Raw genomic sequence first — 144,179 nt, forward strand, 5'->3', positions numbered from 1 at the left:
ATCCAAAACCAGAAGTGGGCACTCTCTCTCTCTCTGCATCACATGCTACCTCTAATCTGTAGACCTACTGTGTTAGTTCCTGCCATGACAGCAGCCTGCCTCTGCCACCAAATCAGTTACGTCATCACCTGTCGCCACGTGCCTGTCCACCGTCAGCTATTCGACATGTGCACCCCTTAAAAGGGCCCGTCAGGGAACGCTTGCTTTCTTGCCCCTTGTCTCTCTTCTTTTTCTTGTCTCTTCCCTGTTCTGTCTCTCCATCTGCCTGCCTCTGTCACGTCCCCACTCCAAGACGGCCTTTCACGCTTTCATCTCCCCCTCCCCCTCCCACAATAAACCTCTCGAACTAACACGGTTGCACGTGGCATGGTTGCTTAGTGGCATACCTTGCCAGGGCCCGCCGAAAGGTACCCACTTTGCCTTTCTTTTTTTTTTTTATCCTTACATTGCTGCCTAGACTCACTAGGCCCTCTTGGCATTTTGTCTGGCCACACCAGGATCCTACCTGCCTGCTCCACCTGCAAGAGATCCACTCTCTTCCACCTGCAACAGATCTGCTTTCTTGTTCACCGATGAGACTTTGCCTTCCATTCAATACTGGCAATTGGGTCTCTGGCACAGCTACCCACCTTCGACCTTTCCCCCTGGATGTGAGGCTTCACGTACTGAACACAGCCCTCACTCTCTGGCTTTTTTTCCTGAAGTCCTGGTAACAGGCCACTGTGTCTCGCTTGGGCTCTTAGCCCTCGGCCCTGTTCGTGAGTGACGCACTGAACAGCCTGTGTCTGCTTTGTTTGGTCCTCCTCTGAGTTTCTGGGGACACCTGGGGCTCTCATGTTCTAGACTTCCCTCTGCCTCATCCTTGGGATCTGTGTAATACACCTTCTCACTCCCATTGTGATATCTTTTGGAGAAGCCCTGACCACTCCTTTCGAATCAAATCTGGCATCAACATACCTTGGACCAGTAGGTCGGGGAACTGAGAAAGAACTCTCCACTCTCTTTTCTTTGCTCCGAGCCCAGCTTGTTTCTGTCTGCTCTCCCTCACTAAACTTTGTAAATGTCCGGTCTGAATGTTTGTTGCAACGTGGGAGTCAGAGATGGAGAGGTCAGCTTCGTCTTGCTCAGCGCACACTAGCTCTCCCCTGCAGTGCCTGCTGATCTAACCCTCAGTGAGGTACATAATGAGCATTTGTCTGTCCCGCATTACTTTCCACGTGGACATCTCTTCTGCTTGCACCTCTCTGCCAGCAGCCTGGGAGATCCACAGCTTAAGCTTTAGCCCACTGTATTCTCCACGTGGCTCTGGCTCTTGTGGCCGACTGACCCACATGGAAACCTCCCTTCTCGTCTGCTCCTTCCTGGCTCTCTCTCACCTTGCAGCCAGCCTGTAGACTGACTCAGTGCACTGTCTCAGTCCCTGCCTACAGTCAGGCAGCTTGTCTTGATTCTCAACTTCCTCTTGGAGCTTGTAGGAACACACACTCACAGTGTTCCACTTTGTGACTCTCTCTTTCTTCCTCCATGAACTGAGATTTTATTACAACAGGCTGGCCTCACTACAAATCAATGGCCAAAATTTACAAACTTGATTTCCAAATTCTCACAAATTGGTAACAACTGCTACTGCCACAAAGGATCCAAAAATATCTTGTACCTAAATTTGCTCTGCTATACTTCCAGAGTCCCTTACCTCTAAGGCTCTACTTCACTACTCCTAAAAATCTCTTATCTTTATGATTTCTTTGCACTCTGCTCCCACAAAAAATAATAATATCTTAAGATTATATTGTAAACTCTTACCTCAGGATTTGTAAATTGCTCATTGGGTATGATTTAAAATCTATATAATTTGTAACAAAATTTGGCTTTAAACATAACAAAAGGCTTATAATTAAAATTCTATACATGGGTATATGTATGTGTGTGTGTGTGTGTATGTGTGTGTGTGTGTGTGAGAGAGAGAGAGAGAGAGAGAGAGAGAGAGAGAGAGAGAGAGAGAGAGAGAGAGAGGGACTTGGATTTAACTCTATATATGTGTGAAGTGTGAATTTAAGTTGGATTTAACTCTCCATGTATGTATATGTAACTTGGATTCAACTACACATATATGTGTGTGTGTGTGTGTGTGTGTGTGTGTGTGTGTGTGTGTGTGTGTAACTTAGATTCAACTATTTGTTTAGGAAACCATGTTTTAAATAGAAACCATGTAGCTATCCTCCATCTTGGCTGGTGACATTATCAGGATGTAGATGGTCACATGGTCGGCAACTATCTTAACTAAGGTGAAACAGTACATATCATGTGACACTTCTTAGTCCTAATGAGCTCTCTGTTCATTGTATCTCCTTTTAGACTAAGGAAACAACAAGTCTCAAATATTTTTGATTGGTATGAACTTTTATATGATGACAGAAACATTAGGTTATATTCATTACAACATACTGTATATGTGACTCAACTTTGGTTTAGAATATACTCTATATGGTGATAAAAATTTTAAGGTTATAAAGGTCCATTCCATTCAGATTAACAAAAGCTGACTTAGGAATTTATATCTAAGTACTTACGTCTTTACTAAGTGTTCAACATCTTAGCTTCTAAAGAATTTAGATAAGTGGCAACACATGTTTGATAAATAAGGTATTTGATAAATAAGATTTATAGATTCCCAAGGTTTACTCAGTTTCACAGTAATTTTGTCTAGCTTCATTTTTGCTCACTTTAAGCTCTAGCTATTTGGATAAACTATAAAACTGCAATATTCTACAGTGAAATGTCTGGCCCTCTGAGAGGGTCCTTTTCCCCAGGGTTTGGGCACTTGGACAGCAGCCCCCATGAGGCTTGTCAAGGGCAAGTGCTGGCCTCTGGGCTCCTCAGTCCCTGCTCACAGACCGCCTTTTTCCCTGTTCCTATTTGGCCCCTGGGGATCTTTCCCCCTGTCACTTTTCCTTACCTTCTCAGGAGACAGTCCTTAGCAGTTTGGAACAAAACTTGCTCCATTTTGTAGTGAGTAGCTGTTCCAGCTTTGACCTGGAAGTACCGCCCTAGTGAGGCTTCTGGTAACTGCCACACCTACCAATGACATGCCCCTGGGGTGGGGCCGAGATGGGAGCCCTTAAGACCCAAGACCGGATGTGTTGGGCCTCTTGGGTTCCTCATGATCCTGGATGCTAGATGGCAAATCAAGTCAGAATTCTCCAGAAAACCCACTGGACTGCACCGTCACCTCTCCTGGATCCTGTAACCAACCCCTTTACTGGCTGTACATTACCCCAAAATAAACCTCCTGTTTAACTACGTGGAGTTGCCTTGTAAATTCCCCACATTAACCATTTTGACCCATGGAACAGCTATTTTGGTTTCTTTTACTGAGTCTGTTATCTATGATTAAAAAATTTTAGTTTGACACTAGGAAGACCTTCAATTTCAGAATCATTATTTTTAAGGACTAAACATAGTAGGGATGGACATAAAGTCCTACCTAGTCTTATAAAAGCTACTAACTTATTGTTAACAGCTAAGGATAATTAAGAAATGGCAAGTTAATGGTCAGTCACCTTAAACAGGAATGGAACATAAAGTCCTAGTTTTATGAAAGCTGCAAACTAATTGCAGACTATTAAAGAACACAAGTTAATAGTCAATCATCTTATAAATGATCAAATTATTTAATTGTAGTCATGCTAAGTACTAATATAATTAATTACAAGAATAAGCCTCACTTAGTCCCCAGTATATGTTTTCAAAGTTATATAGGCAGAGTTTTCCTGTGCCAGCAGCCACTCTTGAATAACCACTCAAAGTCTTAATATTAATTATAAATGCTCAGCCAATAGCTCAGGCTTGTTACTAGCTAACTCTTACATTTAATTTAACCCATATTTTTTATCTATGCTTTGCTACATGGCTTCATTCCTTTTCTCAGTTTGGCATGCCCATCTTGCTTTCTTCTGCATCTGCTGGTGACTCCTGATTCTGCCTTCTTCCTCCCAACATTCTCAGTGTGACTCTTCTGCTAGCCTTATCCTATTCAGCTATTGGCCAATCAGCTTCTTATTAAACCAATCAGAGTAATACATATTCACAGTGTACAGAAAGATTATTCCACAGCATTCCCCCCTTTTGTCTAATTAAAAAGAAAAGTTTTAATCTTAGCATAGTAAAACTACATATAACAAAGCAGTTATTAAGTAATATTACAGCTACACTATTCAGTCCATTTGTATTTGGCAAATTTAGAGAATATACTCTATTATTTATCTTATCTTTGTAAGTCTAAAGTTTTTATACCTAACTTACCTTTTATCATTACTAAGGAAAACTTTAACCATGACTGTCTAGCCTTCAATTCCATCAAAGTCCCCAGAAGGGTGAAATGTTACCCAATGACAGGGACATCTGGCTGCCTGGACAGTCACCCTAGGTTCTTCAGTAATTTGGGGGTATCCAACTTTGGCCTACAGGCCTGGTATATCTGACAGACATCTCTGAGAAGCAGGGAATTTTTGAAGGAATGTCCTACCTTGTCTTGGCAAAGTTTGGCAGTCTCTTTCTTTTGTGTCCTGTTGATTCAATTTGGACAATATATCATCAGCAATTGAGGCAAGGGCAGTTTCTTTGCCCAGTGGCTAGCTTTTGATACAAAGAAAGTAAATTCAATATAGAGTTTCTTCAATGCCCATCATCCTCTCTGAAGTAAATTGGTGCTATCAGGAGCAAGCATGTCTCATTGAAAAGCTTAGGTTACTAACATTTTAAATGCCATATTCTGTAGACCTTTGAAGTGTTTGAAGACCATCTATCTATATAAATATATCTGTTTAACCTTGAAAGCATACCTAACATGACTTTAAGTTTGACTATTATATATGACTATTAATCTGTATTTCTTAATTATATATTACATTTTTAAGTGAATTGTATGAGCACAATATCACAAACAGAGTAGAAACATACAAACAGTATAACAAAATTAACTTTAAATTTGTGTCAATAAACAAAATTCATACCAGTATAAAATATTTTGAGGTTAATAGTGGTTTGGGGTTAAATTAGATTCAATAATCTACCCTTTTATCCTATCATTTCTATATCATATCCTTTTTTTTTCTTTTAGAAAGAGATCTTTGAATTTAAATCCTTTGTTCAGTTATTTTTTTCTGACCATTACAACTTGTCACCAACCCCCTTAAATGATAATAAACATCCATAACCCATTTTTGGGGAATATGGGCATCATTCTCTAAACTACTTCCTGTTGTTTGGGGGCACTGACATCTTTTGGACCTTGAGAAAATGTAGGATAATGGTTAAGTCTTGGCTGTAATATTCTGTGAGGCTGGATCATCTCAGTCAGCAGCCTTGAAGCTGTCTTGGATGCTGGATTATGTGGGCCATCCATTTTTATTGGTGTCTGGTCCCTTGTTCTGAGAATATATAAACTTTTCAAAGTAACATACATATCTGTATTAATACAAGTATAAACTGTACATTGTACACAAGTCAGCTTGGTGTCTGGTCCCTTGTTCTGAGAATATATAAACTTTTCAAGTAACATACATATCTGTATTAATACAAGTATAAACTGTACATTGTACACAAGTCAGCCAAAGATGATATTTTGTTTAATGTTTGAGCAGGTAAAATATATGCTACATGTTTTGTAGTTCTTCAAGGTTTATTTCTTTATGTCTGTAACCAGGATTTCAGGGGTTCTTCAATGATCAAACCTGATCATCTTTAGCCTTGAATGAATCCACAGTCTCTCAATTCAGCAAACTCCCTGATATTCTGGCTCTTAAAATACCATCACCTCTTCTGCAATGTTCCCTGAGTCTTAGGTACAGGAGTGTTTTGTAGATGTATCCACTGGGACTGGCTCCATAACTCTGCATTGTGGTTTCCTATAGTGATCTCTGTCTGTTGCAATGAGAAGGCTCCTTCATGAGGCATGAAGACTGTACCTATCTGTGGTATAAGGACAAATATTTAGATTGTTGTTAGGGATTATGCTGGTTTAGTAAAGTAGTGGTTGTGTGTTCTCCTCCAATATCTATGACTTCAGTAACACTGAGTACTTAGCTAAATTTCCAATATCAGGCATAGTTTCCCTCTTGTTGAGTGGGTCTTAAGTCCAATTAGAGAGCTGTTGGTTACCAACAAGGTGTGTGTGCCACTGCTGTACCCGTGGGGTTATGGTCATATGTACAAATAACATTATAAAGACAGAGTAGGTTATATTTAGGAATGTTTGTCTCTGTGTGTGTGTCGTGCGCGCCGTGTGTGTGTGTGTGTGTGTGTGTGTGTGTGTGTTTAATAACAATTAATTTTTAAAAGGTCATGGATTTGAAAGAGAGCAGGGAGGGGTATATGGGAGGGTTTGGAGAGAAGATAGGAAAGGGGAAAATGTTATAATCTCAAATTTATTTTAAAGTAAAAAATAATATATATAGTATATATATATATATAAAGACTTCTTATCTGACAAACTAGGAATTTATCAGTGACTATTAATCAAAAAAGACATTTAATGTATGTGTGCACATGCACAAACACAAAGATCTTCAATTTAACATTGTATAATTGTTTTTAGCCTTCTAACAGAACTCAACCAATTGAATTTTCTTATTGGGTATATCCCTTGCTCAACTCTCTTAAGGGTTTGCCTAAGATTTCAGAGTCATTTTCAAAAATTATTTTAAGTAAATGTAACACTTGAAAGTGCTTACAAAACAAATTTAATGCAGAATTCTATATTTAAATTCTTCCCAAAGCAGTGTTATCTCATTAAACTCAAATTTGATATAATTTTTGAAATCACTCCTCTTTGTGTGTCTTCTATGGTATTTTCTGCCTACAGAGGAAAGAATGGAGGCATAGCTCCACACATAGTCCACAGAACCCTGAGAAAAAACTTTAATCTATTAAGGACTTCAACTCTGATACAAAACAGATCTTTGGGCAGACCATGGAATAATTCCAATACAACTCAGTATGAAGCACAATTGAAGTTTATTGATAATGTTCTTAATTGTGGATTTTAATCACAATGGTTAAGAGAAAGAAAAGTGCTCAGAATGAAAGACACACCTGGAATCAGATGTGTGTTTTTCAAAGAAAAGCAGCAATCGAGTATCTTAATGAAATATGTAGATCTCTCAAGTGACATCTCAGGGTTGCTAGGAAATTTTCTTTTCTTTTCCTCATTCCTTAACATATAAATGAGATTATAGGGTGGCTTCAGAAGTGCCTTGAGTAGGACTACAATCTGATTGAGTAAAAACAGGAACCACTAGGTTGTACAAGGGCCTCTAGGATGCCCTTTCACTGTAAATTACTTTTCTAGTGAGAATCCTAGAAAACTGCAAGTTTACAGCTGGAGGGTGGCACTCAAGCAAATGTATATTAGCTTGGAATTTTTGTTGTTGTTTGAGAGTTTCATGCATGCATATAATATGCTTTGATCAAGTCCACCATTTATCTCCCCCCGCCCCCCCCCATTTCCTCCCCATCCTCCACTCCACAATTTCCACCCAAGTGTTCTTTTGAAACATCTACTGAGTCCACTCACAGCTTCCTATATGTGCATGGGTTAGGACCATTCCTGGAGTCTGGGTAGCCTGTCAGGGGTTGTACACCAGAAGAAAACTGGCTCCCTCTCTTCTCAGCAGCCGTCAGCCACCAAAGCTCCTCAGCTAAGGGTGGGACTTTGTCTGAGTTTATCTGGCCCTGCTCTTAACATGCATGCAGTCACAACATGCATGCAGTTACAACTGCTGTGAGTTCCTCCGTGGCAACTCTCCTGCTGAATCTATAAAACACATTTTTCTTTTGCTCTGTGTGTATGAGTGTGTGTGTGTGTGTGTGTGTGTGTGTGTTGTTTGGGGGAGTTGTCTCTTGTTTTTCTTTTTTTTTTCTGAGAACTTAACCCAAGCCCTTGAGCTTGCTAGGCAAGTGCTCTACTGCTGAGCTAAATTCCCAGCCGCACATGTTTTTATTCTTGCCTGATAAAGGGTTTTGAACCAGACTCCAAGGTGAGGAGCTCCTTTTCCTTCTCATGTCCCCGTAATTTCCCTGTCCTTCTATTCTGCTTTTCACATATTTTAGATGTGTAATTCATTTGTGCAATGATAATGAGTGTATCTGTAATCAGCTGCTAAGGAGCCTGTACAACAGATGATTGCTAGCACATAATTCAGCTGATGGGAACTGAAGTGAGTGGTACAGCATCAAGTAGCAGCTGGACCACAAAGCATTGTAAGTGGAAAGTTACTTTTAAGACATTGCACAAGATAATGGATTGCTGTCCAAAAGGGACTTGAAGTTTCAGTAATGAGTGCAGAGACTATTCACCTCATGAAAGACCAGAGGCAGAAGGAGAAAAGCAGATGGAGACCAGAATAACCTTTGAATGTGTGTCCTTTCAGCCCCATGTCCTCCAGTGAGGACCTCCTTCCTAAAGTTTCCACAACCTCTCAAAATAGCCCCATCAGCTAGGGACCAGAGAACTAATAAATGAGCCTGCTGGGGATACCTCACACTCAGATCCTAACAGGACAAAGAAGTTTTGGAAACAAAGAAAAAGACAAAATTAGAATCCTCCAATTTGAAGCTTGTGGTGTTTCCTCTCTCTCTCTCTCTCTCTCTCTCTCTCTCTCTCTCTCTCTCTCTCTCTCTCTCTCTCTCTCTCCTCTCTCTCTCTCTCTCTGTCTCTCTCTCTCTCTCTCTCTCTCGTCTCTCTCTCATCTCTCTCTCAGCATTACCGGTCTGTTGGCATCTTGTTGTTCCTTGGCAGTGGACCAGCATCTCCTCTTCCCACCTGCCTCTTTCCTGTATCTCTGCTTGGATTTCTCACCTAGCTGTAAGCTTTCTTGCCACAGGCCAAAACAGCTTTATTTATTATCCAATGGGAGCCACATATTCACAGCATACAGAAAGACATCCCACAGCAAATGACACTCATAGAAGCAAGAAATAGTACGATGGTTGCCAGAGGATGCAGGGCAGAGGGAAATGGCAGCTTCTAATAGAATTTCAGTTATAGAAGATAAATAAATTCTAGAGATGTACTGTACAACATAGTACTTTGAGATAACAATACTGTATTGTTGGTTAACAGTACCCATTTAAAATGCATCAAACATTCTGAAGAGAAAGTCTCTTAGAAAAAAAAAATAAATGAAGTTGAATGATCTGAGTCAACAATATATTTGTTGAGTTGGGAGATGGGTGAAAGTACTTGCTGTACAAGCATAAGAACAGAGTTGGCATCACCAGCACACATGTAAGAGGCAGATGCGGATGCTCACACTTGCACAGTCAGCTCTGGTTTGGTGTTGAGGGCAGGAGCCAGAAGGATCACTAGGGCAGCCAGCCTAACCCCTAAACAGCTAGCTGCAGGTTCCCAAGGATTCTGTCAGAAGGTAATAAGAAGAAAGTGATAGCATAGGCCTTTCCTGGCCTCTACATCTCACACATTGGTGCGTATGCCTGCAAATCACACACACACACACACACACACACACACACACACACACACACACTACATTTATTCACTCAAAATATAGTTAATGAGGGCTAGTTAAGTATTAATCAGTAAGATTTTAAAGATGAGTAAGACATGAATTTGTCCTCTTAGATTTTAAAATCAATCCTATTCTTTGCCTAAATGTGTAGTGTGATGTAATGAGTGTAATTTTAGAAGTATGTGTGGGATGTAGGGAAGGGACAGACATTCATATGTCTAAGGCTGATCTCTATAGGGCAAGGTGAACATGGGAAATATTGCTCAAAGGATAAAAGGCTTTCTAAAACAGAAGTGCCCAGATGTGTATAAAAGGGTAAGGGAATGGGGCGCTGGCTGGATGTGGGACCATAAAGTTCTGCATTGTGCAATGATCATTTTAAAGCAAAGAATAACAAAGAATGCAACTATCACCAGTAAGCAGGGTAAGCATTTCATACAAAAGTAGAACTTAGCAGTTAGCCTGTTTAATCTTGTGACCCATTCATTACCTTGTAGGAATAGCTAAGGCAGTGAAATATTTTTAGGCAAGAAATGTTCAGCAGGAGGTTCACACAGCCAGTCAGATTTATACTGAAGTAGCTTACGTGGAGTGATAAGTTTGATTGCAGGAACAAGTTCCAAGTAAGTTTTCTCCTCAGACTTGGGTGTGAGGAGAGAAGACACTGGCCAGAGTTGACCTTCCTAAAAGGACACTTTCCTTCAATATAGTATCAAAGTCACTTACATACCATCCTGTGTCCACACTTACACTTCACACAGATGCCAGAGGCAAACTCATAATTACCCCCTTCGTCATTTGTCACTTTCACTACTTTAGTGGTGACTTTCTTCCTCAGCGGCACACCTTTTGAATGCCCATGCAGTGTTTGTACTCAAGGGAAAACCTAGTTTTGTGGAGTCTGAGTGAATTCAGATGTCAAATTTCAGTGCAGAGTTCTAGTCTCCTACACAGAAAACTGTGACCTCGGCAGCAAGGGGAAAGCCAGGCTTCCCTCGCCATTCTAGTTCCACGTGGTAGGTATTCATTATAACTAAATAAAAAGTAAAACTTAAGTCTTCCTAAAGACTTACCCAGAATTCCCAGGGTATTAGAAGCTGGCACCAGGAATGCAAAGATGCACAGACACAGCCCATGGCCAGTGTTCCCCTTCATTATCAGACACAAACATTCATTCCCACACTCAGCTGAGAGATGCAGACTTGCTATGGCCACCTAGGCCTAGTATGAAGGCAGAAAATTCTCCTGGAGAAGATGATGTATTAACTGAGTTTTAAAAGGGTAGGGGAGAGCTAAAATACAGATAAACATAGTGACGACTCCAATTACAGCAAAATAGGGGCTGGGAGTAGCTGCGTGGGTGTAAGTGTGTGACCAGACAAGGATTTGTGATATAATTACAGCATGAAATGATCATGTTATTGGGAACATGGTCTGCGTTTCACTGGTCCGTATCTGGACATATCCAATTGATTCTCCAGTTATTCCCCCCCAACACCTCAATGCTATAGGAGTTTTAAGTGACCACTAGGAAATTCCTGCTGTTGGTAAGATTTATTATGAAAGTTAAACTAATATAAAATGAGTGGGGGGAAATGGCCTACAAAAGGCCTTTCTTCTGTGCTCTCCTCCTCCACGGCTCGACAGAAGACAGAGTTCCTCCGGATCAAAGAATCAAAGAATCCTGGAGCAACCAAGGAAAAAGTTCCTTTTGTTTTTGTTCAAAATAGTTCTGGTAAACCAGCCCCAGGCTGCAAATCTCCCAGTCATAAATAATTGCTATGGTGTGCAGGGAGATGCTCGTGCCTGGGGCAGTCACTGAAGTCAGAGCAGAAGAAGGCCAGAGACTTGCAAAAGTGTGATGATAAACTTGTCTCCAGATCCAAAAAGTTTGTTATGGAGACCTTACAGAGAGAGGAGGACTGGCTCAGGGCAAGAGGTGAGGGCTGTGAGCTCACACCACTGAGTTCATACTCCTTCCTCACAAATGACTATGTGGGATTATGAAAATCACTCAGCCTCTAACACTGAGGTCCATATGCACAAAGTAAGAAGGAAGAATAGAACTGTGCTTGTATGGACATTCTGAAGTTTACTGATTTCCCATCATCTAATATAGTACCTAATAGAGGAAGTCTTTAACCCTTGGCTCTGTACTAGCCTTATTACCACTCAAACTGACTCCATAGTATTTCCTACAGAATTCTACTCACTCGATGCTCTTCGATTTGGGAAGGAAGGTATCAGACCCAGAATTTCCCTCTTCACTGTAATACTCAGGCTTTCTATCTTCTGCTGTCTTGCGTAAGATAGTAACAAGGATTAAGAAAACATCCAGGTGTGTGTGTGTGTGTGTGTGTGTGTGTGTGTGTGTGTGTGTTGTGCAAGTCTCTGTCACCAAGTTGCCCTCTAGCCCCAGACAGACACCTCAGACTCTGACACATTCTGTCCTTACTCCACTTGTCTTACTAAATGTGACATGGTTTTTCTCCTTGAGACTTTTACTTTGATCAAGTGGGTGAGAGCTAGCTCACCCCTTTAGCCATTAGAACTATTTGTAACAATGGCAACAATTCAATTTATTCGAAGAAAAAAAGTTGAATGAAAATAAATAAAATAAGACAGAAAGCAATTTCAATAAGAAGTTTGTTTTAAACAGTTGCTCTGACTCTGTATTTGCTTTTTATTTCATTGGATATAGAATTAATAAAGTCAGGGCATCTTCACATAAAAACTGTACTAGCAAGAAGACTAAATACATTTAAGATTACATGTCCTTTTTTGGAAAAGTAACTTCAATATTTACATCAGCCCATCTCTTGCCCATTAAATACTTCTACATTTCTAAAGCACCATGTGCTAAGGAATATATATTTATCTTTGAGTGATATTTTCTGTAACTTGATATATCACATAGACTCTCTTTCTGCATCACAGAATATTTCCATGAACAGATCCCCACACCATAAAAGAAATGCCCAAGTTAGTTTTCTGATCTATTAAGATTTTGCATCTAAAAACAAAACAGAACAAAAAATTCAAACCTGTTACTTCCAGGCACTTAGAAATAATCTGGGGTGGGGCTGGGAGCACGTTCTTAGTTCTTATTGTAGTTATGAAACATAAAGGAAGAGTTTACTTTCCTCTCCTACTTGAGATAAAATCAAATCATTTAGCTAATGTCTGCATTAGGTCTATGTGTTACTTGTCTCCACCCAACAGTGTTGGTAGTTGTTAGTTCTCAGCATCACTTTGTATATTGAAAACAGTCTAAACAGTGTGCTTCCCGAGTCAAACTTTCATGTTACTGTAAGATACATGCCTTGTTCTTAGGAAAAAAAACCCTGCATCAAAGGTTTACTTTTCAAAGCAAGGGATTTTTGATGATTACATTAACATTTCTCCTGTCCCTTGGAAACATTTCACAATGCTATGGATTGTGACAGAGGGCTTAGCTGTTCTCCAAAACTCCTCATTCTCCTTCCCTACTGTGGAGTTACCGCCTAGAAGTGCCTGACCTGCCAGAGACTTGCATTTCTTAATCCTTTCCTTTCATCTGCATGTGGGCATGTAACTGACTTGCCCCAGTAGAAATGAAGAAGGAAAAATACATGTCCCTTCTTTGAGGGTAGTTATGAAGTCGGTGAGCTTTCCTACCCACATGAAATTGCTTCTGCTGTTAGATAACTGTTCTACTTAACTTCTCTGTTGCTGTGATAAACACTAACCAAAAGCAGCTTAGGGAAGGAAAGGCTCTGTTTGGCTTGTGTGTCTGGATCACATTACTGAGAAAAATCAGAACAGGAACTCAAAACAGGAGCTAGAAGCAGAAATCATGGAGGGATGTGCTTACAGGCTACCTTCCCCTCCTTGGCTTACTCAGCTACCTTTCTTATACAGCCTAGGCTAACCTGCCCTGAGATGGGACTTCCCACAGTGAGCTGGGCCCTCCCATATCAACCAGCAATGAAGACATCCTACAGACAAGCCCAAAGGCCAACATGATAGAGAAGAAGCCTCAAATGACATTCTCTCTTCCCAGTGGTGTCTAGATTTGAGTCAAGATGACAAAAATTAACCAAGACCAATCTCAAAGGCAGCAATGACCCCTTCCCCCAGTAGTTTGGATACCATATTGAAAAGCACCCTCTACTCTTGCTCCATGGAAAGCATCCGCATTAGTGTGCTACTTCTATATTTTGATTATTGACTGAAGTTTGGGGGTATGTATTTTACAGCGGTTAGTGTTATCATAACTAATACATAGTGGGCACTCAAAGTAAGTTAAGTACAGAATATGTCGACTATAGAAGTCATCAGATGGAGTACAAGGACAGCTAACAAAACAAGAAATAATAAGGTCAAAGAAGCTAGCTGGGGCCCCAGATGAAGAGGATTTGTGTTTGTTTATTTTGTTGTTTTTGTTTAGGGGTGTATTTTTGAAACAGCATCTTGATATGTATCACAGTTTGCTCCAAATACACTATACAGCCCATACTAACCTCAAAATCATGGCCATCCTCTTGCCTTGACCTCCAGGTATGCTTCAAATATAGACATTAGCCACAGTTGCTGCTTAGAGTACCAAGGGCAACTACTCTTAAAGAAATATGTATTAACCTTTGCTTTGGAGGGTCCCTTTATCTCACTAAATACTGTGTATACTACCATTCTGCTTACATGATTATTTTAAATAGTCAAATTATAGCATAAATGAGTACATTAATGTTATACCCTTTTGGAGGTATGTGTGTGCTTGTGTGTGTGTGTCCAAGTGTGTAAGCTTATGTGTGTTCATGCATATGGAGCAAGAGGTTGATATGAAGTATCATATCCAGTTGAGACAGAGTATCTCACTGAGCTCAGAGGTGTAGCTAGAGTTTTCCTGCCTGGCCCACAGTCAGGACAAATCTCTATCACCTACCAGTCCCACAGCCTCAGACCCGACCAAGTAAACACAGAGACTTATATTGGTTACAAACTGTATGGCCATGGCAGGCTTCTTGCTAACTGTTCTTACAGCTTAAATTAATCCATTTCCATTAATCTATACCTTGCCACATGGCTTGTGGCTTACCGGCATCTTCACATGCTGTTTGTCATCTTGGTGGCTGGCAGTGTCTCTCTGACTCAGCCTTCCACTTCCCAGCTTTATTCTCCTCCTTGTCCCACCTACACTTCCTGCCTAGCCAATGGCCAATCAGTGTTTTATTTATTGACTAATCAGCAACATATTTGCCATACAGAACACCCCACGGCACTTCCCCTTTTCTTTTTTTAAAAAGGAAGGTTTTAACCTTAACAAAGTAAAATTACATATAATTTGGGAATTTGGGCATAGCTTCTCTTACTACTTCCTGCTGGAGGGGGGCGCTGTATCTTATGGGGACACAAAGAAAATTTTAGAATTATGAAATAGTCCATGAGGGTGTATCGTCTGAGCCAGTTGCCTTCAAATCGTTCTGGATGTTGGATCATCTGGGCCATAGTGTCATTGGAGACCTTTCAGGGGGTCTTGGCTGGTCAAACCTGATGTATCTTAATCTGGAACAAATCCATAGCCTTTGGCTTTCTGTGAAAACAAAAGCAGAGACTCTTTTCCAAAGCAACATATCTTTACATCCAAATTTTGAAGTCAAGGTATCTTTAAAATATACATATTGGTTTAACTCAGCTTCCTTTACAATCAAATATCTCTCTGCAGTTAAGAATCCCAAAGACAACACAATCCAGATTCTCTGTGTAATATTCATCTTTATGTGGCTTATTTTCTATATTAATTTTACTGTCTCTTTAAAGACTTTATTTTTTAAAACTATGTATTTGTTTATATAACTGTATATATCACCTTTGTTGTCTCTTTCAAGCCTACGTATATTTTACACACATTGTAAACTATTACATCTGAATCTGTCTTATTGCAAATTTATTGCTTTAAACTGTAGCAGCTGTGGCTGCTGGCTCCACCCACCTCAGTTTCCCAACATGGCCGTGGTACTTTACCACCGGCTCTGGGAGCTATCATGGGTCTATGCTTTTATCCAAGCAGCGTGTAGCCCAAAAACCTCTTTTTTTTGTTTTGTATTAGCAAAGGCTAAATCCACCATGCAGCTTAATGTGCCATTTGCAGAGACCTCATTCCCGCCATACTGCAGGTCGAGCACTCACGCCAGGAACCCACCAAACCAGCAGCTCAAACCAGCAGCTCAAACCGGCAGCTGCTGCTCATTTGAGAGAGACAACTAGGAACTGTTTTTAGCTCCGTTTTACAATCTTTTTTCTCAGTTTTTAGGTGGAAACTCTTGCCACCACGTTGGACACCATTTGTAGCTTGAGTTTTCCTGCCTGGCCCACAGTCAGGACAAATCTCTATCACCTGCCAGTCCCACAGCCTCAGACCCGACCAAGTAAACACAGAGACTTATATTGGTTACAAACTGTATGGCCATGGCAGGCTTCTTGCTAACTGTTCTTACAGCTTAAATTAATCCATTTCCATTAATCTATACCTTGCCACATGGCTTGTGGCTTACTGGCATCTTCACATGCTGTTTGTCATCTTGGTGGCTGGCAGTGTCTCTCTGACTCAGCCTTCCACTTCCCAGCTTTATTCTCCTCCTTGTCCCACCTACACTTCCTGCCTAGCCAATGGCCAATCAGTGTTTTATTTATTGACTAATCAGCAACACATTTGCCATACAGAACATCCCACAGCACAGAGGTCACCAGTTTGGCTGGCCAGTAAGCTCTCGGGATCCTCCTGCATCTACTTCCTGGTGTCAGGATTATAAGTACACAATACAGTGACCAGGCTTTTACACAAAAGCTGGAGATATGAGCACAGGCCCTCATGCTCGCTTGGGAAGAATTTTACTGACTAAACTGTCTCTCCAGCCCTGTTACACCACATTCTTTGTGAGAATACCCCTAACTCACTTGATGAAGACTTAAAAGGAATTCCACAAATGACTTCATAGATCATCTTCCTGTGGATATTTATTAGATTTATCATAGATTAGTGATCCTTCCTACTATTCTGGAACTACTTGAATTTGTTGAAAATAGGTACCTATGAGCTAAGATCTTTGAAAAAAAGAAGTGGAAATGAAGAGTAAGGATGGAAAAATTAGGGAGTGAGAGATAAGGAGCCCTGGAGGGAGACATACACAGTAGCTGAAAGGATGTTTCCTGGATGTGAGTGTCCAGATTGCTAGCTGAGAGACTGGGGTTTTTGGGTTATTTACAGGATCACTGGCTTATTTTGTGATCCATAAACACACTGCTAGTCATCCTGTGAGCCTGAAGTAAATGAGCCTCGGACTGTATTCATGAAATACCCACCTCATAACCTTTCCCCAGAGTAAAGATTCATGTCATCATGTCACCTGAAAAAGTAAAATGTGCTATACTGGATGATTAGAAGTCCAAGATCAAGTGGATGCCTTTTGTGGGATAGAAAAAAAAAAAAAAAGGTGTCATTAAAAGACAAAAGAAACCCACCACTCTTAATAATAGTTAAGACGCTTGGTTTAGCGTAGTCACTAACCTGATTCCAGGAGAAGGCCAGCTCAGGCACCCTCTCCACTATTGCTAGGAGTCTTAGCTGGGGTCATCCTTGTGGATTCCTGCGAGATTCCCAAGCACCAGGTTTCTCCCTAACCCCCAAATGGCTCCCTCTATCGAGATATCTCTTCCATTGCTCTCCCTCTCTGCCCCTCCCCCAACCAGCTATCTAAATCCCTCATGTTCCCATCCCCCACCCTCTCCCCTCTACCCCCCTCCCCAGTTTACCCAGGAGATCACATCAATTTCCCCTTCCCATGTGTCCCTCTTAGGGTCCTCCTTGTTACCTAGTTTCTCTAGGGCTGTGGCCTGTGGACTGTAGCCTGGTTATCTGAACAGGAGAGGAGGGAGGAGAAACTTGTTGGTGTGTAAAATAAATTTTAAAAATTAATAAAAAAAGGAAAAGAAATGGTTACAAAAGATGTTTGATTTAAATATGGTATTTATAGCAAAATTATATACAGTATCTCTCCATTAATAAATAGCATAAAATAATTTCCCTATCATGTTCAGTGTGTTCCCTGCATTATGTTCCTCTGATCTATCAGATAGATGTAAACTACTCAAGGCAATCACTGAATTACTCTTCCTCGATTCTCTCTGCAAGTGTCTCCAGATTGGAGCAATCCGGTAAGCAAAATGATCCTCTAATACACTTGACTTAATCTTGTTCTTCAGTGGTTAACTCTTCTTCATAAGGCAGTAGAGTATTTTAGTAATAAAATACTTACTTGGAGTATACATACACAATCTACACAATCAGTTAATAGGGATGCATGACAAAGTGCATAGCTTGCTACCTTATGGAAAAATAGTTTAGGGGGAACGGAGAAAAATATTAAGACAGCACATTGTCTGTGCTCTTGTCGTGTCAGTGGTAGAGCTGCAGAGAAGGTAAAGCAGATGCCCTGGGAGTCAGTTCATGCTTCCATCCAGCAATTATACACGGGTACCTACTATATGCCAGAGACCGCGCTGGGCAGTAACGTCACCAAAGAAGTGACTAGGTTGTTAAAAATACAGTAAAATGACAATAAATCCATGGCCATTGTTTGCAACAGGGAATTTCCTCCCCTTTCCTAAAAAAAAAAATACCCTAATCCCTTAACTTCTGTTTACGATATCCCTGGAGAACATGATTCATGTGTAACTGAGAAATATGGTCTACATGGTGGTCACCCAGTGAATACTTATTGATATAATGAGCATGGGATTATCAACTGTAAAAAAATATAATTCAAATGAGACTTGTGTTATTCAGGATTGTCATATGTATACTCTTTTCAAATATATGTGCCAGAATCCCAACAGAATAAGTGAATATCTATATAAGTTATCATAAGTGTCAAAAATAACTTCTCACTATATTCTAACAACTACCCTAACAGATATCTGGGAAGTGCTAGATGCATATAAATAACAGATATAGTCAGATCAAGACTGTAAGATGTGTGTAAAGTGCTAGTAATCTCTGGGTTTAATAATGTAGGGGAGAGCTCATGATTGGTAAATTATAAACATAAGGTACCCATATGATTTGGAATAACATGAGGCACAAAGGAAGTATCTGACACATGTTTAGATTCTCTTGTCTATTTTTTCCACCTTTAAGAACATTCACATGGTGTGGTTACCCATGTGACCTTCTGTCTTGCAGACATCTGGTTGAATACATCATGATGTTGTAATGCATGTTGTGTCTCTCAAAGCAATGTTTCTCCCAGATTCAATCCCTGTTTAAACAAAGATGACCTTCTCTCTCCATATTAAAATTAAGAGCCAAAGAGAGAGTCTGAGGTATTTATTATAAATGGTTACCATCATTGCCAATGTCTGTCTGTAAGAAAGAAACTTTTTCAAGACTTGAGCCATGAGATAGATAATTGCTAACTGAGATCCATTTCTCCAGAGAACATACAATGAGAAAACATGTGGTTGATTTGATTACCTTGGAAGGCAAAGAATCAACAAGCAGTCAGCTAGCCAAGGTCTGTTCCACTCACTCCAGACACCCAAAAGACTCTTGCCTTTCTCAGCTTATAAACTTGCCAGAAGTAGTTCCTGCTGTGAAAGATGAGCAGACAGGAAATTGAAATGGGACTTCCTATCCTCCACCATTCTTTATTAAGTGTAAGAGCAACTGCCAATAAGCTCTCCATGACCCCAAGGATTTCTCTTTAGGATCCTGTCTTATTTAGATTTCTACATCAGTAACTCAATGCATCATGATAATCTATATAAGTAATTAAGAATTAATCCATTGAATTTAAAGGCATGCATTAGTTTTTTTAAAAAAATAAAAACAACTCATGTTTCAAAAGTGTAAGCATAAAATATCACTATATCCCAGTGGATTAGGTGTGGGAAAATAGAAAACAATATAGTGCGTGATGGAAATAGAGTGGTATGGAAAATGCTTGAGCTTATTTTGTCTTTATTAAACTCCCAAGTAAAAACCTCTGGTAGTCTGGCAACATAGTCTTGAAGAAAGAAAAAATGGAAGCCAGCCAGCTTAGGAACTGATTAACTATTCAGCAGAGAATTTTCGGTGGCTCTGTCAAAAAGCCCTGTCAGTGCATTTAACTCCCAGGACAAAAGGTTGTTGAAATCACACAAAGGATTTTCCCAATTCAAATGCTACAGCTGTAATGATATTCACAGAAAAGTATGCCAGATCTTCAAAGCATAACAAAGGCCCTGTCTATGCATTTTGAGGCTTTAGCTTGCAAGCTGGGCAAGAAACAGATATAAAACAAGCATAAAGAAATCGCTTTAGGAATGGAACTACTATTTCTTACTTTACATACTTATTTCAAGGCACACATTCAGAAAGAGGGCAAATGCTAGGTCAGACATAAGGGATGCAAGTCGGTTATTTCACTGTAAGAATAGCACCATTTGTGTGATATCTAAAAGCCTCTATGTGAACAGTGGGCAAACACTTTTGTGTCAGAATGTTTATAAAGAGAGATTGGCAGTTTAGGAGAACATCTGAAAACTTGCATTCAGTGTCGCCAGATATTCAAATTTGCATAAAGCCAAAGAATATGACTCCATGTATTTAATGATTCCTGGATGAAACTTTTTTCCTTTCCTGGGCCAATGAGTACAATGGCTTCAGTCAGTATTAACTCAGCAATAGAAGTGGGGGAGGGGAAGTAACAGGCCAGTTCTCATTCATGGATGTGAAGTCTGTAATCATCTTCCTGCTCACATTCTGTGCACTGCCTACATTGAGACTATCTAAAACTTGGCAATGTTTAAAAGAAATGTTTCCAGGCCATATTCTACAGATCCACAATTCCATGGTACCTGGTAGAAGAGAGGTAAAGAGGGAAGCCACGAGCTGACTCAGCCTGGCCTCTGCAGGATCAGACACATCTGCAGGTCAAATTCTTAGGTTCTGCGTAATATAAGCCACTAACAGAAGAAGAAAAAAAGTGGAGTCTTTCCATTAACTTTTCTTAAACCACAAAATTCTCTTATTTTTTAGAGGAATAAATCAAACTTGGGGAAGCGACTTTCTCAAAGTCCCAAAGGCAGGTGGAAACAGCCAAAGCCTAGACTTGGCTCCTTGGTTTAAGCTCTTTCCAATGAGTCTCCCTTCTGACACAGAGGCCGCCTCTATATAAGACATACATGCCTTACAAAAATCACCACCAGTATGATGTGCAGCTGATGTGGAGGTCAGCTGATCCAAACTGCCAATCAACAGACATCCTCTCAATGGTGTCCCCAACAAATGCTGACTCATCTTCCATTGGGTATCCAGGAGGGTCACACCTCATGCAAGATCATATTCCTCAGAACTCACATGGCTATCTCAATCTAAAGGCAGTACCAGATGCTGGAAACAGCTCCACTACTTGAAACTTGTCTCTTTTCTGCCAAAAATAATAAACAGCATAAAGTCATCATAAAATTTGACTCTTTGCATTTCTCTTTATTTCTGCAAGGCCTTCTATATTTCTAAATATCTCTATTGGGAATACTTACAGTTATAAGTTATAGAAAACTTGACAAACAATTGCATAAACCATATATAATTCTCTGTATTTAGGGGATAAACAGTGTCAACATGTGGTTCATTGGCTCAATGATATGCTTTTAAAGTATCCCCTTATCCTCTTTGCTCTGCCATTTTCAGGGTGTCATCAATATTTATTTTCATCTAGTTCTATATCCTATTTGAAGGACTACAAACTTATGAAATAGGAGAAGACAAAAAGAAAGAAGTCTTTTCAAGTAAATAGATATATATTCTGCAAGGAAAGGGTGTTCTACCTTGTACAATTAAATACTAAATTCCCTTGGTAGATCTGGGCCTCTGAGAGAAATAAAATAATCTAGATAAACTGCTCAATTATAGTAGCCTGGTGATAAATCACTCAGCTCACTTCTCTCTGATTTGAAGATCCCAGTTAAAAATACAACTTTCAGTGGTGATTTTCCTGTAGGGAAACAAGGCAGTTAGTGGGCCAGAAGCCTGTAATCCAATGCAGTGAGGATAAATGAATCAAACAGCAGTAGTTTTGAAGCTACACAGACCTCAATTCATATCTAAGCTCCTCTATATATGAGCTCTGTGAACCTTCATGATTTATTCAACATTTGTTAATGTCTGTTTTTCATCAATAAAATGGGAACGTTCATAAAGAAGAGAAACTATGTAAAAGATTGAATAAAAATGGGTTTAGAAAACAAGAAAGGAGGAAGAAAAAGAAAATGTATGTTTCTATTATGAAGTTGATATTCTGACTAGTATACAGTCTATGAGATTGGTTAGAGTAAATTCATTAAAACGCCATCTGATGTTGAATATATTCTGTTATCCTCCTGGATTACTGTCAATCGAATTTCTCAAGATTCTCTGCCCAAGCAACCATGAGCATTTCAAATTGTAGCTGAAATTTCTGGGTAATACATATAATAATTATATATTTAATGTTTAAAAGCACTTTAATAAGTGCTTCCTTCATTGTTTCTGGGTACAAAGAATGACAACAGCCAACTCCTTGGTTTCTAGCAAATATGCTTTGAGATAGACACTATAGTCATCTACAAGAAGCATAGATATAATAAAAATAAAATCAAAACACACCCAGGCTACAACACTATAAAGTCAGATGAAAATTCTTCTAACATTCCCTCTTCAATGAATTGTATTTTCTCTTCTTGAGGCAAATGCAGGCCAAGAGCCTACCTTCCTGCATTAAATGACTGACCATAATCACAGAGAAATAGAGAGAGAAAGTTCTTGTATGGGATCAAGGTGACTAAAGCATATAAGGATTGTTAATAAGTGTAACAGAGCACAAAATATTTTTTACTTGTGCTAAAGGAGTTTAACAGATGTCATTCACAGAAAATGGCAATACACATCCACTCTAAAATTAAAAGGAAATTTAAAAGATGCTATACAAATTCACAAAGGAAATTGGGAAGTTGGGGTAATTAACGATACTTGACTTGTATATTAGAATCCATTGTTCTACATTTCTTAAAATAAGTACCATGTCTGCTTTTGGCATATTTAATCAAAACACTCAGATATTGGGACAGAGCTAGAGCCAGATGCTTCTGTGACTTGGAAAATTGCCTCTTGGTTATGTATGTTCACTGTTTACCCTCTTCCGATTCCTTTAAACATTTGATTTATTTCTACTCACTTCATGGTGCTAGGCCAAGTCAGCTAGGTGATTTTTTTCAATTTCACTCAAAAAAGAAAGGGTTTGCCTCACGTCTCTTCTTGTTTTCACTTTTGAGACATGCTACCTTAATAAAGCAGGGGCTCTGGGAGACATGGCTAGTCCAAACGGCATGACAGTTTGATCAGATCTAAACTACAGGAGGAAATGTGAAAGGTGGACAAATGAACAGACTGGGTGAACAATTTGGGGTGAGTGCTTTGGGGACACCACCTGCTAAACACTGAAACTTATGGAAACGTTGCTCGTGTGGAGAATGAGGAAGGGTAACTGTGGCGAAGAATTAAGAAATGTAGATGAGCCCACTGGATGGAGATGGTTAACACAGGGAATACACTCGAGTTCCCAAACTGAGGACAACTGTCTTGTTAGCACTTAATTAGGATGATAGGTCTATCCCTGGTACCCTATCAGGCCTCTTTCTTACTTTTAAATTGTAAGAGTTGGGTTATTAGGCATGGTCTCTTTAATTACCTTTATAGTCACTTGTCCAATAAAACTGATAACAGTCATAGTGTCCTTCAGACTCAAAACATTAACTCTAGCGGCAGAGCGATTGAGTAAGAGGGAGAAGACCTCATTCACCTCTAATAGGGATCTTCCACCAGCCCTCTCATCAGCCCTGCATCCTGCTTATTGCTGTGAGCCTTGAAGATTGGTAACAATTACGTGAATAGGAGGAAGGCAGACTTTACTTTTTGCCTCTTGTGCCTATTAGAAAGCCCCATCTCACCCAGTCTATGTGTAATCCTCTCAAGATCCTTCTGGGGAGAGGTTGTCTACAGCTGGATTCCTTTTCCAACAGGCAATCTTCTCCATACAGGTGGCTTCAATCAAAGTCATTAATTCATTTGGCAATCAGCATTATGGAGTGTTGGTAACTGCCACTTAGTTCTAGAACATGAAGACCAGAAAAGATCTTACTGAATAATCTAATTTAAACTTTAGTTCAAGGCAAATGCAGTCATTTCTGATCACATAATATGGAAGGTGATTAATGTTCAACAAGGAAGGGATTCTATGTATCTACTTCAGCATTAGCTTCTGGGATTTAATTTCGACTGGATCATAAGTCAATTACAAATGATCTAACCACCAAGCTCCCTACGGGGAGTTCTGGGAAATTAAGTGAATACATATCCCTGGCCTCAGGAAATCTACCATAGGATGACAGACAGGGTAAACACAGAAAGTTAGGCATGACTAGTTGCAAAGAGAACCTGTTACTCTCTGTTCTGTGCTTCTGATGTAGCCCATCCTGTCCAGAGGCCAGGTTGCTAGAGTAAGCTCCTTTGCCCAGCTGCTATTGATTGACATTTCTATTGGCTTATCTCTCAGGCTGTCACTCAGGATATTTCCTGCCCCACCCTGTAGCATCCTGGCCCAAGGGAGTTGTTGAGACAAATAAATAAATTAATTAAAGGTGCTTTAGACAGGAAAAACTCCAGTCAAGATCAGAAAGTAGCTGAGATAGCAAATGTTTTCAATATCATCTTATTCCAAAGAAACGAGTAAAACTCATCATAAGGCTTTTGTTAACTTCAATCTTTTTTCACTTACCACTGTCCTAAATTGACATAAAGACTCCAGAAAGTGTTTTCTTTCTAATGTTCTGGCCAGTTTTACGTATCTCTTATAAACTCTATGTATCTTCCCCACAGCTCTAAATAAGAACAAGACAGCATAGAAATAAAGTCACAGCCCTTGTGTATCAAATTTAATTGTTGATGGACACACTCACTGAGTTTAGTCAACTATGTGTAAATGATAGCACATTCACCAATTGAGCTCCTTTCTATGATTCTATAATTTTTGGAGACTAATTTTTTTTTTTTTTTTTTTTGGATAAGATAAATGCGTTGTGTCCAACCACCATAATGGAAAAATACTGAAAGTCTTTGCTTACTTGGGAACCTAAAGCTTGAGTTCAAACATGTTAGAACATCATTAAAAGTAAATATATTAACCATTTCTGTGTTAATTCACTATAAAGTATGTCAGGAGAATGGTATTTCAGATACTTCACTATCCTATGTGATGTATTTACAATGGCTTTCTTTGTCCATTAAACCTCATTCTGTTGTAAATAATGTAGATAGTTAGTGGTCTTGAAACACAAAGGATGCTCAGCAGTCTTCTTAGCTCCCAAGTATATTGGTACATCTGGATATAATAAATGACCTACATTTTCAAATTTTAGATCCTGGTTTGGTCTTATAATCTCACAGTAGGTTAAAAGTCCTTACTTGGGGTAAGGGTTACTAAGACCAGTATACATTCTCAAGACACCTCTAAGAGTCAGGATCCCTAGAGTGGTGATGAAGAGACCTTGATAATGGGAATAATTACCGAGCCATGAGCAGGACTAAGGGAGCGGGTGAGGCACTGATTAGCAGCCAAAGGAAGTCATTGCTATTACTGTGGTTAAAGAAGAAAGGAAGGAAACAGCGTTATCAGAATACAATGAAAACTGAGGACACTGATGAGAACCTTTCAGGCCCGGCTTGTGTTTTAGCTACTACTGAAGTACCAAAGCAGGGCAGAGTGGAGCTGAACTCTTGACTGTATCTCCTCCTACCCTTTGATTTCTTGCCAGGGTCTCTCATTGGTTAAATCGAATCAGGAGCCCATTTCAGGCCAGAATCAGCCTCCTGGGCCCAAAGCAAGAAAAAGTACACAACAGACAGGAAAGAAAGACAGAAGAGCCCAACAAAACCCCAGAGAAGGTAGACGCTGTTGATGTTCCCAGAAATCATCTAGTAAATTATCAAGAGAATTTTATATTTCCTTTAATTCTCTCCAAGTCTTTGGGTTTGCTATTCCAAATTGTTCTGCTCTGTGCTGTCTGGGAGAAAACAGCCATCCACTGGGGACAGAAATGACTCAAAGGGTTTGCTCGGGACCAACAGGAACAGACAGTGAGCAAACGTGGAGCTCAGAATCCTCAAGAGCAGACCCAGATGCAGGTGTAACTTAGTGACCTACTGAAACCAGAGCAACAACTTCGTGCCTTTTGCTTGCTTCTGAACACCAAATGGATTGAGCTTTCCGCATTTAAAATAACATGCAGCAAAAGCAAATTCAACACGTCTCTCTTTGCCTAGACCATTCCACCCTCAAACTTATATACCCACCACCAGCCAAAATTATATTTTTCTTTCTGTCTTCCTTATTTCTACTGTGGATATTACAATGCTAACATCTAAGAGATTCATTGTTAAAGCACTGTCTTTTGTTTTGTTTTTATTTTTTTATTATTTTTTTTTTCTGAGACAAGATCTCACTATGTAGTCTAGGCTAGTCTTGAAATGAAGAGTGTCCTACCTAAGTCTCCTAAATGCTGGTGTTGCACACCTGTGCCACATGGCCAACTCTTACTGTACCATTGATTCCATCGATACCTGGAAACTGGTAATTTCCAGAACCAGTTTTTCCTGATTCCCCACCAATATCTATCATGAATCACTGTGCTTCACTTATCCCACTGAAGAATTTTCATTCTTCTTTCTATAACATTGCCTGTGCGATTTCTGGGTCTCATGACCCATGTTGCACTTTTCAGCTCATGCACTGTTTCTCTAACACCTAGTTTGGGGCTGAGAGCATCATCTTCACCCGCTTTCTGGAATGGTCTTTGTTTCTAGCATCCTGGTGGCAAGAACTACCCTGCTTGTTGATTCTTACATTCTAGGCTGGCTAAGAAACTGACAAAGGCCTTCACTGGTTTATTCTTCTATAGGTCCCACAAACACACATTCTAATTTAAAGTAAGCTTAAGAGAAGGCTTTATGAATGTCTTTTTTCTGGTATTATTGTGTCAAGAGAACAGTCTACACAGTTACCATTTAATTGAAACTGACTTTGCTTATAGAGTTGATTTCAAACTTCCCTCTGAGGTAGGTATATGGGGACCTCAGGCATTTCACTGGGGCAGGAGCTTTCAATTTAGCTTGACCATTGCCACAACCCATTAATTAAAAAAAAAAAAATCCGAGTCTTACATAACCCCCTAGGTCCTAATTGCTGGTATGGTTTATATTCTAGACAAATAGATTTTTTAAAGTTCCTTTCGTCCTTCCAGCAGATTCTAATGTGCACTCAGGGTTAATAATTACTATTCCTTTAAGAAGAATCTCCACCCTTCTGCTGTGGGCATGGAAAACTGTAAGAATATAAGAATTCATGGTGGCCTGGCCACCGACTTGCATAGTCCCCAGGATGTGATGGATGTTCGGTGAATGTTTTCCTGTGGTCCATGTCCTTCCAGATCCCTCTCTAAAAATGTTCCTGAGGTTTGAAAGTCCCTAAAGTAAGGAACATTCTTCATAGATTTTACCTACAGTAGTAAATAATACCAAGGCAAAAAACAATTCCAAGAAAGGCGAATTCTTTCAAAGTAGTGCTAGTTTATTATTTTCTTGCCTGCCTGTACACTTACCCCTCTACATCTTCCAATAAATCTTCTTAGGTCTTTGGGAGTAGAATTGTATTTTTCTATCTCACTATTGTAACCCTTTACTTACAATAACAGTATGACTTAAGTTACAAATATTCATAGAAGTTCTATAAAACTACTATGGAGTTAGAGACTCTGCATTTTACATCCATAATATGACATGTGAATTCTTATCAAGTTTGTGTACAATACCATGTAAAACATGAATCATAGGACACAGAAAATATTCATTATTGGCACAGAAAAACAAGATAGGAATGAACATAGTAAAAACAGCAGCAGAGTCACGTACACATTAAGTAGTTAAGAAATAAATACTGCAGCAAACAAGGTACATTACTGGAAAACATCCTGGCATTTGCCTGCAGAAGTGAGTGTCTAAGGGTCATTGTGTAGGTTTTCTGCATGGGAAAGAAAGTTGCCTTGACAGATGTGGAGTGTACTGGCTCACAACACAGCCAATGATCGAAGAGCTGGTGGACATGTGAGGTATGTGGGGTGATTTTTGTATATTTCTATGCTGCTAGAGCCAGCTGGGTGTAGTCGGCCATGTTTACCTAGTGTTTTTCAGGATGAAATTTCATGTAAACAAATGTGCACTTTACATCAGGGCTCAAATTGTTTATCGACTGTGCTGGAACACACTCATATTTTCAAAGTCAGTGTCGTAGCAGAACTGACTTACCATGCTGTGTGTGTGTGGTATGAAATATTCTTGATCCATATTTTAAAATACCAAATTGTCATCAAAATACACTCTTGTTTGTAATGTTTCTAAAAGGAGCTAAAGTAAACACATAGCACAAGGTTGTAAGCCAAAAGCAGGGACTGTTATCTCCTTTTAGAATATAATTAACATGGGCAAATCACTTAGGCTTACTCCATTTACCTTTTACATTCTCTAAATGAGGATCAATGTGTTCTCCTCATGAGACTGGAACAGTGCAAAGAACAGACAGTATTCCACAGACCACCGAGATGAAGTCTATAATTAGCTTTAAGGAATGAATCTTTATAAAGTGCATAACAAAGTTGTGTTGCTTACGTATCAAAGTCTGAGCCATGTCAACATATCTGTTTGTAATATCCTAAAAATCATAATCTTGAAAGAAAGTCAACATTTCTTTGTAAAATACACAGGCCCAGGGTGCATTGTGTAAACACCAACTGCTCCTAGTTAATGTGTTCATGTCCAGCAATGGCCAGCTGCTCATGCAGTATAATCCCCAGCTTGCCCCTATGGCCCTAATGGAAGAAATAAGAGAGAAAATGGCATTGCATGTTGCTGGCAATATGTTTATGTAATATCCTGTTTCTGGCAATATGTTCATGAAACAGCTTCTGCTGTCTTCAGTTTCTGTTACTTTTAGCTTCATTTTTAAAGGATATTAAAAGCTAAAATGCTTGACAGAAAAGCAGACATAACAAAGATGTTTTAAAGGGGATACATTAAAAAAAAAAAGATTTGAGGAGACACCTAAAATCCAATAGTGAACGCATCTATCTTTAGGAACACTAATAAGCAAATGATCTGAATGTACCTCAGGTAAGTATTTTTACCCGCTCTGAAATGAAACCTGGCTCACTCTCTCTAAGTTCACTTTCCTCTGAGTCTTTGGGCACAAGACAGATTTTCTCCTGGTGCCCCACATGGCAGGAACTGGGCATCAGAGAGGTGGTTCCACCCCTATCTGGCTGGGACTCCCTCTACTTCATGTGTGCCTCCCTGCTCTTCTCAGAGTAATGAAACTGAGAGATAACAGCCTTTCCCACACATCATCCCTATTTCCACTCAGCCTCCTAACACTAATTCCACTTTAAATTCAAACATCCTCCTCTGCCAGGCACAATGGCACAGCCTTTTAAGCCTGGGAGACAGAGGTAGGTGATTCTCTGTAAGTTCAAGGCTAACCAAGGCTACATAGTGAGAGCCTGCCTCAACACAAACAAATATCCTCCATTTTCAGCTTCTCTGTTGTACAAGGAACTTTGTACAAATGGGTAGAGACAGTCCATTCATGCCACTGTCTCAGAACCCCAAATGGGTCTAGATTTCACTGCAACTCAACTGAATGTCTAACCCCACCCAGTTATGAAATCCCCAAATGGACTGTTCTGTATGACCTCAGTGAGCCCACTCTCCTTGGTTTATGGCCACTTTCACAGTGTTCAAATCCCTTTCAGTTGGCCTCTCATTCATCTGTGTCAAACTTTGCTCTGCCTCTCTCTGAAAAGGACACTTGAGACTACATTAAAACTGCCTAAGTAAGTCAGGATAAGGCCCCCATATAAAGATTCTGCAATGGCTTTGTTTCTACCTGAACTACCATCCACAGGCTCCTGGGATAAGTAGTCAACGCATGTTTTAGGGACCATTTCAACTGACCACAAGCTTCTTTATTCCAAATTCTGACCACTACCTTCTGTCTACCACAATCTAAGACTACATCACCAACATCAATGCATTCTGTTTTCTCGTTCTCCATCGTCTCTGTCCTGTGCCCTTCACACTACTTCAGAATAAACCAGACTTTCATTTCTTATAATTACCAGGACCCTTGTTTGTTTTCTTCTCTTTTACCTACCCCAAAACTCCAGTTTTAGGTACAAACTATTTCATTTTACCTCCTAGACAAAAACCATGCAACATAGCAAGTTCTTGTATCCAATATTACTATCCTAACTTCAACTGAAATCTAAATATTGTACAAGACTTTTCTATGTATAGTCAACTCCTTTTTGGAAATGTCTCCTGATTTGGAGATATAGTTCATTGGCAGAGTGTTTGTCTACCATGTGTCTGGTCTCGATGCCCAGCACTACAAAAACAAACAAAATACCTCAAATACACTCTGGAATATATTTGTGTCTATACTAGAGTTTCTTCTTTCTCATCTATGTCCTGCAATCCTACAGTAAGTAGCCGGGCCCACCCCTCTCTAACTTTTCAGAAAATCTCCATCTATTGATTGTCTGTATTCTCACAGCTCCAGCTAATCCTGAGTGTCCTTTTCCCCTTATCTAAAAACATAGTCTCTTTTCTTCATCCTCCTTAACGCTGTCTCCCACTTCATGTAACTATACCTCACTCCCACTTAGAATCCAAGATCTTTAAAACACACTATGTATTCCTTGCCTCTACTTTATAATTCAAGTTCACTTCTCACTTACCCAGAATCTGATTTCCACTCCCACCACTGCCCTGTCAAGTCCACCAAAGTCGTCTCACATTTTAAAATCTAATTGAAGTTCTTTCTGTGTCCGTGTGTTTATGACGTGTGATGCTGTTGGCCGTCTTGTTCTGAAATCCTCCCTCATTCCATGGCATCACTCTTACTTCCTGGCTCTGGGACCACTCTGAGAATTCCCCATGGCTTTCCCTTCTTCTTTCCTTAAACATGCCTGCTGCCCCGGCTTTGGAATCCACTGTGTTAGTCACTTTTCTTGTTGCTGTAACCAAAAATACAGACGCAACTTAAGGCAGAAGGATCTGTTGTGACTCACAGTTTGAGGTCATGGTCCACCGTGGCTGGGAAAACATGACAGCGAGAGTGTGAGGCTGGAGACAACTGGCCATGCTGCACCTCTCAGGACACTAACATTGCTGATGCCACTTTTGCTTTCTCTCTCTCTCTCTCTCTCTCTCTCTCTCTCTCTCTCTCTCTCTCTCTCTCTCTCTCTCCCTCTCCCTCCCCCCCCATTTCTATTAACCTCTGTAGAACTGCTTTCACAGTCATGCCCAGAGGTGTATTTCCTGAGTGATTCCAAAGTCAATAGAGTTGGCACGAAGATTAACCATCACGTGCGCCTTCATCTTTTTGGATTGGGAGACCTTATCTAGACGATTCGATGACTCCCCGATCCAAACTTCCTTGTTTCATCTTTGCTTTTCTACAGTCTGCATAGGACTACACCCCTGTCTTCTGAACAATTCCACGCAGAATTTTCACAAGACGTTTTAATTCATCTTGTTCCCAACTCATTTTTTTTCTCCTCTTGGCATATATATGGCTTTACATGTACCGTGTGCCAGACACCCACAGATCTGATCCTGCTTCTTCGTTTTCTGTTGCAGTGACTGTTACAACTAACTGCTCACCCCAGTCTCCAATGTGGAATCCAGGCCTCTCGTGATCCTCTCACACTGATCCATACACTAAGAGAGAGATGTGTGTGTGTGTGTGTGTGTGTGTGTGTGTGTGTGTGTATGTGTGTGTGTGTGTTGCCTTCACATCTCAAATCATTTCATCTCTCTTCCAGTTAGCATGCGAATAAAAATATTCCATCATTTTCACTTTCCAATATAATTTTTTTCTTTGCTACCCCTACAAATAAACATCAGTTCAATCAGAATGAGCCTCCTAAAGATTGATAAAGTCACCACACTCTTCACAGCCTCCATACTCATGCTGATTATTTGGTCTGGAATATTCTCTGTCCTCTTCTTCACCAAGCTGCTTCTTTTACCTATCAAGGCTCCATACAGAGCTCTTCTTCTCCATAAAATAACCCCTAACATAAATACACTCCCATCCATCCCTTCCTAGATTCCAGGCAGAATCACATATAAGTTTATCTCTGCTCTAATCACAGAGATTATTTTTTAAAACTTAAATATTAAACATGCTTTTATTTGAGAAAATATAAAAAGAAAAATGACCCAAAAGCCTGCAAATAGAAATTATCCCCATCATTTGAGTCACAGAGGATGCATGTGGCAAGATGTATGTAATGCATTGAACTTTGCCAAGTAATTTTGGAAGCCCAATTGATAAAAATATTTCTGATTTTCAAAGAAATATCACATGTTAACATATTTGGTGAGTTACAGTCTAATATTTTGTAAAATATTCTCTTGAAAACAGATATTCTGGAAAGTACCCAAGCTTGTTTCTCTTCCTCTTGAAAGTTTTCACAGCATGCAGAGAAAAATCTTCTTCATGTGTACTGTATCAATGAGGTTTAAACCTCTATCACCTTATCCTTGTATTTTGTTCAGGATCAGTCAAGATGTACTGAAGTAATGAAAACTACCTTGAATTCTTAGATAATACACAGCACAATACAAATCAAACTATGACTTGAAGATCCTTATGTTTTTAAAGCGTGTTGTGTTATTTGTTATTGTCTTCAAAATGACAGTGTCCGACACAACCACAAGGAGAAAAGGTGTGTTTGGTTCAAGGTTTCACACACTTCAGTTCATCGTAGCAAAGGACGTGTGGGGAGCAGTGGTGGCCAGCAAACAGAGACAGATAGCCTGTGGTTGTGGGTTTCTTCACATTCATCCCACCTAGGGCCCCAGCCTTCAAGACCCTCCCACATTCATGGAGGATCTCCCCATTCCGGCTAATTCTCATAAATCCTTTCACAGAGACGCCCTAGTAGTAGATTTTACTGATTTCTCATGTGTTTCTCAGACCAATCAATTGGTAATCAATATTAATCATTACACATGGTTTTCCATAGTCACCACAAAACAAACAGTTAGAAGAATGTGATGATGCAGGGAAGAATATGTGTCACTTGTGGTCATGATGTGACCATAACACAGACAACAGAGGCTGGGAAATATAATCTTCTCGGGAGTCTAAGAAAGGAGTAAATGAGTGAGAACTGGGAAACTTCTAGCATACATATCTTCAGTCAGTTCACTCGCCCCTCTACAGTATAGAATCATCACAACACTTTCTGGCTTCTCATCTTATAAGGTCTGTTGTATAAAATTCATGGAGCCACTAAGGCTTCAGGGATCAAGAGTTCAAGCTCAACAAATATCAGTTATGCATTAGTTCCCTCTTTACTTCATATAATTTCATGACAATTGACAATAAGTAGTAAAAATCACTATAATGCCTTACATATGAAGCATTTAAAAATTTAAATTATTCTGATTTAATAATTATCTTCAATTAGTTACACTAATGACTACCTTCAATTTATTTGTAACTAACACAGCAGAAAGTGTTTTCTGAGATGGTGATGCTTAAAACAGTATATATCTTTAGAAAGAGTATTATAAATTTCTTCTTAATTCAACTTAGTGGTCACTTAGTGGACACTATTGCTTGTTTTGCCCATAGCAGCCAAAGAGCCCTGAAGCAATATACCTCTTCAGTAATTAGGAGAATATTTGAAGAGCTGAACTATAATTTAACATTAAGTTAGAGTTTTAAGACAACTATCAGGGAGGTAACATCATTTTCTTTTACTATACTGAGGAAATGAATTGATGTTCCTCAGAAATGACTGGAGGCAAAAGGCATTAATGGCTCTTTTATTCTCAGAGGGAAGGAAGGAGAGAGGCCGCATGAATACCACGTGAGACCAAGAACTCATTTCCCGAGTCTCTGGTTGGGATTCACAAATAATAAAGTGAGAACTTTCTGCTTTTCATTTACTAGCTGTGATAAAGATATTTGTAAAATGTAATAATTTGAATGGGTCTACCATCTACCAACAGGTCTCTTCTTGCTATGAGGTATGAGGCCCCAAGCCCTACTTTCAGAAAAGCAAGTGTTCAACTGGCCATGCACTCATTCATTCCTTACGTCTGATCCCGTACTTCCTAAAGGAAGTTCTCGGTTTTATATTAGTTCCTAAAATCCTATACTTTTCAGAAGTCGTTGTGTATACTTGAATTACCATATAGTATGCTTACATTCTATTTCTCATATGATCTTTTACTTATTCTATATTTTACAATTATGCTACTATTAATGCTTTCTAATTGTTACACCTGTTTTCTGTAGTCTAGTTTTGCTGATGTGCTATGTAATTATTTCTGAGGAGACTAAATCCAAGTCATTTAGTAATTTGTCCAGAGCCAACAAATTAGAACCATTAGAAATAACATTGGGTACCAGTCTGATCTCACAGTTTACACTTTAACTCACTAAAACATTGCCTATTTCTACATTGTACTATATAGTACATCTTATTGCATCCGTTAAAAGAAACAAGAGGCTCTTTGTTGACAAACCAGGTCCTGGTTCCAAACCCCTTAACTTACATTTCTTCAAAACCTACCTCTCCTCACCCCTTCTCGAAAATGCCCTAATTTCACAGCTCTTGTGTTCCCTGCACTTTAGTTGATTTTGGTGATTAAAGAGAGCTGCTCATCTACAACAAAAGCAAACCATTTCTGCCGATAGCAAGAAAATGACAGCTGAAACAGCATTTAAAGTACATCTTGAATAAATGTTCAAAAGCATGGCCCAAGGGCAATTTCCTGTTTTACTGGAAAATCTACTTTGCTAGTGTCTGATAAAATTGTATGAACAGTGGAAACTTAATTCTCCAAGGCATGTTCTATGAAGCATTTGACAGCTTATCTGATGAAATCCGCTTCACTACCAGTTCAGAGAGACCGTGTGCCCCTCACAGAGGAGCCTCTTCTGAATGGCCCTTGTAGCCTTGAGGCTGATGTTATTAGTTCCTAAATGAACTGATTAGTGTTCCGTTGACTTATTTCCCAGGAACTGGGCTCGTGGTTGATGCGCTAAAGGTTTCCCTTCTTGTATAATCAATCTACTGCTGAAAATGACTTGCTGGTGTAAGAAAATATTATTAGAGCTACTTAAAACTTGGATCCATCCAGGTGATTCAATAAATTTAGGCAAAATTAAATCATTATTCAAATAAGATTGGATAAAGTGTCAGTTTAGGCTCACAATCAAATGTTCTACTTTCTGTAAACTATAGGAAGAATAAGCATCCATTCATAAGTAGAATGTCAATCAGATGGTCCAAGTGCTCATGCTGCGAAGTGGTAGAAAAGAATATGATATTTAAGTGGCATATTAAAATGCACTACTATACAGGTTAATGACTACTGAAATTCAACCAAAACTAGATTTACTCCTCCAGATCCAACACCTCATGCCACATCTACTAGCTTGTTTTAAGCTTTGCTGGCTGCCAAGGCTGCGGATACACATCAAGACAGCATCACACTCTACATTTCCAGCAGGTGCCAAAGGTTGCAAGTGAATCTCTATCAGCCTGACCTGGGTGTGTTCAGGAAAATAATCTGGAAATCACTGGATGAAATAACTGTTCTGAAAGATAATGCCTATTTTGAACTTTAATCAATCAGCTGTAAGGAAGTACTGAAAAGTACATAGACTTTTGAACAGTTTTAATCAGCCAAATAACACCATCCTAAACAACTACAAACATTCAAGTAATGTTAAGTGAGAACCAACGAAACCTCTGTAGCTGACTGCCAGAAACACCCAGAAGAAGTAGGTCATCATCCATAGGGTAGCCTGGTCCCACGTACATATACTCTGTGTCAAAAGGCTTCTGATCTCACCAGGAAAAAAAAAAAGCAAAAATTCTAATTATTTTGTTTTTAATTGACATATAATCATGTGCATATGATTGGGTACAGGTTTTAGGTATTTGCATATGTTATATAATAATCAAATGGGAGTATTCTGTATATTCATTGCTTCATGCATTTATCATTTATTTGTAGTGATAATATTCTAAACCTCCTTCCTGAGGAACGCTGGGATTTATTCCTCCCGTCTGTAATGCTGGTTGTTCTTAGTGAGTAATCTCTCTGTACCCAACTACCCCTTAGCCTCACACATTTCTGATATCCACTCTTGAACTCTGTACTTTCACAAGACCAGCTTCTTTAGATTATGCATGTTGAGTGAGGGCAACTGCTTCTTGTCTTTCTGTGCTGGGCTTATTACACTTAACATAGTTTCCTCATGGCCATCCATGTTGGCACAAATGACAGGGTTTCATTCTTCCTATAGACTGAACAACAGTACACCATCGTATGCATTTCCTTCATTCATTGCTGCATGCTTAGGTTGTGCCTTAGTTACTTTTCTATTGCTGTGACAAAATTCCATGTCCAAGGCAACTTATAAAATAAAGCGTCATGGTGGGGAGCATGGCCTTGTGGGCAGGCATGGCACTAGAGCAGTAGCCGAGAGCTACTGCTACATCTGATCCACAAGCAGAAGCTGAGAGCTAACTGGGAATGGTGTGGACATTTAAAACCTCAAATACTGCCCCCAGTGACAAACTTCCTCCAACAAGGCCACATCCCCTAACCCTTTCCAATCAATTCCACCAACTAAGGACCAAGTATTCAAATATATGGGGTTCATTCTTATTTAAACCACTGCAATTTGATTCTATATCTTTGGTATTGTGAGTAGACAAAGCAAACAATTTGTCTGTGATGTGTATGATTGTACTTCAGCCTACAAAATTTTGCACATCCCTGAATTTCCCAGGAAGTTCACAGTAGAGTAAAGGCCTAACAGAGTTCCTTTTATGGTATCTCAGGGACCTGGGAAACATTTGCTGATGGTGTTCAGTAGATAGAATATAGTGTTCTACAACTGGTTTCTTCTCAGTAGCTACCACAGAAGAGGACAGCATTGCCCATAATTCCTAGAATAGACATAATGGTCAAGGGGAGGGACTTATTTATTTCCCACTCTAGTAGAAATTTATAGAGCAGATAATAAGTGGTGGGACCAGATGTAAAACATCACAGGTTTCTGCTATGTGACACCTTGATATCTGTGTGGGAATTCCAAGAGAACTATCTGGCAGCTGTTAGCCATTTGTTTTGGGATTTGGGGCTTGTGTCTCTGTTGTTAATCTGTTCATTTTAGGTAGAAAAGTAGCAGTCACCCTTGATATCTCACTTTTAACATTCTCTAAAACCTTAAAACTTTTATGGAGAATAGAAGACTGATTTATTAAGGATTCAGCAAACAAAACCTTATTGATTAGCATTTTATAGTGAATGAGTTGGATTGAATTTACATATTTGCTTTGATTATTTAAAATTATTATTACTACCAAAATAAACCCAAAAAACACCCCTTCATACAATTTTCACCTAGAACAAGGCATATATGTGGATCATATTTGTGAATGACTGAAATCTTTTAAAAATTTAAAACATATCATTATTCTTAACTTGTGGCTAAGAGTTTTACAAACATTATATGCTTTATAATGATGAGTCTTTTATTTTTGAGACAGGATCTCACTATGTATCTGTCCTTGGCTGCTTTAACTCACAGTGGAATTCAGGCTGGCTTTGAACTCTTGACGCTCCTGCTTCTGCCTCCCCAATGCTGGGATTAGAAGTGAGTGTCACTGTGCCCAGCCAGATAAGTTTTTCTACTAGAACTGCACTAAGATCTAGATTCAACATTTACCACTTGGATTTCCCCTGCAACTCAGCCTTAAGAGTTTCAGGATTGAGTGACATTGATGGGCTTCCACGGTTTTTCCTACAACTCCTTCTTTTCCAAGGACAAATGAAAACTAAAAGGCAAATAGACAAGGTTTCTCGTAGTTCTGAATTTCTCCGATCCATTCTGCCCCTTATCCAAGATAAGGCTTCTCAGGCTTCACACTTCCTTCATTGAACTGAACTCAGAGCATTTGCATTTCAATTCACATCATTCTGTTTCCCAGCAGTCTTCAGGGATTAAGTTCAAAGTATCCCTTTTCAACTAAACCAAAACTGTGCCATACAAACTCTGGCAACATTCAAAGCATAAATCACAGGTGCTGGAGGAGGTCTTGTAAGTGCTTGAAGACTCCTGGAGAACGTATGCACAGAAAAGCTGTCTGGTTCCAGCCACGAAACAATAGCTAAATTGAAGTCTGTGTGGGCCCTGCTTCCTTCTGTAGTACTCAGGCCTGCCCCTTCCTTTCCACAGAGCAGCGACGGAGTGTGACAAACACAACTGAAGCAGAAATAGAGGTTATAGCTTTCTTCAAAGGGTGCCTCAAGTGGGGTGTAATTGCCCATGCATTTTATTAGAGCCTCTGAGTTCAAGGCCAGCCCAGGCTACAAAGTGAGTTCCAGGGCTTCACAGTGCAATAGTTTCTAAGAGAAAGACAGTAACAGTGATACACACAGAGAGAAAGACCAAACGGACCTTTTAGGTGTGGTAGGTAGCACACACCTTTAATCCCAGCATTTGGGAGGCAAAGAAGAGTTCAAGACCAGCCTGGTTCACGTAATAAGTTCCAGGCCACTCTGCCAGAACTACGGAGAGATCCTGTTGTGGGGTGAGGAGGTAGGGTGGATCCCTTGGAGCACATTTTGTCTCTCTAGACTCCTGTACCTCCAGGAAACAATAAACAAAAGAGGCAGCCTCGCCCACAGTGCTTCCTTCTGGGAGCCTGCTTCCTAAAATACCATCGTTTGTCACTGGGCACACAAGTCCTCAGCAGTGCTATGTAACACGGCCAACTGTTGGAAAGCATCACAGAGCTAGCATAAAGAATGATCAGGCTTCAGTCACATCTGGAAAATAGGGAGAGAAAAAGAAATATGTCAAAGGTACAAATGCTCCAGGAAAGAAGATGCTAATGCAGAAAGAAAGTAGAAGAGAAAATGAGGAACTGGAAGGAGGTTACAAAGTTAAACGCTAGAGTAGTTCCCAAGAGGTTTTTGTTTGCTTGTTTGTTTTGCATTTCTTCACAGTCTGCTGAAAGAGAACAGGAAGTTCCCGCCCTCAACAGGAAGGTGGACTACTCAGAGGAGAGCCAGGAAATTGCCTGGTAGGAAATCCATATCAACAAATCATCTGTGGTGGCTCTAACTAGTTTCATTAAGCCTTTTCTTATTTAAAAATGTCCCTTTTCCCCCTAAAATAAGCAAGTATAATTTGTAAATCTGGAGAAGGAAAAAAGTAATGGCAATCAGAAGGAAGAATGAAAAAAAGGGATTGGGACGAGGTCAGGGGATAAAAAATAGAAGAGCTCTTTCCAAGAACGGAGTCGAAACACACTTAGTATGGACTTCAGCCACTGCTTCTGTGTGGCTTGACGCATCTCCCAGAGGCCTACCTGTTAAAAGCCTGGTCTCTAGCTCTATTCCCTTTTCCTGGGCTTCCTAGAGGAGATCACTCGGTTATCACCTTAGCAGGGGTCCAGTGGAGGTTTCAGATCCAGTGTGACTTCAAAAGGGATCATAGGATCCTGTCTGTTCTTCTCCTATCTCCTTTGCCTTCAAGCCTTGAGGTGAACAGCTTTCTGACACGATGTATAGAACCCAGACTCCGCTGGGCAATCAGCAGAAACCTCCAAAACTGTGAGCTGAAATAAAGCTGTGCTTTTAAGAAGCAGAGCATGCCAGATTCCCAGTTCAATTCTGAAACTGAGCCACTTTCGTGTATAATACAAGAAAATAGAAGTTACTCTCTTTGGCATCAGAGTGTTCGGTGACCCAGACGGGGTATCCATTTAACTTGTCAGGAACAATGTAGAGAGCCAAGCTCAATAGTGGAGCTACTTACTAGTCCTTTTCCACAGAACAATTTGGGACCAATTTCTTGATACAGTCATTAATATTCCCACATTCTACACAAAGAAACGTAACTCAAGAGATATGATTTAGAGAATGAAGGATACATGGAAACAGAGTTGAACTTGGGATACATAGTCCTGGAGACTGGGTGCTGTGTGTTTATCTCATGCTCTGTGGGCCTGAGCACTTTATCTCTAAAATCCATCACAAGAACTTACATGATCTCACCATTCCTCTCACTTCATTTCACACTCCTGCCCCCCAAGTTCCTCTCTTGTTCCTTTCTAGCAATACAATGTCTTCTTGTTGTCTCTCAGATTCATAAAACCATTTCTCCCTCAAGGTGTTTGCACTCTCTAATTCTGTCTGTGTAGACTGCTCTTCCTCCACATCACAATCCATCCTCTCATTGGCTCCGGCCTTTCAAAGTTTGCTTCATCTTTGCTGGCAATGTACCCCACATTCGGCTTCACTGGTTCCGTCATTAAAGTATTACATCTTATTTCATTTATTGCTTAGCCGCCCCTAGGATTCACACCATTTATAGACAGGAACTTTGCTCGCTTTAATCTCAATGATATTGAAAAAAAAATAATAGTCAGTACACACTAAATCCTCCCAAAATATTTGTCAAGTGAGTAGACAAATAAGTGAGATAAGTGTAGGAGAAAGTAATTATACAAAGGACATCAGTGGGGGATAATATTACTTAAGTAGACCAAGGTGAACGATACTGGGCCCTATATGTTAGAGTAAGTGTTTAGCCGTCTACTCCAAATATAGTGGGATATCTCTTAGGAATCTTGTGGATACAATCTATAATCTGATTAGAAGATGAAGGTGGAGAGATGGCTCAGAGGTTAAAAGCACTGGTGGTTCTCCCACAGGACCCTGATTCTATTCCTAACACCCACAAGGCAGCTAACAACTGCCCGTAACTCCAGGTCTGATGCCCTCTTCAGGCCTCCATGGGCACTGTACACACATGATACACAGATAAACATACAAGCAAAATATCCACACACGTAATTTTTTAATTAAAAAATGTACTTTTTAATTTAAAAAACAGCTGTTTTTTTGAGGGGTATATGTATAACTTCAGCTGATTTTTTGAAAACCAGTACTGAAATCAAATTTTGGTATCTTAAATTTTGAGGCGTGACAGTGATCCTTAATTTTACAAAGATAAGAATCCATAAGCCATCGAATTTCCATCTATTTTATTAGAACAGATTTTCTTTTTCAAGTGGGATAATAGCTGAAATAATTCTATGAGCTAAGTAAATTTAGAAGAATAAATTATTTACTTATTTGTTTATGAATAGATTCTCACTACATAGCTCAGGCTGGCCTCAGTGTCATGGAGATCAACCTGCCTGTGCCTCCTGAGACCTGGGACTAAAGGTAAATCTTTTATGTATTAAAAAAAAAAAAAAGCAGAAAACAGCAACAGCATGTGTTTCTTACTTTCATCCACTGTAAACTTAAGGATGTGGACATTTTTATGCACACTTTCTTTGAACAAACAGAAAGGCTTAACTCATTTTCAGATTTTTAAAAGTCATTGTCACTTTAAACAGGTATATATGTCTGTGGGAATGAGACTTTATGTGACCAAGCCAAAAGAAGGAGCCAAAAGATGCCGTCGGTCCAAGCTGGAGTCAGTCTACCTTATTCTTAGGCTACTTTATCAGACAAAGCAACATCCCTCTTTCCCGAAAAAAAAAAAAAAAATGAAATCATGTAAGTGATTAGTTAATTCAGTTAATTAGTTAATTAGTTAAAACAGACATCAGGGGACACTGGAGAAGTACAAAATGTTACAAACCTTGCTCTGGATTGTGCATAGCGAACTCCATTTTTGATATCCCACTATTTTAATGTGTAATTAAAGTCTTTTAAGCAACAATCAAAAAAGTCTGTGTCTCTTATGTAATCTCCTTTTCTTACAACATCTATGAAGTAGAGGCACTAGAGTTAATTTCAAGGGAAACTGAGGCAAAAGTATGTTTGAATATCATGGGATATTTTAAACATCAATAAAACAGAGTCTTCAAACTCAAGGTCCTCATCTGTGCTAGTCCAGTTGACATTTCTTTTTAAAATGTTTACATGTAGAGGAAGGATTCAATTAAGATAATGGAAGAAACCAACTCCAGCCTCATGAGTCATGCACATGAAAATGTAAAACAGATGAGTTTATTGGTTGTCAGTCGGATTTCAGGAGAAAGGATGGGTGGGTTTGAGGAAGACTGCCCAATTAAGGCTAATTAACCCATTCCAAAGATGACACATCCCTATGTGAGAAAAAACAGAAAAAGAAAATTGAGCAAATGTGGGTGGCATATGAGCTGAAAAAAATGATGAATTTGATGATGACAGTATTTCTTCTCGGAAACAAATGAGAGCCTAGCACAAAAGAGAGAGGAAAAGGAAATCTGGTTGTTTTCGGTTTTTGGTTTCACGTATTTCCTCTTCTTAACTGAATGATAACGATAACCTGTCTCTGCAGTGACAATAATCACCTTGGAGAAAGGAAAATGTCTTAACCATTTAAGAAGAAGAAAAAAAGTTGTTTGGGCAGGTGAGATGGCTGAGCCGGTGAAAGCTTTGGCTACCAAGCCTGACCGACGTGCATGGATACATACCACTGGGTTTTCATTTCTTTAATTTAAAATTTTATACTTTCTAATATCAAGAATCCATTGCATGTTAGATAACAGCGGTTGAAGAGAAGTAGCAGAGGAGGCGGGGACAAAGGAAGAGAAGGTAAACAGTGAGAATTACCATCAGATGCTCTCCTTCTGTAAACAGGCGAGAACAGATTCACAGAACTGGGGGATTTCCTTCACTTAAGCATTTGGCCTTGATTCCTAAGTCCAAACCACTCTCATTATAACTAAGACAGCTGTCCAAATCAAAGCAGAGATTGCAAAGTACACAATTCGAAATGCAGGTTTGCAAATTGGCACCAGGTCCCAATGCCTGAGGAGTGTAACAGTAGACTGCACATGTTCTGGGAACTTGTGGGTGTAGGTAAAGGTAGGAGGTGGAGCCTGCAGTCTGTTAGGCCTATAAAACTTCCCAAGGCATCCACTAGTGCACCAGCTCCTCCTTTTCCTAGTCTTTTCTGCCCACATTAGGCTGTGTCTGGCAAAGCTGGAAGCGTTTTACACCTCCCAGTATGATTTGCATAGCACTTGGGAAGTGACCAGAAGGAATCGCTGACTCATTGAGAAAAAGAAAACCCTCTTTGGTTGGACCTGGTAGCAGCATAACTGAAAGCTGAGGAGTTGTCCGTGTTGTTAAAACAGGGTTGGACACTGTAACCTTCTGGAAGGCAGGGTAAGGGCTGGCTGAAGCGTTTATCTAAGTTGTTCTGTTATTAATAAAAACTCAGGAGTCCAATATCGGGGTAAACACCTGATGGATCAAAGAAGCAGAGGAGTAGCCACCAACTGTCCTCTCTACACTTCCCAGATCAAAGAGAGAGCTCGAATTCCAAGTCCCTCTCTTTTCTTTCTTGTCAATTTTCTCTGTCCTTATTCCTGGTTCTCTGATGCTGTGCCCTGATTCAAGGTTAACTTTATTAACAGTCTCGGAGTATCAGAGTGCGATCAAATATCCCACAACAGCCTGCTTTCAAAGACATGGTAAGTGCACTGTTCTACAGTGTGCCTGATGCTATTGATGGTAATAACCACTGAGTGATCCATCCAGTTAAGCTAAAACAATAATCTTACCCATTGGAGCATTTACCCAAGTCAAGAGAGATCACAAAACTCTAAAAGCATGCATCTGGCTCAGCATAGAGCCTCATAGATACAAGTCCAGGCAGGCATTGCTGGGAACAAATGGCCAGTGAACATGGGAGAAGAAAGGAAGAATTTCAACCCAAACAATAACACTTTATTTACAAGACATTTTATGGGGAAAGTAATATAAAACAACTAATGTCAGTCTGGCTGGAAGACTGAGTAGGAAGCTTAAGACTAGGTTAAAAAAAAAAATCAGCCATTTTCTTGAAGGCATCCACCCAATATATACTTGACTCTTTCCAAGTATGCAACACCAAGTTTCCAACAGTTTGAGAATGGTTAGTTTTCTCTTGGGACTAAGCAGTACTGTGAGTTCAGCTCCAACTTCATGGAACATGGGGCAGAAGGATGTGAATGCTCCTTCAGTGAATTGACTGGACAGTGGACATCCCTTGCTTAGTGACCAAGAATCATGGCGAGAACTTGTGTGCTCTGCAGGAGAACTGTAAGATCATGGTCTCAAGCAAGTTGTGAAGTCATGTGACAAAGAGAGTGACTGACTTTAAAAAAACACTCCATGTCAGGAGAATCCAAACTTTCTATCAACTCCTTTGTCTGAAGGAGGTTGAAAAGCTGTCAAGGACTCACATGAAGACAGGGTTAGCAGGCAAGATGTTCCCTCATTAGATAAATATCCTAGTTATAACTGAATTATCTCATAAAAGGCTGTTTCTGTTAGCTGTTGACTTCAAATAGCTGAAGCTCAAACTTTAATAAGTTAGAGGCTACATTCAACGTGCTAACAAAGCATGATGAACCTTCAAAATTGGGCTATGGGAGAAAAGCAAGTGAGTATGAATCTTCAGAGAATACACTAAAGAGGCTAACCCAAATGTACGTAGGGTTCAGTCTCGTTGGAACAGCCAACAGCCCAAATCACAGTATCTGAAAGCAAGCAATGCTTTAGGCTCAGGCTGTTTGAGCTTATCAGAGGGCAGAGCAGGTGAGTTTGCCTGAGAGCGAGCAGAAACATAGTGATCTAGGCTATAATAACAGCTAAGAGATCTGAGCCATTCAGATTCCATTGTGACAGGACCGTGGCTTTGGAGAGCTTTGGGGAAGAGGAAGAACATACATTGGAGTAGGGTTTTAGAAGACGTTAAAGGCTGGTCACGACCAAAGGTGGTCACAACTCTAGTTCTGTAGGTCTGTTGAGGTATTCTTCCCAAAGGGGCATAGGAAGACAAACCTGGCCCAGGGGCACGGCCAGTCCTAAAGCTGCTTCAGAAACCAACCAGCTATTGCTGTATGGCTAGGTCCAACTTGTTCCAGCTTATCTAAAGAACCAGGCACAAGGGACCTGGCTACTGAACTGTGCAGCTCTTCCTGTTGAGTACAATGAAAGGTGGTATCTCTGAGGGTCATATTTCAGAAGGGTAGGTGAAGACTGTTTTTTTGTAGAAAGTGCCCTTTTGAGTCCATTTTTGTATTTCCCTTTATATTTTCCATTAACTCATTAGCCAAATCACCAATTTGATGCAGAAAATGTTGATACGAGATATTGTTTTAGGTAATGATATACAGAGTACTAATTTAAAAGTTGACTTACCCCCTACCCCCATCAATGCCCAAGGCAGGTGGGAGAGCTGGCCCTAATGTCAGAAGGGCAGGAGAGCTGCCCCGTCCCCTTTACCCCCAGCTGCAACACTCTGGAGAGCAGGCCCTGCACTTCACATGGGCAACACAAATAGAGCCAACCCCACTGGCAGAGATGTGGGTGAGCCAGCCCCAATGCTGTGAGCATGGAAGAGCTGTCCCCATTACTCACCTGCCATTTGGCAGCGTGGATGGGAGAGAAATGCCCCACCCCCATCAATGCCTGAGGCAGGTCCTGAGGTCATAAGAATGGAAGAGCTAAAGCTGCCCCTCATCTGTTGCAGCACTCGGGATGGTGGCCCCTACATCATGCTTGAGCAATACAGTATAGCTGGCCCTGAAGGTGTAGGTGTGGGAGATCCAACCCTGATGGTTTTTAGTGTTTCTATATTCTTTAAGAGCTCTCACGGTGATATTAAATTTCTAAACTTACAGTAGAGCCCACATCTACCCAAGCACTACTCAGTAAGCTCTGACGTCTGCATTAGAATGCCCAGGGATTTTTCTTTCCCTTTGGAAGCAAGCAGATGAACTGCTTGAAACAAATAATAGGTAGCGGAAATCAAGACGTTAATGACAGAGGGGCCTCTGGAAAGCAAGTGCAGTGATCGGTGTGCACAGTGCACCTGGCTCGCCACTGTGACAGCTAAACAGGGCTGTCAGTCACCAGTCCTTACAGCACCAAACACACGTGCTTGTCCTCTTTTTGCCTGGAGAAAATGCAACTTTGAATCTAGGACTTCACATAGAAAAGAATGTGAGACCAACTTCCAGTTCTCTGTATCATATTGACGTAATTCTCACTACACCTTTTGCTCAGAAAACAGCAAAAACTCTGATGTAGGCATAGAAATCATGCAAACCTTCAGAAATGTGGCGGGCACATAGAGAAAATATGTTAAGGCTTCATCAGTTAGTGCTAAATAAAAACTCCTCTCAAATTTACACTGTTCTCACTTCCCATGTTTGCCAACCCAGTAACGAGCCGGATGTAATCCAATGAGCCAGATGCAAGCGGGCTAAACCTGTCTACCCAGGATTCCCCAGGCCACATTCCTAGAACAAAGCCCCTCCAGTTCCATACTGAAAAGGACAAGACTGCAGAGACCGGCCAATGGCGCTGGTAATGTGACCTGGATGGGAATCTCGGGACCCCAGTGAAGTTGCGTGCGGGGTCCTGGGAACGCACTTGGAGCGATTCAGAAGAACAAGTGAATGTCTTGTTAAGATGCCTCTTATCTCCCTTTTTGTTTCTAGCACTGGGCTGGAGGCACTAGACTGGCACACAGAGGTCATGTTGTTCTGTGTGCTTTTACTTACTCAGTGTAACTACCAAATGATAGTTTCTTTATCCATATTTCTATTTGTGGCTCAATCAGATTGCTTGCTATATGTCTGATAATGATGAGGGAGAGCCTGGAGAGGTGACTTGGTTGTTAAGAGCACCTGCTGCTCTTGTAGAGGGCTAGAGTTTGGTTCTCTGCACCCATGTCCAACAATCCACCTGTAACTCCAGTTCCAGAGACTCTGACACCCAATTCTAGCTTCCTTAGGCACCTGATCTCACCTGAGCATGTACAGACACACACCAATGATATACACACTTATCATTTCAGCATTTGAAAGGCTGAGGCAGGAGGATTATGAGTTCAAGGCCATCCTAGACCACCTAGACTTCATCTCAAAAGATTAAAATCAACATACTCAAACAGAAATCCTCTTCTCACTGAGTATTCTTGTACTTCTTTCTCAAACATCATTCACATACTGTGTTTTTAGAAATGCTAATAAAAATTAAAAGGTAGAATCAAACAAAAGACGTTCAGTTCACTCCCCCTTGTAATATTCATCTGTGTGTCAGCAGTGAACACGGCCTGTGCTTTCCTAAGTTGGAGAAACAACAGGGTGTGACCATCAACCAAAGTATCTGCTATGACAAAGCCAAGCAGCAGCCCAGCTTTCACAGACTCACTGAGGATTCCAGTTTTCATAAGGGTTTCTCCTTCCATGATCCATACTGAAATATGTGTACACATATCGAAGGCATTAGCCAAGTTCTAGACTGTGGCTTGTCCCTGAGTTTTAGAAATGTGTTTCCCCCATGGCGTCTTTAAACTGTGGTTTAAAGTTGCTGCTGCTGAGAGGCTGAGTCACGTGCATTCTCTGTTCCTAGCCTGGGAGATGCTTCCCTCCACATATACAGTGTGTTTCCTGTATAAGCCCCAGAATGACAGTCTGGTCCCTGGGGTTGAGCAGACACTGGGCCACAGCAACCCCAGTGACCCCGGTCACTTCTGGGAAAGGTGAAGATGATGGTGGGTCCTGGGTTGCTGCTGGAAGCCAGTCTCTGAGCAGCTGGGAGAGATCACTGCCTGGGACTGCCTTTAGTGAAAGAGGAGAGATCTGGAAGGCTGTGTGTAAGAAGAGGGATGAAACAGTGTTTTAAAACAAGATATAGGGTTTTTACAATTTGTTTTTTTCAGGAGAAAATAGGCCTGTATTTTGAAGTAAAATCAGAAGCAGGACTCGGGGCTCTAAGATATCCGCTGGGTTTTCTCACGAGGGGTGCTGCTCTCACTTCCCTCACAAGGGGTACTGCTCTCCCCTCACATGGGGTGCTGCTCTCATTCTCTGGAGCTCAAGCCTCCTCCCTTTCATCTACCCCCTCAAAGGCCTGGCCCCACCATAACCCACAGAACCGCCACCCCAGTCATTGTGCATTTATACCCTCTTCTACAAAGCAGCTTGCAGGCAGACTGGCCTGTCTGCAAGTCCTACCGACCAGCAAGAAAGATGTCATGCTGAAAATCGGCCACCAATCCCTCCCTCAGGCAAAGTATTCGGCTGTGTCTCCCAACCTCTTCTAACTCTAATAGTGCCCACTATCACCTGAGAATTCCCTTTGTCAAGTTTCTTGAAGTCACATCCAACCACTCCACTACCATGCTGTCTTCTTTGTCCCTAAAGAATGTATCCTCCAACAGCTTATTCAGCAAGCATCGTGTCTGTCAGTTCAAGATCATCCACAGCATCAGTAGCTACCTGTGGTTCAGTTCACACAGGAACTGATGCTGTGTGTCCCCCGCAACCAGACAGCACGGCAGGTTCTAAGAGGAGAACACAGTCCCAGTCTTAGCAGGAGCTTCCAGCGCTGAGGTGACATACAGCACTGTATAACCGTGCAGACAGGAGAAGCTTCTCAAACAGGTCTCCATGACCACCAACGTATAGAAAGGAGCTTCAGAGAGAGTCATGGGCACAGCCTTGTGAGCAGAGCAAGCAACACGTGCAGAGGATGGAGAGCAAGAGAAGGCAGGTCAAGTGTCAGAAGACTATGTGCATATTAGTCAAAGGAAATAATATGATATCCTCATAAGTAATAGAGCAAACACAATTTGGGTCTTCAAAACTGGAAAAACACGATCTTTTTAACTAAACATCACCCAAAAAAGAATTACTTGCAACAAATACTGTGGTGATATTGTGTTCCCCAATATAGCGCACCCTAAAAAACTTGTCTAGGGGTCAGAGAACAGAATAGCCACACTATTGAACATAGAAGTTAGGCAATGGTAACACACACCTTTAATCCTAGCATTCTGGAGGCAGATATCCATTTGGATCTCTATAAGTCCAAAGCCACACTGGAAACAGCCAGGCATGGTGACTCATGCCTTTAATCTTGGGAAGTGATGGCAGGAAGCAGAAAGGTATATAAGGTGTGAAAACCAGGAACTAGGCTGGTTAAGCTTTTAGGCTTTTGAGCAGCAGTTCGGCTGAGATCCATCCGGATGAGGACTCAGTAGCTTCCAGTCTGAGGAAACAGGATCAGCTGAAGAATTGGAGAGGCGAGGAAGCTGTGGCTTGTTCTGCTTCTGTGATCTTCCAGCATTCACCCTAATACCTGGCTCTGGGTTTGTTTTTTATTAAGACCATTTAAGATTCATACTACAAATACCTACCTAGGGCCAGTGCTACAACCTGTGGATACAGACACCCAAGTAAAACAAAGGGCAGGAAATTTGTTCCACATCTGACAAGACTGAGCGGAACCACTGTCTATTTCCTGCGAACTGAGGACCGGGCAGTATTAACTCAGCCAGTGATTTTCAAGGTGAGTTGGTTCTGAGTCCACAGTAGCACAAAAGAAAGTCAATGAAAATGGTATGTTTCATTCCTGGAGTCATCACAGATTTAAGCTGAAATGGCTGAATATTGTAAGGACGTCCTATTAATCAGCTTGATTTTGTTTATTTGTGCGTTAGAAAGAACCTCTCCCAAGCACCCTGAGGTCAAAGTGTGCAGATAACAGCGTCTTCCCTGGGCTTCTTCCTCTTGAACACGGGTCAAAAGAGTCATCTTTTCTCACAGAGGTGCCACAGTCTAACAAGCCCCCAGTCAGCACACATGGGAGGCAGCTGGTGGGAGTCAGAGTCGAGGGGCACGCAGACTGTTTGCAGTGACTCTGAATCAGCACAGTACGTTTATGGCTGCCGTATCTTCAGGACCCACCGCCACTAAGGCTTGCCTGGATTACCTAGCCGGAGAGGACCGGGGGAAACGTAAAAGGAAAGACAGAAGCCAGGGGCAAAGTACTAACGAAATGCCTTGGATTAAACAAACAAAATCACAGCTCTTTGGTTTTGAAAGACTGATTCTTAACTGCCACTTTTTGTTGCTCCTTGTTCGCTGTAGAGTAATTCACTTACCAGAGTTTCTGCTCCTAGAAAAGGAAGCCTGCTACTGAGGTCTCTCTATAGCTTGGGTAGATGCTGCCCTCCTGAGGACTGAACTGGTATTGCTGTTTGTCTCGTGCTAATGGTAAATAAAGTTCTGGATTATTGCACAGCTCTTTATCCACTTGTACCTACGGTGAAGTTCCTGCTAAATCCATTCTGAAACAGTTATTTCGCATAAATATAATTTTATGATTGTCTATGAATAAATTTACCCATACTACTTATTAAGGGAAAAAAGTGTCCCTTAAAACTATTTTTCCAAATCTTGGCTTGTGATCTGCTTTTAACAGAAATGACACAAAATAGAAAATATTAAGTAGGAAATATTAGACAGAAATATTCGGATGTTTTGAAGGCCCGAGTGAATAAAAAAATGATCCTTTTGAACTACAGATGGTGTAAGACTGGCTGGATAATATGAAGCTTTTAATCCTTTGGTCCTTTCTGTTAATTTGACCTTTAACAAACGAAGTGTGGCAGGCGCGACTTGAAGGCGGTTCCGCACGACTACTGCCCCCTAGTGAGCAGTTTGTGCAATTCCTCAAGCTCCCGCTAAAATGTGCCTCCGATAGACTTCATGACTCCTGGGTTCAGGTATATCTGATTTGAGTTAAACAAGTTGGGTCTTAAAGGAGCCTGAATCCCTCCAGAAAGACTCCTTGGAGCCAGAGACAATTACGAAAGGACTCCTGGACAAGACGCTGCTGGGCCCTGGGGCGAAACAGAGCCAACAAAACAAGTGCCTGGTCCCCAGAGCTCATAGCTTGAAATTTGAAGACCCTGATCACTAAAAAGGAAAGCGGCCATCCAGACATTCAGGTGTCGGCTTTGTAACAGGTTAATTCAGTTCAGCCTGGCTCAGACTTACTGGTGGTTATGAGCCATTCCACTGGCGACCAAACTCAGGTCCTCTGCAAAAGCAGTACTCATTTTTAACTGCTGAACCATCTTTCCAAAATGTTCTTATCAGTCTGAGTGCCATTTAAAAATTAAGCTATTGTAACTATTGTTGACCATTGTACAACTGAACAAAATGCTCGTTAAAATGGCGTAGAGAATTTATCTGATCTCTGACTTTGGAAGAGGTATTTTATAGAACCACGTAGAATGTTTTTGTTTTTTAAAAAGTGATAACCTTGAAGAAATGTTTAGAATTTTTTCAATAAATTTACATGCTATATATTCTAGTATAAGAAAATACATTAAATCAATGGATGTTTGGAACAAAACCCAATTATACTGGGGAAATGGAGGGACGATGTGAAGTGTCATAAAGGGTGTGAACGGCAGGATCCCAGGTTTCTCGCCTTCCTGGACATAGAATGCTGTGTCCCCTGCTCCTTCTACAGTGGAGAGAGGCCCTGCAACAGGCAGCGGAAGATGACGACGTGAAGGCTCACCAAGTTAGCACGCTTAATTTGTCTCTTCTGGCTTCGACTCTAGCGCCCCCTGTTGTCTTTACAGGCTATGGAAGTCATATAGTTTTTACACCTATAAAAATCTAAAACTCATTCTTCACCCTCAAACGATGGAAGAAGGCTGGAGGCAGGGTTTAGACTCTGAGCCATAGCTTGACAGCCCCAATTTACAGCACCATGGATGACTCTTCCGATGACGGACAGCTTCCTCCAAAGCTGGAAAAGACAGACAGCTTCACACTCCAACATGAGGGCGCTGGATGAACCTGCTAACACTCCCAGAGGTGGACTTCAACTGCCAGCTGGTGGGATATGGTCCTGGTTGGTTTGCTAGCGCTGTGATATAAAACCATGAGCAACTTGGGGTGGGGGAGGTTAAGTGGCTTATGTGTTCCCATCACAGTCTGTCCTTGAACATCAAGGAAAGAAGTCAGGGTAGGAACTCAAGGCGGGACCCTGGAGTCAGTTAGCAGAAGCTGCTCACTGACTTGCTGTTCAGTCTCAGTTACTTTTCTTACACCTACCAGGACAATTTGTGCAGGGTTAGTACCACCCATAGTGGGCCGATGTTGGGAGCCCAGTGTGAAGGTCCTTGTTACCCCCCCCCCCCAAATCTCCAGAGAAGCCAGGAATGTTAAGCTCACAGGATTGTCCTCTCAGAGGAATGGACACAAAACCTGTTCTTCCATCCAGAATGTTTGGAATTGGAAGTGAGTAATAGCCTGGTGATCTGTGTTATCTGTTGGGTCAGGTCACAGCAAGCTCCTATAACCAGGACCAGAGGTGGCTAATAGCCCAAATGACCTCTGTGCTATCTGTGTGACTGAGACCAGGCCAGAGCTGTCCCTAGGCCCTTAAGCTAGTAAAGGTAGCCTGTCTCCAGAACCCATCTTCTTGAATGACACATACCGAGTTGAGTTTTCATGTAATTACGCTCCCTTGTGCACCTCAGATTCTATTATGCCAGGAAACTTTTTCCAAAATTATACTGTGTTTACATTTGTTGCAAATAAACCACCTGACACCAGACTCCTTGAAATCAGTTTGTTTCCCTGCCTGCTGTGACCACCTGCAGGATCCCCCTCCGGCCCTCCCCTATCAATAATTAATCAAGAAACTGCCCCCACAGACTATCTCCAGGCCAATGTGATGGAGGCATTTTCTCAGTTGAGGTTCCCTCTTCCCAGGTGACCCTAGATTGTATCAAGCTGACAAAAAAATTCAGCTAACACAGACCTGTTATACAAACCGCTCAGCTCTTGAGTGTGTGGGGTACGTGTTTATACTACCTTCGGAAGGTCCTTGGGGCCTTAAGCTAGTTGTCCACAGTGGCATGTCGCTTAATCAGCCTTTTAATACTTCCCTTGTCCTTTCCCACCTGCAGTATTTCCTGCACTTCCCAGCTAAACTGCTGGGCCTGTCTCAGGATCTGACACTGTAGTGGTCTTTAATAAAAGAAATAGTGCAGGAAGTGGGGTGCCTCTCCACCTTAATGTGATAGGGCGGTCACCCATTCAGCAGTCAAGCAATGAGACTAGGAAATTGGCTCTCAGAGGTGGGGAAAGGCTGACCACAGTACACCGCGGTAAGGTTTGTGTTAAAGCTGTTGCCTGTGATAATATCAGATTGTCGGGGGACAGCCGGCTGCTCTTCCTCACCTCTTTGGATGAAAAGCTGTCCGACACCAATCACCGTAGCGACTTACCTGTTGAAACCAAATCTTCTGCCAAGCCTGTCTACCTGATGCTCATGCTTCTTCTATACCTCCCTTCTCATTCATCCATGTCTATGTGAACACAATCATCCTCTGAATATGATATTTCTATCTATCTCCCTTTTAGATGGAATTAGTGCTCATCAGTCAGCATCCCTGCAGTGAAACAGGACTGTTCAACAGAACATGACATTTCTGTTAGCAAGTACAGCTGTGGGGGCATTCCCTTCTTTCTGTGACAGTGCTGTTGGAAGTCCCACTTCTCGTCACAGTTTTAAGATGGTTGACACAAGACTCATCCAATCTGGTTGGTGCAGATTGGCTGAGATCGACACAGCTATGATCCCTGGTCCATAGCAAGTGCAGTATGTGAGTGGAGATCGGTTTCAGTAGCAACTTAAGACTTGCCGTTCCTACACCCTGGCAGATACCCTGACAGGCTGGGTCTCTGATGCTACATGGACAGCCATCCTCAGAGGCACACCTAACCTGGCTCATGGCCTGTCCAATGATCTGGAGGCACTAAATACCTCTTATCAAAATCTGCCTTATTTCACTTAATGTAATTTCCTTCAAGTTCATCCACAGTGTCACAATTTTTTTCTAAAGCTGAATAGGATTCCACTGTGTGTGTGTGTGTGTGTGTGTGTGTGTGTGTGTGTGTGTGTGAAAGCTTTCTCCCATTTGTGCCATTTCTATAACTTGGCATAGTAAATAATTCTGCAATGACCATGGGAAGGGCAGGTATCTTTGGGGTGTATTTATTTCAGTTTTGGGGGTATGTACCACCATTGAAATTGCTGGTCCGAAGAGACAGATTCCATATGATCTCATTTACATATGGAATAAATAATGAACTGACAGAAATAGACAGTAGAATAGTTGTTATGGGTGTGGGACATAGAGAACAGAGATGCTCAGGTACAGTTAGATGGATGGGTAAGTTCTGCTGTTAGATTGTATGGTTCATTCTAGTGACTGGCAATGCGTATTTAAGAATAGTTAAGAGATTGTCTTAAATGTTTAACCAGGAAGAATAATAAACAGTTGACATGGTGGGGAAAATTGCTTTAAAATTAAGTGTGTCCTTATGCCTTCCTTCAAAGCCAGCTTACCAATCTTATCTCACATGGGCGCAGCTCTGCCAAGCTGACCTCCTGCCCCTCCCTCAGCTTACCTCTGTAGTACTTCCCCACTCTGCAATGCAGAGAAGGAATTCAATTCATTCAGAGTTGAATTTTTATTCTTTGCACACACTGTTCTTTTGTATATGTTATCCCCTCAAAACCAAATGGCCACGAATACTTTGTCCCTGATTCTACCCTGAGCTCTCTTCAATCCATCCTTATAGAAAGGTAAAGTGGGTGACTGAATTCCTATTTGCTCAAGTCAGTCCTTTTTTGTTATAAAGCCTGACTTTGAATTCAGGCTCTGTCTCTAAACAACTCCATGACCTCAGACAAACTATTTAACCTTTCTTTCCCTGAATTTTCTCATTTTAAAGGCAGGACACTAACACTTCACTCTCTAAGGCTGTAAGTGGATTTCATCAGTGATGTTTGCAAAGACCTGAGAAGCACCCTGCTCATGTGCTTGCACAATACGAGCTTCCCATCCTGTTGTAGAATATTTGTTTCGTTATGTAAAGATGTGTTACTGTTTTACCTTGCCTGCCTAAGGTACCTGATTGGTCTAATAAAAATATGAACAGCCAATAGCAAGGGAGGAGGTATAGACAGAACTTTGGGCAGAGAGAGTAAATAGGAGGAGAAATTTAGGCTCAGGAAAACAGAAAGTGAGATGACAGGGAGATGACAGGGTCCAGACAGCCAGACACAGAGGAAGCAGGAAAAGCAGGACATACAGAATGAAAGAAAGGTAAAAAAAATAAAAAATAAACCCACGGCAAAGCATAGATGAATAGAAACAGGTTAAATTAAGTTAAAAGAGCTAGTGGGACAAGCCTAAACTAAACTTGACAATTAAAGGAACTTGCCCTGCCTCTTCCTGAAACTTAGTTCTTACATCTTTTCTAGTGCTTGGAGCTCACTCCATGGACACACACAGGAGAACAGGAGCTCACTCGTGGACACACACAGGAGAACAGGAGCTCACTCATGGACACACACACACAGGAGAACAGGAGCTCACTCATGGACACACACACACAGGAGAACAGGAGCTCACTCATGGACACACACACACAGGAGAACAGGAGCTCACTCGTGGACACACACAGGAGAACAGGGGCTCACTCCATGGACACACACAGGAGAACAGGAGCTCACTCATGGACACACACACACACAGGAGAACAGGAGCTCACTCATGGACACACACAGGAGAACAGGAGCTCACTCATGGACACACACAGAAGAACAGGGGCTCACTCCATGGACACACACAGGAGAACAGGAGCTCACTCGTGGACACACACAGGAGAACAGGAGCTCGCTCACTCCATGAACACACACACAGGAGAACAGGAGCTCACTCATGGACATACACAAAATGGTCCTGTGCCTGGATTGATAGTTTTCTATCTCCTTTTTTAAATCCTGAATGTTTTCAATGATGGGCCTGCATTTCACCTTGCACTAGCCCATAAATCATGTAGCCAGTCTTGCACAAGCACTCAGGTCCAGACATACCAATTGTCTTTTGGCCCTTCCAACACCTCAGATTCTTCTCCATCTCTCCTGGATAATCATCCCCTCCTGTAATGCCACAGGTGCTCAGCTTCCTCTTCTGAGCCATGTCTGGTACATCCTCAGCATCTAACACAAAACCCAGACTCTGAATAAATACTTGTTCAGTGAATGAACTCGGGACCTCATTTAAAGTTAAATATCAAGCTACATGTGAAGGTGCATGCCTGTAATGCTGGGTACTGGGGAGGTTCAGGTGGGACAATGACAAGTTCGCCATGGATCTCATAAAGGAATCTCAGAAATGAAGCAGCCTGAGAAACCTGCTGAGCCTATCAGAGACTGTTGTCCTCTCAGCCCCATCACAACACCGAGGACCTTTCTCTAGCTAGATCTTTTATCTTAAAGGTTGAATCATTTCGATGTTTTTTATCTGAGTTTCCAAGATGCCCACCATCTACATATGATCGCTTTCCCCAATTTCTACCTGAAACTTGAATTGCAAATACGAAGATTAGATGGAACAAAGGAATCTCATATTGCCTAAAATTTATATATATATACACATATATATATATGTATATGTATATATGTGTGTGTGTGTATACATACATTGAGGGTACAAACTGCAGTTTCTTGGGTGACTACTAGAACAGTAACAAAAGAGAATTAGAATATTCTCTCTAGATAATGGGGAAGAAAAATCTTAAGATTAAACAGCCCATGGGAGTATAAAATGGAGACAAAGGGGAGTGGAAGAAAAGGAAGCAGCTAAGGTAGATTTAAATTCAAACGTGTCAGTGATGATCTCATAAAGTGATGGCTTACAGGTTCCCATTGAGGGCGATAATTTCCGTAGCTGTCATTCACAAAACAAAAACTGAACCATGTTGCTTGCACACAGCAATGCTAATGATTTGACTGGAATGGTAGCTCATCCTGAAACCCAGCACTTGGGGGAGGCTAAGGCATGAGAATCATTACTTTGAGGCCAGCCCAGGAGACCATAAGATCTTGCCTCAAAAAAAAAAAAAAAAAAAAAAAAAAAACAAGCAAATATTTCAGAAACAGCTAAACCTTTGAAAGCATAAGGTTTTAAAATATCCACTCTACAGAAGCTAAGAAACACAAGGTATCTATCTAATATCAGAAAAGTAGGTTTAAAAATATTAGACACCAGGAAGCTCCATTGATGACAAGTTCACTCTGTCAGGGAGATAAAGTATATTACATATGGATTCACCAAAGTCACACAACTTCAGAACGCATAAGGCAAGTGTTGACACAACCATATACATAAACAGAGATATCATTGTTGGAGGCCATATCACAAGGCTCTTAGATGCAGAATAAATATCCACCCAATATCATGAAACTCCAACTTGAACAGCACTGTATGCCTGATGGTTGCAAAGTCAACATTTATCAGATATTTAAGGGGGAAAAAAGCTCAAATATAAGACAACTTCTCCCCAATAATGTTAATCTCAAAAGTAAGTTTGGAGTACTTTCTTCTTATACAGACTTTTGTAATACTGTGATTCCATAAAATTGGATAAAATTTAAAACATTAGTAAGTCAAATCCATCTAATTTTTGAGTACTTGTGTATCTACGTGTGTTTCGTGTACATGCTCATGCGGGTGTATGCATGTGTGTGGAGGATAAAGGTCGGCAATCTTTTTCAATCACTCTCCATTCTGTTTTTCTGAGTCAGATCTCTCACCAAACCTGGAGCTGATAGGCTAGGCTGGCCAGCAAGTTTCAGAGGCTCACTTGATGTCTCCCTTAGCACCAGGGTCACAGACATGTGTAGCACGAATTGTTAGACGGTCTTATTAATAAAAACAAACCCAGACGGTCTTATTAATAAAAACAAACCCAGTGCCAGTTATTGGGGTGAATGCTGGAAGATCAGAGAAGCAGAACAAGCCACAGCCACCTCACCTTGCCAATTCCTCAGACGATCCTGTTTCCTCAGACTGGAAGCCTCTGAGTCCTCATCCAGATTGATCTCAGCTGAACTGCTGCTAAAAACCTAAAAGCTTAACCAGCTCTAGTTCCTAGTCCTCATGCCTTATATACCTTTCTGCTTCCTGCCATCACTTCCTAGGATTAAAGGTGTGTGTCACCATGCCTGGCTGTTTCCAGTGGGGCTTTGGACTCAGAGATCCGCATGGATCTCTTCTGCCTTCGGAATGCTAGGATTAAAGGTGTGTGTGCCACCATTTTCTGGCCTCTATGTCTAGTGGCTGTTCTGTTCTCTGGCTCCAGATAAGTTTATTAGGGTGCACAATATTTTGGGGCACAAAATATCACCACAGACATGTGCTGCTATGCCCAGCTTTCCTGTGCATGCTGGGAATCCAAACTCAAGCCTTCACAACAGCCATCTCCCAAGCCCTCCCGTCTTTCACAATAGCTCATTGTGGTGGTTTAAATGAGAAATGTTTCCCATAGCCTCATGGATTTGAACACCTCTCTCCCAGTTGGTGGCACTGTTTAGGGCGGTCAGGGAACCTTTAGGTGTGTTCCTGAGAGCAGGTTTTCAGAGTTTAGAGCCTTGTCCCACTTCCAGTTCACTGTCTCTACATCATTTGCAGCTGAAGATGGGATCTCTAAGATTCAGGATCTCTAAGATTCCGGCTCTTGCAATCTGCAACTACTACAGACTCTCTCCCTCTGGAACAAAGGAGACAAACACTTCCTTCCTTAAGCTGCTTTTGGTCATGGCATTTTATGAAAGCAATAGAAAAGTAACTGATACACACACCACAACCGTGATAGAATGGTTTAATACACACATCATAACCATGATAGACTATCAGAACCTCAACTTCTCAAGATTCAACAGAAAAAAAAAAAAAACTATGTAGGTCAGCAAATAAAAAGACAGACTACACTAATTTTGATGTATGCAGGACATGTTTGTTAATATTCACATTCTTTTCTTAAAAGGATAGTATTTATTAGCAAACTAAAGAAGACGTTTCTATCATTCACGTAAGGCTCAGGGAACATTGCTGGAGAGGGGCAGAGAGAATGTTAGAGCCAGAAGATAGAAAGAACTGTCAAATGCCATCTTCAAACACGACCCAGCCATGATGACCACAGCCCACAGCAGTGGCACTTACTGACTCTGGGCCCACACAAGTCAGGTGCTCCTCAGAGCCAGCCATGGGTGGGAAGGGGGCTCTAAGGGGCCAGCCCTGCCATCACTTCTGACGTACTAGCAGCTGACAGACTCCGAGAGGAAGGCATGACAGCCAGGTGAATACCCACTAAGGAGATCGCCAGGCTCTAATAGATCGTTCCAAACCCAGGGTCGCACAGAGAGCCCTAACTATACTCTATAGGATACAAAACACAATGAATTTTGGGGGAAAGATTTGTAAGAGAAGGAGATGCTGGGAGGGTGGGAGGAAAATAAGAAAGGGTGGGAAAGAATGACCAGAATATATTATATAATATGAGAAATTATCAAAGTCCAACTTTTATTAAAATTCCTTTCCTTTTAAAATTAGCAAAACACAAAAAAAGAAAGATACCTCCTATTGTCATTCAGGCAAAAAGAAAATAAACAGATAGAAAAGAAAGAAATCAATCTAACAGAAAGACATTTGACTTATGTAAAGTCTACAAAGATAAATATAGTGACAGCATATATTTAAGATTATTGAATAAAATATTCAAAGGAAGCCTTGGAGGATCTTTTAAGATATCAATTACAAAATAGCATAAAGGTCAAATTCCTATAAATTAATATGGCAAAACATTAAGTCCTCCATGAGGAATTTGTATAATTTTAATAAGAGATTAAAGAAGCCTTGAATAAAAGTTAGCCTGTGTTCATGGAGTTTAAGACTTAAAATTGTAAAAATTAAATTTATCCCAAATTGAATGCACTCTCAGTAAAAATTCTAGCCAGATGCTAGCAAGAACCTGATGAGTTTGAATAAATGTGTGTGTGTGTGTGTGTGTGTGTGTGTGTGTGTGTGTGTGTGTTTATAATAAAAAGGATTAGCCATGACACCTGAAACAAAACAAGGTAGCAAGATCATTCTGCTCTTTAAAAGCCTATGAAGCTACAGTGATCTCAACTGTATAGTTCTGAGTGCACAGATGGCCCAGACAGACACAGAAGGACAACTGATGTGTAGCAAAGAGAAGAACGGGATTTTTCAGTAAGTGTTAATAAGACCAGATAGCCACATGGAAGATATAAAATATAACTGTACCTCTACTTCATATAGCACATTAAAAACCAAGGCTGACTATAAACCTGTGCATGAAAGCAAAATAAAACTTCTAAAATATAGGAGAATACATTTTTTATTGATCATAGGACAAGGGCACATTCCTTTAAAAGACACAGGATTAACCTTTAAAAACAACATGGCAAGGGCTGCAGAGATAGCTCAGTGTTTAAAGCATGTGCTGTTCCTGCAGAGTGCAGAGTTTGGGTCCCCAGCACCCATGTGAGGCTGCACACTTCTTACAGCCGCTCATCAGGTGCTCCGGTGTCTCCAGATTCCTCGGGAACATTTTTTTTCTATCTCTCTCCCTCCTCCCCTCCCTCTTTCTCACATACACACTTAAAAAAAAAACAAATATTTCCAAAACTTGTAAAAAGCAAAACAAACCAAAACCCCCAAAAGCATGACAAATTGCATAAAATTCAAATTTGATGAATAATTCTACTCATCAAAACACCCCACCAAGAAAATTAAAAGACCACATATGTAAATGAAAAAAAGACTTAGAAAAATATATAAATAACATCACAAACCAATAAAAAAACTCTCATAGAAAAATGAGCTGAACAAAAATCTATAAATGATTCTATATAAGCATTCAATATATGAATGAAAATGAAAGGATATTTAATCTCACTAGCAACCCAGGAACCAAAGAGGCCCCTTGCATGCTACTGGAAAACACACAGGATTGTACCACTTTTGTAAATTAGATGGGCACAGATCTGGTGAAGGTCATAGAAATGTTTTACCAACAGTTTCTACAGGACCTTCACAGTCCTTATCTCCTTGTACTTACATTCCTGTGTAACCTCTTCCTCTTGAAGACTGGACCTAGTGACAAGCTTTTCATGAATTGATTGTAAAGTGATGGCATGCCCCTTTCAAGACTAGGTGGAAGTTCCTCTGCTTTCGCCTTGCTGGCGTCCACAATTGGGCTCCTACCATCCATTCTCCACAAATGCCAGTCACGGTCAGTCAAGTCATAGACTCTGATTCTTAAGATCAGGAAAGAGATTTCTTCTTCCAAGTAAAATCAAAGTCCGCATCGTGGCCTACCATGCCCTACCTGGCCTTGCATGTCACCTTTCTGACTTCATCCCCATGACTTTCACCCCTATTCTCCACATCCCTCAAATACACTTCACCTGGTGTGGAGACCACAGTCTAATGACTACCACCCACTTATCTACTGTGTAACATTTTAAGTTGTTCCGTGTGAGTCTACTGTACTTACCTTGATCCTATAGTGAAATAGGAAAACATCCATGATTTTGTGTTACGAAGAATTTCCAGGTTAAAAAAGTCATGAAGAGTCTTTAGAAGTGAGTCTCTCTCAGTTCCTGTCCAGTAGGCCATCTGGCCAGCTGCCTCTTTGAACAAGACTTATATGATGCCCAGTGTCCTCTCAAGTTTCCTTACCACAGCTCCTTTTCCCTCTATGGCTCTCAGGACGGAGAAGGCTGTGGTTTACTAACTTAAGGTTTTATACTCTCTCTCTAGAACAAGGATATAAAAAGATGAAGAGACCTTGAATGAAATATTTTAGCTGATCTATATCATGTATATGCTATATGCATCTACATGCTAACTTAAATACACACATTCACAGGAGAGAACATCCAGTGAAGAAAAGACTTCTGAGTCAGAAGGACCGGAACAAAGATCAGCTTCACCGTTTGCCAGCCAAATGCTCTCCAAAGGCTGACCTTTTTTTTTTCAATCACCTCTCAGGGTCTCTGTCTTTAAAGGGTGAATAACAGTGGGTGACTTCTAGATATAAAATTCAATGGATGTAGACAAGAACGCTTAGCATGGTTGTTATCACTGAAGACGTGTTTGGTAATTATTACTTCCTCTTTTATATCCATCTCCATGTACCCACTCTTCATTTTCAGTGACTGTCATTTTAAAAGTCCTTTTAACTCTATATAGAACTGCACACAAGAACATTGAAAGTTAATAACTGTAGACATTCTTTAAACTTCTGCTGAAACTTTTCATGATATCTTCAGATGAGGTCATACAGAACAGTGACAGCAATTTGCTATTTTACTGATACCAAGAAAGCCTTCAAATCCAACACCCAATGGCTACTCAGATCCCCACTGACACTGTTGATTCATAAGTATGTCCTGACAGCAAGCTACATGAGTTCTAGTGGCCTTTCTGAGACAAGTCTTGTCACAAAACTAAAACCTTGTACTTCTTATCAAATGCATTTTAGAAAAAAGAACACGTAATCTTTATAATGTGCGTTTTCTAAGCGTCTCTGCGATGCGCTTATCCAGGAACACAGCCACAGATACTGCTTTTACAACGGTAATGAACCATGAGCATGGAAGGAAGCTTCACTTTTGATGCTGCACATTCATGCGTGACCTGATATTGCTGAAATAGAGTCTTTATTTCTGAACATTCCAAAACAGCAGTGTACACAGTAACAAATAGTAAGTCACAGACCATAAGAAAGCATTCATTAGTGCAAATGGGTTTTGTAAAAGGTCTATCAAAAAGATTTATTTGCTTTAAAATGCATTCATTTCCAGAAGCATTGTTAATAAAACATTACAGTTTCATCCTTTGTAATAAAGTATTGAAAATCAATTGTGGTTGAGCAGCAAACATTGCAGGTCTTAAGTGCAATGTGCTTGTGATACCATCATAAATATGAAACTCATGTAAGACAATAAATTAACAATGAAAAAGACAAGACCATTCAACTCTGCCGTCTGGCTGTCTCCTCGCAATGCTTTAGATTAAATTGTGCTCATTCAACGTAAAGTTATGTCTCAAATTGTATGGTGTATTTTTGCTGATATATCCCTAGAGCTAAAAAAATAGTACCTTACCACAAAAATATTTTTATGGCACAAAATTTAAGTTGTTCCATAGTGGCTCACATAGGCATAAAAAGAAATAGGCACAAAAAAATAAAATTCCTGTAAACTATAAAAAATTAAAATTCAAACCATGTTATAGAACCTAGTTGTAAATATGCAATGTATTAAAATGCAGAACATGTAATGGAAAGATGTTTAGAACATGTAAGTAAAATGAACAAGGTACTTTAAAAACCTCATATGGCAAAGCATTATTAATACGTCTCAATTCTCTCAAAAAGTATTCAGATACAGAGCAGTTCTACAAAAACTTCCTAGATCTAAGTGTAACAATACTGCAACCACGAGTTTGAGAACGCTGCAGTATCGCAGGCAGAGAGGAAGTGCAATCATTGGTCTCTGGTGATTGGTCCACTGGAAACAATGCAGTACGTAGGTTAAAATGGGAATGGGAAAGAATATCCCAGCATCCACTGTTACCCAGCCAGCTAGGTAACACAACCCTCATTTTCACTCCTGTCTCCTCCTTCAAGGGTCCATAAACTGCATCAGTAGCAACCATCTCTCCAATTTCCATCCCTCAGTGTGCTGAGTGAGGACAGGGGCTTGGGGGGCTGCAGGAAACTATGAAGAGACGAAGAAAGCAAACGGGCTGTTAATAATCCCATGAGTCACATCGCTCTCTCTGATCCCCTCTCCCATGAGTGTTCCTCCATCCAGTAATGACAAGCTGTTGGCACTGTCCCAAGTGTGTGTCAAGTTACATCCTTCTGAGTTCTCATAGTGCATGCCCATCTGCTGAAGCCTGAGGCCAGAGCACAGAGCCACATGTATCCCACGTGCACAAGTTAATTTTCAATATACCAAAACTAGATCAAGATAGAAAGTAAAAGGTAAAGTCTTTAATGGAAAAACAGTTTAAAAAAACATACAGCAACTTTATTAGATATATAAACTCATGCACAAATTTTTAGCATTTTAAATATTTTTCTAGCATAGTAAAAAGAACTTGAAAAATATTGAAAAAATAATTTTGAAAAACTCAATGTTTTCTCAGGTGTGAAAAAACAGACCCTCTCATACTGTCTGACGGTAGCAGTCTTCCTCCAAGATATATTTTTTTTCAAGAAAAAAAGGAAGGTACCCAATAATGAACATATATTAAGTCATATAATTCTGTTAGCCATAAACATGGTACATCTCTGCATTTACTAAGGGAAACTAAGTCATGATTTGCTATCACTACCCCTGTCTAAACTGTATCCTTACAAAGAAGTTGACCTTTGTAAGCTGAGAAAAAGGTTGCCTGAGCCATCTGGAACTCACCCATACAAACTGGCCAAGTTCCTGATGGGTAAAATTATGATGTTTCAAACCTTGGACAGAGGTGTCACTGTGAGCACAGACCTGAAGACGGGAGGAATCTAGCCACACAAGGAACTTGAAAAGCTCTATAGATGGGACACGGGACAAGGATTAAGCGAAGGGATTCTGAGTACACAGAGACACCTAACTGAGAAAGAGGGACCAAGGGTGAGCCATTAAGGACAGTGACCTATGGCTAAAGTCAGCCAGAGAACAGTGAGGCTGACCTGGATACATTTGGAGTTTCCAAGTACAGATAAAGCTACCTGAGCTAAATAAACTAATAACTAAAGTTATTCTTACCTTCTGACAGGTTGTGCGATTTTGCTCCGAGGCAAGTTACTCCCATTTATTGCCAGTGAAGGTCTTGGCAGGGCACTGCGGCCCATGATCCCAGAAGTCGCAGCTTTGTTTGGAGTAGGGATTCCTGTATTGGAATATAGCTGCATGCCATTGGAAACAGGCATGCTGCTGCTGCCTTGAACTGTTGGACTCACATAGGCTGTAGCTTTCAGGGGCTGCCGGATAGACACCGGGAAATGCCCCACGCTGTGAACTCTGTGCTGAATCTGTCCTGGTGATGGGACTGCAAGAAAAAATGATATCTGTGTTTAGAACTCTCAACTGTCTCCCAGTTAGATGTGCTTTACATTCAGAGAAGCCTACACTGTCTGAAGAGGTAAGTAACGTACAGGTTCTAAGCACCTACATATAGTAGGGAAAATCCCCTGATGGTTTCCCATTCTGTCAGCAACACGGCCTAAATACAGTTGACCCATGAACAGCATAAAGGGCAAAAATCAGATCATAACTTGTGACTTCCCCAAACTTATATCAGTATCCCCCTTGACCCAAAGCCTGATCAATTAACATTGTCAGATTACACTTAAAATAATTAGGATTTACATGGTATTTTTATATTTGTTTGCATTTCCCTGGCATATGGGGTTGTGTATGGTCTATAAGTGTGCACATAAATTATGACTTAAACTATTTATAACAGATTTGAAAATATGTATGGTATTAAATAATAAAAACAGAATACCATCTATTTTTATTTTATGCATTAATTACATATTCTTTTCAACTTTCTCAAGTTTTCTAAATTGCAAGATTTAGCTGCAAGTTTTTCAAAATTTTTTTCAAATCTCATGAAAAAAAAAAGAGGTGTAAGAGGACCTGCTCAGACCAAATCTGTGCTGCTCAAAGGTCAACACATATTCAGAAGGCAATTCTACACACTGTTTTTCCCCTTAAAAATTTTAAGAAATTCTGAATTGTTCCAAAACAAATTTGTGTTTGCTTAGAAATTATTAGGTTTTCTTTTAAGATTGATTTTTAATTTATTTATTTGTGTGTGTATGTGTGCGTTTGTGTGTGAGTGTATACCTGTGTGTGCATCAGATGGCTGTATAAGTGACCTGATGTGTTACTGGGGACTGAGCTCCAGTCTTCTAGAAGAGCAGGAAGTGCTCTCAACAATTGAGCCATCTCTCCAGACCCTATTAGCATTTCTTGATAGCTGCTCTGAGGATAGCCTCATGAAAACAAAACATGGAGACAATTTAAAAGCTGTAATTATAGAGGAAGCCAGGAGTGATGTTTGTAGGCACAAATGTATTCCTTAAGTAGCATTCATTAGGACACTATCTCAGGGTTTACTTGATAATTAAGTTCATTAATCTACTTAAAGCCTTAGTACCTAAAGCCCTTAGTAACCACTCAATTAAAAAGCACTATTTTGACCTTTATAACAGTAGCAAAAATCTGTAAAATGAAGGAAGCAATCTGAGTAATGAGCCTTAAATGTTTATCAACACTGAACATCATTTTATGGTCAACAGTAATAAACAGGCAGAAATATTTAAGTTTGTACTCCTTTTCTCTAAGAATGAAGAGGCACTGTTTTGCCTTCAGGCAAAAGTTTAAGTTAATTGTTTTCAAATGGAAAAAAAAATCTGTTAAAACATAGTTCAAAATGTGAATCTGGCTCAACTTCCTTTGAAGCATTATATATAATAAACCTTAAGTACATGTGTTTGTGACTTTCTATAGGGAACATGTTTGTGTACTCCCCATCTGAAGACATACAGCTTCACTCCCTCATCATAGACTCCCACACACCACCTCACAGGGAAAACATCTCCAAAGAACACATTCTCTCTTGTGTTATCACACTCTGGCCAGTCCGACATTGGAATCACATCCTATGTTCCCTTTTGTGTCTGGCTTCTTTTACTCAACATGATGTGTGAGAGAGCTCCACATGCTATGGTATGGAATGTCATAACTATCTCTTTTCCTGATGATGGGAGACTGACTGGTTTGTTTCCTTTGGGGTTTTACGAACATTCTTCATTATGTTTTGTTGATAATGTGAACTACTAGGTTAGGTATATACAGAGTCCCTCAACTATTAGGGTAAGTGAATTCAGTCCTGAAACACAAAGATCAATTATATTCTAAATGCCATCTGTGATAGTTACTCTATACTGTCAACTTCAACAGACTAGAATCACCATGGAAACACATGTCTGTGTGTGTCAAGGAAGGTATTTCTGGAAAGGTTTAATTGAGAAGGAAAGACCTATCCTAAATGTGGGTAGCACCATCCTATCGGCTGGGTTCTGGACTGCATAGAAAGAGGGCAGCTGGCTGAGCACCAGCATTCACCTCGCTGTGCAGATGTTATGTGACCAGCCACCTGCTCCATGCCTTCCTGCCATGATGGATTGTGTGGTGATATTTTATTTGTGCTGAAATGTGGTGATATTTTATTTGTATGTTAATAAATAAAGTTTGCCTGGAGATCAGAGGAAATAGCAAGCTGTTTTTAAGTAAACACAAAAGTCAGGCAGTGGTAGCACATGCCCTTAATCTGATCACTTGGCAGGCAGGGGCTCTGTGTGTTCAAGGTCACACTAGGGAACAGAGCCAAGCATGGTGACACACCATAGAGACCTGGAGGTCTGTCAGACAGGCAGTGACAAGGAAGTGAGGTAGCTAGGCTAAGAGCCAATGAGAGGGCAAAACAGCAAGGCAATATCTCACTTTTAGGAGCTGCAAAGCAGGTGAGGTAAGGTTGGTTGGTGGCTCTCACTATTTCCCTGACCTCTTAGGCTTTTACCCCTTTATTTGGCTCTGTGTTTTTTATTTAATAAGACTGTTTAGAAATTTGTCTACATTTGGCGCCCAACCATGTCCCCTATAGCCAATATCTGTAAGGGTCCTGCATTACAAAGAAATAATAGAAAAAAAAACTGGCAAAAAATGGGCATAATTCCAGTTTTATAAGTAAGAAAATAATAGAAATGCCTGAGTTTCATGATTAAAAACCCAAGGAGAAGTCTCTGATGACACCATGCTGCCATTCTAATTTTCTCTACCCACCCTCTGCAGAATTCTAAGCCTTGAACCTGAAATATGACTGTCTTAGTCACTTTTCCAGTGCTGTGAAGAGACACCAAGACCACAGAAACTCATATAAGCAAATATTTAATTGGGGGCAGGAGGCTTGCTTACAGCTTGGGAGGTTTAGTCCATTATCATCATGGCAGGAGCATGGTGGCATGCAGGCAGGCACTGGAACAGTAGCTGAGAACTACATACTGATCCACAAGCAGAAAGAGTGAGACTTGGTTTAGAATGGGCTTTTGAAATCTCAAGGCCACCCCCAGTAACAGACTTGCTCCAATAAGGCCACCTTCCTAATCCCTCTAATTTATCAAACAGTCCTACTCCTTGATGACTGAGAATTCAAATACATGAGCCTCTGGGGGTATTCTCATTCAAACCACCTCAGTGACTGGCCCTCGAATGCACAGTACCACCTCTTGTTTGCTGTTCTGTCCCCTGTAAGTGATTTCTCTATTTTCTTCAATTCTTTGCATATACTAAATAGAATCCTACTATAAAGAATTCCCCCATCCATCCATTACTTGTTTGTTTAAGAATGCCCAGAAATATTTATATGGTGCTATCAATTACCTATTATTATTATCATTATTACTTATTACTTATTCTGTGGTTCAAGTGGCCTCTGCTCTGGCTACAGGCCATTTCTTAAAATTAGTCCTTGCATCCTTCCAACACATTCTCATCAGTTTTTGAGTATTTCAAAGCTAGACATTCTGAGTCATGTATACTCCATCCTACTTGGGGTTATATTAATTTTTATGACATTCAAAGATGCTAATGTCCACACTGAGTTACAGTCAATAAAATTCCAAATTGGCCCCATATTTGCTATTTTCAAAACATTTTTCTCTCACCCTACACTTACACTGCTGATCTTCATAACTCAAACCTAGAATTTATATTTTTTCTCAGCTAAATTTCCTCATGATATATTTAGCTTGCTACCTAAAAAAAATGACATAAAGTTAGTTAACAGTCCTCTCTTGTTTCATGTCATTAGTACACTCATACGCTGTCTCTGCCTTTACTAGACCCTTCACTAATTTAACTATTTAACAGGCTAAGCCCTGAGAGGCAACTCTATGCATTCATTCATCGGCTCATCTTTATTTCACTGTCATTCACTATGAGTTCACTGTGTTCAGGCAACATGTCAGCTACTGGGAACAGAAAATCAAATAAACTAAGGTCCAAGCCCAGAAGAGCTCACAATCTGGTTAAATATATTAACAATAAAGCATGACACACGTTGAGCACTCTCTAGCTGAAATGCTTGGAAACAGATATTAGATTTAGATTTGGGATATTTTCAAACTTGAGAAATATCCATCTATCTATCATCTATCTATCTATCCATCCATCCATCCACCAATCCATCCATCCACCAATCCATCCATCCACCAATCCATCCATCCACCAATCCATCCATCCACCAATCCATCCATCCACCAATCCATCCATCCACCAATCCATCTGTCCACCAATCCATCCGTCCACCAATCCATCCATCCACCAATCCATCCATCCACCAATCCATCCATCCACCAATCCATCCATCCACCAATCCATCCATCCACCAATCCATCCATCCATATCTACCATCTATCTCTCACATGGGTGTTTTAACAATGTATGTCTGTGCTTGCCTAGTGTCCAAGAGTCCAAAAGAGGGCATCAGATCCCCTAGAACTAGAGTCACAGAAGGTTGTGAGCTATGATGTGGCTTCTGGGAACAAGTCTGGGTTCTCTGAAAGTACAGTCAGCTAATCACTTAGCGATCTCTCTACTGCCTCAAATTCAAGAACATTTGCATACACATAGACATATCTTTTGTATTAGTGATTTGACCATAAAATGTCCCATACAGGCAGGCTCATGTGTTGAAGCCTTAGTTCCTAGCTGGTGGCCTTGTTCTGAGAGATATTGGAAACATTAGGAGGTAGAGACTGCCTGGAGGAAGTAGGTCATTGGTCACAGCCTGGAAAGACATACCTTGTCTCTAGGCCCTTGCTGTTCCAACAACTCCCTCCTCTACCTGCTCTCTTCAGGATGACATTTGCTGTGCCTCAGAGCCAGAGCAACAATCCAGTCAGTCACGGACTAACACATCCAAAACTGAACCAAAATAAACTTCTCTTCCCTTTAGATGCCTTCTCTTGGTTATGTGCCACAGTGATTAAAAAAAAAAAAAATCTAGCAACACTGAAAGCAAGGTGGCCGCTCTGACCCCGAGACCTTGTGGTTCCTAAGCCTTTGGCATTGGTTTGCAGGAGGAATTTGTGAATTTGGAAGGTGTTTGAAGAAGCAGGCAAGAAACAAAACAAAACTTTGCCCTTATTGATTCCTATAGTAGCTCAGAAGACCAGAATGCCAACTAGACATGAAGATAGAAAAGACTGTGCTCTTGATGGTACAGATGGAAATGAGGACTCTTCTGAGAGAATCAGACTGCTATAGCTATGGTCCAAAAGTGCTCAGCTACTTCTTGAGCTGGCTAGGAGACTCTGGAGTCATTCATGCAATGCTGGCTTTGCGGGTAAGCAGCAGAAGGCAAGAGTGACAGGGTCACAGGGCCTCTGTCAAAGCACTCAAAGGACAGTGAAGGAGATAGACTGGACAGTAGTGTGTGGGAGGGCCAGAAGCCCTGTGGTTGAGACTTCAGGAACTACAGATGCATAAACATGGGACATTTGCCAAGGAAAGCTGCAGGGAATGAGAAAAGCTAGTGCAGGGAGAAGCCACGTGGCCTGCAAGTGGCAAAACCATAGGTGCAGGGCCACCCCAGAGCCCTGGCGCTCATATTACAGCATCACATATCAGAATGCTTGACACTGTGGCAGCGGGTGCTCACTTGTGGATTCAGCCTTGCTTTGGTCCATTACTCCTTTCTGACCCTACTGTGCCCTGATGTGATGGGGATGTTTACTCTGCATCACTTAATGCCCTTGATCTCACAGTGCTTTACTGCTCAGACTTGGCTTAGGTATTAGAGGGACTTTGAACTTGGGAGTTCAGCACACTGCAGGTACTTTCAAGATCATGGGAATTCATGGAGATAGATTAAATACCTTTTGCATTACCAGATGGACAAGAGCTGGCCAGGGACAAAATGCTATATAGTTCAAATACGAAAGGTCACCCACAGGCACGGGTGTCGAAGCCTTGGTCACTATTCTTGTGGATGGAAGCAGCATGTCACAGGGTAATCACTGGAGGAGTGTGGCCTCTCCCTGGTTATCTTCTGTGTCCCTGCCACCATGAACTCAGCAGCCACATCCCTTCACATATTCCAAAACGTTTCCCTTGTCTCAGGCCCAAAGTAATAGAGCCACAATCCATGGACCAAAAAGCCCCTCGGAAAATGTGAACCAAATACATCTTTCCTCAGAAAATGTGAACCAAATACATCTTTCTTCCTTTTAAGTCGCCTCCCTCAGGAACAGCAACAGAAACACTCACACGTTGCTGATAAACCAAAGTCTAAACACAAAATTCATTTATATGCACATAACTTAATGGTAATTTTATACAACATAGTAAATATTTTTTTATATGAAACAGTTTCACAAGATAGAATTGTCCACTTGAGGCGTCACACAGCCTTCAAAAGTTTCAGATCTTGGAATTCTTTACTCTTGATTTCTAGGTTACAGAAGTTCAACCTGTACACTGAGTAAGAGAGATTGGACCAAAACTCTACCCATCCTAGCTCATAGTATGCAGGAGCATGTGTTAGGGTCACCAGTAAAGCAATGAGGACTTCCCAATGGATGAGTTTTTTAGGTTCTGCTATGAAGAAACGCAGAAGAACTAAAAAAAGAGACTGCCCATAGGAGCACAACGTCACGGTAGCCAGAAGCATTAGCTCCGGCAGACCCGTGTTTGACTCTGCACTTCCGATCTGCCCACCCTCGGCTAAATTGCTACTTCACCTATTTGAAACTGTTTCTCATCATCAAAATTGGAATGATAACAGGAACAACCTCACAGAGCTGTTGGTAGACAAAGTAAGATAATGTCTATACCCAGCTAGTACAGCTCCTTACACAGAATAAATGCAGTCACTTCAGTGTTGAAACAGGACATCGAGATGACCACATGTTGGGAAATAAACTGGTATCTAAAACTGGGCTTGAGGGTTTAAAAACTACTTGAGATGCAAACCCTTAGCCAGCACATTCTGCACACTTCGTGGACTTCTATGGCCATGTAAACACTGGCTTACAGCCTTCCTCCTAGTGCCAGTGAAGACCCAACCCCTCCTAACCACCGCATCCCCACAGGGGCTGAGAGCACACACTAGGGTTAGCATTACATTGCTCATTGATGAAGTGAGCAACGACTATGTGGTGTGCTGGAATGGAGGGATACAAAGTCCCTTAGACACACTAAAACACCTTCATCTTTGGAGTGAAATGCTTGGAATGGTGAAAAACAAGACCAAAGTAAAAGCTGAACAAAGCTAGTGTGTGTCTCTATAGAAAACTGACAGACTAACAGAAAGAAGATGAGAACCTGCATGGGTAAGAGGTTGGTATAATGGGCAAACTAGTGATTATTTAGTTATCCTTGGGTGGAAAGGTCCCTATAATTTATTAGTAGTAGCAGCTGGTATCATGGGCACTGGAGGAAATACTATTTGATGATAGTGAAAACAAAGTTACAAGACCGAGAAAAGCCTCCTCTGGTGCGCTAAGTGAAAAAGAAAGGGTGGAGAACAAGCTATTTTCCTCCCGGGGTAATGACTACTTAGAATGGTTAGCGCCACCACTGTTACACTTACTGCAGGACGGCACCCTAGAGTGGTTAGCGCCATCACTCTGTTACACTTACTGCAGGACGGCACTAGAGTGGTTAGCGCCATCACTCTGTTACACTTACTGCAGGACGGCACTAGAGTGGTTAGCGCCATCACTCTGTTACACTTACTGCAGGACGGCACCCTTGAAACCCCACTTCCAGCTCCGTGCAAGCTTGAGTCAAAACTCTGGCTGCTCCTCACGGTCACAGGAGAGCTGAGGTTGCTGCTGACGGCAGCGGTGCTTGGTGTGCGGGCCAGGTTAGGCATACTTCTTCGTAGCTTATCTAAAAGAAGAAAGGATTTTTCTCAAGTTAAAAACCACAAATAATTTCCACGTCAATCAAAACATTTGCTTTTGAAAGTAAATAAATAAAAAAGCCATTTTGATCAGTGACAACACACAGAAAATAGGAAACAAACTATAAGGGAGAAGTAACCTCTTGCAAGGGCAATACACTCTAGAAAATCCTGATACGTTGTTGACAAGAGAAAAACACACATTCTATAATAAAGAAAAAGGGCCTTCCTAATCAATTTGCTGTTTGTTCTACCCAGTAAGTACATTTCTCCACTTACTGAGTAGTAACACTTCATCAAATAAGGTTAGAAAATGACCCTGGAGTCATTTAGAAATGAGAACACTAAAAACAAAGGTATGTGCTAAATTTAAAAAATAATGAAACTCAAAATCAAAACTTATTAAATCTTTTGCTACAGGTCAAAGTGGAATACATTAATACAATTAACGCCCCCCCAAAAAATTCCAATTTTAACTGTCTTAGGATGGCCCCCAGGTGCATTAACTTCTTAAAAGTGTTAACCCTCCCAGTATGTGAACTGTTTGCATACTCAGAAAAGACTGAAGACTGAACGGGTCTTTTTGTTTCTTTCCTGCTAGGTTCATCCTCTGCCACCAGGAGGTGGCAGAGAGTTACATACGAACAGCCTGGCTCAGATGTGAAACCATGAAGAATCTGTTCAAGATAATTGGTTCTTTGCTAGCCCCTCCCCGCCCCCACTACCACACATCAGCTCAGGCCAACTCAGAAAACAAAGGCTGCATGTGACGACTGAGCCCAAACCAGCACTGAACTGGACTTCATTCCTCTCCCCTCCAGTCTCTCCTACGCCCCTGCCTTCTGGGCTCCCGACTCCAGATCCTCTCAGCCCTAACAGTCAGCAGACCTTCTACCACACAGTTCACAGTTCCTTTTCAGTCACCACTTTCCACAAAATCCACCTACTTGGCTTCCAGGGGCCCTGCCATGTTCTTCTAGAACATGGGGACACCAGACTCAGTTCTACTTCCACCCTTCTCACCTCAACCCCAAAGCCTAAAGTTCTGAACAAGGACAGGTCAGAGTAGGCCTCCAGATTACATGCTCAACAGCCACCACAAGACTTCTCCCCAACGCCCCATTCCTGGATTCATCCTATCGCAACGACAGGGGAGTACTCTCTCATTGGGCACAATGGTCCCTCCACTTGGACACATTTCTCCATTCCATGGAAGGAAAGAATGAACAGAGAAATATTTATGACGCATATGCTAAATGCCAAGCCCTCTGTATATGTTGGGGGTGCCAAATTGAATGAGACCACCAGATTCCAATCTCATTGAGTGTATGGTTTAAACCAGCATTTCTTATCTTTTGTTCCATTATCAATCCTAGAGAGAAAAATTAACATGGGTTTAAATTCAGTTTCTCCAAAATGAAAGAAATTAAATATTAAAGGATAATATTTTGAAAAGTAGAGTGGGGCTGAAATTTTGGATCATAAACATGCTAATGCCTAAATTTGTTGTATTTGTTTTCTTTGCTCAAATCCATTAAGAATTATACCTATGAAATATACTCTAATACACTGGAGTGTGCACATCAGACCATACAGTCTCACCTATTAAATATACTCTAATACTCTGGAGTGTGCATATCAGACCATACAGTCTCACCTATTAAATATACTCTAATACTCTGGAGTGTGCACATCAGACCATACAGTCTCACCTATTAAATATACTCTAATACTCTGGAGTGTGCATATCAGGCCATACAGTCTCACCTATTAAATATACTCTAATACTCTGGAGTGTGCACATCAGGACATACAGTCTCACCTATTAAATATACTCTAATACTCTGGAGTGTGCATATCAGGACATACAGTCTCACCTATTAAATATACTCTAATACATTGGAGTGTGCACATCAGGACATACAGTCTCACCTATTAAATATACTCTAATACTCTGGAGTGTGCACATCAGGACATACAGTCTCACCTATTAAATATACTCTAATACTCTGGAGTGTGCATATCAGGACATACAGTCTCACAGTCACTTTTTTTTCCCAAGCTAAATCAGAAACCAGTGATGTACTGGACTCCTCAAGATGCACTGAAATCAAACCAGAGCCCTTTCTCATCTCCCCTTACACACCACGCCATCTTCATTGCTAATATTCATTAACTGTACCTATCTAGCAACTTTTTGTCCTTTGGTGTAGTCTAGGGGACAGACAGAAAATCATGCAAATGTAATAAGCATATTATATAAGTATGATGAAGTACAAGAGATTTTGGAAAGTGTAATGTTAAAGACCAGAAGGGTTCGGCCAACCTTCAAACCCTTACTAATACATTCAGAATGTACTCAACTCCTGCTTCATAGAGGAGCTAGCTCTTCTACACACCTGCTGGCTGAGGACTCTCCCCTCCCACACTCCCTGCCTGTGCACAGTGCTACAGCATCCTGCCACAGACTCGTCTTCATGGTTGTTTTTTTCATCAGAGTCATTTCCTCCAAAATCCCAGCTATCTAAAACCATAGATAGTGCCAAAATGTACATACTCTGTTTTTCTTGTATATTTATGCCTACAATAAAAAATTAATAAAAGTTTATAAGCTAGTCAATAATAAAAGTTATTTACAATCTATTGTTTATGTCTTAGTTAGGGCTGCTATTGCTGTGATGAAACATCATGACCAAAAGCAAGTTGGGGAGGAAGGGGTTTATTTTGCTTACAACTTCCACATCAATATTTATCACTGAAAGAAGTCAGGGAAGGAACTCAAACAGGGCAGGAACCTGGAGGCTGGAACTGATGCAGAGGCCATGGAGAAGCAATACTTACTGGCTTATTCCCCATGGCTTGCTTAGCTGCTTTCTTATAGAATCTGGGATCACATGCCCAGGGGTGGCCCCACCTACAATGGGCTGGGCCTTCCCACATCAATCACTAATTAAGAAAATGCTCTATAGGCTTGCCTATAGCCCAATTTTTCCCCTTTTGGCTTTTCAATACAGGATTTCTCTGTGTAGCCCAGGCTGTTCTGTCCTAGAACTGGCTCTGTAGCCCAGGTTGGCCTCAAACTCAGAGATCCGAGTGCCTCTACCTCCCAAGTGCTGGGATTAAAGGTGTGCATCACCATCTGCCCTACAGCCCAATCACATGGAGGCATTTTCTCAATCTAGGCTCCCTCCTTTCCAGTTACTCTACCTTATGCCAAGTGGACATAAAACCAGCCAGCACAATTACTTCTGACATTTTTCATTTAATATCTTCTGAACTCAGTGAGCAGGGTAACAAAGTACAGAAAACAAAAGCTCAGATTAAGAGAAGACTATCTTCTTATCTTCTTGAGGCTTCCCCTGACTCCCAGAGCTGAGAATAAAACCAAGGCTTTACAAGTGCTATAAGCACACTTATCAATGAGCTTCACCCCCACACCTACCTGGGGCCTATTAAAGGCCCTAGCTCCACACAGCAGGTACTTAATATTACAAAGGGTGTGTGTGTGTGTGTGTGTGTGTGTGTGTGTGTGTGTGTGTGTGTGTGTAGGCAGAGTATGTGATAAATGACATTCAAAGAACCCATAGCTAGGTCTCTTGAACATCACAAATCTGATGTGAAGAGCCTACGTCAACATGAGACTATTTCCACTATATATTGTTTTAGATAGCATAGAAGCAGAGGGAAACAATCATATGCTATTAATTAGAATTGAGCTATATTCTGAAATTTTAATTCCAGGAGCTGATAGTGTGGCTCAGTGGTAGAACAGTTTGCCTAGCACAGATTGGTCCCTGGGTTGCATCCCCAGTACTATTAATTAATTAATATAAACCAAAATGCATTTATTTTCAAAAATCTACCATAAATGCTTTAAATATAGCAATTAAAAGTTGTACCCTGAGTGCATGTGTTTTCTTCCTCAAGCTACCAGCTGTTTTCCATTCTGCCACAGTTAGTTTATCATAACATATACATTTGTTTGCTTTCAACAGTATAAAAGCTTCAGACACTCTTGATATTTTAACCCTAAATACACATGGATCTCCTAGGAGGAAGAAATGTCTGTAGAATCACAAAACTTTTTATCACATTTAAGCACAGTAACATCGTAACTCATAAGCAAAAATCTTCTAAACATCTCAAGAATGCCATTTGTTACATTTCCCCCCCTAAACCATGATCTAGGTAAGGTACATACATCACGTGTGGTTAATCTCCATTAATCCAGACACATTGATCTTTAAGAGCAGTCTTTGCTCGTATTTGGGTACCAAGCCAATTTGCTAACTCCATAATCCTGAAATATGCCCATACTAATAAGCTGCATGAGTATAAATCCTTAGGACACTTAGGGGTGAGCTGCGATCTCTTGAATCAGACCATCAGGAAATATGGTTCACTTCCTGGCAAACAATCCGGAATGCACTCACACACCTTAAAGTCCAGGGACTAAAAAGCAATGTCCTAATTCCATCTTCCTAAGAAATCAGAGATTTTATCTTCAAGGGCCAATAAACTAGAGAAAAGTCAGAAACCCAGAAGAGAGTCCAAATGCTCACAGTCAGGGGGCAGCAAATCCCGGCCTTCTGTGGAACAGACAACCAAGGAATCGGGAGACACTAGTTTCCCCTGCCAGTCAACACAGACCTGGGGAGGGTCACTGTGCTACCAAGGACTGCACTGTACCGCCCAGACCCTGAACAAGTACAGGGGAGACGGGAAAGAAGCTTAGTCACTTCTGTGTTCTGACAGACCGTGAACTGTCTGACAAGTCACAATCAGTGAGTCCCCAAAACATGTCAAAAACCTGTACGAGCTATCTCTTTGGAAACTAGACAGGGCATGAGCTATAAACCAGTAAGTTTAAAAAAAAAATCTATTTCTATTGTTTTACATGGGTTTTGTTTGTTTGACACAGAGTCTCACTACGTAGGTGTGGCTGGCCCAGAACTTACCATGAAGACCAAGCTGGTCTTGAACATAGAGATCCACCGGCCTCTGTCTCCCCAATGCTAGGATTAAAGGTGTGTGCCACCATGCCAGTTGGGTTTTGTTTGAGTGAGGCATATTTTGTCACAAGAATTATACAAGATTCAGTTCATTTTAAAAATAGTATTTTATTTAGTCTTTAAAAATTTTATACGAGTATACAATGTTTCTTTATCAAATCTAATCCTCCCTTCCCTGCTCCAATTTATTCCAGGATCCCAACTTCATGTCCTCTTTTAAATTTTTTATTTTTAAATAGATCCAAGAGCTAATAATTATTTTCTCCCATCTATATAGTTTTAGTAATTGAGATGAACATTGGAGAGTCTCAAAGTTACCATTTTTCTTTCATAAGTTGGTTCAAATAACATTCTGTGGTAACAAACGGAGGCTCAGATATCTGAGCCATATGTTTAAAAATGTTCAAAAAGTGTAGGTGGAGTGGGAGAGGAATTTTATTCAGCACATCTACTCCAGGCAATGTAGTATTCATTATTTAATTTATTCCTTATAACATATTTAAGTTGGGAGAAAATATACCAGATGGCTTGATGTGAAATTACAGTGATGTTTTCTGAGAGTTACATGTTATTTTTTCTTGGTTTTGCAGCTTAGAAAACCAAAGCTCAGTGACCTGAGAAACCAGCGTGGATGGGACAGGACTGGAACTCAGGGCCCGCTGACGTCACAGTCTGTGCTCTCTCTGACGTCAGCGGGCCCTGAGTTCGGAAGCACATCCAGAAAAAATTACCTTTGTATTCCATGCCCCTTCACACGCAGAAACTTAAAAATAAAACTACCACAACCGGACCTGGACTGGAGTACATGCCTGTTTTCTTGTGGGCAGCATCATAGTGTGGGCTTAGGGAAACCTAGTCCTCTTCCAATGGTGTTTGACGACAGTCTTACGCTTTTCTAAGTAGAACAAACAGTGGCAGGAAGAGGACTGGAAGCCCACTGATGGTACCAGGTGTACTGGCTCGTTTTGTGTTTTGAGGAAGGAGCCTCAGTTGAGGACATGTCTTCAGGAGATCCAGCTGTAGGGCATTTTCTCAATTAGTGATCAAGGGGCAGGCCCAGCCCACTGTGGGTGATGCCACCCCTGAGCTGATGGTCTTGAGTTCTACAAGAAAGCAGGCTAAGCAAGCCATGGGAAGCAAGCCAGTAAGCAGCTCCCCTCCATGGCCTCTGCATCAGTTTCTGCCTCCAGATTCCAGAACTGCTGGAGTTCCAGTCCTGACTTCCTTTAGTGATGGACTACAATGTGGAAGGATAAACCAAATAAAAATAAACCCTTCCCTCCCCAACTTCCTTTTGGTCATGGTGTTTCATTACAGCAATAGAAACCCTAACCAAGATGAATTGATACCAGGAGTGGGGTATTGCTGTGACAGACCTGACCATGTTTTGGGGAAGACTGTGGAAGGACTTTGGAACTTTGGGCTAGAAAAGCCATTGAGTGTTAAGAGTTCTTTGTGTTCTGTGGAAACTTGGGAGATAAGAATGCTGAGAACAGAGCAGAACATGGAGGCCTGGCCTGTGAAATTTCAGAGGGAAGCTTGAAGACTTTATCAGGGCCATTTGTTATTTTAAGATTCTGTGGTTCTGGTTAGCTGGGGCTGAAGAATCAGCTGTGATTAACAAGATACCAGAACTACTAAAGTGAAACTTTGCTTTGCTGGGATACTTGATGCTGGTCAGCTGGAGCTAAGAAATTAGCAGTGATCAAGAAGAGACCAGCATCATGGAGGTGAGATCTTCTGGAAAATTCTCTGAGAGCACAGAGAAGCTGTGTTCCAGAGACAGCCAATGTTGTATCTCCTGCTGGCAGCCAGACTTGGTAACGTGTAAGAGTCACCCAGGTAGTACTGGTTTTGAAGGCATGAGGGGGTCATGGAGTGCAACTGAAGCTTGACACTGTGAGAAGCCAGGAGAGAACAGTGGTGAAGGGGCAGCCTCAGTGGCAGTTGAAGGCCCAGGACTGTAGGGGTCATGGAAAAAAGTTGAGGCTTGGCACCAAGAAGAGAGTCTATGAGAGGCTATTGGTGAAAGTGCAATCCAGGTTCAGCAGAAGACCCCAGTGTTTTGGAGATGCCAGTACCATGGGATGACCACCAAAGGCAGCAGTGGCAGCAGCAGCAGCTGTGAGTGGAGCCAGCCCAGCCAGAGCCAAGCTGTGTGCGTTGCAGAGGGTGGAGGCAGAGAAGTGATCCAAGCCCTTTGGAGGAGTCCAGAAGATCGTGAGTGGATCCCAGACATTGGATGGCTGGAATTTGGTTTTGCTTTGATTTGACTGTGACTGTACCCTTATTTTTCCCTCTTGAAGTAAGAAAGTATTTTACTGGAGGCCATGGTTGAGAAACTGAATTTTAAAAGACTTTAGATTTTAAGAAATTGGTTATTTTAAAGGGACTAGAATTTTATTATGTCTGAGTTTGTAAAGACTGTGGGACTTTCAAAGTTATTTATGTTTTTAATGTGATATCTTGGGGATGAATAAAAAAAGATGGGTTGTGACTTAATAGTGATGTGTTTTGTGTGTCAACTTGACACAAGCTAGAGTCATTAGAGAGGAAGGAGCCTCAGTTGAGGAGATGCCCCCCATGAGATCCAGCTGTAAGGCATTTTCTCAATTAGTGATCGCTGGGGGAGCGTCCAGCTCACTGTGGGTGGCACCATCCTTGGGCTGGTGGTCCTGGGTTCTTTAAGAAAGCAAGCTGAGCAAACCATGGGAAGCAAGGCAGTAAGCAGCTTCCCTCCACAGCCTCTGCATCAGCTCCTGCCTCCAGAATCCTACCCTGTTTGATTCCCTGTCCTAACTCCCTTTGGTGATGAATAGCAATGTCAAGTGTAACTGAATAAACCCTTCTCAACTTGCTTTTTAGTCATGGAGTTTCCTCACAGAAACAGTGGTCTAAACTAAGACAGCGGCCGAGACGGAGAGCCAGCAGCTGGCTGCATGACAGACTCAACTGCGGTGCCTGAAAACAGCTTCAGGTAGCAAGGCCAGGTGCCCACCCTCCAGCTGTGACAGTGTCATGATAGCCAGTAATCATGGGGAATGGAGCACCATCTGGCTACCATTAGGAGCTTTAAGATACTAGTTGCTAGGACTTTCTTTAGCCCAGTCTTACATTTAAATCTGAAGGTATCGAGAGAAACTCAGAATATAATGCTTTAAATACTTTCAAATGAACTTTTAGTTTGCTCAATAATACAAGTATGGCAGAAGAAATGATGAAAACTAAAATGTGTAACATTTGATCTGTAATCCAATTTGTATTCACCCTGGTGACACTTAAAAATATTATTTTACTTGTAGATTTTGAGAAATGATATGTTTTAATAATTAAAGGCTGTAACTACATAGGTCCAAAACAGTTAAGTAGTTTCTTCCAGCTTTCTAGGCTGTGCATGGAGGTCTGGCTGATCATAAATACACACATACACCAGCCTTGGGGTATTACATGATTGTTCTCTCTGTAGTTCTTGGTAGTCACAGAGTCAAACTCCTTGGAATATGAGGAAGAGAACAGTCAAAAAATATGAAAGAGAATTATACCCCATCACACCAACATTACAGATGAACTTTTCACGAACATGCCACATAGCCATTTCCCCAATCCTACTGCTTCACAGGCACTAAAGTTAGTATCTGAAGCACGCTTTACCAGACTCCACCTAAATCTGGGTGTGCAAGAGCAGCATCCTCTCAACATTGTCTAAGTTCAAAACCCATGGTAAGAGGCTAGTGATGTTATGAATGCAGCACATGGCCTTCGATGACATGGAGCCTGGCCATGAAGTCCTCAGGCTGCACAGTATGGCCGCCCTACAGTGGGCAAACAGCAACACAAAGATCTCCACACTCAGAGGCTGGAGAGACGGCTCAGTCAGTAAAAGACACACAGTACAAGCATAAGGACCTGAGTTCAGATCCCCCAGCACTCAAAAAGAATTCCTATGATCTCAGCTCTGGGAAAGCAGACAGACGCACCCTTGGCTTGTCAGCCAGCCAGTAGAGCCATATCAGCGAGCTCCAGATTCAGAGGAATACCTAGTCTCAGAAAATAAGGTGAAGAAAAAATTAAGGCAACAGCCATTGACCTCTAACCTCAGCACACATACGTGCATATGTGTATGTGTGTGTGTGTGTGAGCGCGAACGCGTATATGTGTGTGTGTTCAAGAGCAGTGTGCACACACAAATACACAAAAAGATCTTCACACCTCAATGTGATTCTGAGGGGGGATCATCATGGTAGTTTTCCTGAAGTCAGACATCTATAAATCCGAGACACAGCTAGAAAATAGTCAATTTTAGATGTAAATTTAGACCAAACTGATAAGGATGAACTCAGATCTGAGAAACACCTGCCAAGAATTGGTGGCTAGAAAACATAACCTACCTCCATTGGTCCTATTTGGTTGCTGATCTGGAGTTTGGGCTTGGGGTGAATAATACTGTGGCTGCTGGAAATTATTTGAAGGAAAATACTGGGAACTGGGGCTCCTCCTACAGTCTCGAATGCTGGAGAAAGTCTGTGAGTGGGGAATTCCTCTTTGGAAAGGTGAACACCTCGGGAGACGAGGCTGAGGTGGCGGCAAATGATCGAACTCTTCCTCGTCCTCCAGGCTGTACCGGTCATATTCCTGGTCACTACACGTCCCTTTTTTTCCTGAACTCAGTGACACACTGGAACTGTGTCTGGACACGGATGCCGAAGTGGAAGCGTAGTCTTGCCTGAGACCTATGGAAGCAAACAGCACCATGAGAAAGTTCATGTAACTAACATTAAACTACAACTCATATGTTTACTTTAAAATGACAATGAATTACTCAAACAAGGACACACCACCTTGTTTCAGGTTATTAAATCCCCTCCCAACACAAACAAAAGCATACATTTATTTACCAAACATATATCTAATGTTAGGTCAGTCAACATTGAAAAAAATATATCACCGCTCCAGTGAAGGTCAGACCTACCTGACATGACTCCAGACATCATTAGCTACAAAATTCTCCAAATTATTCCTTTTCAAGTTTGTAAATAGTTAGAAAATCAGAGTTTAGGAAGAAATATTATTATTATTATTATAGTTTCCTGGGAGCTAGTACAATTAGAAAAACCCGGTCCCTGATGGAGTAAGGAACCTGCTCCCTCTATCAATGTCTGGGCCAAGAAGAAAGATTAAAACCTGACGTGCAAACATTTTCTAGCAAGGTCATGACTCCTCTAATCTTTGTTACTAGCTAGTATTTCCTCCATAGTATGGTGGTGTTTTAATGCTTCAGCAGTCTTAGGTTATCTTAAAAAGCAACCACCCCAAAGACAGTCAAACTGCAACGTTTCCACTATTTAGCCTTGTGTCTCTCTTCAGGATCACTTAATATCTGAAACTGACATCCAGTCTTTTTCCAGACTAAAGCACTTAAATTTGCCATTAATGATACAAAATAATCACCTTGCTCTGCTCTTCAACATGTATCTTATTAAAGCCTCTGTAAGTATCCCCACGTTTTTCATCGTACTCTTGACTAATTGTCAAAGCAAGAAATTGGTGTGTTTAACTATTTCCACTATACTAGCCTGAAAAGATAATCTAAAAACAAGCTTTGCCCAGTTCTGCGATGTACATCTTCTTGTGCCCTTGAAATACAGTACCGATGCCTCTGAAGCACGTCACACAGATACTTCATAAAGTGCTCCATTTCCAGTAGTCCTCCACAGTTACTTATTCTGGAGCATATTTATGCATTTTTAATTGAATTTTTTAAGATTACTATAGACTCCCACAAAGCCCTAAGAAATAATACTAGCACTTCACCCAGCTTCTAACAGTTTTGCAAATTTGTGGACTAGCATAATAATTAAGGTATTGACAGTGATATAATCCACCCATTTTACTCAGATTTTTTCATTTACTTATGCATGTACAGGTTAATATTAAGTTTCTTGTAATTTTACTAGCTACATGTTTTTATGCCATTCAAAATACTAAATAGTTCTATACCATGAAAATCCCTTGTGTTATGCTTTTAGAGGCATATCTACCACCCTCTCCTTTCCAAGACCCAACCCCATCCACCAACATCCTACATTTCTAAAGTTCTACCATTTCAAAATGTTACACAAATGGAATCACACTGCATACAATCTCTTGTATCATCTTGTTTTCATTTTTATGATTCCCTGGAGCCTACCCAAGATGTCCTACCAACAGCTTGCTCATGTTTGTTGATGAGTAGTATTCCATGGTATGGACACACCACCCTTACTTAACCATTCATTGTGGAAGGGCATCTCAACACAGTCCAGTTAGAGAATGGTGGAATACAAGAGAAATGTCCTCCATAGTCTCAGGCATAGTCTCAGTCCTCTGTCTGGGGACATGTAGGAGCTGTGAGCCCTGCCACAGAGGGAGTAAGTACTTCACCAGAGGCAGGCCTTGAGTGTTCATAGCCTTGCCTTGCTTCCGCTGCACTCTCTGCCTCTGCTTTGCTGTTACAGATGTGAGCTCCAGCTTCCTTCTCCTGCCACTGAGCCTGCTGCTCACTGCCATGCCTCCACCATGCCATGATGGACGCTTGCTCCTCTGGAACCACAGGCAAAAATAAATCCCCTTTTCCTTAAGTTGCCTGTGGTCATGGCGTTTTACCCCAAGAGAGAAGACGATTGCAAATACAGACGCTAAGAGTATGTGTGTATAGATTTTTATGTGAACACACATTCCTACCGCTGTGAGAGAAATGTTCAAGAATGCCTACAATCTCCACAGATCAATGTGACGCTGAGAGTATGCCTAATACCCACAATGCTCTTCGGCACTTGAAGGACATGTCACTCTTCCAACTACAGAGGAAGGTGACATAGGACCAAGAATCCACTCCCTGGGAAAAGTGCCTGGCTCCACCCACCACTTATAGTGCCTCGATTAAAAGAACATACTCTCTTCTTGTAGACGAGCCATGATCTGAACATCAGTGAGGTCCTGTAACTTATATCCCATGGATATAGAGTCATCTTCCAATTCTGAAGTACTCAGCTCACTGTCAATAGACGACTGGGGGCTAAGAGGGGACCCCCTGGAGGTGTAACCTAAAACACAGAGGAAATATATTATTATTTAGAGAAATGGTAAGTATACATGTGTTAAAAATTCATACGCAAGTGGCATTTTTCTTGTTTACATGATGTAACAAAAAGACTGACGTTGTCATTTGACAAACAATAAATACATCTTTACATGTTCACAATAGCTAAGTGTGAAGTAATTTATTTACTGTTTTTTAATCCAACTTGTAGAATGAAAACATAATCACCCATACTGTCTACTAAAAAGTTAATGCACAAAACTAAGGGTGTGGTGTTTGAAAAAATATATATGTATATGTGTGTGTGTGTACACATGTATACTTCAAACTAATACAGATGAATACATCTCTGGCAATAACTGATTACATATTTCACAATTAAATTTAGCCTAGTCCATTTTTAGTGGGCAGACACAGTAGTGCCATAAATGGAAAATGTCATGCATAAAAGACACATTAATGTAAAGACATATATATGTCATAATTTAGAGCAGTGAGCAATCATGGAAATCTTGCTGAAACCCAGTGAAAACTAATCAGTAGGTTAAGAAAATGAACCAAGAAGGAAAGAGCCAGATGAAAGGGTGTTGTGGGACGGATTCGCGCCAATGCTGAGACCAGAAAGGCAATGGTGAGACTAGTCTTGTGAAAAGCCAGTACAACCCTTCCTTCCCTGAAGCCTGGATTTTAAAAGCTAACAGAAAACACGAACTGCTTAGAAAATGACGTAAAGTCATGTGACTCTGGTATCAGTAGAGAGCTACCTAAACTGTGCTCACACCCCATCTAGGTCAGGCATTTGCTAAAGAGGGCAGACGGTCTACCAAGCACAGCTGAGACCAAGCAGTAGCCGAGCACCCAGCACACGAACTCGGGTGCTTTCTACCCAGAGTAAGCGTGTGGCATGACCTCCATGATACTAGTCACCCTCCGGATCCCCATGGCAGATGGATGTGAGTCGTGTTTCATGACTAAGTAGCAAAGCAAGCAGCTGGTCAGGAAGTTGAAAGATTACCTGTTCTCTCGGGTGTTAGTATTGCTTTGTTGGAGGTTTTAGAGGAGCTGGGAGTACTAATGCCATTGCTATAAGGGCTGAGTCTCGCGACAGGACTATAGGGGAAAGCCAGGGAAGCAGGCGACGAGAAGAGGCTCCGCCATCGGCTGGCTGTCACAGAAGCAAACACAGCAGCAGTTAGCGCTACGGAGGAGGCACGTGCCCTTCATCACAGGGACAAAGGAGACTTTTTTAAGGAAGGAAAACAAAGCAACTTTTCACACGTTAACGGACTTCCATTTACCTAAGGAAAAATGTGCAAAAACATGAGGCCTCGTTTGCACAACCACTGAGAAATAGCCAATCTGCATCACTCTGATTAAAGGAATATGCCTGTGTGAAAGGGAAACTTCGAATCTCTACATCAGAAATATTTTCCATTTCTGAACAAAACAATAAGTGTTTTGTGATCACATAAAACAAACAAACAATACCGAAAGATTAAAAACAATAAAAAACTTGAGGTTTCTAGAACCTGTTCTTAATGTTTAGAGCCCTAAAAAATTGTTTTATTTACTTTCAAGTGCAGTTAATTTAAGAACATATTGATCAAAAAAATTTTATGTAGATTTGTCTAGAGAGGTGGCTCAGCAGTTAGGAGCACTTGTTGCTCTTGCAGAGACCCTGTGTTTCCAGCACCCCCCTGGTGGCTAACTACCATTCCTACCTCCAGGTCTTGGGAAAGAGTTTCTGACCTCCATGAGCACCAGGCATGCACATGGAACACATACACACATGCGGAACAGTACTCATACAAGTTCCATCAATCTATTTTTTTAATTTTATATAGAAATTTGGATTTGGATTGCAAGACACTCATAAGGACTATTATGTTCCCAGAGGCCTTGGGTTTAAGACAAGCTTTGGAAGAAGTGGTATACAAACCACAGGAAGCCAGCCCCACCAACACACCATAGCAGCTAATTTAAATGGCAGTGGGAGAGACTACCAGTGATTGCCTTTCTTTATAAGAATCTGCAGATTTTTCTGTAAGGAACAAATGTGTGTGTAATTTTTAAAGGCAGACTATCAGATTAGTATTTTAATACTATTTTGATATGAAATTAAAAAACAAAGGAATTGTGCCTACAATCAACACATAATCTAAATCTTCAGTTATATCCCATATCCTAATTAGTTTCTCTCCCTCAAAATTACTTCTTCCTTGTGTAGCACAAATCTTAAAAGGTCTTATTAATGAAAACAAACCCAGAGCCAGGTATTGGGGTGAACGCTGAAAGATCAGAGAAACAGAACAAGCCACATCCAACCTCACCTTGCCAATTCCTCAGCTGATCTTGTTTCCTCAGATTGAAAGCCTCTGAGTCCTCATCTGAATGGATCTCAGCTGAACTTCTGCTAAAAGCTAAAAGCTAAAAAGGCTTTAGTTCCTGGTCCTCATGCCTTACGTACCTTTCTGATTCCTGTTATCACTTCCTGAGATTAAAGGCGTGTGTCACCATGCCTGGCTGTTTTCAGTGTGGCTTTGAACTCAGAGATCCAAACAGATCTCTGCCTCCAGAATGCTAGGATTAAAGGCGTGTGCTACCACTTCCTAAACCTATGTTTAATATAGTGGCTGTTCTGTCTCTGACTCCCAGATAAGTTTATTGTGGTGCACAATATATCAACCACATCCTTGTTAATCTTAAGTTCATGAAAAAGACCCTACATGACAAAACCTTTAGTGAATCACAAACATTTCCTCAGTCTTCACAGCAGGACAACCACTAAGGTTGTCAAAGTTTACTTTTCCCAAAGGCAATCACTTAGACATAGCAAGCAGAAGGGAGAAATGGAGTCAGTCTAAACATTTGACAAAATGTAAAGAAACTCTGAAAAGCATTCCCAGGGCCTTTCTAAGGTGAGCACTGATGAGTACCCACCCACGGGAGAATCGCTCAAAATGGCCAGCGGCATGGGGAGAAATGGTGGATGTGGGCAGTCAAGCAAACAGGGAGCTGAAGAACCGGGATTCTGCGGGTCCTTGAAAATCCTATCAAGGTCGTTTAGAAGAGCAGACTGTGTCTTCTTCCTTCAGTACAGAGCTTTAGATATGAGTACTACTTCAATTATGTAAATATGGTTTTATTTCCTATATACATTTTTTAAAAAGCCAGCAAAGCAACTATGTTCATGACAACATTCAGAATCCTCAGGTTGCCTGGGAGACGGTGCCATGAGATCTGGTTCCTAACGGACACGGGTCCTACGTGTCCCTTCTTCAACCTGCGTGTCTGTGCATCAGCAGCTCTCGCTCTGACCCAGAGCAGACGTGGACCCCAAGGACCTTGGCTCTGACTTGACCCCCAATATACTGCAAAACTGCAGTGAGTATGCAGCACACACACTAGGTAGCTGTTCTTACATCTTCAATCTCTACTACTGGGTGTCTGTCATTACAAATTCTATATTGAACAAACAAAGTCAATAGTTCTTTGTGACTGCTAACTTGCTTGACAGACAATGGTATTTTATATGAGTCTGATCGCTTGCCAGGCAAATCACAATGACTTTGTGTTCTCGCCCACAGATGCAGGGGACAACAAATCCCAAGTAAACAGCCCTCGTTATTCTGCACAATGACTGCAGTGACCCAGCCTCCCTGCACAATGGCACAGTTATTGTGGCTATGACAGCAAGGTCCCAGCTAAGAACACAAATAGCATCTATTGCAAGAAAGAACATTCTATATTGTTCTTCAGCAAGCAACTGGCGTTTAGGGAGAGGGAGTAGAATTATTGTAGAGGCAATCTCATGAAACAATGCTGCTCTATTAGTGCCCAAGGCTGTGAGAGGGAAAGGGAGTGAGAGGCAGGCGGAAGGGATGTTTCCTCTCATTCCTGTAGAGCTAAAGAACTGCAAAAGAAACAACTTTTATGAATAACAAAAAAGGGGCAGTTTATGTCTTCAATTATTTTTTCTGATTTTGTTTATTTGGGGTGTGTTTTGTTTGTTCTTTTGAGACAAATTCTTTCTCATATAGCACACACTGGCCCCAAACTTACTATGTAACTGAGGCTGGCCTTGAACTCCGGTACTGCCCCCATGGCCAAAGTGCTGGGATTACAGATGTATGCCATCATATCCAGCTAGCAGAGCTGACTGTCTTAATACGAAGATTGTAACTTGTAGGATACTCAAAGATGCCCAAAATGACCCTAAGAGGAGGAAGACAATCTTACCAAGGCAGAAAATGGTGACAAACTCCTCTACAACAATTTCCCTTTATTCCTACTCTAAGAAAAGGCTTAGCCTGAGAAAAACTGGAGAAGACATGGGTTGTGTTTTTTCATTGAATTTTAACCCTTTGGGGGAAAGAAGGTCAAATGTGCTTAGTCATCTGCTCATTTATTTCCTGTGCATATTCAAACTTTTCAAACTTAAAATAAATGGATATTTATGAAATTGTTGTTATACCTTATTGTGCATAACTACGAGGGAAAAATCCTAGGTTAAGTCCTCCAGTGATGACATTAAGCCAGTCCCAGGAGGGTGGCAAACGGTTGTCGCTTTCAGAAAGAACTTACAGGTTTTGCATCCCAACCCCCAAAGAAATATTGTGTGGATGAGAGAAATTCCCAGGAACATTGACAGTCCTACCTTCCTTCAATCAGCTTTGCCTAAACACACATAAAACACAGGGACTATTCAGATTTCATTGAATACATGTCTGTGCATATTATCAAAATCAAACTGAAGAACCAATATGACCTAATCCATGTGAAAGAAAAACCTGATCTAATTAAAATCTCAGGGATGACCCTCAAGAGGTCGGTTCTACACTAAACTGAGAATTCAAAAACCAAAGAGTATATACGGGGCTAGAGAGAAGGCACAGGGGCTGCTCTTCCTGAGGACCTGAGCTTGACTGCCAGCACCCAGGCCCAGTGGCTCACAGCCACCCCTGTATCCAGTTTCAGGGGATCTGATGCCCTCTTCTGGCCTCCACAGTTACAAATACACACACGGCATATAACCACAGACCCCCACACATACACAGAAATAACAGAGTAAAAAAACAACTAACGCTATCAAATGTTCTCCAGACAACTCTTTTCCTACTTTCTTCTCTGTGGAGATGAGCTTCTCTCTAGAAACTTCTAAGCCATTTGGGAACCATTAGCACACACTAATAATGTTAAACATGGTAAAACTGATCATATCTATCGACTTGAAAAACCATCTTACCACTCCTAGTCTGACAGCTACACTATTTTATCCAATTCCTTAAACTAACAGTGCTCAGCATGTCTTTGAAGACAAAGGTAATCTAACACAACATTTCAAGCCAGCTATAGGTTAAGTGAAAAAAAAAATGCCCGCAGCACACTCCCCCATATTCATAAGTAAATCTAAATCACTGAACTTAATCGGGATTAATCTTGTGACTCGCAGTTAATGATTTTTATATTACTAATGGTGAGGGTCTGTGACTGGGGAAACCAACCTGTAAAGATGAGCTAAATGGGAGCCACTGTCTACAGGAACTATGAACCAGTCTGGGTTGCACAGTGAAAATGAAAACACAAGCCAGTCGGCAGTAAACCACACAAAAGGCCAAGAAGGCTTCCTCAATTCTGAAAAGTCAACATCCTCTAAAATCTCCAGCAAGCTCAGAGCTTCAGTCCTGTTGAAAGGGTTCACACACACACACACACACACACACAGCTGTCAATTACAAAGCCTCTGTGCTGTTTAATCAGGTGAAGAAGCCCTGGAGGACGGAGCTTTGATCTCTCCAAGGGCGTCTCACAATAAGTACTTCACATTTCTACTGAGGTAGCCCTGGTCCCTATCCTTTCCAGCTGCTTACTACACTAAGAGGTACAGACAAAGCTGCAGCATGCAGCCACTATGCCAGCTCTTGAGGCAGCAGGCTCCCGTCCACCCCTCTAGGAAAGCAGGTGACCTAGAGTCAGTGTCGCCCCAGACGGGTAGGGTGATGCTGCCCTAACAGAGGCAACTCCAGAGCAGCTCAGTGTTGGCTCTTCAGACTTAAATTCTTCTATAAACTCTTTAACAGTAAATTTTCCTAAGCTTTACACAGACTCTTCTTCTAAGTCATGATCTTCTCGCTCCTCGCTCTGGCCTCTCTTCTCAAACAGCTATATGTATAATCTCCGTCATTTCCTATGGTTTTGCCTTGCAGAGCTGGCCAACTGTCATGTCAACCTTGGTAAGCAGTCTTGTGCAACTCTGACAGGAAGGGAGGGAGGGAGGGACGGAGGGACGGAGGGAGGGAGGGAGGAAGCATGCCTATAAAATGATACAGACCATCGATATTTACAATACACATTCAGAGCCATTCAGTATTTGCCAAGAGCTACAGAAACCAACAGAGGTCAGTTCCCAGTGGCTACTGGCTCTTTCTCACAGAAACACACCACAGACTACTGCTCTCCACTCTTGCTGGGAAGCATGCCTGGCCCTACATTCCCACCTGCTTTTTAAAATGCATGTCTCCCTTCACTTGTGTAGGCACCACTATCACACTATAAAGTACCAGATGCCACACACACTGAAATGAATAAAATATGGGGAATGGCCACCCCTCCCTCCCACTCTAACTTCTAAATAGCGGCTATTACAAAAGAGGAGCGAGCAGCCAGGGAAAGACAGCAATGCAGGAAACGGAATAAAGCACAGTGAGTAGCACACTCGGAGCAAAGCTTGGACAGTGAGGAGGTGTTCCAACAGAAGACGTGAAGTTTAAGGGCCCTGGCAGGGGTAGAGCCTTTGTGTGTCAGAATGCCCTTCTAGAATGAGAGGACACCGGTGAATGGGCAAAGGCACAAAAGAGAAGTATCCAGCCTAGACTGGCAAATGTTTAGGCCAAGGCCGAGAGCATATGTGAGTAGAGCTGGGCCTAAAGACACTAGTAGGAGAGGGGATACCACCTCCTGCACTCTGTACACCTTACAGCTAGAAGGGACTTTGGCAAGGAGACAGCTCCAGTTAGATGTGTATTTCGTGATGACAGCCACACAGACTGATGACTGCAAGGACAACCAAGGAGGCTTCCCCAGCAAATTCAGAGAGCCATGGTCCTCACTAACACATGCTCAGAACACCTGGTCAGAATGGGTACAGTCAGTGTGTCTGAGCTGGAGTGGAGACTTTGCTACCCAGTGACTATGGGAGTGGAGGAAGGAAGAAAACAGTCACACCATCCATGAAACAAAGGACATGAGAGACACGTGCTGAAATCCAAGACAAAGCCGAGCTGAGGTAGTCACTGGACAGGCCCATGTGCTGGTGCCCAGGACAGAACTAGAATTCAGGCAAGGACAGCAAGACAGAAGCAGGAAAGTCCAACAAGCAGGTGTGGGGTCAAGGGGAAACCGTCGACGAGAAAGAGCTCGCTCGGAGAAGAGTGACGAGGGGAAGACAAGGGCTTCAAGGGAAGAATGATTAAGAATGGATATATGGAGCCAAGATGGCGGCCTAGAATCCAAGAACTTGAGAGCTAAGGCAGAAGAATTGCCCTGAGTTCCAGTCCGTCCTGGGCTACAGAGTGAAAAGGGGTAAAAGGTAAAGAGTAGATATATGGAGAACCAGCCAAGGAACCTGAGAAATGTCACCTTTAAGGATGCAAGGGACTCGAAGAAAAGATTGGTGTAAGACAAAAAGACACAAAACAAAAGACTAGTAGAGAAGGATTGATGTGGTAGCTGTTGCCTTTTTTTAAGGAAAAGCTGTCACACAGGAATCCTGTAGAAGAGGACAAGAAAAGGCTACTAGCCTGGGCAACTCAGATCCTATGAACACAAATTACAGAGGAAGATGGAGAAACTAGTGCTAGCAGATCAAATAGATAGGAGATGAAGAAAAAAACTTTAAAGAAAGCTTGACTACAACAGGAGAATTGTGGTTTGAGCTACGAGGGACTCGAGGATAAAGGGAAAGGGAGGTGGTGTTTTGGAGTAAAAATATCTGTGTGTTCACAGAATGAAGAGAATGGACCAGTGGAGAAAAGGAAACATGCAAAAAAGGGAAGGCAAGTCTGCTGTGGGATGGTCTGTATGTCAAATGCTCTGATTGGTCAATAAATAAAACACTGATTGGCCAGTGGCCAGGCAGGAAGTATAGGTGGGACTAACAGAGAGGAGAATTGAGAGAACAGGAAGGTGGGAAAGACACTGCCAGCCACCGCCATGACAAGAAGCATGTGAAGATGCCAGTAAGCCACAAGCCACGTGGCAAGGTATAGATTTATAGAAATGGATTAATTTAAGATATAAGAACAGTTAGCAAGAAGCCCGCCACAGCCATACAGTTTATAAGCAATATAAGTCTCTGTGTTTACTTGGTTGGGTCTGAGTGGCTGTGGGACTGGCGGGTGACAGAGATTTGTCCTGACTGTGGGCCAGGCAGGAAACTCTAGCTACACAAGTCAGCTGACCAGAGAGACAGGGCAGAGAGGGAGAGGGAGGAACAGCCTTGGACTGGGAGCCTTGGAAAGAAGGAGAGCATAGGAGATGAATGTGGGTCATATGGAACCTTCTATGTATAAATTCCAGGGCAATAAATACTGTGAGAAGGCGAGAGAGGCTGGCATAGAGTCTCCTGTAGTAATGGTCTGGAATTTATTTTTCAGGGCTGGGAATTAAATCAAGGGCCTTGCACATGCTAAGCAAGTACTCCACCACTGACTACACTATTAACCTTTTGTAACAAGGGTCTGGAATGACCTTCATGGAAAATAAGAAAAAGGGCTAACCAGGGAGAAGTCAAGGGATTGTTTAGAAGATGCTCTCTAGCATATATCTGGAATGATATTAACCTCAACATTTAAGCATCCGAGCTAGCCGCCCGCACCATGTGCTAATCTAGCCATGTGACAGAGGGTCTAGCTGGCCAGAGAAGGCTGCAGATGCACAAAAAGTCAGGTCCACACTGAAAAAAAAGACCTCTAAACAAGTACAGAATGCTTTAAAATGTGCTTAGATGATGAAGAAAAGAAAATGGATATAAACAGTCATAGAAATAAATTAAAGCTTTATATTTTAAGAATGTCTTAACTTCAGATGGAAATCAGGAAATATGTTGCACTGGGGGAGAGGTTATCCCTTTGCTTCCACAGGAAACAAAAAGTATGATCTCAATTTCCAAATGAAAAGGAACAGACTAACAGAATGGGTGAGAAAACAGGACCTATTATTCTGCTGCATCCAAGAAACACATGTTAACATCAAGAATAGAAATCACCTCAGGGTAAATGGGTTGGAAAAAGATATTCCAAGCAAATGGAACTAAGAAACAAGCTGGTCTAGTCATTTTAATATCTCACGAAATAGATTTCAAACCAAAATTGATCAAAGAGATAGGAAAGGACACTATATACTTACTCAAAGAAAAAAAATCCACTAACATGGCAATTTCAATTCTTAACGTCTATACCCCAAAACACAAGGGCACCCAAGTTTGTAAAAAGAAACACTACTACAGCTTAAATCACATATTGACCCTCACACAATGATAGTGGGAGACTTCAATACCATACTCTCCTCAATGGACAGGTCATTCAGACAAAAATTAAACAGAAATAATGGAGCTAACAGATGTTATAAACTAAATGGACCTAATAGACATTTACAGAACATTCATGCAAACACAAAAGAATATACCTTCTCTGTATCTCATGGAACTTTCTTCAAAATTGACAACATACTTGGACACAAAGCAAGTCTCAATAAATACAAGAAAACTGAAGTAACACCCTCTATCCCATCAGACCACCAAAGATAAAAGTTAGATATCAACAACAGAAATAGAAAGCATTACAAATTCATGGAAACTGAATAGCTCTCTACTGAATAAAAAAATGAGTCAAGACAGAAATTAAAGACTTTCTGGAATTCAATGAAAATGAACATAGCATACTCAAACTTATGGGACACAATGAAAGCAGTTCTAAGAGGCACGTTCATGGCACCAAGGGTCTATGTGAAAAACTGGAGAGATCTCATAATAGCAACTTGATAGCACACCTAAAAGCTCTAGAACAAAAAGAAGAAATCACACCCAAAAAGAGTAGATGGCAAGAAATAATCACACTCAGCTGGAACAGTAAAATAGAAACAAAAGAGAAAATACAGAGAATCAATGAAACAAAGGGCTGGTTCTTTGAGAAAATCAACAGGATAGACAAACCCTTATCCAAACTAACTAAAAGGCAAAGAAAGAGCATCCAAATTGACAAAATCAGAAATGAAAATGGGGCCATAACAACAGACCCCAAAGAAATCCAGAATCCTAAGGACATACTTTAAAACCCTGTACTCCACCATATTGAAAAACATAAAAGAAATGGATAATTTTCTTGATATGTATCACTTACCAAACAAATCAAGATCAGATAATCAATTTAAACAGACCTCTAACCCCAAGTGAAACAGATGCAGTCATTAAAAGTCTCCCAATCAAAAGAGCCTAGGGCCAGGTGATTTTAGCACAGAATTCTACCAGATTTTCAAAAAAGAGTCAATTCCACTATTCCTTAAATTATTCCACAAAATAGAAACAGAAAGAACATTGCCCAATTCATTTTATGAGGCCACAGTTACCCTGATACTCGAACCACACAGACTCAGCAAAGAAAGAGAATTGCAGACCAATTTCCCTCATGAACATAGAAGAAAAATATCTACAAACCTAATCCAAGAACACATCAGAAGATCATAGACCATGATCAAGTAAGTTTTATTCCATAGATGCAGGGAGGGTTCAATATATATGAGTCAGTTAATGTAATTCACCATATAAACAAATTGAAGGACAAATAAATGCATGATCATCTCAGATGAAGAAAAGGCCTTTGGCAAAGTTCAACACCCCTTCATGATAAAAGTCTTAGCAAGATTAGGGATACAATGGACATACCTCAATATAATAAAGGCAGTTTACAGCAAGCCAACATCAACTTAAATGTAGAGAAACTCAAAGCAATTCCACTAAAATAAGGAACAAGACAAGGCTGTCTGTCCACTCTTTCCATATATATTCAATATAGTACTTGAAGTCTTAGCTACAGCAATCAGAGTACTGAAGGAGACCAAGGAGATACACATTGGACAGGAAGAAGTCACAGTATCTTTGTTTGAAGATGATATGATAGTATGCATAAGTGACCTTAAAAATCCCACCAGAAAACTCCTACAGCTTGTAAACACTTTCAGCAAAGTAGCTGGATACAAAATTAACTCACAAAAACCAGTAGCCCTCCCATATACAGAGGACAAATGGTCTAAGAATGAGATCAGGGAAACAACACTTTCCACAACAGCCTCAAATATTATAAAATATCTTGGGGTAACTCTAACCAAGCAAGTGAGACACTTGTATGATAAAAAACATCAAGTCACTTAAGAAAGAAATTGAAGAAGATATCAGAAGATAGAAAGATCTCCCATGAACATGGATCAGTAAGATTAGCAGTTAAAAAAAAATGCCATCCTATCAAAAGCAATCTACAGATTCAACACAATCCCCATCAAAATTCTAATACAATTCCTCACAGATCTTAAAAGAATGATTCTTAGCTTCATATGGAAACACACAAAAATCCAGGATAACTAAAACAATCTTGAAAAATAAACTGCTGATAGTTTCATCATCCCTGATTTCAAGTTGTACTACAAAGCTACAATAACAAAACAGCATTTGTTAGCACCAAAATAGACACATTGATCTACGGAATTGAAGACTCAGACATAAATCCACACACCAATGGATGCCTAGTTTTTTTATAATGAGGTCAGAAATATACAGTGGACAAAAGAGAGCATCTTCAACAAATGGTGTTGATCAAACTGGATGTCTGCATCTAGAAGAATACAAATGGATTCATACTTACCTCCCTGCACAAAACTCAACTCCAAACAGATCAAAGACCTCAACATAAAACCAGACACACTGAACTCAACAAAAGAGAAAGTGGGGAATAGCTTTGAACACACTGACACAGGAAATAATTTCTGAACAGATCACCATTAACACAGGCACTAAGTTCAACAATTAAATGGAACCTCCTGAAACTGAGAAGCTTCTGCATGGCAAAGGACACCATCATCCAGACAATGCAGCCACCTATAGAATAAGAAAATATATTTATCTACTACACATGTGATAGAGGGCTAATATCCAAAATATATAGAGACCTAAAAACTAGATATCAAGAAAACAAAAGACCCAATTAAAAATTGGGTACAGATCTAAACAGAGAATGCTCAATACAGGAAACTCAAATGGCTGAAAAACATTTAAAGAAATGTTCAATATCCTTAGCCATCAAGGAAATGCAAATGAGAACTACTTACACTTGTCAGAGGATGTTAAGTAAGATGAACGCTCCTCCACTGCGGGTGAAAGTACAAACTCATACAGCCACTATGTAAATAGTGTGGTGGTTCCTTAGGAAGACAGAAATCAATCTACCTCAAGATCCAGCTATCCCACTCTTGGGCATACACCCAAAGGATGTTCATCCTACTACGGAGACACTTACTCAACCATGTTCACTACTGCTCTATTGTCATTTTGTCTTCTCCCCTGCCCCCAGAGCTGAGGACCGAACCCAGGGCCTTGCGCTTGTGAGGCAAGCGCTCTACCACTGAGCTAAATCCCCAACCCCTGCTCTATTCTTAATAGTCAGAAATTGGAAAGGACTTAAATGTCCCTCAACAGAAGAATGGATAAAGAAAATGTGATACATTACACAATGTTGTATTACTCTGCTGTCAAAAAAAAAGTGACATAAAATTTGTGGGCAAATGGCCGGGCGGTGGTGGCGCACGCCTTTAATCCCAGCACTCGGGAGGCAGAGCCAGGCAAATCTCTGTGAGTTCGAGGCCACCCTGGGCTACCAAGTGAGTTCCAGGAGAGGCGCAAAGCTACACAGAGAAACCCTGTCTCGAAAAACCAAAAAAAAAAAAAAAAATTTGTGGGCAAATGAATGGAAATAGAAAAAAAAAAAATCATCCTGAATGAAGTTCCCCCAGACTCAGAAAGAAAAATAAGTATGTATTTGCTTATATGTAGATACAAAGCCAATGACAACCAAGCTACAATTCATAGAACTACATAGGGTAGGTATATAGTAAAGGACTACAGGGAACAGATAGATCTCCTTAGGAAAGGGAAATAGAATAGAAAGATATGAATGGGGGGGGGGGCTGAAATGGGAGGATCAAGTGAGGAGAGAGGGGGTTATGGAAGGAAATATGGGGGAGACAGCTAAAATTAAGGGGCATTTGAGGGACAGTATAGAAACCTAATACAGTCTAAGCTTCCTGTGCTGGCTACTTTGATGTCAACTTGACACAAGCTTCTGAAGGAAAAGAGCCTCAGTTGAGAAAATACCTCCATCAGACCAAGCTACAAGCAAGCCTGTAGGGCATATTCTTAGTGACTGATGTGGGAGGGCCCAATCCAATGCAAGTAGGGTGGCCCCTGGGCTGGTGGTCCTGGGTTCTATATAGGAAAGCAGGCTGAGCAAGCCATGAAGAGCAAGCCAGTAAGCAGCACCCCTCCATGGTCTCTGCATCAGCTCCTGCTTCCAGGTTCCTGCCTTGTTTGAGTTTCTGTCCTGGCTTCCTTCAATGACAGACTACAATGTGCAAATATAAGCCAAATAAACCCTTTCCTCCCCAACTTGTTTTTTGGTCATAGTGTTTCATCACAGCAACAGAAACCCAAACTAAGACACTTCCTTAAATATATATATATATATATATATATATATATATATATGAAGGCAAACTAAATGAAACCACCTATTAATGGGGAAGACAGTCCTAAATGGCCACCTCTCGTCACGAAATGAAGCTACCAGTACTGTGATTGCATTACAACTGAGTTATTGACCAAAAAGGTCCCATGGGAACCCCCAAACAACCGGGGTTTGGGGTCTATAGGTTGCTCTCCAACTGATGGCAAGGCCCCATTGCTGAAGACAACACCTATCCAACATTGAACACAGCGATGTGGAGCTGGTACCTACAGTACCTACATAGGTCTATGCTAGGCTCCAGTGTCTTTGGTATAAGAAGGTATTCTGCAAGCTATCAAAAGAGAAACATAACCACCAATGCAACCACAAACCCTTAATCTACAATGGTGTCCTACCTGCAAAATAGGCTAGGGCAATGGTGGCACAAAGCTTGTGGGAGTAACCAACCAACAACTGATCTGACGTAAAGCCCACTCCACAAGACAGAATCCATACCCAACACGGCTTGAGTGTCTAAGAGCCAGAGACTAGACAGCCCAGGGACCTAGGGTAAACCAAACACTAGTATAAAAACAAGAAGAAAAATGCAGTGGTAAAATGACTCCTAATGATACTTGCTATAGTAATAGATCTATGCCATGTTCAGCCATCATCAGAGAAGCTTCCTCTTGAAGCAAATGGGAATACAGAGACCCACAGCCAGACAAAATGCAAAGAGTCAAAGACCTTAAAACATTCAGCCCTATTTGGGATATCTCCATCAAATCCCTCCCCTCAGAGCTCAGGGAACCCTGCAGAAGAGGAGGTAGGAAGAGTATAACAGCCATTGAGGATGAAGGACATCAACAAGGCCCTCTAATCAACATGAGCAAAGCTGAAGAGACGGAGGCAGCACACACAGGGCCTGCATGGGTCTGCACCAAGTCCTCTGCAGTTACATTATGGCTTCCAGTGTAGAGTTTTTATGGGGTTTTTATGGGGCTCCTGAATGTGGGAATGAGTGGGTCTCTGATTCTTGTGCCTTCTCTTGGGTTCTTTTCCTTCTGTTGTTTTTGTCAATGTGATAGTTTTTATTATTATTTTGTTGTATTTTTTAAAATGAATGAATACCTAGCCACTAGGGTAAAGGTTAACAACTGAACTGTCACATATCTGCTGGAAAAGAGAAAATCATTTTCTCCAATAGAAAGACACTGTGTATGTCAACCACTCCAGGCCAGGCTTCATGGTCAGGAGTAGCTAACCAACATATAATGGACTCCAAAGCTTTTTGTGTGTTTTTATTTGGTTACATTTTGGTGGTTTATTTTTTGGGTGGTGTTTTATTTTGTTTTCTTGGTTTTGGGGAATTTTGCTGCTATATTGGGTTGTGGTCTTTTTTTGTTTGAGAACTTAAAGTTGGGTAGGTTGGGAGGAATAGAGGATCTAGAAGGACTCGGAGAAGGGAAAGAATATGATCAAAACATATTTAAATTTAAAAATTGTTTTAAACAATAAAAATGTAATAGAAAAAAGTGAGGGATGATGAAAAGAGAAAAATCAAACAAACAGGTGTTCTGATCTGATTCAGGGCTTTCCTATATAGCCTAAGCGCCTCTAAAACTCATGTAGCCCAGGCTGGCCTTGAATTCAAAATCTTCCCACTCCATCCTCCATGTGCTGAAATTATAGACATATGGCACCACACCCAGCTAAATACTTCTTTACTACAGTTTTTCATAACGTAATAAAGGTCAACAAGACTAAATGGACACAGGAATAAGGATCTAGACACCTGAGTTCCAGCTCCATCTTGCCATGGGCTAGTTGTTAGACTTGAGTAAATCGCACCAGTATCCTCAAGCTGGTGTGTTCTTGTTTGGAAAAAAGCAAGTCTGTGGATGGTGATAGGACCATGGTGTACAGTACGAAAGCCAATCATGCATATTATTATCACATTATAATACATTTAATAAATCAAAAGTTCCAGAGAGTTGTAACAAACATAGTCTACCTTCTGAGGCAAAGGCAGATGTTTTACGTTATCTAGACCACTTCATAGATGTTTTGGCTTCCTCAGATGTTCACACCTCAGAAACAAAGTACTGAACTGTGTCTGAGCCTCCGGCAGTTTGTGCAGTCAACATGTATTGGTTCAAAACCTACCTCAAGGAAATGGTGATGGTTTGAACAAGAATGTCCACCATAGGCTCATGTATTTAATGCTTAGTTATCAGGGAGTGGCACTACTTGAGAAGGATTGGGGGTATGGCCTTGTTTGTTAGAGGAAGTGTGTCAGTGGGGGTGGGCTTTGAGGTTTCTAAAGGCCAAGCCAGTCCCAGGAGCTCTCTCTCTCCCTGCTGACTTTGGATCCAGATGAAGAACTCTCAACTCCTTCTCCAGCACCATGTCTGCCTGTATGCTACCACATTCCCTACCATGGCAACAATAAACTAAACCTCTGAGACTGTAAGCAACACCAATTAGATGCTTTCATTTTATGAGTTACCATGGTCATAGCATCTCTTCACAACAATAGAACTAAGGCAGAAACCAATGATCTATATATAATGAAAGATAATTTCCTCATAAACCACAGGGTTCCAAGGTGATTGAAACATCTTGACTCAAACATGTTGTTCATTGTAACAAGGCCAGGGTTATACACAAGAAGTTGGGCCTCCACTCAAGCCACATAGTAAAAGGCCATGTGGTTGGTCTCCATCAGTGATAGCCTCATCTGAGAATAGTGAAGGACAAGAGGCATTATTATTAGCTCTTTTAATTCTTGTAGATGTTATCTCTTTTAAGACTTTTTATTATGCCACAAATTGCCAAAACATTTACCCAGACCATAGCATTTTGATCTATACCCAAAACCCACTAAGACAAGAAGTCTTTTATCTCTATACAGGATCCCCTCCAATACAAAGTCCCTTAGTGGTCATGTTATTTCTTTACAAACCTTCAGAAATGCTCACAGACACACTCAAATATCTGGACAACAAAAGAATTTTAAAACCCAGGGGAAGGTTGTATTTTCTCACTTCACTCTTGTAAACTGACTACACTAAAGTAAATAAAACAAACAAAAACATCTTCAGTGTGTCAGCTCCAGTGAGCTGGTTCCTCTCTAAGCAAGGCCCCAGGAGGAGCAGCATCTGCTCTGCAGTTTATCTGATTCACGCTTTTCCCTGGGTAAACCTGAGTAGCCTTAGTCTCCTCATAGCACCCAAGACCTGATAAACAAACATATGGGGACCAGGGAGGTGTAGAAAGTCCCGCTGCTGCTTTAGACAGATGTCCATGAGGCTTTTTCCCTAATATACACAAGATGAAAGAGGATCCAAGGGTAATGTGTCTGTCAATCCCATGTAGGAGGGAGACCTAAAGGACTAGTAAAGGTGTAAAGAACTCATCTTAGCCTTATTTAAACAGGGCTGTCAATCATTCTACCCAAGCTTTTTAACCTTCCCAGTATCACTAGAAACACCAGGGGTTAAGTTTTTCCTACAGTTCTTACTCATTTTACCTACGATGATACATTTAATTATTTAAAATCACTAAATATGATATATATTATAAAATTTATGAGCCCAAGATGTTCTGCATTAGTATCATGACATTCTACAAAAATATGATTCACATACCACTTTTTGAAAAGTCAAATAAAAGCTCATTTGCCTATACAGCGAATATCTAGTTAATCAGAGAAAGTTGTTTTCATTATCTAAGATTAAGCTTTACACATATTTGGGATAAATTAACAATGAGCTCAAAAATATTTATTTAATGTGAGCTACAAAATTTCATCAAGTTTATTAAATTTAAGGTATATGGTTTAATAGTGAAACTCAATATTTTTTTATAGTTATTCTTAATATTAAGTTTAATAGGTCAAATGTTTTCTGGGTCCTAACGGCTAATGTAGCTGAATGATTGAAGTTCCTAGGTATTTTCTATTTCTCAGACCCTAAGCATCCCTCATGGCTACATCACAATACTTTTTGCTCACTGGTGTGTTGATTACTGGCTCTTTCTGGAGGACTTCACTAGGCAGAATGCTGGTCTAACTTCAAGCTAAGACCAGGGTCAGAAAGAGGAACTTCTCTGCATTATCAACTTGTTCCTTAATCATGGTTCAAAACTGAAGATCGACTCCAGACTAAAACACATCCAGCACAAATCCAGCTCTATCCAAGGCAGGAGTGGTCCTAATGATCTGACAAGTCATCAGCCTTCTTCTCTGAAATTGATAGGAGAGAGAGAAATCCGACTTAAATTTCGTATACTTCAAATACATGCGTTAAAAACATTCTTCAACTGCATGTCTCTTTATGGAAGCTGTTTATCTTTTAGACCTGTCTGCTATAGTTTAAAAATAAGGACAGGGGGAGGGGCCATAGAATGCATAAATTAGGTCTCTGTGAAAGTAACAATTTAATCCAAAACCAAGGGGGAAAGAAGGATCTAATATCTTGTCACTGATCTGATGTGGTCACGCAGATAGTAGACACCTGCTTTCCACTTAGTTACAGCGTAACTTACAACGTAAGCCATGCCAGCCAGCTAGAAAGCTAGCCTCCAAGTTCCGCACAGCAAGGACTAGACGAATGAAGACAGTACACCACTATGTCTCAAGGAAAAATAGGAAATAATCTCATCACCGAAAAGAATAAGGTCCTTCCATCCCCAGAATGGGGTCAGCTTGTATCACTTGTAAAGCATCTCTCACACATAATTGTTTATGGTGCAGTGAGAAAGCCACGCCCAGCCAACCATAAGAAGCACTGGAAAGGTCCCCCAAAAAAGAGATCAGAATTCTAACAGTCCTTTGTTCCCAGTGTCTCCTGGGCCAAGGTGCTCTTCTTCCAGTCAGGGATATGATATACATGCCTTCTATCCCAGTGACCTATGAACCTCATCCCAAGAGATGACAGAAAGTGAATACATGAATTTAGAATTTCCATCAAGGGAAAACCTTTTTTTTTTTTTTTTTTTTTTTCATAAATTATAGTTTTCTTATTTCTTCAAACACTTTTTTTTTCCAGAGCTGAGGACCGAACCCAGGGCCTTGTGCTTGCTAGGCAAGCGCTCTACCACTGAGCTAAATCTCCAACCCAAGGGAAAACCTTTTCACAGGAGTGTTTAAACTATCCTACTCATGACTTTATTATAATATCTGCATGCAAAATAGTGAAATACACTGAGTCAAAATACAAGTCTCTCCTTTCTCACCTACAACCACTTTCTATGAGTTTTGTTTTGTGTAACTGTTTTGTGTAATTGGGAGGCTATGATGAAATTATCCTATGAATGTGTTTAAGTGGTGAGTATGGGGCTTAACCACCAGATGAAGAACTTCCACAGACTGGCAGCCACTCAATGTCTTGTTTGATTTTAGTTCACCTTAAAAAAAAAAAGAAAAAGAAAAAAGTGTCTGCCTTCTAATACAACCCAGAAAACACTCAGAGAACACCCCATACTTTCCTGGTCAGCTCTGCCCCTCCTTTGTTCTGGACTCCAAAGGGTTTCCCAACTGGTTTAGGAATCCTTACCTGCTCTGAAAGCCCAGGATAATCACCAATTTACTTAGAGCCACTGAGTTCAGGATTTCTCCCTCTCATTTCCTACCACCACGCCAACCACAACCACTATGTCCTGCCAATTAAGCTCACACTGCACATCTGATCCCATTGCTAGACCTTTCTCCATCTGTCCAGACACTTAGGACAGTCTTCCACCCTGACCTGGGCCTCTAGAGTCAGCTGCTGAAGACCCCACTGATTCTCACATCTCTTCTGACAGGTCACCCCCCACCACCAGGAAAGCCATCCTCGGCAATCCCTGAGGCTCAGGTTTTTTGTTAAACTAAAGGTTAATTCCATTCATTTCATTGACCAGGGTATGAGAGGAGGCCACAGGCCACAGTGCACATGTGGAGGTCAAGAGAAAACGTACAGGAACTGGTTCTCTCTTTCCACCACCTGAGTCCAGGGACTGGATTCCAGTCATCAGGTACCCTTACCACCTGTGCCATCCCATTGGCCCTATTCATAATGTTTCAAGGAAGAAGAAGAAGAACTAGAGCAAGAGCTGTTACCTGCATCATCTGTCCCTTGAGTGAGTTTGGCAAGTCCAAAGGCCAGGCACTAAGCTTCTCTGGCTATCAGCACGCAGCACCATGCCTACAGCTAGTACCTAGTATTCTAACCAGCTCCAATCAAGCTCTAGCATTTCCTAAACGGAGAACCTAGAAATTCTTAAGTGTAACTATACATTTCAGAAGCCCCAAGAGTCAGGCAAGACTGTCTACCACAACTAATTTCATCCTTACATAATCAAATTTAACCAACCATCATAGTAGAATAAAAGTAGTAAAAGTTATATGGGGGACTTGGACACAGAAACCATTCATGCAACATAAGCCTAGCACACACCAGGCCAAGGTTTAACCCCTAATACATACACACACACACACACACACACACACACACACACACACGCACATGCATACACACACACACACACACACACACACACACACACACATGCACGCACACTGCTTTGGGGGAACTATTTTTTTTTTTCTTTATGAGTAATAAAATAGAAGATCAATAATAAATCCACTACAACCACTTTGCACTGTCATGAGTTTCTGGTTATTTTAATAAATACCTTTCTAAACTTGGTGGAAATGCAAAACAAAATACCACATAAACACACATATAATTGGCAGAATAAAGGAAAAAAAGGGGTTATCTAAGGATATTTGGCAAACATCTCCAGGTTGCTGGATATAATGGCGGATTGAATAGAGGCCCGGTCCTGAGGTATTTGTAACTTACTACCCTAAATCATCACCCAAACTGACACACAAGCATGGAGGCTATTTTGAACATAACAGCAAATCAAGCACATGATGGAACCCCACAGCTGTGACAATGTGTCTTTAATTTTCAGCACACAGAAATATGCAAATGCCAAGAGACCCTTCTCTGCATAAAGTACTTAGCATGATTCCAAATGATTTTTTTTTCCAACAAGAAAGAATCTTTTTGGGAAGCTTACCTAAAATGAACTCTACTTGCTAAGTTTTAAATTGGTGTTCCGAATGTGACAGAGCACCTCAGGATGAAACATGAGCTGTCGGATAGCATCTTGGGCCATGCAAGGAGACGCTGGGCCGGTGCCAGCAGACAGATCCTTGATAAGCTCCTAATGGCTCCGTTCAATCTGTGTGGTTTTTACAAATGAAAAGGCCACCTTCAGATCACTGGGTCACATCACCCGCTCTTCTTGTCTGACTAAACTCAGGCATCAACAGGGCATCATAACAACTGAGAAGAGGATGGAGGCAAGCATCACCCACAGACAGAAGAAGAAAACAACAGAGGCCAGTGTCCATTCCTATTTCTCAGCATAGGACCCTACAGGAAATGAGATGTGGTCGCCACAGCAAAACACGACCAAGGACAGTAACTGTGAGGACTGTGCCATCTGTGAAAACGACACTCACACTCCTCAGATGTGACCTGTCCTGATTCAGCTGGACATCTGAGCACCTTAAGTCAGATAAGCTTTTATTGCCTGGACGCAAATTAAGTGAGCCACATATTGGGTGCTTCAAATTACCTAGATAAGCTTTTTGATCATTATTTGGTCAACATCCCAGCCTCATGACATGAATTTACCAAAACCTCTACATTATCATTATTCCAGTTCAGGCTATCAAGTGAGTTGACCCTACCTAGTTCAATGTGGATTTGCTATTTGCATTTCAAAAGGGTAGGAGACTAAAGATAAGGACTACTCAACCCATTTCTGAAAGGTTTATCTGAAATGCATGGAACCTGATTTTTTTTTTTTAATTCATGGAAGATATTAGTGATAGGAAGGACCCAAGTCTAAACACAAAATTCATTTGTTTCATAAATACTTTGTGCCTAAAAGACTAAAGGTGGGCATATACAGTATTTTGAAGAATTTTGTGCATGAAATAAAATTCATAGCATGAAATTTTCTGCTTGTAACATCTTGCTGGCTTTCAAAAATCTCCCCTCCCCCCAATTTCAGAGCACTTTATAACCATTTTCAGTTTAGAGATGCCCTATAGTTGCCCTATGTACCTATAGATGCCTTATAGATGCCATATGTACCTATAGTTCTAAGAAGAATCAGAAGAGAAAGAACAGACTAAGGAAGGGTTTTGAATTTTCTATTTGTTTAAATAAACTATCCTTCTAAAACACTTCAGGTTAAGATCCCTAACTCAAACAGGTTTCTTTATGTGTAAAACATTCAGATCCCACCCCCAGAAGGGAAATGACACATCATCTTTGAAATAGAAGGAGCTACACAAAGAGGAATCCTGTGTTAGGTTCAAGTCCTGAAAAATGAAGACCTGCATAGGAGAAATGTCTGTGTGTTTCTATCACTTCATAGTTTTCAAAGTTAATTCACATTTTGTATTCCTGAACTCTTTCCACTAGCCCCATGACGTCTTCGAGTGTTCCTTCCTTCCACGTGAGACACTGGAAACTCTCACTCAGAGTTGACTAAGGCTGAGGCACTGAGGACAGAGCCTAGTCACTAGTTAAAAATTCCTTCCACCATAGTCATCCATTCAGTAATTAGCAGTCAACGCCTACGACGCAATCGCAGCTACTGGAGTAAGGGAGGCAACTACAGCAGGGAAGAAACCGGATTTAAATTAAACCCATCCACAGAGCTAACATTTAATGAGTACCACCATATGACTTGTGGGCTTTTGTCTTCATTAGCAGGATGTCACTGACAATACCAAATGTTCAACGAAAACTGGTTCTTTTGTGCGTCCGAGAAAACTAAATGCGTCAAATCAGTCAATTGGAAAACCCAAGAGTCAACATTTTAACATGCTAAAAGTTGTATTAAGCATTAGTAATTCAATAGAAAATTGAGGTACAAATCCTTTATCAACTCAGAAAAGACATAAATTTAAGAATGGACAAAACAGGGTTCCTGTGGAAAGAGAACAAACATTTCTCAGCCCATCTTCAAACCAGGGAATCAAGTACGAATTTCCCTGAGACCACATTGAGATTAGTGCTCAGAACAAATAAACATCACTCCAGGCTTTACACTAATGGACTAGAGATTTAGAGATACTAGAAAAATATAGCAATTATTTTACTTTCAACACTATTTCAACAAAATATTTAAGACAGTGATAGTGTAGTTGCTATCTCCTTAAATACATACCTCACGAAATACCCTTCCCCTCTCTCATTTTCTTCAAAAGTGCCAGATTTTTAGTTTATTTTCACAGCTTCGAGCCACAGCCTGGAAACTTCCATAAACTCTCAAACAGTTTGCCATGTTTTGTAATCCCTAGCCACAGTGTCAAGGGTGTACTGGAGGAAGATGCCTAGTGGCCCTCGAAGAGGCTGGAATCTGACTGAGCACAGTAGCAGTAAACCTGAAGAGTCTCCTGGGAAAAAAAAGCAGCCAAATGTGCCTACAGAAACCATGCAGGAAGGAGACAGGTGTGCAGCCCGGGCCTGCAGTCTCTGCATGGATGGCTGAAGCAGGAGGCCAGTTCAAGGACAGCTTGGGTATGTAGTGAATTCCAGGTCAACCTGGGCCACGCAGAAAGAACATGTCTCAAAACAGAAAAATGCCAAGTGAGTGGGGACAGACCATGACAAAGCCTTCTGGAGCTACATCCCTGGGGTAGTTTCCTCCTTAGCAAGAGAGCTACCTGGTCACCACAGTTAATCTGTCAGGCCCAGGAGCCTTGGGCAAAGGAGGACTTGCAGAGGAAAAGAGAAAGCATACCAGATACCCTCAGGCACCTCACGGCCATGCCCTCTCCACAGGGTTTGAGGAGTTAAGTCTTCAAGTTTGAAGCACTTTTCTTTTCCAGAGCATCGAGGTCAAGGACTAGAAGCCAATGATCTCAAATGATTGCTCTCTGACAGGCCTCCCTTTGTTGGAAGTGCGGGGTAACAGGAAGAAGAAAGTAAACACAAGCTTTTGTCTGTTTAGTGATGGACATGATATAATTGCCTTTGCAAGCCACACTAGCCTCGAAGAATAGTCTCGAAGAAAGTGCTCGGTGACACCTGTCATTCAAAATAAAACCCACGCAAAAAGAAAATGGCGGCTTTAAAGCTATTGAAACTTCTCAAATATGGAAAGCTCCCATGATTCCAGTGACTGCACTGTGAGGATCATAGAGCCATATCCTGATTTCTCATCTCTACTATTACTGACAAAAAAAAGAAAAAAAAATTCCTTAGAAGCCAGTAAATTTTCAAGAGGAAAGATTACGTAGAAAACCCTAATTTTTGTAGAAAACCCTAATTTTCTTACAAAACCACATCAGGTCAGCAAGTAAAGCTTTTGACCCACAGGGAAGACCGAGAGTGAGGCCATCTGACTGGAGGGCCCCAGCATCTTAAAGACAGAGAAGCATTAGCTGGCAGATTCGATAAAAGCACTCTGTTTTGTGAGCCCACAGTGAGGGAGAGCACTGAGAACCTGGAAGGGTCTGGAGGTGCTGGTGCAAGGTACGCAGGGGCTTGTAAGTTCTGTGCTGAAACACAGGAAAACCCTCAAGTCCTCTGGCTCCCTCTCAGCACAGGCAACTCCTTCTCCCTCCATTTAAGCAAAAACAAATTTAACATCTGCAAACTCAAACAGAAACTCGTTAGGTACTAAACACAAACGAGGACAACTTACAAACGCGACAGGGAGCGATCACTATGGGGCCTGACACATGGGAAGTACTTCAACACATACAGCAGCTTACAAGATGAGTTATTAAAACGCCCAAGGGAAAAAAAGAAAATCAAGGATATTATAAAGTAAATAGAAACACGCAAATTTTTGACTCTAATCTAGAAATTGAATACCCAGCCATCAGGAGTACCCAGACAAACAGAGGGTGGGACAGGGAGCTTATAAAGAAATAAGGCAAGAAATGTTTGTGCAGCTAAAGTTTCCAAGACAATAATGAATAAACTCAAAATGTCCCATATGCAGGATAATACTGTAAAGTACCCATGATCTTCTAAGTAGTAGGAACATAAGTAGAAAGAAAGAAAGCAGGCCAGCGTCAGAGTGACTCCAGCAGCAGTCCTGAAGGGGACTGGATGGAAAGCCTGCTAAGTCCTCCAAGAAACTCAACTTCGGACTCCAGGAGCAGCCCAGCAGCTGGGCGGGTGAACAGACAATACCATTTTCAGTTGCGTGAGTTCTCGTCCCTCCTGCCTACTCTCTTGCCTTTTCTCCTTCCAAGGGGCATTCCAATAAAAGAGGGAAATCTGGAAGAGGGACCTTACATCCGAGGCCACTGAGGAGAGGCCAGGAGAATGTCCGGAATAAAGCAGAGGAAACTCCACCACAACAGCCGCTGAAGGCAACAGAGACCTGGTACCAAGAGGGCACAGCCAAGAACAAGAAACCAAAACCTCGGGCTCAGGCTCTACCCAGTGAGACTGGAACAAACTAATGACAGAGACTAAGAAAACTAGCTAAGCATCTTTAGCAGCTCACTAAAAAGCAAGGTGGGATTCGAATATGATGAAATATTGCAGTACCTAGATACAAGCATTCCTATCATAAAAATATTCATGCATCCTATAATTGATAAAAAGCCAAATTGGAAAGCTATGCTACGAAAACATAAAGAGGGAGGTTGAAAAATTAAACCTCACAACTCAAAATCAAAAGCCCATGTGAGAGAGAGAGAGGAAGAAACAGAGAGAGAGGGAGAGAGAGAATGTGTATGTAACAATAATTGAAGAGGAGGTCATGAATTTGAGAAAGAGTGGGGGACACAGAAGGAGTTGGGGAGAAAGGAAGGAAACAGTGGAAATGATGTAAATATAGTATTCATGGGTAAAATTCTCAAAAAAAAATTAAAAATTTTAAAATGATACTGTAACTCAACAGCCATCTAACAAATGAGTTTTAAAAGGCATAAACATCAAAACAAACAGCCTCTGTTAAATAATGCATCTAGGAAATAAGCAGAAAAAGCATGAGGCAATTTTCTGAAGCTAATTTTTCTGAAAATACTCATATGATTACTATTTTTCAAGCTGAAGAGATTATTTTATAAGGAATATGCTCATTTTAAAATAACCATCCAATAATCAACCTATCTCTTTTGCATAATGCAGAGGTAGGATTCAAGGTACTAATGCATGCCAGGCAGGATGCTACCAAGGAGCTTTATACCTCCACCCCACCACACCCCAGATCTGCAGCACAAATCAGCAAGTTATCTTACAATGGAATTACAGATCTTTGAAACAAAAGCATTTAGTCCCACAGCAAATGTTTACAGATTAATGGACAAATTTAGTCAGGTACCAATTTTGGTTTTGAAAAATTAGCTCTCTCCCTAAAATGTTCTATAAAATTCAAATAAACTAAAGCATGAATAAAAACTATATCATTTCACTGCATGTCCTCACGACTTCACATCTGTCAATTTTAGATAATCTGACATCTGATCAAAAATATTAATAAGATTTATATTAAATTTACTAAATGTTCCTTCTCTTTCTCAAAACTCAACCCTGTAATCTAACTTGTGCCACAGTCAGCTGAAGCTGGGACTGCTACACTGTGGCCATGGTGGGCCACATCCCCACTGCCTTCTGTTTCTGTGGTATCCAGCTGCCTTCTGTTTCTGTGGTATCCATCAGCTAAGAACTGTTTTTACATTGAAGAGGAAGGGGATGTCTCATGACAGAAAAAAAAAATCTCTAAATTCTGATTTGTATCCATAAATGATGTGCCATTGGAACACAGCTCTGTTCACGTAATTGTAAATCTACAGTTGCTTCTGGGTGATGATTAAATGGCATAGTCACAACAGAGTGTGTAGTCTGAAAAACTTCAATCCATTACATGACCCTTTGCAGAAAAACCCTCATTGACCTCTGAGTTAAAGCACTGTAATTCTTGAATGTCAGTTGACTTTTGTTTCAAATTATTAAGCCGCCACATTCACACAACAAAATGTCCATAAATCAAGGACTACTTGAGTAAGAAGGTAAGACTCAGAGGGACTTATTGGTTTTTTTGAGGGTCACACTGTTGAGCAGGAGCAGAACTGATGCTAGATTCTCGTGATATCACAGGGTACCACACCACTAATGACCAGTGTTTACCCAAGTATATCCTTGCTCCTATGACCCTCTTCAACATGCTATCAATAAATCAATAGTTAAAATGGTAATGAAACATGTACCTTGATTCTATCTTTCCCAAATATTTAAGCTAGATTTCTGTTGATATTAACTTATGGCCATGCCAATACTCCAGAATCTATGTACTGTTAAAGATTGGATCTCTGATGTCAGGGAGACCCCAGCTCTGACCCTGCCCCCCAATATCCTTCTGGCAATTCTATAAGTCACTCAACTTCACCCTTCTCACCTCTACAGGTGAATGAAATCCAGGTGAGTGACCTACATCAGGTCAACATAAAGTACCGACTACTGAGAATTAAGAGGTGAAGAAATTCTACCTATGCTTGTCTTCTACTCAAGTGTCTCAGAACCACCCATCATCCCTGATGAGCTTAAGAAGCAGTGTGTACACTTCAGTGTACCTAAGCACTGGTCCTGATCTTACCAGTGCAGATCACCCCTGCCCATCCCTCACATGTGCACATTTTTTACCCTGGAGAGAGCAGGACCTGGGATTTCAAGTTCAAATAGGATTTAAGATGCGGTGAGTGGGTGCATGGGCAGAAAGGGCATGCCTGGAGAATGACCAGACAATGAGAGGTTAAAGAACAGGGCAAACATCCAAGCAATCCCAGCCTCGAGTTACTGAATACGCAGGAAAGGTAAGAGGCTACAAACTTCTCATTTCCTTAGTGTTTCTCCTATAACTCTGTCTCTCTCTCTCTCTGCTGTCTCTGTCTCCATCATCCATCTCTGTCTGTGTCTCTGTCGTGTGTGTGTGTGTGTGTGTGTGTGTGTGTACTAATACTTCTACATCTGCTGGTATCAATCAGTTAACTAATGTTTCATACACTACTAGGATTAGTTCATTAGTTCCTGGTTTATGGAGGTTAGGATGGACTTCCAGTTACACACCCAACTAAACAGGGAAGCAGAGCATGATGTGGACTTCAATGAGGGAGTCCTTAGGTCTCAATAGACTCCCAGTTTTGACTTAGAATTGAGCCACAGACCCTAATTACCAATTAGAAGAGTGAAGACAGATCCGTTTCCTTTACTGACATGTTTTTGAAACAAGGAAAAAACAAAACAAAACCAAAAAAAAAAAAAAAAAAAAAAAAAACATGCTCCATATTATAAGCTAAAACTCTGGCTAAAAGTAGTCCCAAAACTCAATAGAGCCTACACTGAGGAATTCTTGTGTGTAATACAGGACAGAGGGATTGCATGCCACAACAGTCTACACTTCAGGGTAAGGGTTCTTCATCTGAATTCTACTCCCAAACCAGAAACAAAGCCAAGAGGAGGGAGGGGAATTGGAGAAAGAAAGCACACACATTCACAGTACCTTGCTCCAGCCTGAAGCGCAGGGAGCGTCTGGCTGCTTCCATCTCAGGAGTTGGGTTATCCAGGACATGTCTGCACCACTGCAAAGGACTCAGGGCCTTCTCTGGTGAGGTGAATGTCTTTGAAGAGCCGATGTATAACCTTAAAAAAGGAAATCTACATTATAGGTATGATATAGATTAGAGAAAGCGTCTCTCTTCTGGAGGAAACAGCATGTACTGAACAGTTCCCATAGAGACAGAACCGAGTTGGATTGCTTCAAAGTCCCGAGAGTCATTTTTAACAGGCAAGTATCCCCAAATAGAATAGGTCACTTTCCCAAAGCCTGCTGAGAACTGCTTTAAAACACATCTAAAATCCTCCCAGCTCTGTTTGAGAGAAGCTTCTGCTACTCAACCGGCATCTTATGATCTCACTTGACATGTCTAGAAATAAATGCCATCTCTCTTGTCTGCAACAGAATCCTTCCAAGCTTCTGTGATTCTAACGAGCCTCTATTCCTGAAACACCAAACTTTATCATTTACCCTTCTGCTATCCTAGACAGGCACCTAACAGCTGGCTACCTGTTAGTGGTATCAGTGGCCCACAAAGGTGGAAGCTGTCTTCTACTTTGGCAACTCACCCTAATAGCTGAGAGGCTAGCAAACAATTCCTCTGAAGGACTAGCTAGTAATGGTCCTTGGTTTTGAGTTGTAACAACCTCTGTTACAACAACTCAACTCTGCTGTTGTGGCCCACAAGCATCACAGTCAGAATTTAACTAAAAAAGCATGACTTCATTCCTGTACACTCTAATCCCAGCATTGGGGAAGCAGAGGCAGGCAGATCTGTGCATTCAAGGCACTGTGATCTTTACAGTGAGTTCTAGAATGCTAGAGCTACATAGTAACACCTTGTCTCAAAAAAAAAAAAGCAAACAAAAGTTTAATACAGTGATCTTCACATTCTTTTATAAGTTCATTGCATCATTTAAAAGTCTAAAAAGCTATCTTTCTAGTCATACAAAGAAAGCAGCTAGGCTGACTTTCTCTTTGGTGACTCCTGTTATAGATGCGAAACCTAAAATATCTAATTAATTTCATGGTAACTGAAATATATCATACTTCCCTTGGAGTGTGGCCCACAGTCCTGTATCCACTAAGCACCCATCACATTCCCTGGCGCCACCTCTGCCCTCCATTGACACAGGTGGGTAATATTCCCCTCCACCATTCCTTGCCCAGAGACTCCTGCTGTGTCCAGCACCAGGTACTTCTCTCTGGTCCAAATAAAGTTTAGGCTGGTCACTTGTTCTTACTCTTTGGTGTTTCAAACACAATTACTGGAGCATACAGCAGCTCCGGTTTTTTGACTCAGTAGGTTCAGAGTAAGTTCCAAGAATCTAAAGGTCTAACAAGTTCCCAGGCAATGACGGTATCTCTGGTGTTAAGGACACACTTGAGACACTGGGATAAACCAATCAAGGAATTCCACTGCCCCACTCTGCCCAGAGCCTTGTTCATACCCAAGCCTCAGATACAATCTACGCCAGTCTAAACCAATCCAGGAATACAAATGGCATGTACATGCTGTTTATAGAAAATTAACTTAAATGGAGGCATAAAGAAAAGCTAAAAAGTAAAAATATTAATTTAAAAATTAAAAAAAATACTACATACAAAGAAAAACTAAAGCTAGGAAGGAAGGCTGGTTGTTGAATTCTACTAAATATCTAGAGAAAATACCAATTCTTCATAAGCTCTTCCACACAGGATGGATGACATCCTCATATATTCGTGTGGACAGTACTTTCCTGACTCTATAGCCAGACACAGATATTACAAGGAGGGGGAAAGTCTCTAATGACCACTATCACTCACGAACAGATGCAGAGTCTAAATATTTTAGCAAGCTGAGTCTCAACATAGAGACACTTCATCATCACCACATGAAGTTTATTCCAGAAATGAAAGCTTAGTTTAACATTCAAACATCAATGTAACTTACTACTTTAACTAAAATGGAAAAAAAAAAAAAAAAAAAAAACATGTGATGATCTCAACAGACAAAGGAAAAAGCATTTGACAGCCATTAAGAAAAAAAAAAAAAAAACAGTAAAACTGGAAGCCAAGGAAACACCCTCAACCCAACTGAAGAGCTATTTAAAGATGCCGAGCATTCTAATGGGAAAAGATGAGCACTTCTCCAGAACAAAATGAGGACATTGGGCTCATCACGTCCAGTCAACGTTCCACAGAGGTTCTACCACTACAATCATGGAACAACTAGGGATATGTGGACTGAACAGAAGTAAACCTCTTTATTCACAGAAAACACCATCTCTTTAAAACTAGGGCGTCTAGTAGCAATGTTCGTAGGATGGTAGGTTTAATGGGCTTCGTGGTGCATCTGCACATACCAGCAACAAAATACTGACACTTTCACATTTGCCCTTTTCCGTCTACAAGAGCATCTGGAAAACTGCCAAACACATGTAAATCTAACAAAAAATGTGTACAAGATTCATACAACAGAGACCACAAAACCATTCTGAGAGAAATTAAAGACATAAATTAATAGAGGGATATACCTGGTTCAGAGACTAAATACTGTCAAGGTGTGGATGGTCCTTAAAGTTATCTTTATAATTTAAAAAATTCCAATAAAAATCCTAGTAGGGTGTGTGTGTGTGTGTGTGTGTGTGTGTGTGTGTGTGTGTGTGTGTGTAGAAAATGATTCTAAAATTCACATGGAAGTGGGAAGACGCTTCAACAGCCAAACAACTGTTCAGAGGCAGCAAAGCTGCAGAGCTGTAACACCTGCTGTCATACCTGGTGAATCAGGACACAGCCACAGCAATGAAGACAGCTTACTGTGGCATACAGGTAAACACAGCAGTGGAAAACTCAAGTCCCCAAATGGAACCAACCCTAGAACAGGACATTTTAACAATGCAAAGAGGTCAGTGGAGGATGGTCTTCTGAACAAATGAAGTAGGAATGAGGATATTCATACGCAAAACTGTGAGCTCTAGACTTCATACTATATCCACAATTAACTAAAAAGATATGAAACTAGAAACGAAAAAAGAAAACCCTTCTGTTAGAAACCGTAGGTGAAAGTCTGCGTCCCACGGTCGGCAACCATCCCTTCCCTGTAGTTTCTAAGACTGACATCATGCATGATCCAGAAGAATGAGAGGTACCAGGGGGGCTTACCAAAAATAAAATCTTTTCCCTTGGAAAACACTGCTAAAAGATTAGGGAGCAAACCATGTGTTTGGGGAAGATATTGCAAACCATGTGCCTGACAAAGAGCTTCAGTGCAGACTATATATACCCACTCCAGCTGTGGCTTCACGTACATAAGAAATAAAAATGAGGCATGCTGCAAACCTATGACGGAATCCAAAGGAAAGGCACACTACTGTGGCACTCCAGGGCAGGGACATGAGTTTACAGTGATACAGGAATTTGCAGTGTTCTGTGAACATTAGCGGATGGATGGCTTAACATTTTTAAAGTAAACCTGATTGGCTACTTTTTCATAAAAAAATGTTTAAAATGTTTCAACATGAAAATAATGTATAAAATGTTAAAAAAAAAAAAAAAGTTCCGTAAGTCAGGTGACCTCAAACTCTTTAAGTGTATCCAACTAATGATTCCTCTCTGTTTTTCCACCTGGGATCTCCTTCCATGTTTAAGGAAGGGACTCCATGAACAGTGTCCATAGAAGCACTTGTAAAGCAATGAAGAACTAATTCTTATTATTTGCCAACATATTTGATAAATAAAGTTAAATTTCCTTTAATTTAGATTTCCTTCAAACCACAGTAAGGGCTAATATGCTGGTCTCACTAAATAGCTCTTTTTAAAACTTATTTCAATGCTCTTTGGATTTTTTAATTGACAAAACAGAGTAAAAAGCTAGTCAACCACATACTAATAATTGAATAACTGTGGTAAAAAACCCATTCAAAAGAAGCAAATATAAAAACTATATTTGACATAGGTACTACCTGTAACCAGGTAAACAGCAATACTATAATAAACTTGAGAGCCCATTATGGTATCACATGCCTATAATTCCAGCACTCAGAACACAAAAGGAGCAAGGTATAAACTCCAGGGCTAGCCTGGGCTACAGTGTGAGACCTTATCTCAAGAAAGACAAAATAATATTAATGATAATAGTGGATTTTTAATTATGCCATATTTTAAAAGGATTGCTCCTTTGTACTTCTACCAAAATTGTAAAATTTCTTCCCACTGTTTAGGTACATCATCATTAAAAAAAGCAAAGCTCAAATGATTTGAAATTGGCATAAGGATTTACAGGCATCGGTGAAACATAAAAGCTACTGCAAGACCATTTTTCAATACTATATTCAGGCTGAAAGACATTTAGGCTTTACACACAAACAAAAAAGTAGTTTAGAAGGAATGGCTTGAAGTTCCAGGGAATGCTGAGCTGTTAGAGCAGACAGACACAGGCTACCCACACAGTTCCCAGAAGCAGAGTCAAGGCAGAGGACAGAGGCACCCACAAAAGGTTTATTACAAATCTATGGCTTTTTCTTCTCAAATCAAAGTAGTTGATGATTAAAGTTTACATGCTTAAAACTTAAAAAGTTTAGTTGCCATGTAGAGTGTAAAAGAAAAGGAAATATTGTCGTTCCTAATACCACACCAGTAAGATTCTCCATCTCCCATTTCCCCTCTGTGCAACTGTGTCACAAGAGCACGGAATGAGAAAACCCGATTTTCTTAAATAAAAGCACCAAAGACACAAAAAATGATGCAATTCTTCATCCTGCCACTGTTAGCCAGAAGTGAACACTGCTCAGTTTCCCTGCAGAACCCAAGTTCCACTTTATCCAACCACTCCTGCTGCGCGTCTAGCGACCAAGCCAACCCAAGCCGAAGTCCTCTGGAAGGACAAGCGTTCCTTGACCAGGAAGCAGGAAAACATGACAAGGGGGTCTAGAGATCAGTCCCCTCCAAAAAGTACTAACCAGAGTCCCACTGAATAAATGCTTCAGGTCCAGACCATCCTTATAATCAACCTCGAAAGTTTCTAAAATTAGGTAAGAAAGTTTCTCTAACAGCACTCAGTTAGGGTTGCTATTGCTGTGATGAAACACTGTGACCAACAGCAACTTCGGGAGAAAGGGATTTACCTCGCTTACACTTCCACATCACTGTTCATCATCAAAGGAAGTCAGGACAGGAACTCAAACAGTTCAGGAGCCTGGAGGCAGGAGCTGATGCAGAGGCCATGGAGGGGTGCTGCTTCTTGGCTTGCTCCTCATGGCTTGCTCAAACTGCCTTCTTTTAGAAACCAGGACCACCAGCCCAGGGATGGCCCCACCCACAATGGGCTGCTCCCCTCTCCCAATCAATCACTAAGAAAATGCCCCACAGGCTTGCCTATAGCCTGATTTTATGGAGGCATTTTATTAATTGATGGTCCCTCCTCTCTAATGACATAAAACTGGCCAGTAAAAGTACTTTTCTTCAATCTGGTTTCATTTTTAAGATTAAAGGAAATTCCTAAGTTCAATTTTTTTTTAAAAAAATAAGTAGTGCCTCCATCTGCTCACTCCATTCCCTAACAAGTCTTCGCTTCCGACACCATTCCTGACATGGGAGGGTAGCACATCTTTAATAATCAAATCAGTACCTGAGAGGTTATCAGTGAAATCACAGAGAGAGGGCACACATAACTGCACAACTCAACTGCAAGAGCTGATGTCTGAGAAGAGATCCATCACTAGGTGGCTTCGGATGCTACCAAGGAGGGCTGCACACCAATCCTGTCCAACATTCGTTTGAAAGGAAAGAGCAGTAAGCAGGGGAAGGCAGAAGCCAAACCTTCCCACCACACACACACACACACACACACACACACACACACACACACACACACGGGGATAAAGAGCGGGACTGAACGACAGGATGACATGAGTTGTGCAGTTAAGGCTAACGAGGCGCTTGGGACCCGGTAATCAGCAAAGAGCAGAACACAAGGCAGATGGCGGGGATCATCAGTTCCTCCCCAGTCCCCAGTTGGACCAATTGACGCTATCAGAAAACAGGTTTCTGCCTTCATGCAAAGCTTCAGCCCAGGGCTTGGCACCTGCTAGGCCGCTGGGTCCCCTTCCTCCCACGCCCCGCCCCGCATCCTGGGCCTCAGAACTCCGGGTCTGGGGGACCGCGGCGGAGCTCGTCAATACCAGGTGTAGTCGTCCTCCTCGCTCCAGGCGGCCAAGCTCTCCAGGTCCAGCGGCTCCACCTCATCCAGCAGCGTTGGAGGCGGCAACGGCGGCGTGGGGGCTTCCCCCGGCGGGGTCCCCGCGGTCCCCGGTTCCGGGCTGCCACCGCCGCCGAAGAAGCCCGCCGCCGGCTTGGAGTAGACGAAGGGCGCGTCTGCGGGCGGCAGGCTGCAGAGCAGGGAGGGCGCAGGGCTGGGCAGGCAATAGGTACCCGGGAACGCGGAGCCCAGCGCCCCCGGGCCCGAGGAGGTCGTGCCGCCCGGGGCCCTGTGCGGGGTGAGCGGGCTGCAGGCCCCGGCTGGCGGCGGCGCGGAGGGCGGCGGCGGCGGCAGCAGCAGCAGGTGCGGGGCGGCTGCCGCACTGGCCGCCCGGCTGCGCAGCTGCTCGTTCTGCTTCTCCAGCTTGCGCACCAGCTCCTGCAGCTTCTTCACCTCCAGCTCGGCGTTCACCACCGGCCCGGAGCCCGCGCCGGAGCCCGCCCCGGGCGAGGCGCATTTCACCTGCTCCGCCATCATCGTGGGAGCCTCGAGCGCCGCGGCGAGGAGGCTACGCGGGCCCAGCTCGCGCCGCCTACCAGCATCAGCACCAGGCAGGGCCCAGGCTCGGGCCGAGGAGGAGGAGGAGGCGGCAGCAGCAGCAGCAGCAGCACCGGAGCAGCTCTGCACCGGGCTCTGCTCTAGCGGCTCCGGGTTTTAGCCGCGGCCCCGGGGCGGGGCGGGGCGGGGCGGGGCGCGAGGGGCGGAGCCTGTGGGGATGGCTGTGTCGAGGGGGCGGGACCTGCGGCCGGGACCCGCCCTGGGCATCCGCATGCACACACGCCACCTAACCCCAGGTGCCTGATTGGACCTGGTCTGAACTTCCCGCCGCTCGCACTTCCTCCCGCTTCAGGCCAGAGAGCCCCCCAGCTGAAGGCGGGATCTAAAGAAGTCGCAGCAGGTGCCTGCAGCTAAGAGAAACGTACCGTGGGCCAAGGGCTTGCTCTCTTACAAGAGCACTTGTTAGACTTCACCGTACTTCCACGAGCTAATAAAGCCTATAGAAAACAGAAGGTCTGGGGAGCCTGATGTTGAGACTCCCTAAACAGACTCAGAGTAGAAGGGCTTTGAAAAGATGCAGCTCGGGGCAGTATTGGGTAGCACAGAAACAAAATGGTGGGACAGGGGAGGCTGAGGAGGGAAAGTAAGAAATTCCTGTCACTAAAAGGGAGAATGGCCAACTGCAAAAAAGCCAGGTGTTCACTTCAGCCTATCTAAAATAGCCATATTTGAACTATCTCCTGGACCAGTCTTTCACTATCAAACGAGAGTTCCGTTTTCATACTCCTTCATATTAGACAAAAGATCTGAGCATCCCCTGTGTGCTCCACTCTGTTCTAAGAGCTGGCTTTTCGAGCAAAGTGAACAGACAAAAGTCAGTGCAGGGAGAAATAATAGCAAAATTGTAGAGTGCTCCATCTGTTACATAATTTACACTATTAAAGTCAGGCATGCCTGAGCAGAAAGAGGAAGGTTCTAATATCACCTGCTTTTTTTTAAAAAAAACTTCTTGGAAATCATGTTTTTTGTTTATTTTTCAACAACAACAAAAAATGCTTTTAAGCAGGCGAATTGAATCGTTTTGTTCAGTTAATGTTGACTTAGCATTTTGCGTGTTTAACACAAAGGAAAGCCTGACGTTATGTTTCGGGAAAAATCCACACCGCTGGTTCTCATCCTCAGCCAGTATCCTCTCTGACGAAGGGCCTCGCTCGTGTACTGTACACATAGTGTTGATGAAAACATATCACATATCTCTGTGGTATGGCTAGGATGTTGCATCTAGTGTTTTTTAATTTGACCCTGTGCCTTACTGCTCAGAAACAGAGTGTCTTCTGAGTTGTCAAACTTCATCTCTAAATTTGTGTGTATGTACAAGGTGGGTATTCTAAATTTAAGTCGGCTGGCAAGAGCTGCATAAGTTATATGTATGGTAACTACCCTGAAGTTTCCTTCCCTGGAATCCCAGCTGACCATCAGACCCCTGGACCACCTGTATCTCCCCTCACCTTTCCAAGTTTCCTTCTATCTTTTTGAGTGTATTGGTTATTACTAAAACCTGGAGAAGTGGAGCAATACTATCGAAACTCCTAAGTGAAGACTCTATTGAAGGATTTTTCCCGCATGCTCAGTGGCAGATGCGGGCAGCAGTATCCCTGAAACACAAAGAAAGAGAGAGGACAGACACAATGAGAACAAAGAGCTGCTGGGTTTCCACATCCGTGAAAGAAACTGGGAGCCAGCACATACTAGTGAAGACAACAAGAATTACCAAGGAAAGAAGAGCAGTCGTTTTTACTGCCAAATTCATATGCTCTAAAGAAGCAGGGAAATAAACAGCCCTCCCCTCCTGCATTGACTCTTTATGGTCTATAGAACACATCCCAGAAACCAGAACTCAGGCTATAGAACTGTTCTTTTTTTTTTTTTTTATTTTAAGTATCAATTATTGTCAAAATGTTTTGCTGTTTACAGGAAAGCATACTTGAAATTTTAAGCACAGAAAAGAGGGGGAACATTTTCTTAGGGGTTCTGTAGGCTTGGTTTCTCCTTGCTTTGCAAAGGTGAAATAATTCATGCTCAAGAGAAATGTTAGATTTTTTTCTGCTAAAGCTCTTTTCTCCCCTTCAGAGAACTGTGCGTGTATACATGCTAATGGCACTCAAAATGCACACTGATTTTACGTCGAGATCCCCAGGGTGCCTACCTCTTTAACACATAATTGGAGAGGTTGATGGTGTCAAGGTTTTAATTAAGCAGTCTTGATTTTTTTTTATTTTGATGCAAATTTCAAGCTGTGTCCTTTGAAAGAAATTGCATACATAGCTGCTCAACTTATTTTTAGTATTTTAAATGAAATGAAAAGGTGGTTTCAGAGTATACAGAGAAGACATCTACATGAAAATGCATGTCTCATTAAAAACTTTATGGGAAACATCCATACATCACAAACTCAAAACCGGGTAAAGAAATGCATATTTTCTGATAGTCCTTATTCATCATGCTTTAAAGATCACACAAGGTCCCTGAAGTTACTTTTTAAAAACTAAAATTAACTTAGTCACCTGTAACTCTGATGGTATCTACAACTATCAATTACCAGTTCAGCCACTTATCCAGCAACAAACTGGCACAAACAGCATGTGCTGCCTAGTTCATGTCAATTCGACACAAGCTAGAGTTACTGAGGAAGAGGGAGGGTCAATTGAGAAAATGCCTCCATAAGACTGTGCTGTTGGCAAGTCTGTAGAGTGACTGATTCGGGAGGGCCCATCTCATTGTTGGGGGTGCCACCTCTGGGCTGGTGGTCCTGGGTTCTATAAGAAAGCAGGCTGAGCAAGCCAGTAAGTGATGGAGAAGTATAAGCCAAACAAACCCTTTCCTCCCCACCTTGCTGTTAGCCCTGGTATTTCATCACAGCAATAGTAATCCTCAATAAGACACATATCTCCTGAACATATGAATAGAATTCCTTAAAACATCTAGAGACACCCTGCCTGTTGTTATCCTAGTTTTACAAAAGAGCCAAGTGCAGTTACTTGCCCAAGTTTAGCCACGGAAACAACAGGCATCCTCAACAGTTTCTACTGGCCCAATGACTCTCCTCTTTGTTCTGCATAAATTCACGACCATGGATCCAGTTACCTCAAGAAATGAACATTCACCTGAAGCATAAACTGAAGATTAAGGATCTCCACCTGTATTTTCAAGTTGACAATACAGAGGACGATGCATCATTGAGTCTGCCTCGTACTGGAAATGCCTGCTATCCATACAGGAAAGAGTAGAATGCTGTCCATCTCGAGGCCCATGTGGTCTCATAGTGCGCCATGGGGTGGCCAGCACATGGCAAAGAAACACTGAAATACTTTTAAAAAAAAAAATGAATAAGTAAATTCCCCAGTTGTATCTAGAATTGAGATCAGAACCTAATTAGTTATTTGCATATGCCCCATTTATCATGTAGTAGCAACATGGGAAGATAAGAAGGCTTTTTGTAGACCCATGGTAATTGATTACGTCACATATGACTCAGACAGAACTAGAAAAACCCTTGCTACATTGAATGTGCTGTGTTTTAAAGTAAGGGGGTAATACAGAGAGAAATGAGTACATCAATAATACTCTGTGTTTGGGTTGCATGTCTTAACCTCACTCAACACTCCTGCTTAGACTCATGTCAAAAAGTCATGTAATTATACCCTATAAAGCCATACAGTAGTGCTTACAGTAAGAGTAATAGTGATAATAATTGTCTGTTTCTTTGGCAAGCTATACTTTTAAAAGCCCCTTTCAATAAATACTTATTATATGTCTATTATGTTTAAGTCACAGTAGTATATAATTTTTACAAAGTGAGTAAGACAGTGTCTCCACTAAGACCTTATCTAGTGAGGAAAGCAGGACACAGATGACTAACTATAGCTCAAGACCCAGTGTGACAAGTATGAAGTGAAAACAAGTCAGCAGTGTAGGAGGTGGCCAAACACAGCCATTTTAGTTTGGGTAAGGCGGCATGTAGTGAGAGACATGACTTCCTCTGGTCCCTTCCATCCAGAGAAAGCGTTAAGACAAGTACGATATCCATTAGTCAGGATATGGATGCATCCATTCAACAAAACAGTGAGGCTGTAGCTCCCAGATCTCAGTACTAAATTCTCAGTATTGTTTCCTCGGTGCTCACTTTGCTTTTGTTCTTAAAAACTCTCATTTCCACCATTGTCCTGAGAAAGACATTGTGTATAGTTTTTCTTAAGAGTAGGTATCGGTCCTTACTAACTACATATGTATGAAGTCATCTGATCATCAAACAATCCGTAGAGTGGTGATTATTCTAGTCATAAATGAGGAACTTGAGACTCAGGGAGGTGAACCGGCCCAGTGCTTACTTGGTGAACAAGTAGGAGTCATAGCGAGGCAGCCTTACCTAGCTTCTACCTGAGAGCCCAACTTCCTAGACCATGATATCTCTCCTTGGGTCTTTGGAATCTCTGGCAGAGCTTTCTGATTTGGTGTCTGTCTTATTTTGGGTTACTGTTGCTATGATGAAACACCATGACAAAAAGCAAGTTGGGGGTGGGGGTTATTTGGCTTCTGCTCCTGCATTCATAGTCCATCACTGAAGGAAGTCAGGACAGTCACTCAAGCTGAAAGGAGTTGATGCAGAGACCACAGAGCAGTGCTACTCACTGGCTTGCTCCCCATGGCTTACTCAACCTGCTTTCTAATAGACCCCAGGACCACAGGCCCAGGGATGGCCCCACCCACAATCAGCTCAGCCCTCCCCCATCAATCACTAATTAAGAAAAATGTCCTGCAGGCTTGCCTACAGCCCAGTCTTCTGGAGGCATTTTCTTAATTGAGGTTCCCTCCTCTCAGAAGACTCGAGCCAGTGTCAAGTTGACATAAAATTAGCCAGCACAGTCTCCATCACCTGCAAAGAACAACTACTGCAAACTCAGTGGCCAGGGCTGCCTTGAACAAAGGGACAGGGAGGTATTCCTGGAACTTTGAAGGTCACCAGCACAGATTAGAAAAGAGCCAGCTTCTAAAATCTACAAAGTTGCCAGTGCAGACACAATGCTGAGACAGTCAACGACTCCTCACTCTCACTCAGTGCTCAATTCTGAGCAGATGACAAGGATGGTATAAGTCATCTCTGCACTCTTTCCCATGTCTGCACATTAGAGCTCTTTACATGCTCATACCTCTCTTAAACATGCCCCAAAGAAACAATGATCCACCCAAAGAGGTGTCACACTGGGTGGGAAAATGTTTTATTAAAGCTCCATTTTTAAAGTATTTTATCTTAAAATTATTTTATAATTTATATAATTATATATAAGATATATAATAAAATAGTTTTAAATTAAAACTCTATTTAAAACTATAAAAGTACATACACTTTTAAAAAGAGTCAGAAATGTTTTTTTACCTAAAACAAATAGGCTTTTTTTTTTTTTTTGGACTGGGGTTTTCTCTTCTTGAAAATAAGTACCTAAGATTGCTACAAAACCATGAAGAATAGCAATATACTTAAAGCATCTTTAAAATATACACATACCTAAATACCACATGCTCATATTTCATATGCAGAATAGGGGTGCCGCTGTATGTGTGGGGGGTTGAGGGAGGGAGGTAGAGAAGGAGGGAGAGAGATAGACACGAAAATTGATAGGGAACCATGAGCCATGAGGGAGAAGGATGTCTTTTTTTTGTTTTTCATTTTACATACCAGCCACAGTTCCCCCTCCTTCCCCTCTTCCACTCCCCCCCCCCCCCCCGCTTTCCCCCCCATCCCACTCCTCACTCACTCCTCAGAGAGGGTAAGGCCTCCCATGGGGAGTCAAGGAAGTCTGACAGATCAAGTTGAGGCAGGACCAAGCCCCTCCCTGCTGCACCAAGGCTGAGCAACGTGTTCCTCCATAGGGAATGGGCTCCAAATCCAGTTCATGCACCAGGGATAAGTCTTGGTCCCATTGCCAGGGACCCCACAAATAGACCAAGCCACACAACTGTCACCCACATTCAGAGGGCCTAGTTAGGTCCCCTGCAGGCTCCTCAGCCCAGAGTCCTTGAGCTCCCAGTAGCTCAGGTCAGCGGTCTTTGTGGTTTTCCCCATCATGATCTTGACCCCTTGCTCATATAATCCCTCCTGCCTCTCTTCAACTGGACTCCAGGTGCTTGGCTGTGGTTCTCTGCTTCCATCAGTCACTGGATGAAGGTTCTATGATGACAGTTAGGGTAGTCATCAATCTGATTACAGGGGAAGCCGGTTCAGGCACCCTCCCCTTTGCTAGGAGTCTAAGCTGGGGTCATCCTTGTGGATTTCTGGGAGTTTCCCTGGCACCAGGTTTCTCCCTATCCTCGGGATGTCAGACTTTGTTGCTCCCCATGGGAGGCCTTACCCTCTCTGAGGAGTGAGTGAGGAGTGGGATGGGGGGTTGGGGGAAAAAGGATATGTTAACATAAGGGGTAAAAGAAAGGGAATGGAACCCATTTAACGTGAAAGCTGAAGGGAGGACTATTCGGTGGGGAGAAGGAAACCTGCAAGCGGGGAAGGAAGGCAGGAAGGGCGCGTGGAGGGGCGTGAATAAGAACACAGTAAGATGAGACACGATGTATATAAAAGTGCCACAATAAAACGCACCACTTTAGCCTAAGTTAAAAATGGATTCAAGATAAATAAAGCAACACTCTTCCCAGTAGTGAAGCTACATAGTCAGCCACTGTCAGCAGAGGAATGGATAAAGTATGGTCCTTGTACACAAGGGGGAATTGTTCATCCATAAGAAGAGAAAGTCCCAAATTTTGAAGGAAAAAGATAGAAGTGGCCAGTACTGTGTTCAGCAAAGTAATATAGGCGTAGAAGGACGAGGACCACAGAATCTGTTTCGCATCTGTAAGAACTATACAGCATGGAAGTAAAAGAGGGAGAGAGCCCATAGGAGAGAGAAGAGAGTGGAGAGGGGAGGAGAGAGCAGGGACAAGATAGGGGAGAGATCATCAACGTAATAGAGGCACACTGTGCACAGTCGAAGACGTCACAGAGAAATTCATTAGTTTAGTGAGCTTTGGGGGAGTTGTTCTGGGTTGAGTTTTGGGTGTGTTTTTTTGTTTGTGTGTGTGTGTGTGTGTGTGTGTGTGTGTGTGTGTGTGCCACATGTATGCAGGTACCCTTGCAGGCCAGAAGAGGGCTTTGGATTCCCTGGTGCTGGAGTGACTGGTGGTCGTGAACCTAATGGTAATGGGTGTTGAGAACTGAACCTAGGTCCTCTGCAGGAACAGCAAGTACTCTCAACCACTGAGCCATCTCTCCAAGTTTTAACAATCAGTGTGAGCTGGTAAATAAATAAAAATTACCTTAATTTCTTTCAAAGTTTAGCAATATAGGACAGAATGACTTTGGCATAATTTGAGTCTTGCTGAAGAAAAATGCTATTTACACCACCATAGGGGATGGGTTTAAGGTGTGGAAGTTATTACCTTAAACACAATCTGTTTTCATGTCTTCGTGAAACGTTGCTCTCATCTCAACAGTCTATGCAGTGGAATTTTCACTCACTCAGAGAATTAGTTCTCTATCTTAGGAAAAGATGACTTAAGACAAGAGAGCAAAAGGCTGCCCAGTCATCGTGTTCCAGGAGTCAGTGTTTGTTCAAGGGAGTGTACACACTCTGTACACATAATTATTTTCAAAAAACAATAATAATAAGATTATAATAAGATGATGTGAATTGAAGTTATCATCTGGGAGTGGCCTTGGTCTCCACAGAGATGCTGATTATAATCCTGTCACAGAAAGTCTGCACCATCATGCCTAAGGACATGTTGTCGTTTGAGTGAGAATGTCCCTCATAGGCTCAGATGTTTGTGTTCTTGGTCCCCAGCTAGTGGTGCTCTTTGAGTAGGTTAGAAGGTGTGGCCTTGCTGGAAGAAGTGTGTCACTGAGCGTGGGATCTGAGATTCCAAAGCCTTACACCCTTCTCAGGGCACAGTCTTCATATGCTGCTCGTGAGCCAAGATGTGAGCCTTCACCTTCTGCTCGAACTGCCACATCTGCTGCTTGTTTTCATGATTCCCCACTGTGACAGGCTCTTTCCCTCTGAAACTACAGCCAAATGAACCCTTCTTTCTATGCCTTTCTTTGGTCACAGTGTTTTATCACAGCAACAGAAAGAACTAGCACAGACAGCCAATCACTGTACAGTGACGTTTTGTTCAACAGTGAACTGCATTACTATAGTGGTCCCATAAGATGATGTCATTACGTGACATTGCCATCTTAGTTTCTGTAAATGCATTTATATGATACTTTCCCAGTGATGAAATCATCATAAAATACATTTCCCAAGACAAATCCCTATTATGAAGCAGTATATGGCAGTATGTCCTTTTTTTTTTAATCTTCAGAAATAGCTTGTTACCAGAAAGAATGATATGTATTCATTGCTGTAGGATGCTTTATGAAAAATATGATCATGATATCCTTTCCCAAACCAGAATTGAAGTTTGAAGATTATTGGCTCTGGGAACTAGAAAATAACCAATCAGATGTGATAGGAGAAAATTCATAACAGGAGAGTTTTACAGCTTTACACCCTTAAGCTTCTGTCTTTAGACTCTGGACTTAGTTTGGTGAAATATAAAAGCAATTTTTACCAGCACATGGAAAACAATATCTGGAAGTTCCCAGATGCTACTATAAAGCAGAAGACAGAGCAAACAAAAACAATACATACTGATCTTAGGATTTCTATTGCTATGATGAAACATCATGACCAAAAAGCAAGCCAGGGAGGAAAGGGTTTATTGGCTTACACATCCACATTGTAGTCCATCACTGAAGGAAGTGAGGACAGGAACTCAAATAAGGAAGGAATCTGGAGGTGGGAACTGACACAGAGGCTATGGAGGGGTGCTGCTTACTGGCTTGCTTTCCATGACTTGCTCAGCCTGCTTTCTTATAGAACCCAGGACCACCTGCTTCATCCACAATGGGCTGGGCCCTCCCCCATGAATCACTAATTAAGAAAATGCCCTCCAGCTTACCCACACTGTGATCTTTTGGAGATATTTTCTCAATTGATGCTCCCTTCTCTCTGCTGTGGATATCGCTCTGTATAAATAAAATGCTGATTGGCCAGTAGCCAGGCAGGAAGTATAGGTGGGACAAGCAGAGAAGAGAATTCTGGGAACAGGAAGGCTGAGTCAGGAGACGCTGCCAGCCACCGCCTTGAGTACCAACATGTAAGATACTGGTAAGCCATGAGCCATGTGGCAAGGTATAGATTTATAGAAATGGGTTAATTTAAGATATAAGAATTAGATAACAAGAAGCCTGCCATGGCCATACAGTTTGTAAGCAATATAAGTCTTTGTGTGTTTGTGGGTCTGAGCGGCTGCAGGACTGGCAGGTGAGAGAGATTTGTCCTGACCGCGGGCCAGGCAGGACTAGAGAAAACTCCAGCTACACCTCTCTGATGCGCCTAGCTTGTGTCAAGTTGACGTAAATTTAGCTAGTAAAACTGACCCCTTGTCAACTTGACACACGAACACATCACTTTTCAATCAAAATCTTTCCTTTCTCAATTATCCCCAAGGTGGCCTATTAATATTACAATATAAAACATAAATAACTTTGAAAGTCCCACTCTCTTTACAAAGTCAAACACATTAAAAGCTCAGTCTCTTTAAAACATTCAATCTTTTTAAAAAATAAAAAATCTTTTTTAAAAGTCCAAAGTCTTTCAGATGTGGGCTCCGGTAAAAATCAAAATTAAGTTAAATACGTTCTTCAAGAGGAAAGAACCAAGGCACAGTCACTATATGAACAAAGCAAAACAAAGCTACAACTGTGCATGTAACTCAGTGTCCAATTATCTGGGATTCAATCACCAGCCTCCCGGCTCCTCCAAGGGGCTTGGGTCGATCTCCAGCTCCACGAAGCATGTCCCTTAGGCTTAGGCTGGCGCCCCTCCATTTCTGATGTGTTGTGGGATATTTGTACACTGTGTGAAGATGTATTGCTGTAATTAGTGTAATAAAGAGCTGAATGGCCAATCGCTAGGCAGGGAGGATAGGCAGGATTTCCAGGGAGAGAGAGGAAGAGGAGGAGGAATCTAGGCTCTCGAATTATGAGGGAGATGCCAGGAGACTCAGAACAAGTCAGACATACAGAAATGGATAAGAAGTTAAAAAAAAAAAAAAAGGCCACATGGTAGAATGTAGATTTTAAAAAAGCAGATTAATTAAATTATAAGAGATAGCTGGGGGGACAAGCCTAAGCTAAAGACCAAGCTTTCATAATTAGTAAGAGGTCTCTGTGTTATTATTTGTGAGTTGGCAGCCCAAAGAAAAATCCAACTACACTGAAGTTTTTGGTGGTTATCCCGTGGTACTGGCATCTCCAAGCTGCTGGGATCTCTTAGCTGCAACTGGGGTGAACGTTCATCAATAGCTTCTCTTGGGCTCTTTTCAGGGACTCTAGCCTGCTACCCAGTGCCAGGACTCAGCTGCTCTCCATGACCCTTCCATGCCTTCAAAACCAGTACCACCTGAGTAGCTGACTCTTATACTACCAAGTTCAGCTGCTAGCATGAGGTATAAACCAAAGCCATTTCTGGAACACAGCTTCTGTGTGCTAACCCTGAGGAAATACTTCCCAGAAGGTTTTGCCTCTGTGATGCTGGTCTTTCTCACTGCTGATTCCTTAGCTCCTGCCAACCAGCATCAATTGTCCCACTGATGCAAAGGTTTCTCTTCAATGGTGCCAGTCTCTCATCAACCAACCATGACTGACACTTTAGCCACAGATGGCCAGAATGAATCTAATTTCAAAATAGCAAATCGCTCTGGTCGTTTTTAAACTTCCCTTGGAAACTTCACAAGTCAGGCCTCCATCTTCTGTGATGCTCTCAACACTCTTATCTTCCAAGTTCCTCAAGATCATCCTACTGAGCTCTCAACACTCAGTGGCTTTTCTAACCCAAAATTCCAAAATCCTCCCCGAATCCTTGCTCCAAACATAGTCACATCTGTCACAGAAATACCCTACTCCTAATACCAACTTATTTTAGTTGGGGTTTCTATTGCTGTGATGAAACACTATGACCAAAAAGCAAGCTGGGGAGGACATGGTTTGTTTGGCTTAATGCTTCCACAGCACTGTTCATAATAGAAGGAAGTCACTATAGGAACTCAAACAGGGCAGGAACCTGGAGGCAGGAACTGATGCAGAGGCCATAGAGGAGTGCTGCTTACAGGCTTGCTTCCCATAACTTGCTCAGCCTGCTTTCTTATAGAAACCAGGACCACCAGCCCAGGGTTGGCCCCACCCACAATGGACTGGGCCACCCCCCCACCACCACACCACGAACCACTAATTAAAAAAATGCCCTACAGGCTTACCCACAGCATGATTTTATAGAAATATTTTCTTAATCTAGGCTCCCTCCTCTCTGATGACCCTAGCTTATATCAAGTTGACATAAAACTAACCAGTACAATACTTTTAAAAGATCAATGCATGGAGCTAGAGAGATACCTCAGCAGTTAAGAGTACTGGCTGCTCTTCTAGGGGACTTGGGTTTGATTCCTCTCAGCCATATTGTGACTCACAATCATCCCTAACTCCAGTCCAAGGGAATCCAATGCCCACTCTGGCCTCTTCGGCCACTGAGTGCTTGATATATATATATTATATATATATATATATAATATATATCAAGATTTATATATACATGTCACATGTATATATAGACATGTATGTATGTATGTGTGTATGTATGTATGTATACATACATAAAAAAGAAAAGATCCCTTCATGTCAAGTCTTTTAATCCCAGAACTTAGGAAGCACACATAAGCAGTATATCTCTGGAAATTCAAGTCCATCCTGGGCTATATTGAGAGTCTAAGGCCAACTAGAGATTTGCAGTGATACCTTGAGAGAGAGAGAGAGAGAGAGAGAGAGAGAGAGAGAGAGAGAGAGAGAGAGAGCTCATTCAATGATTTTTCTAGAAGACAAGTGCAGCTATGACCAAAAACTGAAAATAATTCCTCAGAAACTCAGACAATGACTGTGTAAGCCTAATTGGGTAATAAGATGTGGTCATAAGTTCTTGCATTATTTGTTTTTCAAAGTCACCAGGGAGGAGGATTTTAAGATTTATTTATTTTTATCTTATGTGTAAGAGTGTTTGTCTACATGTCTATCTGTGCCTGCCTCTGAGCCCACGAAGCCAGAAGAGGACATCAGATCCCCTGGAACTGGAGTTCCAGATAGTTGTGAGCCACCATGTGGGCGCTGGGACTCGAACCCAGGTTCTTCGTAAGAGCAGCCAGTGCTGTTAACCACTGAGCCATCTCTCTTCAGGCTACATTAAGTTTTTTGATACTGTAACACAAATGGAGAGACAGGTCAGAAGTCAGAGGATGTCAGGGATCCAGGCCACAGCAGACTGTTACATCAGGTGTGCAGGCCAAGGGAGGTTTGCTCTGCTAAGATTGAAAATTGCCAAAGTAAGAAGCAAGGACCTGGCCAACTGTATACTGGCTCCATATAGCTGACATCTTCAAACAGCAAAAATTCATTCTCTATGAAGTCCGTTGACCAAAACAAGCCATACCATCATACAGCTGTACACAACCTCAGGGGAACAGGCATGATGTACCACCACACTGTGTGATCAGAAGGCTGGACGTATTTGGTGTAGAACATTGCCTATAACAACTGTCTTGTACGTGAATGTCACTCGTTACTAAGTAAACTTACATCCAAAATTTACCTTAACTATTTTGACTGCTTCCCATACATTCTGTCTTTGTAATTGTTTGACTATAAATGCTTTATAATTGTGTCTTGACTCATGTGCCATTTCAGAATATAGTTTTGTTCACAAATGTAGCTGTGTATATTTTACTGGCCAATATTACTAATTTTTAATCTGTGATAAGAAACCATTGTCTATGTAAATCTGGTTCAGTAAAATTTGACATGATTTCCTTTATGGTTTAGCACATGTCTACTTAAATATTGTATATACTATATTAAGTACATGGTACATGCACATGTAATCAGTTCATAAATACAGAACATTTATCTAAGCTTTCAGTATTTATAGATATATATGTAACTTACCTATATTTATTTGAAATTAAATGCTTGCATAAACTATCTTAGCAATCACTAAAAGTCTAAATCCATTACAATAGTATATATGTGTTTTATGTACTTTACACTTACATATTTGAGGTTTAAACCTTATCGGTAGAGTTTGTAGGCATTCATTCACTTATACATGTCTACATATTATTCTATTTCCTTATCTGTTAACTGATCTTTCTGACTTCCTTTTCTTTTATCTTTTGGGTTAATTCTGAATAAATTCATTAGTATTGACCATTTAACCTATTTGTACTACTTCAATTATACCAGCTAGAATTTATCTAGTTCACTGAATATCAAAAGCTTTCTATCATAATTTCCTATTTCTTTGGAATGATGCTAATTATATATACATGTATATGTATATGCATATGCATATATGTAAGTATCTTTGGTATCTCTAAATATCAAGAATAGACTTATTCTTAAGTCTTCTAAAATAACATTTTAATTTTATTTAATGTCATTTATTTTCCAGTTACAATAACTTTATCTATAGAGAATACTGTTCCCATGGACCTATTCTGTGTGGGTTGAACCCCATTCCTGGTACCCCAATCTGTATTAGTAGGGTTCTCTAGAGGAACAGAACGGATAGAACGATAGACTTCCCTCCGCTATGACATCAGGACATTGACGATTTGACGGTGTATTGGGCAGACTTGGTCATGGTGACTATGCCCCATGCCTTTCTCTCTGACACTCAGTCTCCTGGGCTGTAACTCTGGGCAGCAAGTGTCAGCAGCCCTCCCTGTCTCTGGCTTTTCTTCCTGGAGGGAGCAAACGGAAGGGGAGGGAGAGTGACGGGGAGCCGAGACTCTCCACTTCCCTAGCCCTGAAGCTGCTGTTCTTATGGCCTCTGCTGCTGCTGCTGCTGAACAAGTCATCCTGCGACCTCCAACGTCAGGATGCCTGCACATGCTCATGTCCGGAAAGATCATTCTAGTCATTTTACTGTTTTATTTCTTCGTTCTCCTGTAGTTTTGTGCTTGGACATAATAAGGTTTATGAGTGCTTCACAGTATGAACTTGGAATGTCACTGATACGTCTATGTTCTTGTATCATTTACTTAAAAAAAAAAACAGTGGACCCTAACCCCCAGCACAGTCAACACCTGACTGCTTCCTTCACTCTCAGCCATGACTGAAAATAAGCTTCGCACTCCGAGGAGAGAACTCAGTCAAGGCTTTGTAATCCCCCCTTAAAAAAACAAATGACTCACCCGGGAGGCTTTGCCCTGGAGGAGGTGGGAATGGGGGGTGGGCTGGGGGGAAGGTGAGGGGGGCCGGAGGGGGGAGAACAAGGGAATCCGTGGCTGATATGTAGAACTGAATTGTATTGCAAAATAAAAATAAAAATTAAAAAAAAACAAATGAACAAATTGCATGTCATATTTTTCTCCTAAAAAAATTTCCACCTGTGTTGATGTGGTGACTTACATGTGATAGACCAAAGTGGGAAGGGGTTATGGCTTGTTTCTTTGCCCCTGCCTCCTAGGAGTCCTGGATTTGTGACTCTTGTCTCTATATCCTGGTAGTCAGCTAGGAACAAACATATATATATATATATATATATATATATATATATTGGTTAAAAAAACTGTTTAAAAAACTGTTTAATATGAGTTGTAATGGATTTTAAAACTTAGGATAAATGATATTTTTAAAATAAGCAACTCAGAATCATACTTGTGATGTTTTCTCTTTTTGGCACAGAAAGAAATGGAGAAGATGAGGGAGGTTTACATTTGGACTTGTTTTAAATTTTTAAAAGCTGTTCTTTTAAATTTACCATCTGTTACTCCAGTACTTCAAAGTGGCTATGGTAACTGTCGGGGGATACCAAACAGCACCATGGCATAATTGGGTATGGCTTGACCCCTCCTGTGCCTTTGTCATGGAGGGAGACCAGTTCACTGTGAGTCTTGTCACATTTAGAGAGTGTTTCTCTGAAAATATGGATTCAAATTCCAGCTAATGCATGGCAGAGATAAGAATTGGCTGTAGACATTTGTGTAAGCCATTTGAATTAAAAGGTGTTAATTCCGAGAAGAAAATCCTCTGATCTTCCTCCTGATGTGGACTTCTAACATGAAACAACATTCCAACAAATTTACCCAGAACTTAAATAACACAAAGAAAAGATGTTTAAACCATGCAATTAGTCTTTAAGAAAGAATGATCAGCTGTGAGGCATGTTAGCACCGACTAATCTCACAGCTTGGGAGGCGGAGGCAGGAGGATCAGAGGTACAAGGCTGACCCTTAGCTACAGAGTGAGTTTGAAACTAGCCCCAGCTCCATGAGACTTTGTCTCAAAAACAAATGAAAGAAAACAAATCAGAACTAGGAAAATACAGACAGACAGACAGACAGACCATGGCTAGATTTCAGACCCCGTCCCTTACCTAGAGATCCTTGTGAGTTGAAGAAAGCACATTGTGGATGGTGGCAGTGGATTGGTTACTCTGAAGTTGTGAACTGTACGCATAGCAAAGGGAAGTACATGCATTTACACCATTGAGAGCTGCCGTGAATAGCACAGGAGAAAGATGGCCACTGAGGTGTGTGATTTTAACTTTAGGATCCTCAGCGAAATCAATTACAATATCAGGATGGACTTGCTCCACCTTTTTATAAAAGAAAACTTACCTTAAGCATACTACACTGAAATGGGCTAGGGATGCAGACCAATTGAGTAGAATGGGTAACTTTACAGATTTATTGAGGTCTTTAAATACCATGTACATCAAAAGAGAAAAGATTCTTGGAAAAAGAAATGATAGATTATATACCTAAGTAATGCACTAGATAACCCTGGAAATTCTTACCAAAAACTAGTTGTACTGTGTAAAAAAAGACTTGAGAGACAATTTGTATTAGCTTAAATCATCCAAAGATGGAACCATTTCAGTATGAACCAAAATATTAACAACCTTCAGCTGAAATACATCAAAACTGTCTACATCTATTAGGCAAAAATGACCCTTTGACCTCTGGGGAATATTAGATTTGACTTATGATTCAGAAAACTAATAAGAAGTATAAAACACTCATTCTACAGAATTTCTATTCAAATTTATAATAGCCAAATTGATGATGATACAAAGGGTCTTTTCATTGGTATCCATTGGTTAATAACTGGAAAAAAGGGAAAACCACATTTTGAAATTCCTAATAAGTTCCTAACCTCATAAAATGAGAGGTATGGCATTATGTGTCTCTGATGGAAGTACTTAATGTCAATTACTAACAAGACTGTGGGGGGGGGAGTGGGAGAGAGCTGTCAATAAATGCTTCCTTTGCAAGCCTGAGGACTTTCTTTCCTTAAAACCCAAAACGGGGGTGGGGGAGGGAGAGGGGAGAAGGAGAGAGAGCCAGCCATGGTGAAATGCACTTGTAATTCCAGGGATAAGGGAGCATAGACAGGTGGATCCCTGGAGATGGCTGTCCAGCCAGCCTCATCTGCTTGTTGAATTCTAATACCAAACATTGTTCTCTGCCCCCGACATGCATGTGTACAGATATGTACATGCAGGACGGAGTGGGGAGATGGAGAGGGAGGAGGAGACAGAGAGGGAGAGGAAGAGAGAGAAACAGAGCTTTCACACACTTCATCACCACCTTTACCACCACCACCATCACAGAAATAAATCAAAAATACAGAAGCCAGCAAGATGTCTCAGTGTGTAAAGGTGCTTGTCACCAATCCTGACAAGCTGAATGTGATCCTAGGGTCCCACACACTAGAAGGAGAGAAAGGATTCTTGTAGATTCTCCTATGCAGTCCTCCTTGGAAAATAAAATTGTCAACTGTAGGAACAAAGACCCAGCTGCTGGTGGTGGTGGTCTCCTCCAACAACAGAATTGCTAAGGGGAGGGGTTAGAGGAGAGATGGGGGGAGAACCTATACGTGTTAGTCAGCTTCCCATCATGACAACACATACCTGAGACAACCAGCCTAGAAAAGAACAGGCTTATTTGGCTTGACAGTTTAGAAGTTTCAGTTCATGATCAGTGCATCCCTTTGTCCTTTTTGCATATGTGTTGGTTCATCATGGTGAGAACACATGGCAGAGGAAATCCCTCATCTCATTGCCAGGAAGAGAATAAGAAGTCAAGAAAGGGGCGGCAATCCTACTGTCCCCTTCAAGGGGATGCCTTGCAGTGACTGGGTGACCTCACATTAAGCTCCACCTCTCAAAGTTTCACTAAGTCCCAAAGGCCCAAGCTGGAAACACCAAGCTATGAATACATGATCCTCTGTGGGACATTTTAGATCCAAACTTTACTGCTGTACATCAAAGAGACAAGAACATGTTAATAAAAGGAGGTGCCTAGAGATCATTTGAATCATAATTCAAATGTAAGTAGAATGACATTTATGGAATATTTGGGAAACTGCATACCTGATTTGATACACATAATTAGATGCATTATATTCAAAAATCTAAACACAGTAATTATAATATTGTAAATGTATCATATTAACTATCATTCCGTTACTCTTCTGAAATAGAAACGAGGTGGGAAAGTGTAGGGATGGAGTAGGGGTGATAGAGTACAAAGGGAAGGGTTTCTTTATTCATTTTCCCGGAAGAGTAAGCTATGAAGTGCTTTCAGATTTGGTTGTAATTTCCCCAGGATCGTGTGTTTGAGCAATTTAATGAATTGGTAAACTGTTAGAGGACTTGAGTGGAGGAGAATTCTTCTTTCTACGTCGCTTCTTTCTAATAACGAGAGTTGATTGACATTTCACAACGGACAGAAGTCACTGATATTGACAGCGTTGCTTTGTTTAACTCCTTGAAATAGAGTTTGGCTAAGCAACCTAGAACTTATGATCTTCCTGCCTCCCCTTTAAGAGTGCCATCATTTCAGCCTGCACCTCCATGTACAGCCCTATCTCAAGAAAGAACAAAATATAAATACATGTGCCTACATGTGTATTTGTTAAAATGTGGTAGAATCTTAAGATAGTTTCTTTTATCCTATAGATTAACTATTGAAGATTGAGTTATAAACATAGGAAAAGGAGAAGAGGAAGAAGAGAAGGAGCAGGAGGAGGGGGGAGGAGAGGGCGAAAGGAGGGAGGAGAGGAGTTAGAGGAAGAGGAGGAAGAGTTCTTGAAGAGAGAAACAGGAAGAAATAGACACCTTTGAGACTGGATATTTTCATGTTTGTGTGCCCTCATGTTGCCATGTCAAAGTATGGAATTGAGCACATTAACAGTGTATGCCTATGGTGATTCTTAAATGATATTCCCTCCACTCCATGGCTGAAAACATCCCAGACTATGGCATTTCTGAAAAGGGAAGATATTAGATCCCAAAGCACACTCCCATAAAGAGCATGAACACAGCTGTTTTTTCAGTGAGGGAAGTTATTGTGTCAAAATATTAATATGGACAGAGGTTTTGATTCTCTCTGCCATTTCCAACTGTTAAAGAAAATATGCATGACCAGTTTTCTACCTCTCACCTCCTAAAAGACAAGGGTAACTTTCTCTTGAATTTCATCTTAAACTATTCTACTGAGGAGTTTGGAGAACAAGAAGAGAAGGGAGTAACATTAGGAATCCTGGGATTCAAAATATTTTTTTTATTAATTAGATGTTTTTCATTTACTTTATATACCGACCTCAGTTTCCCCTCCCTCCTCTCCTTTTGCTACCCCCACCACCACCTCCCATCTACCCTCCTCCTCACCCATCCCCTCCCCATTCAGAAAGGGGCAGGCCTCCCATGGGAGCAACAAAGCATGGCCCATCAAGTTGAGGCAGGACCAAGCTCCTCCCCCTGCATCAAGACTGGGCAAGGCAACTCAGCATGGGGAACAGTTTCCCAAAAGGCAGCTCAAGCACCAGGGGCAGGTCCTGACCCCACTGCTAGGAGTTCCACAAACAGACCAAGCTACACAACTGTCACCCGCATGCAGAGGGCCTAGGTAGATCAGGCCCATGCAGGCTCCCTAGCTGTTGGTCCAGAGTCTGTGAGCTCCCACGAGCTCAAGTTAAGGAAAGCTGGGATTTTAAGACCTCTATGGGAATAGTTTGTGTTGGGGACAAAAAGAAGAGAAGAGGAAGAAAGGGGAAGCAAATCAAAGTGGATTGTAGTCTATGTTTGTGTCCCCTTGATAGGCCTCTGAAGGGCACTAGACAAAGACAGAATCCTGTTGAATTATGTGTCAAGAGCTGAGCTCCCCTTCTTAGTGTGCTGTTATGGGACTGAAAGCACATACGGATTTATAAGGCTTCCTTGTTGGCATCATAGCTGTGTAGAAAAGCGTTAACCTTGCCCAGAGAGAGATTTGAGTTTTTTCATAGGCTCCTGGGAAGTAACTTCTAAACCTTTGGATTATCCACCATTCTGTGTGTCTAGGTTTCCCTAGGGTCACAAGTCATGCTAGATGGATATTATATGCTAACCAAGTGGTTTATGGGAGGAATTTTGGGCAACTCCAAATCACTCTACCCCCAGATGGCCTGAAAACCAAAGTCAGGAATACAGAAAGTCAGTACGCTGCCGTGACTAAATTTCAACAAAAATCCTAGACACCAAAGCTAAGGGGAACAGCTCTGATTGTCCTTCTTCAGGATGCATGTCCATGAATCACTGTAGAGGAAACAGGTACAGTGCACACAGTACTGAGGAGAATGACTGAAATTCAACACTGAACATCTCTCGACACTGTCTTGTGCTCTTATTCCCTTGGCTTCTACCCACTGCATCCTCTCTTTGTAACTATGAATATAAAAATGTTCCCCAAGTTTCGTGAATTTCTTTAGTGAGTTATAATTAACAGTGGTTTGGTGCCATAATTATCATTATGGGGCATTCCCCTACAGGACAGCAATGCCTGTGGGTCAGCAAAGGGCATGGAGATAAACCACTCCGGAGTCGGTTTCAGGGAGCATCGTCTGCTTTATTGCACATGAGCAACCACTTGTAGAGTGGAAGCCTATGGACTGTGATTGGTTGGCACATTACCTCAGACTTGACAGTGAGCGCTAACATCACCAGGGTCTCTATGTGGAAGAAGCTCATTGAAGGAGACATGGAGAGTGCAGACTTGTCCACAGGCCAGCTATTGGCTACTCGGGCTCCTTCAGAATTCAGTGTTCTGATTTCTGGGGCACTGTAGTTTGAGTTTTCCTGCCTGGCCCACAGTCAGGACAAATCTCTCTCACCTGCCAGTCCCACAGCCGCTCAGACCTGACCAAGTAAAAACAGAGACTTATTTTGGTTACAAACTGTATGGTCGTGGCAGGCTTCTTGCTAACTGTTCTTACAGCTTAAATTAATCCATTTCTATAAATCTATACCTTGCCACGTTGCCCGTGGCTTACCGGCATCTTCACATGCTGTTTATCATCTTGGCGGCTGGCAGTGTCTCTCTGACTCAGCCTTCCACTTCCCAGCTTTATTCTCCTCCTTGTCCCGCCTATACTTCCTGCCTAGCCAATGGCCAATCAGTGTTTTATTTATTGACCAATCAGCAACACATTTGCCATATAGACCATCCCACAGCAGGGCACGATGTACCATGTTTCTTATTTAGAAGTGCACTGTGCCAGGGAGGCTGGCTGTGGGTCATGACTGCACTTTCTCCTACAGTTTGGGGGTCCTCTCTGACTTGTAGTTATGTAAAAAGTAAATGGTGGATTTAAGCACTCCAAACCAGTGTGGGTCTATTAAAAGTGAAGATGGCTTTAAAGACCAACAAATTTTTGCTGAAATGCATTATGAGTTATATTTTTACACACCATTTAAGTGTGAAAATTACAAGTGAAAGGGGGAGCTATACTTAGAACAGAATTATAATTCTGTGTGGTGGCTAAGGTCTGTAATACAACTACTTGTATGCCTGAGGCAGGAGGATCACAAGTTTAGGGCCAGCCTGGGCTCCATGAAATTACATATTAATAAATACGCTGTATTTTCAGAGAAAATATTAGAATACATAATAAAGGTAACAAACTCAAATCATTTTTACTAGAGTAAATCTAACAATGTGAGTCTAACAGTAATCATAATGTTTTGGAGGCCTAGAATGCATATTATCCATATTAACTTCAGGTCCAAGGTTTGATGCTATAAAGCATTTCATGGTAAATGGGCTCAAAATGACTCCAGTTTTAACTAACTAAATAGTGGCAGGGTACAAAAGCAGCTCTTGAAAGAAGAAATCTACTTAAATGCAAGATAGATTGTGGGAGCCCATTTTCAGGTTCCTAGTGGCTTTACCCAGCAGGTCTGCATAGAGAGGATGATTGGACCACGGGCCTGAGTGCAGGTGTCTGAGATGGTCTGAACTTGGCTGTGCTGGTGGGGGAGATCTTTTGCTCCACTCCTTGGTGTTTCTCTAAATATTTTAGGGCAGAGACAGAAGGCTTGTTGGAATAGGTTCCAGGCCCTCTCCAGGCTATCCTTTATTTTCTCTGTTTATCTCACAATCTAAATCCTTCTATCTAATATTTCCTGATGCTTGCGCTCAAGAAAACTCTGGGGAACTGTGGGGTTGGTGGCCCCACAGTGGATAGAACTTTTATTTTTTTTTTGTTAATATATGACAAAAAAATCTCATCTAGACAAAACCACAAGTTAAGTAGGAGTTAGCAGAGTGTTACTCTATTTCTAAAAGTTAATAAAATACTGCAGCATCCAAATGTAAGAATGGCACGGAAGGCTTAATCTGTCACTCTATTCTAGTGAGGTAATTTTTGGGTTGTTATAATTATTTTAAAATTCCATATGTAGCATAGGAGATGTTAACCTGTTGAGTGCCAATCTTAGCTTTACCAGTGAAAAATGAGCTGTATCAAGGAATTGGTCATGATCGGAGACCCCCAACTCCCTTTATCTTTAAATCTGGCAAAAATTGGAGACATCAGGTCAAAATCATAAACAACCACACGGATCTAAAACATTTTCTTTAACACTGGAAAATCGGTTGATGATCTGGGGAAAATGTAACCACAAGGTTTGTCTATAAGGACCACGTCCAGCTAGACCATGAGCTGACAGCCACTGGCGAGTCACAGAACAGAATAGGGATCTGTGGCTCCCAGAACCTGTTCCCTACTTTCTTTCAGTAATGACTCCACACATTTGTTGTGGAGTTTTGTTTTTTTTTTTGAATAAGAATGCCCCCATCCCCCATAGACTAATCTGTTTGAATGCTTGCTTCCCAGTTGATGGACTGTTTAGGAAGGTTTAGGAAGTGTGGCCTTGTTGGAGGAAGTGTGTCACTGGAGGGTTATGCTTTGAGGTTCCAAAACTCCATGTCAGCACCAGCCCCTCTCCCTTTCCTTGCCCCCAGGTCCCCTCTCTTTCCCCCTCTCCCACTGCTTACAACTTAGGGACCAGATGTGAGCTCTTGGATACTGCTCCAGTGCCACATCTGCCCACCTGCTGCTGCGTTCTGTTCCCCACTATGATATTCCATAGACCAACCCTCTGGAACAGTTAGCAAGTCCCAATTAAATGCTTCATTTTAAGTGTTGCCTTGGTCATGGTGGTTCCTCACAGCAGTAGAACCGTAATAAAAGCCATTGTTCTAGCAGGAGAATGGGTAGGAAACACGTTTCACAGCCTCCCTTGTAGCTAGGTGTGGTCAATGTGAGTGACAGCTAGGAAGGAGCTGACTCCTCACATCCTTTCTCTTTCTCAGTCACGCACCAGTGTGAAGCAGTTAAGCCAACTTTGATCACAAGGCATTAGAGCATGGCAGAGTAACAGTATGCTCTGGACAGTTTTGTGTACAAAGTCAACTTTTGTTTTACTGTGAAAAACAGTGAGAAAAACCCCCTTGCTTGAGGTACTGCATTTATTTAGGTGTTCTTTGCTAGAGACACTTAGTCATGCCATAAACATAAAGATTTATATTTATATAAATTTATATAAAAATGGATGCTGGAAGTCAGTGCTTTGTATAGAATGAGGAAATAAAAATTAAAGGCTAGAAGTCTAATATAATATACCAGAAAGTCAACATTTAAAGACATATTTTATTTTTGTCTCTCAGAGTGTGATAAACTGTGTTACATGAGCTGGAAGCATCTTACAGTGCCATAAAATAGAAAATACTCAAACACATGGAGTGTGTGCACAGACAATGATGTACACAGAGGTACATGGTGTAAGAAGAAAACAAAGTACTGCAAGTTATCTCCAGACCTCCCCACGTGAGTCATGGTATATATGCATGTACACACATGCATGTATATGCACTCATATGCACAAATAAAAGTGTAATAAAAATTTAAAAATAAAAATGAATTTTGTAGGGGGGAGAGAGGGAGGGAGGGAGAGAGAGAGAGAGAGAGAGAGAGAGAGAGAGAGAGAGAGAGAGAGAGTTACTGGACAAAAGAAAAAAAGCAAACAAAAACCACCTTAGCCAGATAATTAAGGTTACTCTCTATATGATATTCTCATAATGGGATTATGTAGTCTTCCCCTTCAGTACCCACAACCTCATGAAAAAAAAGGATCAGAAAAAAAAAAAATCTTTGAGTAGCAAGGTCATCAAAACCAGAAGAGCCAAAGAAACCATTACAAGCCACAATCAAGAAGAACCAAGGGAGGCTTGATGAGGAGAAGTGGTGTAGTCCACGGTTGGGACCCTATGGAAGAAAGAAGACAGAAGGAATCCAAAGGATACAGACCTGAGTTCACCACAGATTGACCAGTTACTGCAAGTGCATCACGCTGATGTGCCCATAACAGCAAGCACACTTCAGCCCTCCTCTCGGGTGTGGTGGTAGCTCACTTCCCTAACAACAAACGTTGCCAAGCACCTTTCCTATACCTTTTCCTTTTATGAAATATCTGTGCAGATCTTTTGTCTATTTTTAATGAAGATTTTTTAAATTTTTATTGTGTTTTAAGAATTATTTGGACATATTGGGCACAACTTCCTTAACAGACAAGTGTTTTGAAAATATTTTCTCACTGTGTGTGGCTTATCTTTTCATTCTCTTAGCAGTTTCTTTTACACAGCAAGTTTTTTTTTTTATTTTAATTTGTCCCAGATCATTAATTTTGTTCTGTGAATAAATGGTTCCTAGTGTTCTATATAAAACTTCATCAAGCTTAAAAGTATTTGGGTTTTCTCCTACAAGTTTTATAGTTTTCCATTTTCACATCTAGTTCTATGAGTCAGTCTCTGAACCTCTGAAAAATGTGTGAACACAAGTTAGTGGGCCATATTTGTCTCAATGTGATTGAAATCTGCTCATAAATGCAATTAACATCTCAGTGGCACAATTGGAAAAAGGTATAAATGTCATGTCAAACACAAAATTACAACACATTTAGGGATCTTTATTGACATTATTTGTGACTGTGGG

The 144,179-nt window shown here is 41.3% G+C and overlaps 1 protein-coding gene across 2 annotated transcripts; it reads right to left on the reverse strand.

Moving 5' to 3' along the window:
* Positions 1–62,143: 62,143 nt before the first annotated feature.
* Slain1 (SLAIN motif family member 1) lies at positions 62,144–119,724 on the reverse strand. Of its 2 annotated transcripts, XM_059273234.1 has the most exons (8): positions 119,088–119,724; positions 112,873–113,012; positions 85,584–85,733; positions 84,423–84,572; positions 81,879–82,220; positions 72,310–72,465; positions 64,267–64,549; positions 62,144–63,222 (listed from the first exon to the last, which is right to left on the reverse strand). In XM_059273234.1, the coding sequence occupies exons 1-8, from the start codon at positions 119,639–119,641 to the stop codon at positions 63,147–63,149; spliced, it is 1,851 nt and encodes a 616-aa protein (XP_059129217.1). In that variant the 5' UTR covers positions 119,642–119,724; the 3' UTR covers positions 62,144–63,146. The 2 variants fall into 2 exon arrangements, with proteins under 2 accessions (XP_059129217.1, XP_059129218.1); XM_059273235.1 differs by lacking the exon at positions 85,584–85,733 and having other exon boundaries at positions 119,088–119,721.
* Between the last annotated feature and the right edge of the window lie 24,455 nt (positions 119,725–144,179).

The sequence above is a fragment of the Peromyscus eremicus genome, chromosome 9, assembly GCF_949786415.1.
Source record: "Peromyscus eremicus chromosome 9, PerEre_H2_v1, whole genome shotgun sequence".
NCBI classification, from domain to species: Eukaryota; Metazoa; Chordata; class Mammalia; order Rodentia; family Cricetidae; genus Peromyscus; species Peromyscus eremicus.

Bases quoted from the DNA above. Each gene is read 5' to 3' on its own strand.
- Slain1 (XM_059273234.1), bottom strand. From the start codon at position 119,641: ATGATGGCGGAGCAGGTGAAATGCGCCTCGCCCGGGGCGGGCTCCGGC. The intron at 113,013-119,087 runs GTATTGACGAGC...TCCTTTTTTAAG, and splicing joins GAGGAGGACGACTACACCTG to GTTATACATCGGCTCTTCAA. The intron at 72,466-81,878 runs GTAGGTTATGTT...TTCTTCTTTTAG, and splicing joins ACCAAATAGGACCAATGGAG to ATAAGCTACGAAGAAGTATG.